The following is a 144,179-nucleotide window of genomic DNA, read 5'->3' as shown; positions in this document are numbered from 1 at the left end:
TCCGCAAATAACTGTTGAAATTGTTGCTGTATTTGTTGTATTATTTGTTGTTGTGATTGTTGCAGTGCTTGTTGCAATTGGTCCTGGGTTACCAGGCTGCTCTCAGACGGTGAGTGCGCCTGAGGCTGCTTTCGCTGTGTTGTTTGGGGGGAGGGGGGCAGTTGTGTTTGTAGTGGCGGATGTCCGGTGAGAGTGCTTAGCTGTGGTAATTGAGATTGTGGCGATCGCTCACAGGTCGCAGCGTGTGCCGATTCAAGCATGGTCACTCTTTTCATTAAAGTTTCGATTTTGTGCTCGTAGTAGGTTAGACGCTGTTTTTGCTCTCTATTTTCCTCAATGACTCTCTGGTATTCTGGATTTTGTGTGATCGGTGTGGATGTGTTTTGTGGCTTGGGAGAGACGACTTCCGCCCAGCTTACCTCGTGTGAAGGCTTCTGCTTCCTTGCCGGAGGCGACGGGTTCCTTTTGGGTGTCGGTGGTGCCCGATGCTCGCGGCTCGCTGACCGGGAGCGGGAGCGTTGCTTGGTATTGACCGGCCGGCCGCGAGTTTCCGTCCTGTGGGTCTCTTCTTCGTCTTCCAAGGCGAACCATCGTGGGGCTTTCGACTTCATCGGGGCTGATGATGGTGTGGGTCGGGGCCCAACCGGTTTGAGTCGCTGCTTGTACGAGTGGTCACCAGTTAGGTGGGCCTCCCCGCACGAGGCGCAGCTTATCTCGCATTTGTGTCCGTCGGTTGGATTAAGCAGTCCGCACAATATACAGGTGGGTCTGTCTGGCTTTGGGCAAATGTCGGTACGGTGACCCTTTTCCCTGCAGATCTTGCAGACTTGTAGCGTCGGTCTAAATGGATAGCAACGGAGTTCACCTCCGTAGTGGTACACAAATCGTGGTAGATGGGGCCAATAAAGGTCAGCGCTGCACTTTGAGTGGCACCAATCATCCTGGCTGTAAGGATTTCCACGCCTTGTGTTCTCACTCTGAGGTGGGCCATGAGGGTTTCGGTGGTTGTGTGTAACGGCATTCCATGTACCACTCCTCTGAGGGTGCCTTCTCCTTGGGCGGTGTATGCGCGCACTGCGTGATTTCTGCCGCTAAGTGTTAAGGTGTGGATGTGTCTTGCTTTTTCGGCGACCTCTTCGTACTGGGTCGATATGATGGCTATGTTGGATCCCGGGTTGATTCTCATTATGAATTTGTCATCCGTGAACTCGTTGTGGCACGCGTCGATGATCGCTCGTGCAAGTGTATGAGTCAGCACGTTTCTTAATGGCAGACCTTCATTTGGACGAATGATGATTTTGTAGTCATTTTTTGGAAGCGGTGGAGTTCTAGCGACTCTCCGCGTTGTTGGTGCCTTAGTGGTAGTTGCGGGGTCTTGGGGCTTCACACTACCGCGTCACCTCTCCAAGACTTCTTGCTTGCGTTACTTTTGTGTTCGTACTGATTGCCAATTGAGATCTTCTCTCACGGTGTTATGGTACAGAGTTTCTTGGCTCACCGGTTTGGTAGTCTGGTCTATGCGTTCTTCTTCGTGTCCTCTGGAAGTTGTATGGAGGTAGTCAACGATCATAGTCGCTTCGTTCACCATGGTTAGGCCAAGTGCCGTAGCGGGAATCCCCGTCGGCGAAGCGAGCGGCTGCCGCCGCCGGCTAGGGTTAGCGGCTCACCCGTGCTGACGAAACTTTCAAGTATACTCTTGGTGCCCTTAGTGGTTGGATTTCCACGGGGGTGGCGTCGATGCGGTCCTTGTAACGTTAGGAAACTGGTGAAAGCGTTTTGTGTCATTTTCTGTTGAAAACACCATCAAAAACTCACGAAACTACGGAGCCCGAAGCGAGCCGGTGTTGACACTGTGGTCTTCTTCTTCTTCCTCCGCGAGCAGACGATAGTACGAAACAAGCAGTACGGGTGAGTCAAGATACGAGTACGCATAGAGACGATACGTTCATTGGAGGGATCGCCAATCGTTCGTGCGCAGGCGCTAGTAATAGCGGCCATGCGAGAGAAAATTGGGGCTTTTGCTCCTTGAATTCATGACTGTGGCTAGGAACTAGGGGAGCTTTTTAGCGTGTTTTGGATGCATTTGTCCCCTAGACATGCAGGCATTGCGGAGTGGGGTCAATTTTGTTTACGCTCCGACGCTGGCTGCTCGCGCGGTGAGGCAGTGGGCACGGACACCCCATTTGGTGATCGCTGTGTCTGAAGGTACGTCGGACAGACTTTCTTGCGCTTGCGGCGTTAGTGCTGAGTCTGTCATGCTGGATTAAACCTTTCTTGTCCCTTACGGCGCTCTATCTCCAAAAAAATCACTGTTTTTTTCTGGGGAGCAGTAGGGCCCGTAGTAGAGGCCTGGCCTGCTCTCCTAGTGCAGTATCTTTGCTCTTTGCAGGCTTTTCGTATGCAGCCGTCTTTGGCATTTCAGCAGACTTTTGAGGCGGTCCCCTTTGAGTGAAATAAACGCACAACGCCTTAGCAACCATAGTCGAACGCTATCGCGTGACACACCATGACGAGTATTGGCTTTGCGTATCGCCGACCTTAGCTTAAGTTAGGTTTAGGTTACCTTAGGTTAGGTTACGTTAGCGTAAAAGCAATTAGGTTCTGACAGCGATCACGCTTTGCGGAGTTTTGTCTTTTCGTCTCGGCCACCTTTGCTTAGGTTAATGTTTGGTTCGGTTAATGTTAAGTTAGGTTAGGTTAGCGTAAGAGGCGTTAGGGTAGTGCGAGGTATTCTCATAGCGGCTGCAGGGGCGTCGAGAGTCGCCGGCCGCCTCTCAGCCACTTGCGTTCAAACGCGGTTGCTAAGGCGTTCTCACTTCTAGATTTTCAATGTATGCGGCTGAGCCTCTACTACAGTCCCACTGCTCCCACGGAAAGATCTAAGATGTTATTTCCAAGGTACGTCACAGGAAGGTGCGAGAAAGCTATGGTCCGGCACGTCTGACTTAGCACGAGCGCCGCAGGTGCGAGACAGTCTGTCTGACACAGCGGTCGCGAAATAGGTCGTCAGTGGCCGCTGCTTCACCTTTTCACTTCGCCACCAGCCAGCGTCAGAGCGTAAACAAACTTAACAAACTCGACCCCACTCCGCAACGCCGGCACGCCTACACTGTTAAAATTTTAATACCCTTATGGGTGTAATGCGGGTGTATTCATCTTTTCATCCTTGTAAACACCCTTGAAACACCCTTCTTTAACGGAAAAGGGTGTTCAACAAGAAAACACCCTTGGAACACCCCAGTCTTTCTCATTTACACCCTAAATATAAGGGAGTAAGTGAACAAGCTTACAGTATATGATAAATGAACATTGCCAGTTAAGGCGTTGATATTGGCTATACATGAAACGCGCGCTACCTGCGCTTGAATTAGGTAGCTGGAATGATTAGATCGGGACATCTAGGCAGCAGCGCACTGGCTCCGAACAGTGGTCAAAAATGAAGTTTCCCACGAATGTTGATATCGAACGGATGACACTAACGCGCAGACTTTGCATAGCCAGATATCTGCAAAAGGCTTCATATGATCAATGGCAAAATATTTACAATGCTATCACTGAATACTTAAAGGTGTGCAACCAGCTAGACTGGGAATGGTTAGGAGTCAGGGCTAACGGTAAATAACTCACCAACTTACGGTTTGTAGATGAGATTGGCATACTCAGCAACGCTGCAGACTATTTGCAAGAAACGTTTGAGGACCTTGTCGAAGAAAGTGTAAGAGTCTGATTGAGAGTTAGTATGCAGAAGAGAAAAGTAATGTTCCGCAGCCTGGCGAGAGAACGAATGTCATGGTCAGCAGTTAGCCTCTAAAACCTGCGCAGAAATACGTTTATTGAGGTTAATTACTCGCAGGGGCCTCTGATCAAGGAAATTAACAAAAATTAAAAAATAGCTGGAAAGCTTACGGCAGGCATTACTAAATCATGACCAGGGAGCTTACTGCTAACCATTGCTTTCTACCGTTACTAACGTATGGGGCCGAAACTTGGAAGTTACCAAAGAAGCTTGGGAAGACGTTGAGGACCGCGCAACGAGCGATGGAATGAAAATTATTAGGCATGACGATAATAGACTGGTAGACAGCGATGTTGTTTAGAGAGCGAACGGGGGTAGATGAAATTCTGGTTGACATTAAGAGGAAGAAGTCGTGCTGAGCAGACATTGCAATGCGTAAGGGAGAGAACTGCTGGTCTATTGGAGTTGCAGAATGGGTGCTAAGGGAAGGGAAGCACAGTCGAGGACGGCAGAGAATAATGTGGACGTGATGGAATTGGGAAACTTGAAGACACGTGGAATCAGTTAGCACAAGACAGGGGTATTGGAGATCGCTGGAGAAGCTTTCGTCCTGCGATGGACGTCAAAATAAGCTGATGATGATAATGATGATGATGTGACGACATCCATGCTAGCTTCGCGGCATGTCATTCATGTTATGTCATGCATGCGTGTCATGCACGTTCTGATAGCTCGATTTGCATCGATTGCGGAGGGGGGGGAGGGGGCTAGTAGAGGCGTGCCAAGTGGGGCACGCCGGGCACTTGTAACGCTCACTAATAGTAAAATTTTTGCTGCTTTGGCAATGGCCCCGCTCCTTCCCCCACCACGGTCAATTGGGACCCGCCCCCCCTCACACGAAAAAATTTTCTGGCTACGCCACTGTGGGGAGGGGGGTGTAAGATTGCTCTATACCCCTCCCCCTAACTTGTCAGCGGAAACGGGGGAGGGAAGGGCAGCTGCCGGCGGGCCGCAAACCTCAGGCAGCCAAATTACCGGCTGCATTTCCCTTTGGACGTGAATACTGCTCTAATGTCATTACACTGTAGAGTTCGTGGCGGTTCAAAGGCATGCGACAATAAAAAAAGACACATACAGCCATCAGTAAGTCTTAGCTTGAGCAGATCTTTGGGAGCTGGGCAAGATTCTCGCAGAAAAAAAAAGCTTGGCACCCCTCTTACAGGCATTGTCAACTCTGGGTCCCACCGCTGACTGCCTTTTTCGGTAAAAAAAATCACACAGGAACTCCTCTCGGATTTGTCTAAGTGTGCGTAAGCATTGTGACTCTTCCTCATCTACACGCAGTCCATGTCGTTATCAATGTTATGAGACTTGATCCGACAAGTATAAGCGACAGCGCTGCGGCGACACGAGCTGCTCTGGTCAGCGGCGCAAGCAAAGTACTGCAGGTGGCGGGGATAGACGCGCTGGTGACGTTCCGTGCGTTTTGAGCCGTTATCGCTCTTTAGCCCTTCTCATCCGCGTCAAACCATTATCAACCGTTCTCCGGCGGCGGCTGCTTGTGGCACGGCCGCGCGAACCGTATCTTGAAAGCGAACTGCATTGTGGACAGAGGGTGCCCACTGCTGAAAACTTCACGCGCTGTGTTCTCACCGTTTACTTCGCTTTGAAAACAGACGCGCGTACACCTATCTTGAAAGTGATCTGCGAAAAGCGCATAGTGCAGCATAAGCTGAAAGCTTCGTGAGCGCAGTGTTCTCGCCGCTTCGGTCGCGTTGAAGCGAGAACTAGCACGAAGGTGAATTCACTCGCTGCTGCGGGTTCTATTTTGAAAGATATCGTGCGGTACGGACTGACGGACGGATGGTTTTTCTTGTTGGGTAAGTATAGAAATGCTTACGTTATAAAAAAAATTGCAGGGTTCGCGAATTTCGCGATAAGAACCAACACCAACCTACACCCCCGCCCCCCGTTGAGCGATGCCGTCTTGATCGCCCCCTCCCAACCCCGGGAAAAGGGACACTACCTCTCTATCTCAGTTGAAGAAACGATGATGACATGTTAACAACGACAAGAACGGCATTTCCTAACGAGTTGTTTTATGGCCTCTAAGATTTGCGCGCGAAGCTGGCGCGCGCGAACCTGGGAGGCCATAATTGGCCGCTTAATAGCATAAAAAGACAAAGATAATGCCAAACGACACAGTTAAAAATTAAAACAAAGAACTGATCTTAGCGATACTGTTTGGGGAAAAGAAATAAAAAAATTAGACAGCCGCAACACATGCCACTAAAGCCACCACCGCCGGCACAACGCGGAACCAACAGTTGGCAACATTCATTCGCGCGTCATTGCTTCGTCCGCTTCGTCTGCGTGCGTCTAATTGTCGTACAAAAATCCCTCACGTGACCTGATCCTAGATGCCTAGGGACAGCATTGTTTAGGGATTTTTGAGAAGGCACGATGCTGGCGCCGAGCGACGCCGTGGCGTGTTCGTCCTCGGCCTGATCGTCCTCTGGACCGCGCGTTGTTCAACGTTGCTCATGTGATTGTAGTGCGTTGCTTGTGTGTTGGTTGTAGGTTCTGTGTTACTTGGCGGAAAGACGTGAGTAGTGGTGGTGCGGCAGTGCGGCTTTGGCCTCGGTGAACTCTGGCAGTAAAGAATCTGCGTTGTGTGACCCGTGCTTTCTAGAGAACCCGGCGGTGGTGACGATTGAAATATCGAAGTGGCCTAGCGCCTCGGCAGCGAAGTTCAGCGAACCACGATGCGGCGTCGCCGTGTCCGACTTTGCTTAACGGACATCGAGGAATGTGCTGCTCGCTGCAAGTCATGTAAATGCAACTGCGTCGACAGCCCACTGTTCAGCGCTGAATGTGTGTTTGGTGTGCTGTGCTTGAAACGAGTGGTGCAGCCGTGCAGTGGGGATGGCTGAGGAGCAGAGGGGCTTAAGGGCACATTCACACCGGCGACTGACAGTGGTCGCGCGACCAAGATGGTCGCAAAGCGACCAGTCGCAAATGGTCGCAAACGGTCGCCTTTCTTGAAAAGCGACCATTTTGGGCCAGTCGCTCTCTGCGCGATTTTTCAGTCGCGCGACCGTGGTCGCAAAACTGATAAACCAATCAGCGGTGCACCGGAAGTGATCTTTCGTGTGTCTACATCCGGCCTCCTTTGGCGTCGCGTTCAAATTCCGCGTAGATTCCAAGAGTTCTCGCTGTGAACGATAATCTCCGGGATTGCGATGCGGGTTGCGCTCAGCCGGGCTTGCCGGTGTGAACATCAGTCGCCTTCGGTCGCTTTTTCATTGCGAGTCGCAAATGGTCGCGCGACCTCCTCAAGTCGCCGGTGTGAATGTGCCCTAAGGGCTCCGTTTGCGCGTTCACAGACATGTGCTTCCGTCTTGGTCTCATTAGCGGCTGTCGCGGGACTGTGGTGTGCTAGCTCCTTGCCTAGTATAAGGTTTACGACGCTAACACACAGCATGTTCACGTTTTTCCGCGCTATATGTCATTTGCATGACGGACGAGTTGAAAACGAGACATGTAGTGTTCTTTGCGTTTGTGTGTTGTAAATTACTTTCTATTGTGGAAGTTCTGGGAGTCTTATTACACAAGGAGTGCGAACGTAAACATAAACACATGTGTGTCTGAAATTTTGAATTACCCATAATACCCTTTACGACTGATAAGTGGGCTACACGGCCTGTGTGAATCAGCTACCGTATGTTGCGACGCTCTTTCGTGTGGTAGAATGATGCATGGTGCGCGTTTATTTCTGTACTGTTGTAAAAACCATTTATTTATTCACTCAATACAAATGTACGGCTTCTTCGCCGCAGTACACTTTAGTTACGCGGTGAAGCATACTAAAAGTGGGAGGGGGCCGCTATCAGCCAACTCTTGCCCCTTTTCACTTTTAGTATGCTTCACCGCAGTACATTGCTTAGGCTTCACCGCGAAATATTAGTGTATTGCGAGAAAGAATCCTAAAAAGCCTATTTATGCAAAGTTTCTTTTGTAGCTTGCTACACCGCAATACAGGGGTGTAAATAAGCATCGTGCAGTAAAGCATACTAAGAGTGGAAAGAGCACATAGGTTTGCTCATTATCTTCAATTGTGATATAATTTGCAAGTGCATCTGTGCTCGTGGTAAGCTTCATTGACAATTCTTTGCACATTACAAATTCATATTGCAGGGAAGCTTACTAAAGCACATTCGCCATTATGGTACGTGTTATTCACCTTCAATGCAGGAGAACAATGCGGATTCTTACCCCTGCTTTTGGCTGGACTGCACATGCTCTTTGAGAATTGATTCATGGTTCATAAGTGCACTGGTACTTTACTCTAAACTGGAGTGCTCAAGTTAATATGGAAGCACAATTTTTATTAAAGGGACAAGATGTTGCCGAGATGGTTGCAGCACAGCTTTCTTTTTTTCTTCCTGGCACCTTTTCTACTTGAAGCTTCCATTGCAGTGTTTCAAACCTCTTTGAACCAGCACATAGTGTATATAAAAATTGGGCACTGATTGGGAACATCACCTAGGTTCATGCCTATCTATAGTAAAAAGATGGAGCACGACCAAACAAAATAAAACAAGTGGGTGGGCTGTAGCAATACTAAGTGTTAAATGGTGCTTTATCCTTTCCCTTGAGTATTCTGTTTTTGTGCTTTTTATGGATCCTCCGCAGTAACCATGCGAGTGGAGAACTTGAGCTTGTTGGTTTCAAGTCTCGTGGTTGTTACTAACAGAACAGTGTGATAAACGAACAAGGGCTTGGAGGCATCAGATCACCTTGCTTGCCTCATGGTGCTGCTTCATAAGCACGGTGAGCATCCAGGCCAACTAGGACGGGAGGTTTGTTGCAATTGCTTCTGAACTTTATTGCCACCAAACCAACAGTGCTCTCAATAACAGCTTTTGGACAGTAGAATGCTTGCACCCAGCAAAGTCTTAAGAAGGAAGCATTCAAGATGTGCAAAATGGGCTTTTGAAGCTGGCAGCATTACTGAAGGGGCTTTGCCTATCTGCCCTCTTTATGGATACACAAAGATGATTTCCTCATTAAGAGGGATTGTTTCAGAGGTCGTTACATGGCAACAGTGTTGGGTGTTTAGTAGCTTGTCTTTGCCCACTGTTAATAACCTGTTCCTTCTCCAGTGCCCCTGTGAAGTGCCTGCTTTTTGGACACAGTGTGCTTTCCATGCATGCATGCATTTTTGGCTTGTAAAGACGTCTATTACCCCTTGCCTCAAGCTGGTCCTTGCTGATGTCACCCAAGAAGGCATTGGGGAGTGTGGCAATGTACACTTACAAAACACTGTTGATACCAGTGAAACCAAATTAATGGAGCTGCTGTTCTTTTTTTGTCGACTCCATCCTTGTTAGTTACAATGAGCAATGTCCGAACAGAAGGCATATGTAGTTGGTTGTGCATAGCCTGCGCACTAAGACTTGTTGGCATATTATGACCTTAGCACAGTGTTTATATGTAAAAACCTTCTGATGTGTTGATGACTTCCTTCTCTATCATACTTTGCCTGATGGAGCCAGCAAGTGGGTCAACCAGATGTTCAACAGGCTTCCCACTAGTTTTCCCAGAGTCTCCTTTACCAGGGTGCTGCTCATAGATATGTTTTCTTGACCTTGCACTGCACTTCAACCATGGCCACACCTGCTAAACCTATAGCATGCAATCAAAAAAGTGCTATACATCATGTTGCTCCAAACTCGTGACATGTGCTACAAGGCCTTGAGGAACACCCTCATTTATTTACGCCCTCATCATACTGTACGAAGCTTCGCATGACAAGTGCGAGAATTAACATCTGCTGGTTTTTCAGTGTTATTCCTGTCCAGCTTGCTGAAAGCTATCCTGAGTGTTTCAAAAGCAAACGACCGCTGCTGGACAAGAAGTGCTTAAAACAAGGGTCGCTATAACGACGTGTCACACGAGATGAAGGCCACTGAGTGTACAGGTGGTTTACTTCATATCCAACAAGCTTGGTTCTTCCTTTGCTAGTGAGTAAACTCAACTTGCCCCGAATACATGGCCTGTGACAAACTATGTGCCAGATGCTGTGTCCCCTGCAAAGCTGAAGATGTGTATGAGATCCTGACACCCTGCAGCGGCTTCTACACTGGGCAAACAGGCTACTATAAAAACGACTGCCTTTACTAATATGCTAATAACATGAAAATGGGCAGAAATTTGGCTATTCATTGGACCCAACTGCAGGTGCAAGCCACTCTTCCACCAGATGTGTTTTGTTCACAGAAACTGGAGCTATGCAAATGCAGGTAAAAACAATGATGTTTGAAAGTAGTAGAGTTGAACTATATTCTGCACAAGCACTGCTACCTACAGCGCTGGTACCTTATAGCCACAATTCATGGCTGCACCACCATGCAACGGCACTATTCTTGAATTATTAACTTCTATTATATTTATGGTGGCCATATATTGCTATTACATATCATCCGCATTGTGTGCAATATGGTTAAATGAAAATTATGATAGCCATTCCTAATCTGAAATGCAACAAAAGAGCAAATATAGGCAACAAATTGCAATTCAAAGATACAAAAGACAACCAGTGCACAGGATAAGTGAGACTTCCTTTTATTGAAAAAGAAATGTCACATGTATCATGCCACTAGCAGTGGGTAGCAATCTTTCAAGCTTGGGTGACAGAGGCAAAACTTAGCAAAATGCTACAATCGCGCTGTAAAATGGCCTTGGAGACAAAAAACCGACATCGGATTGTACAGAATGAAACGGCAAAACTCCATCCAAGCACCACATACTTGATATAGTGTAAAAAATGTTGACATGCCCTACCCATAAAGAAAAAGCAACTAACACAGAAAACACGCCTTAAAATGCAATGTGCAGAGTCTGAAACCAAGAAGGGTTTTGCTGTCTCAATTATTAAAATTGTCAAACTGTCTCGTCACTTAATGAACCTGCACAGCTGAAAAGGAAGGAAGGAAAGCCCAATAGCAGGGCTGCAGAAAATGTCACCGAGCAAGTATACTTTGCTTACCAACGATACCTGTGGTTTAGTTGTGGTCTGTGTATAAACTAATTGTGTATAAACTTTTCTTGTTTAGAATGGTTTAGCGGATAGGAAAAAAATGACCATAAGAGCACCAGGTGTATGCATAGTCTACGCACAAAAAGCCACTGCTTTCTTACTTTTTTTTCTCTCAGCTACAATTCATGAGTTTTAAGTGCCTTAATAGCACTGCTAACATTTTACTGCAAAACACAAAATTGGGCAACTTGTAGCATAAAGAACATTGCAGTTTCACTCATAATGGGAAACAATGATGCAGTAGCTGGTGAAATATGCGCAGGAGGCTTACTTCATGCAGTGTTTGTTGAAGTGAACACTTGCCAGTGCAAGTCGGTAATCTTCTTAAAAAAGTAAAATAAGTAAGAGTCGTATTTATTTGTGGGAGTTGTGCCTCACAGTGTTAACGTGGAAAGGCTCTGCTTTTCTTCCTCCTCTTTCATATCCGGACTTAGCCACTGATCTACACCAAAACAACCCTTTAGCTTCTTACTGCTGAATTCGTTTTGGTTTTCTCAAATCTATATTTGGGCTAGCCATTGCTAGGTCTTGTGCTTTGCTTGAGGAAAACAAGACACCCACAGCTCCATCCAGTAAATCTGAGAAGCCAAGTACTAGAAGATGATTAATGAAGCAGGTGCACCGAATCATTGTCATCACATGTAAGAAGAAAATTTAACATAGGACTGCCTTCACAAGTGGGAAGGTGATGTGTAAGAACTTGAAGGTGTGGATGCCAGCTCTATATACAGTACGCAGACATTGAGCAGGTGTTAGCCAATCATGGCACCTGTTGGCTAGATATCGCTCTCCGGGATCAGTATTCACCGCGACTGAACCTTCAGCAGAGTGGCTGAAATGTAGAATTGTGGACTGCTACTCTTTTGATCATATGTTTGAATCCTCGCAGCACAATGACAACTTTATTTGCAATATTCTAGCAAGAAATTTGGGAATTCCAGTGACAACACCAGTAGACATCAGAACAACCAGGGTAGTTAGCCCATAGCAGCTATTGCTGTAAAAAAAAGCAGTCTGGCATAAGCACAAGAATTGAGATGGGCATACTACATGCCTTTGTTGTGGTAGTGGTCCACTAGTTTGGTGCTACAGTTAATGATCTCCACTGCCACTGGACATAAGAAGAGTTCTCTAATTATACACTCGCGCACCCGCAGCCTCTCAGATCGCCTAAGTGGACATACTATGCTGGCTGATAGCGGCCCCCTGCCACTTTTAGCATGCTTCACCGCGTAACTAAAATGTACTGCGGCGAATAAGCTGTACATTTGTATTGAGTGAATAAACAAATGGTTTTTACAACAGTACAGAAATAAACGCGCACCATGCATCATTCTACCACACGAAAGAGCGTCGCAACATACGGTAGCTGATTCACACAGGCCGTGTAGGCCAGTTATTAGTCATAAAAGGTATTATGGGTGACTCAAAATTTCAGACACACATGTGTTTATGTTTACGTTCGCACTCCTTGCGTAATAAGACTCCCAGAACTTCCACAATAGAAAGTAATTTACAACACACAAACGCAAAGAACACTACATGTCTCGTTTTCAACTCGGCCGTCATGCAAATGACATATAGCGCGGAAAAACGTGAACATGCTGTGTGGTAGCGTCGTAAACTTGATACTAGGCAAGGAGCTAGCACACCGCTGTCCCGCAACAGCTCCTAATGAGACCAAGACGGAAGCACATGTCTGTGAACGCACAAGCGGAGCTCTTAAGCCACTCTGCTCCTCAGCCACCCCCACTGCATGGCTACACCACTCGTTTCAAGCACAGCACACCAAACACACATTCAGCGCTGAACAGTGGGCTGTCGACGCAGTTGCATTTACATGACTTGCAGCGAGCAGCACATTCCTCGATGTCCGTTAAGCAAATTCGGACACGGCGACGCCAAATCGTGGTTCGCTGAACTTCGCTGCCGAGGCGCTAGGCCACTTCGATATTTCAATCGTCACCACCGCCGGGTTCTCTAGAAAGCACGGGTCACACAACGCAGATTCTGTAGTTCCAGAGCTCACCGAGGCCAAAGCCGCACTGCCGCACCGCCACTTCTCACAGCTTTCCGCCAAGTAACACAGAACTTACAACCACCACACAAGCAACGCACGCACGATCACATGAGCAATGTTGAACAATGCGCGGTCCAAAGAACGACCACGCCGAGGACGAACACGACACGGCGTCGCTCGGCGCCAGCATCGCGCCTTCTCAAAAATCCCTAAACGATGCTGTCCCTAGGCACCTAGGATCAGATCACGTGAGGGATTTTTGTACGACAAATAGACGCACGCGCTTCGTCTCCGCAACGAGAGCCGCCATCTTCTCGCGCCTAACGGTTTGTATGGTTTTGTTCTCTGCAATCCGCGCACACAGCTCATCGGTGGATGCACGTCTGCTCGGCGTCGCAATGCGGCCTGCGTCATTTTATGGTGTTCGCGCAATAGGTGTGAAACATGTCACATGTGAAATGTTTGATGGAAGTGCCTCTCGTCCGAGTCAAGCCGCCGTACGGGTGTATGGCTGTGCGCCCCGTTCTCGGAAGCGTCGACGGGTTTCCGGCATGCGGATTTCAGGTACGTGCAAATGCGTTTCGCCCTCCTATTGAGCTCCGGAGCAAAGCGTGCAATATTTCATGTGAAAGATGCAGTGCGTGTCATCATGGTGTGAATTTCGAGCGGCAAACCAGAACTTTAGCACTTAGAGCACACCGCGGCTGCAAAGTCAGCGTGGAAATTGTTTTACGTTACCGTAATATGTTGCTGTCAGTCTAATCTGCGGCTTGTGGACAGCTAGCCCATTGACTTTTGCTTGTGGCAGCGATAGGTATATAAATGGAAGCGGTAATAATTTTCGAGAGCAGAGAGTTGTTTCGCTCGATGTTTGGTCGTGTTCATGGCGTTATGAAAGCCAGAAAACTAACTGGCTTGATCGTGCTTAGTTCCAACTCCAAGGGGCGTAACGTTGGCGCTGTATATGTTTGTTTTCGGTGTCACGAGTACCACTTTCATGCTTTTGTTGCATGAGAGTGGTAGCTGCTGCATGCCGTCTGGGCAGAATACAATAAAAGCAATTTCGTCACTTTCATACGTATGCAATGTGACGTAACAAAATTTCTAGCGTTTTATTCGGAGCGTAAATATCCAGTATAGTTTAGTAAGAAACTCAAATTCTGTCTTAGCTTACTAGGCGTGAAACAAGTGAAACTCTCATTCCTTTCTGAATTGTTCGCCCAAACCGCACCGCCCGCAGATGCGTCATCGGGTAATTGACAGTAGCTTCGCTACGTGAGTTGTTTTATGCGCCAATATTGCCCGGTTAAGTGTCCTGTTAATTTATGCCGACGCTCGTTTATCTTGATTTTAAGCGGCTACTATCCCCGAGTACCGGACGATGCCGAACTTGTGACGTGTAGCAAACGCGGGAAATTCAGTGGCGTGGCTGCAAGTTCCTGTTTTTACGTTTCTTGCATTCAAAGCCAACAGACACAGTATCACTGATTTATTTTCCATTTCTGCTGTACTTGATCAATCTAATGTGACAACTGCATTCGCTCTTTAATGTTCTCCATTTACCATGTATTCAGCTTGGATGCCGTCATCTGTTCAGTGGATGCCACTGTGATAGCTCTTTCGTATAGCACATGCCTCTAGGCCCTTGTGTTTCAAGGGCTCTGGCGAGGCAGCAGTGCTCCAAGTAATTTTACCATCCTATATATTTTCTATTTAGCATCATTCTTCCATGATGGATTTTAATGTTCATAGTATTCGTCATTAGTCATCGCCATAATTTTATAGCACGTAGATTTTACGCACTTTACAGCGACAATTTTTAGGCCAGTTTACAGCCAAGTCACATCTTCCATAATACGTCAACATTACCACTTGTCATGGCGCTCTTTGGCCAAACCTGGCCCTTGCGCCATAAAACACCACACATCATCATCATCAGCTTGGCTGCCAGAAAATGCTTGAATTTCTTTCAGTATCCAAGTGACGAAATATTTCACTGACGGCCGTCTGTGAAACGCACGAGATGACAAAACTGATAGCAAAATGATGAGATATTTCTTTTATAGCGTTTGGACTCGACTTTTGGTGAGGATGTCGATCGACCTTGGACCTGGTGACAGCACACCCGACATCTCCAAAGTGCAGCCTATCAGTTGAGTGCCCCCGAATGGACCATCAACATCGGAAAATGAAGCAGAGCCAGCTAGGGGCAATTTTTACTTTGGAACAGAATACTGACAGCTGCCTCTTTCTTTAAGAACTAAATAACATATTTACAAACCAATCCTTTCTCTTTGTGCAGCCTACATAGAATTGTTTTTTTTGCTTGTTATACAGACCTCCAGAAAGCAGTTCTTCTGAACCCCTTTTTGCATGCACAAATAAATAAAGAGGAGTGCACTTTCTGAAGAAATTGATGCACTGAAATGTGCGTTCGACACACAATGAGATGCAAAATAACCAACAACTTTAAAGTGGTAAAAAAAACAAGTTTGAAACTTGTTCTAACATTATAACCCGCCTTGGCATACGGATCTAAATATAACAGCAACAGAGGTGCATGCAGAGAAGTGTTTGTAAATGTTTGCAAGATATGTGCATTGTCTAAGAAATTGTTTTTATTTACTTGGAGCTTCTTGGTGCCATGGCAGTGCAGTAAAAGCTCGAGATGATGCCCCTGCTCCTAATAAAGCACCTTAAGATTTTAAAATTAAATTATGGGCTTTGACATTCCAAAGTCACAACCTGAAGTTTTGGGAACCTGGCCTTCTTTAATGTACACCTGAATCTAAGTGCATAAGCGTTATTGCATTTTACCCTCATTGGAGGGCAGCTGCCATGGCCTAGATTGAAGCTGGGACCAGCATAACTGAGTAGCATGGCATCATAGTAAGTGGGCTATAACACCAGGTCAAAATCAGAAATACTGCTTAGAGCTACCAACTTCTTGGCTCACAAGCACTTTGCACTACCGTTTATCTACCAATTTCTTTTTAGGCTGACTCCATTATTAGGGTGCGAAGCTTCAATTAGTCAAAACCAGCCTAAATTACAGAACCAGCTCAAAACACGCACCATGTATAGTTGGATTTGGACATGAAAATGGAGTCAGTTCATGTCGCCGAAAATGGAGGTGGCAGTCACACTATTTCATGCATTTTGCCTAAAACATAGTCAATAATAATTAATCAATTTCTAAAATATTTTTTCATAAAGTTTTTCAAGCATGAAAGGAGGAGCCAAATGGTGTTCAGGTGCACGAGTTGTTAGTTGCACGGCACTTCTTGCATGTGTTCACTGGCTTCTTTCAAGCTTGAAAAACAAATGTGTTGCACCTATTGAGCAGTAGAAAGCTGGACTGGGAATTTTTCAGGATGCTCTACAATTTTCGCACTGACACTTTTGCTTTGAATATAATATTTGAGCAGTTAAATAATCGTTAATAAGTAATTACCTAATTAGGAAAAATGCAAGAATTGGTTTCACTTCCTCAAAACGATGGCAAACGACATTACCTTGGTGCTGTCCAGCTACGTGGTACTTGTACATATTTAAAGCTTGCACATGTCATACAGACCACCTGGTAATTACAAGGCATATATAGAAGTGGCTAAGTTGTGTGAGCCAGCCATGTGTAGCGAATCATGAGAAACAGCCATGTTTCTTTGACTTAAGGGCATGCTACATAAACAATATTTCTCCACGTGTAAGCTCATATGCATCTTTCAAGTATATTGCCTCGTGTGTTCAAAATAAACCATCCTCGCGCTTCCTTCATTATGTCTTCATCTGTTGCTATGCTAAATTTTGAACATGCAACTGCACAAATTTTCATCTAGTTTCCATATTTCCTCGTTGTTTGGTGGCTTTATTTCTGAACAAGTTGTTTTCGTTAAACCCTGTTGCACACAGCAGTACACAGCATTTCTGCCTAGAGTGGGAATTGTTTTTTTTTTCAGATTGACATTAATACACCTTGCCTGGGCAATGTAAGGCATTCTACATAACACGGCCCTGCAATAATGTTTTATATTGCATCCCAGCATCATGCAAAACTGTTTACTTATTAGATTAGAATATGTATAAGTGTTGGAAGTAACAGAACTGGAAGAAGCCAGCAGATAATGAGGCCGAGGAAAGCATGCACGAACATGTTTTAAGTTTTTTATATGAAGTATAGAAATGATAAATTCTAGGTAAGTGAAAGTGGATTAAAACATATCCACCTGTTGGTGGGGAATTGACCCATAACCTTCACATTATGCATGTGATATACTAACCACTGTGGTACTACGGCCGTGTTCGAGCGTCGACAATCTGAGGGGCCATTGTGGATGGTTGAATGCTGCCTCGGCGGCACAGTGGTTAGTGCATTGCATGCCTAATGCAAAGGCTGTAGGTTCGTTCTCCCCCCATGCCTAGTTGTTTTTTTTACCATTTTCATTTCCCTTTATCATTTCTACATTTAAATAGAAAATTACAAATAAGTTTCCACGTGCCTTCCCTGGCATCTTGCAGCTGTGATTCAGGAAAATTTTGACCCTCAGTATCATTTCTTCTCGTTTGGAAGAACAGGAGCTTCACTTTAAAAATAATGAGTTCACCTTGTTCAGCATCTCAATGTGGTCTCAAATCTTATCACAGCATGTGTATTACTAAGTGAAGTTTTTGTTAAGATGATGATATAGCATGGGACGTAATTAGTATCCTTTGTGTACAGATATATGACTAGTCTAATAGACAGGAGGATTTTAAGAAGCACTTCTAACATGGTCTGAGCATGTGTTTAAAAACACTAATCTAGCATGATTTCAGGCATAACTGTTGCCCCTGAAAAAATATTTGGATCATCTGCATTGGCATTGTTTTTAGAGAGAACCAATACTGCTTTGATAGAAGTAGCCTCGTGGAACATGAAGCATCGCTTCTTCCTGAGTCAAGGAAATATCTGCATATCTGAGGCGCATGCGTCATATGCTCGAATGCTGTTTTAAGGCTGCTAATAAGAAAATTACTTCACTTGCTTTCCAGAGATTGTTTCAGTAGTCTATGCTACTCGATCATAAACAATTTACCAGAGTGAACATTCATAACAGTTGGCTTGGCAATGTTTATGCAAAATCCCACAATGGCCTACTAGACATGTGACTGCACTAAAACTTGGAATTAATGACCAGTAAGATTTATGGGACCAGAAAAACTTAGTTTATTACTCCATAACAAAACGCGAGGCACTTCGGTTATTTCTGCCATAGATTTCTTACAGTAATCACTAGAGGGAACTCTGGCGCTGCAGTCGTACCACCATGGGAATGATGGGAAGCACATGGATTTCTGATATCCGTGCTTTTGGATTCAGACGTTCTTGTGGCTTCGTATATTATAGGCTATATAAATCTTATTGTCGTAAATTTCAGCGCAGTCTATACTCTTCTAAGTGCAGAAGACGGCGCCAACACGCACAATTTCTATTAATTGCAACGATTGAGCTTGTCCAGGTGGCCAAGTCGGAAGGCGCCAAGCGTCTCAAGGCACTGGTATGCCCGCGATAAATTCATCAGGGCGTTGCACTCGCTTGTCGTTACATGCCTCCGTGGCTTAATGGTTTCAATATCAGACTTCTGTTCCAGAGTTCCTGTGTTTGAATCCTGTCGTCGGACGATTTTAATGTTTATTTATTTATTACACAGTATATTGTTGAAAATGACTAGTTTACAAAGTCACAAAGCCGTTTGAAGCCAAACAGATGAAGTTTAGGCAAATCCATGTACTTCCCATAATTTCCATGCTGGTACAGCCGTTCTTGTTTGATCTCCTGTGGACACTAACGTCAGAGTTCCCTCTAGTAATTATTGTATGAAACTGATTTCTGCACCTCGCTCGTGCAGAAGCGGCACCACACCTGCGTAAACATGCACTACCTTTCGGCCAAGTGCAGGGAATGCTGTGAACTCGCCCTGTACAAAGCCTGCACTAAGTAAAACAAATCACAACGTGCAGTTGCTGCCACGTTGAACTGGTGGAATGAGTAGTGAAATGCAGCACCTCCTGAACTAGTTGAGAAAGTGCAGGTTAATCAAGTGGAGATTATATAATAACAGAAGTTGAGTGATTCTGCATTACATTCACGAAATATACTGCATGATACTTTTCCATTTATTTCCTCAGTTATTAAGAATCTCTTTTGCACTGTTGGACAAAACTACAGAATGCCAACATATTTTCTAGCATTCACTGGTAGCAAACATGTCAAAACTTGTAGTTTCTGGATTGCCGCTTTAGCCGTTAACCCCCAAGTTAATTCCGGAAAAATGTACAAAATTTTCCAAATTTTTTACGTACTCAATTTTTCGGTGTCATTCTCATTCTAAAAATATATTTCATTGGTCTCTGGTTAGAAATAACACAAAAATAAGAGCTGCTCTTAAGGGCAGCTTTCCCTCAATGCCGACTGTAACTCATCTTTGACAGTCAGAGCAGCATAACATCGGGCAGAAAGAGTGCGACTCGTCATTGGCGATATTGGTACTACCTCCAGTCACTAGTACAGCTTGGGATCAATGGTTAAAGGTTGCGACTTTGTTGCTGCCCAATTTTAATTCTGCAGCTGTTACACTTGGGTGTAGCGTGTGTATGTACGTGTGTTTGCATTAAAATGACTTCACGCTAGAGCAAAGCAACTGTAGTGCAGAGAGGCGTTAGTCATCTTTATATATTTTCTTTGTAAAGATGCACTAAGTTTATCTTTTGCAGTATAGACTTGGCGCTCATTGGCCAAAGATGCCATTGTGCTAATAAAACCTATCAATTAATTCGCTTTTTGCAGTAGCAGGTGCTTATTCCTTTCTCAGGACCGGTCTGTGAGTTTTAATTTGCTTTTCTTGAACTGTGCAATTCCCACTCACAGGACTGCATGTCATCTGAGGTGTTCCTTTTTCAATCATGAACGTTGAGGTTGTGTTTGTGAAACTCGATTTCTTGCCTCAAGCGAGCTTGTACAAACTGGCCAAGCTGATAATTCTACCTGCTTATATATTAAATATGTTGCGGTTATGAACCCTCATAATGAATGACACATAGTGTAAAAATTTTATCTAATGAAACAATTTAATGAAATTTTTCATGTTTTTCGCGTTCGTGTTCACTTCTCTACTCTCGTGTCCTGTCTGCACGCCTCACCTCTTTTTTGCATATTAAATATCGTATAAACTTAACCATGCTTTTTTACCATAATGCAGGGGGAAAAGGTTCCGGTAACACCATGCATTCAGTATGGTGGCCCAGACGTGTATGCAAGCAACCTCCTTCATGTGGACGAAGAACTACTCTGCAGTGTCTCGCAGACTTCCATGCGAAGCCCTCAACATTCTCGTCTCAGTGGAATGGCTGCTCATCTATCTGCGTGTCCATCACCAAGACGGCCAGTTGTCAAGCTCCTGTACCCGTTTAAGAAAGCTTAATGATTTTTTTATTTAGTTTTCACGGTTGGCTGTAGAATCTTAACATTTTTGATGTTTCTAACATTTTTACCTGGCACAAAGTGGTGCAATAACTTTAAACCAGTGTAACGTATTTAAGTGATGCTCGCTCTAATGCCTATCTGGTTTTGTTTGTGTTTAAGAAATTTGAATGTCTGATGAGGTAACAGCATTTGAATTTGTTATCGTGGCTCGTTTCAATGATCTGCAAGGAAATAAGACGCAAAACTTGTCACACGCCAGTTGTAGCATTTTTGTTTTCATGACTAAAGTATACACGTTTCAAAAGATGGAAAGTGGGGAAAAAGCCTCAAGAACATAATCGTCCTAAGATTGTCATGTCCTTACAACTCTGCAATGACTAATGCCTCATACATCCTGGGAGCACATTGGTCGCAATGCCTACAGGTATACTTGATAACAGAATAGCTTGCACTCAGATTTGCCACGCAGTTGATGGCTGATAGCTTTTGTTCGTCTTCATGTTACTACTATGTATTCCATATTCATTTAGATGTGCTGCGGTTTTTTGCAGTCACCTATATATATATATATATATATATATATATATATGTATATGTATATATATATATATATATATATATATATATATATATTCTTCGTTTCAATAAAAATTTAGTTGAGAGTTAGTGCTCATCCTTTCTGCTTCTAGTCTGTGTCCGTGTCACTTCGCGCTACAATCCAAGATCATGTTACTGTACCAACTCGCCCAACTTTCTATCCTTGTGTTAAAGACACACTCAGACTTGTTCTTACTTATGTGACCGGTTATTTTTGTGCTTTATAATAAGATGCAGTGCTTTTCGAATGAAAACATGTGATAGTTCATAGTGAGGTTATTTAAAAAAACTGTTCTGCTTAAAATTTAATTGAGCAAGCCTGTGCCATTATTCGGTGCTTATGTCATGGTATTGGTATGGTTTTACTCCTTATCTTCCTTTTTACTTTTAAAATGTGCAAACATTATTATGTAACCATTTCTCTTTAATGAAATAAATACTTTTCTTCTGACATTTCGTCACAAATTTTACAATAATTTTGTTCAGTTAGGTAACCTTAGACGAGCTGATTGTTATTCGGGTAGCTTAACTTACCATGTCTGTGGAATATTAAATGCAAGCACATGGTGAAAAATAAACTAAATTATTGGGTATAAGCAGGTCACTGGCAGTATATGGAGCATACATATATTTCAGGAAATAGTGCATGCTTATATATTGAACAGCATGCACACCTACGCATGCTCTTTTGTTCGTAAATGCTGAAACATTATTCGACGTGGAAGCACTTTGTTCTTTGGCTTTCAGTGCTACCTTTAAGTCATATGTGTGAAAGTACTAGTAGAAGCATCCCGTGGAGATAATTGACAACTTTTATGAATAGAGGTATAAAATGTGTGCTTAAAACGGCAAAAAACTGCTTGACAGGCAAACGTATGCTTCTGTAGTACTGCACTTGTTACCGTCGCCAATCCGTGCATTGCTTGCGCTCTATTGCATTCAATATGAGCTACAACAACGAGCTGTGGTGTCTTTCCCTTCTGGTCGAGCTGGTGTTGCGAAAATTTTTGACCAAGAAAAGTGGAGGTTTTTAATTATTTCTGAAATGCATGTAACCATGCTTTTGGCTGTGTGCTGTTTCCACGGGGTTATAAGTACTGGTGCACCAAGGTGCGGGAGATCCTGTGTCCTTAGTGCAGCGCGCATTGTTATTGCGCTCTGCATCCTGCCGGCAGTGTACTATCACTGCAGAGGAAGATTACGAAAAGCATGGCGCGTGCCTTGCTGCAATGGCGAAACCTTAAATTGTTTGCCTGAAAGGGTCGCACGTTATGCTACCACATGACGGACCAGAAGCGCAATATGACGACGCCTCATAGATTCTGGCTCATGCTGAACAAGGTAGTACCATAGCTAAGGCTAGGCAGCATTCACAACAGCTAGTCTGCCCATTAACTACATGGCTGTAGTGAACGCAAAAATACTTGCAGGGATAACATCCTTTTGGAGGGGTGCTGTCCATGCTACACCCATATTGAAAGGGTGGTGTCTGTATTACACCCCATATAGAAAGGGTGTTGTTTGTTTGACACCCATAGGCGAGGTGACGTCATATTAACACCCCTTCTTTTGTGGGGTGTTAATTTGCATCCCTTTGCTTGGGGTGTAGCAATACACCCAAAAAGGGTGTCACCCATGGGACAAGTCATTTGCACCCTTAAGGGTGTTAAAATTTTTAGAGTGTAGGGACAATCGCATACAAATCGCGCTGAGAAACCTCCTCCGTAGTGCCTGGCAGAGTGATACATTCAAGGAGGAAGAGGCCCAAGATTTTATCTCGCGCGCCCGCTCTTACTTAAGCCTGCACCAGGGGCGTAGCCAGGGGGGGGGCTTATGGTGCTTCGCTCCCCCCCCCCCCGAAATTTTTTCGTGCTGTGCATGCATCGCCGACCACAGCAAACCCCTGCGCCGAAAATCATTCTGGATTTTGTCTAGAACGTCATTTTCACGCTTGAACGGCCCTTTCACCGCAGAAATTGCGAATACGGGCTGGATTTCGCGGCAACGCCCATGCACCGGGAGCCACATAGTGCAAGGAGCCCCATCCGAGCACAAAGTTATAAGGACGTTTTGATGGCGAACGGGCTCGCCGCGGCATCTTGCGGAGGCCGCGGAGGCCGCGGAATGTACACATATCATGGAATCTACGGAGCGCGTCGATGTGAATTCCGAAATTTTATGGGTATGAAGTTCTCACAAACATTTGATGTGAAAGGTCCATTGACATTCGATTTCAATTGCGGAACTTTGTAAGTTTAATGTTCCCATAAATATTTGACGCCAAAGGGTCATTAACTTTTAAAAGGTCTTACGTCGGGCCATACAACGACACAAGCCAAATCAACAGACTATCAGACAAGTAGACAAAGCTCGCAGCGAGGCCGGATGAGACGAAGGGTTGTGGTTATTTATTTGTGCCTGCCATCTCACACAAAACAATATCAACATTTTTTTTCACCTACTCCAAAGCATCCATATGTCAAGACACTAAAGCCAGCAAAGGTAGCTACGTTCTTATTTATTTTTTGTACTTTGACTCTTAATCGCGAGGACCCACTGAGCCTCTTCAAATTTTTTGTTCTCGCTCCCCTACCCGCGGGTTGCCTGAGCCAGCCAGAGCGCATGCGTTTTTCTCGTGTTGTCCCGACCACCGCACCGCACGTCGGTGTGCGTTCGGTTTTCTCTGGCCGAGTGCATTTTCGTCTGGCAGAGCTTTGGACGCTTTCTAGCTAGCAGACGAGAAAAATAAACAATGGTCGCTGGCCGCCATAACTGTGGGGACTCGACGGATAGCAGCGCATTCGCTTGAGCGCAACCTCTCCAGAAAGTCTTGTCTCGCCGGTGTAGGATACCGAGCAGTATGCACATGGTTCTTAGTGGACCAAGCGTCTCGTCTTTTCTTCTATATTCCTTCAATAGCCACATTAGTTGCCCAAAGTAGGCATTCGATTGTGACCAACATAATTTCCTTCGCGTTTGTTTTTCTCATTACGGTGCCCTCGCCCCACAAAATGAAAAAAGAAAAAAAAGACGTTGCGGTGCAGCGGATTGTCGCATGGTGAAAGTTCTACTTGGTTACTTCTTTTGCGGAAAGTAATGGGCCATGGGGCGCTTCAGCTGCCGCATACTCTTATTATATTATTGCGATGGCAATTATATGTACACTCTAGGCGCATTCCTGCCGTCACCGTCGCCCTCACTTTCCGCATAAAATCCAAGAGCGATAATATCGGGACCGCGCGCCGCATGCGGTATGTGCGAGTGAAAGCGTGTGGGGGTGGGGGGAAATGGGTGAGTCGACGACAGTGGCTCAGTCTTGTGTGTGCAAAAGAGAAAAGTGGGGAGCAAGCGCGCCGCTTTCCGTCGCGCGCGATACATCGGGGGGAGTGGATGGAACGGGGGAGGGATCTAGGATTCTGTGAATCTGTGATTGCGCTACATGTTTATTCGCCATCTTTGACCCAATATATACCGTGACTTTTTCTTAGATACGTAAATTTATTCGTACTTATACGTATGTTTAGATATCTTGCTGCGAGGTTTTGTGCATACGGGCTGTGAACTTTGTTTCCAGTGGCACTTTTTTGCCCTTTATGAAGCTGTATCTTAGCATTTGTATATTCCATTGCATCTTCGCATTTCTAATGTACAAGGGCGAGTCAAATGAAAGACGGCCTACCGTCCCTGAGCAATTATGGTTCTGTTCATTATCCGCAAGGCCTGCGAGTAGCACACAGGCATTTCTCATTTACAAAAGTGACACGCAGGTGTGAAGATAATGTTCTTTAAGGCGCTCATACACTGGGTTGAACATGGTTGCTTGACCTAATGGACACTTCAGAAGTTGAGCAGCGTGGTGCCGTGAGGTTTTTGACAGCTGAAGGCGTTTCCCCAAAAGAAATTAGTCACTGTATGACTGCCGTGTACATTGAACATTGCATTTCATTGGCCACTGTGAAGCGTTAGAACAAACGGTTCAAAGAAGGACGTGAAAGTTGCAAAGATGATCCCAGACCGCACCAAAGCCATCGTGCAATCACCCCTAACGAAACTGCAAATGTTGATGAGCTGATGACACAAGAGCGGAGAATAAGCATCGATGAACTGGCAGAGCGTGTCAAGATCAGTCACGGTTCGGGTCGCCGTCACCGTTCATGTCATAATTCATGAACATCTCGGTTATCGGCTCTTGTGTGCGCAATGGATGCCCAAGATTTTGAACCACCGCCAGAATACGGAGAAGTTCGGTGCTGCCTTTACTCACCTGATCCGGTATCACAATAAGGGTTACGATTTCTTGTCTGCAATTGCGATCGGAGACGAACCATCATGCCACTACTACGAGCCTGAAACACGACGGCAAAGCTTACAATGGAAACAATGGAATTCACCACCCTCAAAGAAAGCAAAGGCCGTCGTTTCCGTCGGAAAGGTGTTGTTGACCTTTATTTTTCGATCGTCAGGGGCCATTACTGACAGAATATGCTATATCTTGAGAGACTATCAATTGGTTCCGATATTGTGAAACGCCGGATCAGCTGCGTGTCGCAACCAAGAACAAACTACGTAAAACATTGACGAATGGGGTCATCTTGTTCCACGACAATGCCCGCCCTCTCATCGCTGATGTGGTTAACACAAAACTGGCAAAGTTCAAGCGGGGAAAACTGCAACATCCGCCATACAGTTCAGACCTGACGCCTTGCGACTTCCACATTTTGGGGCAACCAAAAAAAAAGCAGCTCAGGGGAACCAGATTCGTCTCGGACGATGACGTGAAAGTCAGTTGCAGACGTTTTGAAGCAACAAACCAAGGAGCTCTATGAGACGGCAATTACGCGACTCGTTAGTCAATGGGCAAACTGTCTAAATGCTCATGGAGGCTACTTTTAAATAAAGTACCCCGTTTGTCATATATTCGCATTGGCTCACTTTCATTTGACTCGCCCTCGTATATTGTGCAGAACTCCTGCTTTTTATGCGTGCGTTCTGTTGCGACTATAATTCCGGTGCAATTACTCAGGATACACGACCGGTGACAGCTGCTCCTGCGTAATACATTGGAACAAATGACAGCGTCATTGATATTTTTCACTGACCGTTGCATATGTACAAGATTGTAAGCAAGGATCTTGAATGACAAAGTTTCATTAACATATTTGTCCTCAACTTGTTCATTTGATGGCCTTTACATTTTTCATATCAGCGGCATGCACTGCTTTGCTGGTTTCGAACTGACGTAGTTCTAAAGTTCGTGTGATATTTTTTTTACTTACTAAATAGACAAAAATCATGGAAGCAGTGACATCAGTTATGCTGGGTACAATTTTTGGCGCATAAGAGTATTATATTTTATGAAAAATACATATTTTACTTGTATTGACAGTGCGTAGCGTTCTAGAATTCGTTTGCAGCATCTTTGGCAACGGCAATGCAGTTATTATTCGTGTATTTGATCCCTAGGCAAATTGTTTAAGAGGAAGCTTTAGCTCGGGCCCAACTCCGACGCGGCCTATTCAGATACATGTAGAACGCAGAAACACTTTTATGAGATAACTCCTGAATCGGTTTTAATGAAATTTGTTGCATTGGAGAGAGTAAGTAAAATTCTAGTGTCTGGTGGAAGCGGAATTTAGATTTAGGGCCGGAACTTTGTTTAAAATATTTTGAAAAATTCGAAACTTCGTAAAAGATATAAGCACGAAGTTCACAAATTAATAGCGCTGCATCAAGAACAGATGTCGCGGTTCTATGAACGGCATCCATTACATCATTCATTCAAAGCAGACAAATTCGATATGTCTATTTGTATCTCATGTGAATTGGTTATGTTATGTACAAGGGTTCTGGAGAAGCCGTCTTTCCATGATACTTAATTTCTTGAGACTCATGTGTAACATCAATTTTGTCCGCTGTAGATGTACTATTATGTGCAATTCACAGAATTGTGATATCAAATTTCATTGCTGATTGACAGAGTTGTAAACGTCATTTTTTCGTTTGCTGAAAGTTTTCAATTTTTGCCACCTTTCAATAAACTATTGACTACCTAAATCGAAAACTCATAACAAACAGTCACTAGAATTTAAGTTTTTCTTTTAACTGCAATAAACCTCATCAAATTTCGTGAAGTGGTTGCCGAGAAAAACGAAGTCTCCTTCTACATGTATTTAGATACGAACATCCGACCTAAGGTTTCCTCTTAGGAGGAGGCCGAGCTGCATTGTGAGGCTCCCCCCCCCCCCCCGAACAAAATTTCTGGCGACGCCACTGGCCGGCACGCAAATGGCTGGCGATCCCTCAAATGAACGAACATTTTTCCCGCCGCCATGATGAGTCTATGCAGATGCAGCACTGGGTAGCGTTGCGTACTCCAGGGTAGCGTACCGTACTGCTGCCGAGAAGTAGCGGCGGCGGACTATCGAAGCTCGACCGACATTACTTATTAGGTAGCGTGGCGTTGTCGGCGGGCTGCAGGCATCCGGTAGATCATGGCGACCAAGCAGGGGCAAGACGATTTGCTAGTGCGAAACTTGCACTGTTTATTCAAAGGTAGTTGAAAGAAAATAAGAAAAGCATGAAGTATCAAGTATGAAGTCTGAAGTCTCTCAAAGTACATTTCGGAGCCCCTTAAATAGGCTCTCTACAAGTTGTGGGCGGGATCTTGCTTCCGTCGAATGACGCGTGACAGGCACGGAGAGAGGGCCCCCGTGGGCTCCGGCTCAGGGGGTAGGGTGAATGACCTCTCCGGCGCCGTGGGGTCCTGCCAAGAGAAGGTGAGGGGATGAGGTAAGCACACACGATGCCACGACCACGAGAGGCAACGGGGATGAGGTCGCTCGTGGGCTCCGGCTCAGGGGTAGGGTGAATGACCTCTCGCCACGTGGTGTCAGACGCCAACCCTAACAGTAGGCACCGCTGTTCGAAGAAACTCTCTGATGCTGACATAGAGCACAGGGTATCTGCCACTCGGTCTGTGCTGGTCTTCAATGACACTTTTCGATGCTAACTTGGTTCATTGGGTATGTACCAGTAAATATGTGCTAGTGTTCAATGCAGATCTTGGGCTCCAACTTGAGTATCTATGTGTGTGCTACTTCGAAAGTGCCGCTCTACAATGACTAAATTATCCCTCGATTTCTGTGATGCTGAGCGGAATTGAGTCCAAGTCACAAGGGTTCCTCAAGAACAGCAACCATACGCACCAGCAGGCTACGCCACAAATGCACTTATGTGCCGCTTTCAATGAACGCCTTTGGCGCCTACACTTTAGGGAGATGCGCCATAAACGCACTAGGTATGTGCTGCTCTACAGTGAACCTCTCATAAACTTTGGTTACTGAGCAAGTGCCACTAAATGCGCGGTAAGCGAGGGAACAATTCTCGAGTTCACAGGCACCGGCGCGACACGCTTCTCGTCTGGGAGGCCACGTGCGAACTTCTCAGCAGTGCCACTTGATCGCGGAGCGTGCCGAGAAAGAAGCGCGAGAGAAGAGCTCGGTTGCCGCACTGCACCTTTCTAAGCGTTCGCACGGCACGCCATGCATTTCCCGGGGGAGCTTGTGTGCTCGAGCCAACAAATCATTTTACGCTAATGCACAATGAGCCATCGCTCTTTCAATAAAGCTGTGCCATACCATACCACACATAGATGGACGACCGAACGCACAACATCGTAGAACCAGCTAGAATGGCACGAGAAGGATGCCAATGCAAAAATAAGCCATCCCTAGCCTTATCGCCAAGAGAGTTAGCATTTCTAGACAGCGTCGGCATGAACAGTGGCTGATAATGATATTACGGTTTTATATCACATTTTCGCATCTTTTTTCATCTACCTTTCTATATACAATTATGCATGAAATATTAAAATTTCAGTTCACAGCGCTTGTCCTCGTCCTTTGGGTGTCCCTCTGTGCGGCTTCGCGGTTCGCCACTTCGAAGAAGGTCAGATTGGGCGTGATGTCTTCTTCTATGGAGTTTGCGCGCCGGGTTGGGGAGCTGGTCTCATTAAGGAGAGTTAACAGAGCCTGTTGCTCATGGTTGAGTAGTGCGGATCCTTAGAGAGAATTTTTTGTGCGTCTTTATGATGTGGTCACGCCTTGAGATCACCTGCAATTCAATGATCGAAATACTATTTCGCCGCACATTCACGACATCCCTGATGGTGACACCTTCTGTCTAGGTGACCTACGGACATTTGTGACAAAAAACTGGGAGCATAGCTTGCTCTTGTCTATTTTAGTTGAGAGGATGCGTACAGGGAGGCTCTTCTCCGTACTGTGGTCAACTGTTGTCCCTATATCTTTTCAAACCAGAATGGCCAGTGTCCAATCATGGCTGTACGCCGTATAGCCTGTAAGATGAGGTGTTTGGTTAGCCTCTTAGAGTAGGAGAATGTCTAGTCGATGGTCTGGAGCGACAATGTGCTGCGTGAGACAGCCCCGTTTTCAAGCAGTCCCTCTACAGTTCCACTCTCATACCACCAGATTAGTCACAATTGTTCTGCTGTTCATTTTGCAGAATGCCCGCTGTAGGGTAAGAGGGGGTCGCGTTAGGCTGGTGGATTGACCTGCTTTGTGTCGATCGTACACTTCATGGTGTGGTAATGCGGCGACAGCAGCCTGCACTTGTGTAGAGACCATTGCCGCTGCCTCGTTGCTGACTGACTCGTTGAAAAGCCAGCAGATTTGGCTAATCATTTTCGGTTAACTTTATGTTTTTGGCGTCGTTTCAACGTCGGCAGTGACCTGTTCAACTATCTTGACCTCTACATTGGTTTGCACTTCTTTCATCTCGCCCTATAGTTGCTGAAATTCTGCTGCAAGATTTTGGAATGCTGTGTTGTGGTATTTGGTCTTTTTCTGGTACTGGTTCTCGCTAGTGTGCAAGAGGTTCGATTGTGTGGTCTAATGATGTGGCTTCAGGTGCGTGTGCCTCTGCTTGTGTGCCCATGTCATCGGTAACTGAGAAGCTAGTGTTGACGTTAAAATTGGTCTCCATGTTTGAAGTAGGGCGTTCTTGTAACGACGGGTGAGTTTCTGAGCTCGCCATCGAAATTTATATGCATAGTTGAGGGGATCGGTTTGGAAGGTGCCACGTGATTGACTCACTTTTCCTGGTTGAGGACTGCTCCTTTTGTTGGGCTCGGGACTAGATGCGGGCCTTGAATCGACTGTGGCCCCTGGGTGGGCGGCGGCTCCTGGAGCGGCCACGGTCTCTCAACATGTCGGATTGGCGTTTTGGGTTTGTGCTTCGGCTTGCAATGTGAGTGCTTTCGCTTACTTATCGTCATCTCCTCCTAAGCGCCTATGGTAGACCACCTCTCTGACCACTTTGTTAGCTGTCTGTCACATTCACAAGTCAGATCATCGGCGTCGCCCCCATTAGAGCGTCGTTGCTTGCAGTCATGATGGTTTGTTTTCCACATCTTCAGCACGTTCTTTTTGTTCACTGTCGGGGAAGGCGTCTGATTTGTGGACTTTGTCAAAGCACATAGAGAAAAACTGTGACTTCAGCTCGTGGGGGATACAGCGGTATATACATCTGCTGAAGATGACCTAGCTAAGTACATGTGAGCCTGGGAACGTTGTGGTTGCAGTGGCTGTTTTACCCATCATGTGATCCGTAATAATTAAAAAATTTGGAACGTGGAATGCTCGAAACAGCTCTTCAGTTTCTGTTTAATTCTGCGCTGTCAATCGCACAACTACACAATGTGCGGGGCGATGGCATATAGATGTGGACCATCTATATTTTGCCGTTTCGCGTGTTTTCGGCAACTGCGTTACAGCTTTTCTGCTGCCGACTGGTTATCACAGGTGAAAATAACCTGGGTAATTTCTTTTCTGATGTCTACTGTAGCAGCCTGAGTGTCCACCGCATTGAGGGCCCCGCGTTAGTGAGCTTCATCCAGGTAGCTAAAGGTCATTTGGCGGACTCAAAATAAGAGTTGCAATGTGCTGCGTACCCTGGGGGCATCTTGAGTCTTATGTAGTGTATCGGTCAGCGTCGGTGGTGAATGCAGGGACCAGTGCTGCCTGCAGTAGTCCGGGCCTGTGGTGTGCTAGACGGTAGGCCGACGATTCGAACCGCATCCCTGGCCTGTACCTGCAAGGCCGGCTCGGCCATTCCTGGGCTTCAAACTGCGGGTCTTCACAGTGGGCTAGTAAGCTTGTATAGTAACATTGGCATTGTAATAAAGCATTTACTTTTTGAGAGATGTCTCAGGCGTTGCCTATTCTCTGTTTCACGCTGCTTAATTCCGAAGGTACAAACCTACCAACTCGCCTAGCTAGCTGTTTTAGTAAATGATGCACAGTATATTTATTTTATTTTCTTGTAAGCGCAATAAAAGGACCCGCAGTATGAAGCTCTCTCATTTTATACGTGCTTGCGCTTATCCACTCTTAGCGCTTCCGAATGCGCAGCGGGTCAGAGCGAGTTCGAGTGGTGCCTCCTGGTTTAAGCACTGGCGCGTACAGTCCACAACACACGTGAATTGTGGCCAGCCGGAGCTTCGACAACATGTCGTATTTGTTAAGCACTGCTACATATCCAGCAGAATGTTTATGCTCAAATATGTGCAGTAGTGTAGCCGTAAATTAGTATCGTGTAGCTTCGAGCATGCTGTTGATTTGCGAGTCTTTCCTGACATGCTCTCACCTTTCTTCCTCGTTCTTTCGGGCATTTACAAAATATCTGGAAACCTACTCTAGCGCTCTTTCTTCCGAAGTCATTAATGTTTGCCTTTATGGCTTCTGCAAGGCATATCACGCATGGCCAATCCGTAATGGCTAATGAATCGAGACCGGAAACTTATTTGAACACTTATTTAGGACTTCTTTTTAGTTTAGTTCACTCGCTAGTCACTCATTTCACTTGTAACATTTAGTAAGCATGTGCAATCTAAAATTTTTATACCATTTGAGACGTATCTTGTCCCGGAACACTAATCTTCAGCTGGCTGATTTGTGTTTATTTATTGAAAACTCGGTGCTTCGTACTTTCCTGTCAAGAATACAGTGTCATTTGTTACCTATGTGCCGGACACTTAGTGTTAGAAAAAGAAATAGCCCGTAAGATAGCTGAGTACTGTTTGGGTTCAAGGTAAGCGTGAAAGGATACGAACGTTTTTTAGAAGGTATCTCTTTTTTTTCACAGATTGTCAGCCAATTGCAGTCAAGCGACGCCCAAGTAAGTGAAAAGCAGGATTATAAAATGCCAGTATGAATGCTATGGGCTTTTGGCTGGGCAGAATAGTGAAATTTTCTCAGGGATAATTTAAATAAATAAAGGAAATCAATTAAAGCCATATTTCTTAAATATATGTGCTCGAATCTTGCTGATGCACTTCTCATGGTATTTATATTGGGATCAAGGTAGTCCTAGACGTTTGTTGAAATACAAAGCAAATTATTAAACATGAGGATGAGCACCAGGGCAAGCACTTGATTGAGCACTGTAGAGGATGAAGCAAAGCTAAATAATAAAACGCGTAATTGTGTGTCATTTACATGGGTCAAGTTAAACTGCTGTCAGCCATATCCTTCTTCTTAATCTGCTGAAATGTTTTGTCAATTCAATTCAAGAAGGATTGCTTCTTCTGCGTCCCAACCGCTGAAATGTGCCCTTTCATAACAAGTCGTATGCCCTATGCTGTATCTTATTTCATAATATTGTTAAGAACTATGCCCCTCTAGTAACACTGCTCAAGGACGGCATAGAGGAGTTTCATAGAGGCTATACGAGAAGGAGAAGAAAGTCGTATAATGGAGCTACATGACTTGGTCACTGTTTTGTATTCTATACAACTGTTAAACCACGCGGTTTGTTCACTAGCCATCAAAACCACAGCGAGAAAACAAGGCGCCATGAGGGGGTTCGTTGCCGCCGCTCAACGCCATTGCAAATTAGAATTGCCATTGCTGCCATTGCTGTTTACAGCGTAAGCGTGGTATAACGGTCCCGCTTTTGCGCGAGTTCATTGTTGATTTTTTAGGTGCAATAGCTTTCCGGTAAAAGTTGTAAAAAATACATAAAAGACACATTCTGAGAAGTGGACGCTATTAATGAAAACAGTGCCGTCCACATGTACGCCGCGAACTGTTACGCAGGCTTATTTACTTTTTGAAACTTTTCCTACGAATCCGAAGGTTAAAACGTTTTTCCTGTCAATAAAATTCACTTGAACCTTATGAAGGCAATGGCTAATTATGCGATGCCCCTCCTCCTAGGGCCGTGAAATGCTTGCTGTTTTCGTAGCAGGCATTGAGCCTGGTTTGGTATAGTGTCTTCTGTAAAAGCGCACAGTTCTTATAAAATTAAATGGACTCTACAGCTCATATTTTCGCGATCTACTGATAACCCCGCAACAGCATATTCTGCTGCAGTAATCTGCACACCGTGGTCATGAGGGGAAAATAGGTGAAATGCCTTGCCGCACTTCTGTTTTCGAAGCATCATTTTTGTTTCATAATACTTTAGCACACGATACCAATTACCCGCTCTATTATTAATTCTTTAAAAGACACTTCATTTAAGGCCCTGCAGTATGCTGCGTGTGTTTTATAGTTTGCTACCGCAGTCTTGTTTTTCCCTGCGATCATTCTTCCGTTTTTAGTTCTCGGCAATTTTCTATGAATTTATAGACTGCTTGCCATCCCTTCTTTCTTCGATTTTTTTGTCTCTGCAGTAACTTTCCATTGCTGTTCCTGAGAAGTGCTCGCGTGTATTTTTGTCTGATGCTCTGCTATTTCTACAGGCATTTAGGACTTCTGCTGTAATTTCGTACTGGCACTTGAGAATATTCTCTATAAAAAACAATTACTCTGGTTAAGTAAATTTTTACATTTAAGAGTTGTTAAAAACTGTTATAATTATTACTCAGTATGAATAACAATCTCACTTCTCAATTGCTCATTTCCCTTTTCTATAAATACAATTTCGGGCAAGTCAATTCAGCTCCTGCCTAAAGGATGACTTCGACGATCCGTAACTAGTTGCAGCATACAAGTTAAACACACAAAGAAAGTTTAACCGTTTCCAAGATAAAAAATGGCAAGAGCAATGAGCTAGCACATATGAAAAAGCATCTTCTTTTCTGTTTGCCTGCTTGCAGTTTCGCTCAGTGATATTCAGGCACGAATGGTTTTAGGAGATTCCGTGTCCAGCACCATGTATCCGTTCATTGTAAGTATAACATGGCTTGTGTTCGCACTTTAAGTAGACTGAGTAACGAATAACAAACGCTCACTTTGTCACATACAGAAATTCAAAAGTCTGCCTGCGATTTATAACACAAACCTTCGCATCGTGTTCTTTTACTCGAAAAAGCGGACATTGTTGTATATAAACTCAAATTTGATAACTGACTAATGATCAAACCTTTACTGATCTCCTTTCTAACTAGTAACGTTATGGCGCATGCTGAAATTTGCCAACAAAAGCAAGTCATTTGTAAAGGCACAGCCACGTGCAATGAATTTAGAAACCAGTCCATGTTTGCTTTCAGTAAATATGCACTTTTCTATCTCCTAATTTCGAAAAAAAAACGACTTGTTATGCATTAAAGTGGACAAATACAGAGAACGCGATTGTATTTCATAGCACAGTTTCGAAATGTGTATGTCGCGACTGAAAGCATCATCGGAATTGTTTTATGTGGATTTTATTCCAAAGTGATTAGCTACAACTGCTAAATTGCCAATATCTGCTGGAAAGTAAAAAGTATGAGAAATTATTTGTGAAAATTTAATATCAATTTCAAATGCATTTTAATTTCTTGTACAAATAACATGCACCTAAGATAGCCGAGGTCAAGGATAAGAATCATACGACATGCAACTTGTCATTTTTAAAAATTTTCTTTTGTTTAAAGCATACCTTACATCGTTGTGTTCACATTTGAATAAACTAGTCCACTTACTTCAAGTGTTGATTATTGCGCAGATATTCTCACGCCCTTGCAGATAGTGGTAGATATTTTGCAATCTTTTATACGTTGAATTAGATTGTAGGCCACTACTAGAGTTGTGCAATAATGCGCAGAATTCATATGATTTAAAACTTACCTGGATTTTACCATGTCATACACAGCATAAATAGAGACACTTTTCTTTTGCGTTGCAAGCTTGTAAGAAAGCAGCTGTGGCGTCTTACACTACGTGCGAGCTAGTGAAGAATTGACCAGTCAATGAATGAATTAGTCAGTTAATAAATCAACCAAGGAAGCAGTCAAACATGCGTTTCTTTTATTTCATTAAAGTTTCTTGTGTCCACGAAGTACCTAGTTGCGAGACCTGAGGACAAATTAGTAATCTCTGTTATTGGTAGATTCCCCTTCATATCCTCAAACACGAGTACAAGGAATCATAGTTTTCATGCACCTCATTCAGACAGGAATTATAGCGGGTACAAACAGGAATATTTACGCATCTACTTATGATCAGAAACATGGGCCTGACCTCCAAAGGTGGCAGAACAGCGACCTGCTATACCATCATTTTCAATCCCATTACATGGATGCAAACGAGGACTTTCGCTCCACTTTTTTTAAATAAGTGTGCTTATGGCCGAATGACAAGACACAGCGGCAGCGTGCAGCCTGCTTTTTTCTTTGACACCTAGACCCTTGAAAATATAGGCTGTTCATTATTTCATCCGCAATATGTCATCTTTTTCACCACGCACGTCGTGCTCACGTGCGTCATGCCATGGACATAAAGTAGTGCAACAATATGGCTCGGCGTATAGCTTTCACATATTGTTATGAGCCACCTGCCCTGCGCAAGAAGCACCTGTCTTGCGTATTTTTAACATTTGCCCCTAACATGTTTCGTAGAGGTACAGGGCATATCCGGAGGACACCACGGAGCTTTGCAGCGGACATCTTTTGGGCCGCACGAGCATGTCGACGGAGTGGCCCACTGCCTATGTCTCGGCTACTACAACATAAGCTCTTATGGCCAAACTCCAAGACACTGTTACTTTCCCCGGCACTGACTCCATTGAGGTCGAAGACTGGTTAGCCTTACACCATCGAGCCAGCAAGAACAACAATCATGCTGGGAAACGTTATCTACTACCTCAACGGAAGGGCCCGTATTTTGTTCCAAAGACATGAGGAGGAACTGACTAGTTGAGACCCATGCAAGGAAAAACTACACAGCCACTTCGGGAATTCGGCGGGGCCCTAGCGAGCTGCTAAGAAGGAACTCTCGTGCCGGCCCCAAACATCGACTGAACCATATGTCGTGTACATTAAGGGTGTGTTAGCTCTGTGTCGGCTGGTTGACGACAAAACACCTAAAGCTGACAAAGCCAGCCATATACTTAAAGGCATTGCCGATAGCGCGTTTAATTTAATGATATAGGACGACTGCTCGACCGTCGACGACATCATAAGAGAGAACCGACGCTTTGAGGAAGCGAAGAGCCGTAGCGTCCCGCTACAATTCGTGCGGCCCCCTAACACCACCTTTACGTCAACGTGTGAGGACGTCCACCCGCCTAACACAAAACGTTTTCTGCGTCTTGTGCGGCGTGAGATAGAGGCCTCGTCCCCATCTGTTCCTCATGCCCGTTCTTACGATGAGTCCCACCCGGCAGTATTGTTGATCCCAGCAGTCGTACGTGAAGATTTGGCGAACACAGGCATTCATCACGTCTGTGCTGTAAGTCGCCCTGCGACCAGCTATTTCTTTTGACTTTCCTGCCCACAATCAACCTATCCCGAATACCGCGATCCCAACCAGTGGTGCACGTGTGGAGACACATCAGTATGCTTCACTTGTAAAGAGATGGGCCATATTTCCCACCATTGTCGCTGTCGCCGTCATCTAGTCCCGCGTACACTTACCGCACGGAAGACAGTCAGACCCCTTCGATTCATGCTCGCAATGACCCCCCGCACCCTGTTGCCCCAACTCCACGACTCCTCGCCCTCCCAACAGATGCACCGTTCGCGCTCTCCGTGACCAGTCGCTCGCCGTCACTATACCGTCGTCGTCCACCTCCGGAAAGCTGACCAGTGCCGGTCCCAGAGGTCATGTTGCATTAGCCAACTGACCCGGAAACCCTCTGTTGACACTGGCTGTCCGACAAAACCTCTTCGGCATAGAAGTGGACGGCGCGCCTGTTCAGGCGCTTATACTAGCTGGGGCGAAACTATTTTTCATGAGCGCTCGCCTTTCTCGTCGTCTACGCTAGGATCTTGTGCCTGCCACGTCGCCTGCCACGGTACATCTTCCATGGTTACCATGTGCACTGCGCGTGTGATCTTCCCTGGCCACCAGACCTCAGTACTTTTCTCCGTTCTACAATGGTGTCCGATGACGTCATCTTTGGCTGTGACATCCTGAGCGCCCATTCTACCCTCATTCACTGCTCATTTGGCCTTCTACAGTTGGAACTTCCTTCTCTACCTCACCTCAACACCTAGTTGCTACCGCGTTTATGTCGTCGAGTTTGTTCGTCTGCAACCAGCTACCGCAACGCTTGTCGCGTGGACCTTAGAGCTCCCTGTTTGTGAAGGTGACTGTGTGATCTGCCCTTCTCTCGGCGTTCTTTTAAGCGGTGTGTTGCGCTCACTCACTCTATTGCAACAGCTGTGGAGAACCGGGTGTGTTTACCTACTCTCAACTTTGGGCGCACCCCACAATTTCTTTCCGAAGGCATGAAGTTGGGCAGCATATTACCTTTAGACGCATGCGATCCTCTCGCCCTGACTATCGATTCTCCACAGTCGTCGCCTGCAAGCCCGGACACAAGACGAGTATTTGACGAACCTTTTGACGGTATGATTGCCCTTGACCTGTCCCGTTCTCAATACGAAGATCTTCGCAGATTGTTAGCATCTTGCCGCGATGTTTTTGATTTTTCTTTGCCCAATATTGGCTAGACATCACTTGTAACCCATCGCATCAACAGCGGGGATGCTAGACCCATTCGTAGGCATTCTTACAGAGTGTCTGCGCCCGAATACCATGTCATTGAAACAGAAGTTGAGAAAATACTGACTAAGGACATCATTGAACCATCTGCGAGTCCTTGGGCATCCCCTGTGGAGCGTGTCCCCGTAAGCACGTTGCCTGACTTAAAATTCGTTGTTCACACTCGCAACAGATACTTCGAAATGTTCTCCAGGATAGGAAATAGTTTGATGTGTGATCAGTATTATGTCTTTGTACAGAATGCGGGTAATGCAGCAGAAGAAGCTTTCTGTTGCTCTTCTGGGTTAAATAGTGCTCAAAAGTTTCTTTTTCCAACATATGAAAAAGAACTAGAAGAGCACTCTTCCCTATACCCTCAAATAATGCATCGTTGTGCGGACAGGTGTGCATGTCATAATAAATTTTCGAGGATGCTTGGCGATATCCAGTATGTCGGAATTCCTTTCGTGTTTGGTATTATAGTCAGCACCCTCTAGCGTTCCTGGTGAGAAATTCCCGCGTTCTGTCGTGTTCCACGTTCCTTGTACAGAAAACTTCCTACATCTTTTAGCATTGGTATGACATATGGGTGAAGCCCCTGACTTTCTAGGAATAAACTGGAAAGTTAACTTTCTCTTAGAAAAAGTAGAAGGGTAAAAACTGGATTATGTTGGCCACGCTCCTAGAAGTATTGTTTTTTTGCCTCATTATATGAAAGGGCGCTTCGTCTCTATAATATTTGCCCTAAAGTTTTTTGGGACGCTCAGCCTATTAACGCGACCATATTTCGATCGTCATCGTACCTTACTGCCATACTTCACATATCTAGGTGCTGGTATGCTTGGCAATCAATTTGAGCATGTAACATACTTGTCCGTGCGCAGCGCCAGCTTGTAGCTGCCATTGCTGGCCTCTTCTTTCGGCGAGGATCAGTTTCTCTTGAAAAGAGTTCCTTAATAGCTCCCGTATTATAAGATGCACCTGAAGGATGTAGTAACTATATGGCGGCGCTGGCTTCTAACGATTCTTATTAGGTCTTACTGGTGATCGATCTCATTTCAACTCTTTGTGCTTTTGCAACCAATGTCCAAATTATAAATCAGCGCACGGGCTGTGTCAGTCCAACGAATATAACCGCAGTATAGTTCAGAAGCTTGTGTTGCTGGTGCGGAGATAAAAGTCACTGTCAGCAGACGACAAACAGTCACGCTAGAAACCCTCCTGTGGCTTCCTTGCGGGAACTTTACCTCTGTTGTTTGATATATTAATCAATGCAAAATAAGTAAGCGTTAAACAGCGTGACACGCAAGTGTTTATTATCTTTGTCACCTGCTGCGTGACCACACTTGAAGATATGTACAGACGCACTATGCTGGGTCACTGATAATTGTAACACTGAAGACCCCTCCGCATCTTTAAACAGCTGTTCTGTATTTAAGCGGATGCGAAGGGCGCACGTTGACATGATAAAATACAAACGCACTGGAAAATTTAATCGCAAGCATAATAAGCAGGACAAGGAACTCAATCGGCTATTCGTTGTTGGTGTTCTGACATTGAACTCTTCCAACATCGAACATCGAATATTATTTGAAATTCCAAAGAAGCTTTGTTCTTATGTGGGCAAGTGTGCCATAGTCTATCGCGCCCAGTCTGCAACGCGGGCAGTGCACCTACGGCAGCAGCTCACTGCAGTCCTTACGTTTGCGCAGATGCCCCACTCCGGTACAATCATCGTGAAGAAGCGAGGAAAATGTAAGCCGAGCAAGCTTTTCTTCAACAGATCCTTCGATTAGAGTAGCTGCCACTAAAAGTCACATCACGTGTTATAAACACTCCACTGTTCAGCTCACTAAAGATACCATATGAAAAATAGTTCCGCACAGGTCAATAGGTAAAGAAACTGCGCGAAATAAACACGGTCCAGGGAGGACCACAGGAAAATCTCTGTCGTGGCCTTGTCCTCCCTTGTCTGCGTTTATTTTGCGCACTAATTTTTCACCGATGAATACGTACCAACTAGCTCCCATTCCTATCTTTTTAGATATAACTCAAACACCGTCGTTGGGGCTGAAAATTCAAAAAGTAAGGCGGCTGCCATGACCGTAATTAAGTGTAGGGGACGCACTGTTAAAATGATGTGGCTGGCTTTTGGAAGCACGTGTAACTAAATTTTTGATTTCACTCCGTGCTATCAGATTGTTTCGTACAATGTTGTTGAAATGCTTACACGTAGTTAGTACCTAGAGGCCACCGGGGTTTTCCCCGGCCGAGATTGGCCTACGTTACCCGCTACGATTGCTAACTGCAATTTATCCATTAGCCCTGGAAGCGCTCTTTATCCCAGCCTTCACTCATGCATCATGCTTCAACAATTTTTTTCTGAGCAACAAGCACTCTTCAGCGGGGGCAGAGAACAAGGGGAAATAGCGTTTCTTTTATGTGAACAGGATCGTTCCTTTGTTTTGTTATGGGTATATATAGCTCAGTTTACTTCAGGTGATAATAAGGTTAAGTACTTCCACGTTGTAATTCAGTACATCAGTATGACATTGGTTACCTTGGCTTTGGAGAGCAGGCCTGCAGTCTTCTAACTTTTGCGCCATATTTATCCAGATGTATTCTCTGAGCTGAGCCGAATTACCTTCGTCACCCCGCTAGAAACACTGCTTAAGAAAATTTCTGCATCTACGCTATGCTCTAAACGCATAAAACAAGCAAAATAGACAAGTTATTGTCAGAATGGTGACATTGAGAGAATGGTCATTGAGAGAAGTTTCAGAATATCACTACAATGCAAGTCTTATGGGGAAATAATTATAAGTAGCTATATCTGATGGGTACTTGGACAGCATTACGACGACAGCCGTAACAGTGACAGTGACGAAGACTGTGCTACAGCGATGACAACCAATAATCGCACAGCCAGCATGGCGATTGCATCATGACAGCTGACACAGCATGCACAGGCCTTGTATCTGTATCTGTGTGTGGCATATAGATTTTCTTCTTGTGGCCACTTGTGCAAAGAAAACATGTTGATAGTTCACATAATCCTGATGATGTTGATTACATACACCACGATGTGTCGATCACAAAATTTTCACATGTACGCGTATTGTTGTAAAGAAGGTAGCAGAAAATGATTGCTAGGAGTGTTTTTGGTAGCATGAAGCTATAGTCAAATGCCCTCAACACTAGACCACTGTAATCAATAAGCGTCCTTGTTCTTTTCCCCCTCATTGAAGTGTCAATGTCGCTGTCCACAGTTGCGACTCCTATCACTACAATATCACATCATCCTTCCCTCCGCAAAGTTGATGTTACTGGCCCTTGAAAATTTGCAGTGAAGTTACTGTGTACCTCCACAAGTTGGCAGAATGAGTAAATAGCAGAGTACATGCACGGAATAAAATTTCCTTTGTCGTTGATTTCTTTGTACATCTAGTATCTAAGCAGTGAATGTTCACAAGCTTTCCGAACCTGAAATGCGATACTCGTACTGATAAATCAGCATTGAAGTCGATACGCTTTCGCACGTCTCTCGAGTTAGGGGAATAGTGGCGGCTGCAGGAAGAAACATTAAATACATCCTTTTGTTGGCCGTGTACCAAGGCGCTTATTTTTCTGGCTTCTGGTACAGGCGTCCAGAAGATGAAGTTAGTTGGAAAATCACCTCTATCCTGCGTGCGCGACTCCTGCAATTCGCGGAAAACGGAGTAGTGCACTATGTGCGCTATAACAACATTTAAGCAGTGCGTAGGAAGGGAACGAAAAGAAAAACAATATTTTTGACGCAAGCGAAAACGTAACCGAAATGTTAGTTAGTATTTTGTTTCAAAGTAAAACCGAAATATTGTTTATCGGTGTTCAGTTCAATGGGAAAGTCCGCAATTCGACACAAGCGACGCCAGGCAAGGGGCATTAGCGCTTATCTCAAGGCTCGGCATAGGCGCGTATGCATGGCAGGTATGGTGCGAGCAAAAGCTGGTCGAGCGCTCCGCTAATCTGCGCCAGCCGCTCCATGCACTATCAGATCGGCATCGTAATAAACAGAAGGGCGTGGACGCTGAAAAGCTTATTGTATCGCTTTATGCGAGCACAACGCCTTGTTACCGAGGTTTTGTCGTTTGTTTATCTTCGTTTAAATTTCATTCATTCATTCACTCAAATGACTTTATTCAGTGCCCTGCGATTTGGTGGGGTGGGCCTGGACCCCGCCTAGGTTTCAGCCAAGGGTTGTTGGCCCTTGGCAGCTTCCTCGGCTCGCTGGACGGCCCAGAGTTGGTGCAGGTCCGAGCTGAGCAACACAGACTCCCAGCGCGCTCGGAGGCTGTCGCTGTTTGAGGCTGCATCACCGTCACCCTGTATTACAGCCGTACATTCCCATAGGATATGCTCCCGGGTGCTTCTATAGTTGCAATGTCTGCACTTGTCCGTTGGGTATAAATCTGGGTGTATTAGGTGCATAATAGCTGGACTCGATAGGATCTGGTCTGTAACTGCCGCCATTCTACGGACTGGTTCTTGCTTAATTTTGGGTGCGGCGGCGTGAATGTACGCCTCTGCAATCTATGGTGTTGTGTAATTTTCTGAAATCTGGTCATTCGATCTTTCCACTCCCACTCATCGATAGTCGGTGAGGCGGGGTTAAGTCCGTAAGTTCTCGAGCCATGCTGTGCGCCACCTCATTGCTACCGTCTGGTAGTGTGCGAGCGGGTGTCCAGATGAGATCGACACTTTTGTCGCGGTTATTAGATAATTTTAGGAGTCGTAGTGCCTCTGGGGAGATTCGACCTTTGGCGAAGTTTCGTATGGCCGTCTGGGAATCACTGATCATTACACCCGATGGTGTTTGTGCTATGGCTAGCGCAATAGCTATTTCCTCTGTGGTTAAATTTAATCAAATTTAAACGAACATAAACCTGCTTAGTGACTAAAGGCACTGAGTAAGATCTCAGTATTCATAATTCATTTATTGGGAATAAATACTGGGATATTATCGTTGCTTCTTCTAATATTTCTGCATGCGAACCGAAACCGTTATCAAGTGTTGCGGATCATTCTTTGTTTTTACTCGTTCTGGAGCATTACCGACACGGAACTTTATTTAGTGGAGCGAAACTCACCCAACAACTAGAAACTTTTCGTTCCGATACCCTGCTTTTAAGTGAGCGAACATTAGGAAGATAATAATGGATGGAGAACAGCTTATGGTCCGAGTAAATGCGGCCTTGAAAGTGAAGCTCTAGATACAGGAACCTATGAGCTCATATGTTGCACAATATACTCACCTCTCAAAGATATCAACCAATGAGCTCGGAAAGAACGTTAGCCACAGCAGCACTGTGAGATAAGCACTATTTTTTTAAGAATGTGCAAAAGAGGAAAGACATATCTATGAATCTCAGAATGTCTACTACCCTGTTGAAAGGTAGTTTCGATGTTATTTCATTAAAGATGGTAATTCGGATTAAAAAAAGAGCTATGCAAATGTACATTGAGATATGATTCTTTAGGTGAAAAGTTAATTATCTGGCAGCGGTTGAGCCATTCAATGAAGCTGCCGATGTGCTTCCGTAGTGCGAAAATTGACAACGCGTCTCTATTCACTTCACAGTACATATGAAGGAATCGTCATAGGGTTGCTGAGAATGGGAGTCTCACACGCGCGGCCAGAATTCAGGAAAGCTTGCTGGCCTTAGGCTTAGGAAAGTCGATTACTTGAACGTCGTACTTTAGACTTAGAGCTTGGCGAATAGTAACAGTTTGGGTTATAACAGAATTGAGAGTTTCACCAGTTAGTACAAATTCATTGATAAGGAACACAAACAAACTGCCACAGAACACCTAGACACCTCATTCGCCTGACTGAAACTTGGCTATAGAAACGAGTAAAAAATATAAAGAAAAAGAGCGAAGCAGTCAAAAGATGGGGTGAACAAATACAAGTAAAAAGTATTTAAGAACGGCGTTTGTCGTGTATTTTCCACTTGTCTTTGTTTTCTTCTTTTTCGGCTTTGCTCCTAGAAGACCTATAGACCACATGTGCTTACTTGCGGTTTCTATATGTTCTGTTTCAGTTTGTTGGTGCTTCTTCTTAACAACGAAGTTGTGCTATATGAGTTAGAAGTTTATAAGTAGCCTTGCTTAGACAGTAAAATTGTCTAAGTATTATTTATCTTCAGTGAGCTTTTTTAGAGTGACAAACATATCTAAGGGGAGTTCCAGACAGCATGACAACGCCCGTTGCATTCGTGCGAATTGCTGCAGCCGTTTTCTTAAGCGTGATCGGAGGCACGTGCCTACGTTCTTCAGCTACATTGCGGCGTTCCCAGCATCTTCGAAATATGCCTCCTTATTCAAGACAAAAAAGCTACCTTAGCAGCCGGTGATAGCGTTTAAGCATTTCCATCCAGGAAGATGATAGCATTCTTTAAAAGGCTTATCTGCCTCGTCAGCAATCGCTACTTATTCGTGCGTGTACGCCCTCTGAAACACATGATCACGTACACTTTAGGACTGTCCTTAAGCCTTGCCTTGCTATGCAAAATATTTTTCACAGGGAAGTCTTCAGGCTAGGCAAATGACGGAACCTTTGCTCAAAGCTTTCTAGACGGGCAGCCCGAGGCTGTTGAACAAGGGTTTGCATTGTTCATGAATGCGGTGGGGTTGTTCTTTGATCTCCACCTTGGTCTTCCTTCATGGAGAGCTCGTAGTTTGAGCTCATTCGGTAGCTAACGGTGCGTGCCAGTCCAGTATACGTTTTTGGTTTGTTTAAATCTTTTGCGGGCGTTTTCCCAAATGCAGTCGTATTTAAAAAATACAATGGTCGCCACGCCAGTATTTGCGCATTAAATCAGGGGGTTGTTGAGAACTTGTGTAATGTATATCACATTAGCTCGGGTGACCTTTCCAACGACCTTCGGGGGCGTCGCAACAATACCCTCTGGAACTCCGAGACCGTTGCCACAGTTAGCCCTGGAATTTCCTGGCTATCAATACAATTGCCTTTGGAAAGCGGTAATTATGCGTGAGCGTCTCGCAAAAACATTGCAGAAGTTGTACCGCTTACATTTGTACTTACGCGCAAAACCCCGTGAGGGACATATAAGGTGGACAGGGGAGACAGAGAGTGCGTGAACCCAATACCGTGGACCAAACGGGTGAATAACAATTTTACGCTCGTGGCAGCTTGTATACATGACAGGATCGCGGCAGAAAGGGAAGGGCGCCGTCAGAAATCCTGCTTCGTCTGGCGTCTCTACAATAAAATAAACGATACTACTGGATATGGTGACAGTTGGGGACAAACTGTACATATATGATAGACCAAAGACATCCGTCATTTTTTGTACCACTGCACGTGCTTTTTTCTTTTTTTTCAATATCCTAATTTGTACCCCACTGCATTTCTTATATTGATAAATGTTTTTACTGTGCACGCCATTAGTTCCTGCTGTTTTGTCGTGCCCTACCATTGTGCGTCTTTTAAACTCTGCCAACTGTTCATGCGCCTACATTCCGCATATTTGTCAGTCTATCTTTGGTTGTAGTTTCTTTGCTTTTTACTGTTGTCATTGTAATCGGTACACATTATAGTTCTTGTGTGCAGTTTTGCCATATGTGTAATGCCAGTCAATATTTTTTGTTTTTTTTCTTCGTGTTATCCTTTTTCCCGCCCAACCTTATATTTGCCGTCACACCACATTATCATCGATTCCTCTCCTTTGTGTTAAGTTGCATATTTGAGCCGTACGTTTCTACACTGACAAGTTACTTTGTACTTTTTATTACCCCCTTACTCAATGCCCTGTCAAGGGGCCTGTAAGGTATGTTCAATAATAATAACAATAATAATAATAATAATAATAATAATAATAATAATAATAATAATAATAATAATAATAATAATAATAATAATACAGTAATAATATAATACTGCTGTTATTAATGAAACGTAAAACGTATTTATTTGAGACAACCAGTACACATAGTTGCCTAGGGAATCGGCGTAAAGGCATAGAATGCCTGACAGACCGCCGATCACCCGCTTATACACATATGAATAATCAGTCATACCTAAATATGAACATAGCTTTAAAAAGAATACACATCATGATTTTTTTAAAGTCATGGCACTATACACAAAATACGTATGTTGAGATGATTTCCATATTTAGACAAACAAAAAGAACCATATGCACAGCTATAGCTAAGAAAAACAAACAAATACAGGCAAGTGTAGCATATGGAAGCTACATAGTATAAAAAAAGGTATTGAAAATGGTGTAAGGTTAACTTTAAATTTTTCAAAGGTAGACAAACTTCTTCGTATAAAAGTAATAGTAAGAAGAATAATAGTGATAATAATATTTCAAGGTACGGTACGACACGTTTCTACTGTTTATGACAAATAAAGACCGTGCAAGTTTCTCCATGCCGACAACTGACGCAGGGCGTGCAGAGGTGAAGCCTCATTACAGGGCCCCTCACCACGTCTGGCCATGTTTAGGTGACCAGTGCAGAGCATGCAATGCGCGATAACGATCATGTCTGCAAAGTATTACATCGCTACGCGCTACGGAAAGGAGTGAAATTTCAAATCGAACGCCGTTTGTCTTTCTCCTCGCGGCCGCCGCGCCCCAAGCCAGAGGACGCTGTGCGCGTGCTATTGCGGCTACGTACACGTGTTTGTGCTGTGACGTCACTTCTTGATACACGTGACTTCGAGAATTTTTCCAGGCGACATCTGTTATTTGCGTAATATGTAGCTCGAATAGACAAATTCAAGCCTAGACGAATAATAAAACTCACAAACCGAATGTTTGCGTGTTTTTGCTTTATTTCTCCCCGCAGAAAGAGAGCTGTACTTCCGTTTCGTCTGCTTGTTCCCACGTCCTGCAGCCGCGCGTGCAGACACTGAAGATATGTCATTTCCAGCCGTGTTCCAGCGCAGGATCAGGTTCTGTGACCCGCTTGTATCTGCCTCAGTATTCGTGCAGCACTGAATTATACAGCCAGTCAGGTACCCTCGTGCACAGCGCGCAAAATCGCACGCTGCGCGATACAAGGCCATCACAACGGCTCGCGCGCGACGCCGTCAGCGGAATTGTCCCGGGCCGCAATAAAGGCGGGGATAAAAAAAAAAAGAGGACGGGGACCGTGGCATATGCGTGACGCAGCCCTCGAGGTGCGGTATGGGAGAACGCAGGAAAGGAATTTCGCTTGCGGAGGCTGGACGGCCCAAGTGGAAAGAGTAGTCTCGCTTGGCAGTGGAGCTGGCCTCCTGAAATCATAGGTTGGCAGCACTGAAATACTTCTATCTCGGCTATTATTGAGCCGATTTGAAAAGTTTTTGCGTCAGGACGCTCCCTAGAGGATGCGTAACAATTTCCAGCATATAACCGAGGTTTGCTATGGGGCCTAGTGAGGGGCCCTTTAATGTACTGCGGCGTAGCAGCGAAAATACACAAGAGGTGGCCCAGCATAATCAGCACTTCAGCAACGATGTCCCTACCCTGCAACATTGGGAGGCCGTCATGCGTGACGGAAGCCCGGGTGGACAGCGGACCCTGATCCGTCGGGTGCGGCACGTCGCAGCAGCTATTTCTCCACAGGCTTTCTCCACCTCATCTACCACGCCATGCGGCGTACAAGGGAATTTCAGTGCTAACGTTCTCTCAAGCTATGGACAATGGCGCGCTAATACGTCTGGAGCAAACCCGTTTCGCTCTGTACGCTCTGTGTACTACTCAGAGAAACGCAAGCGGTGCTGCAAGGTAACATGCACCACCATATGATCACTGTCGTGTGCCGTCGAAATCACCGCCAAATTCTGTCGACGCACACAAATCGCACAGCAAACTTAACTTGAATCGATTTCCACAGTGCGTAGGACCTGCGCATTTTCTTGCGCTTCACTTTGAAGCATCTAAGAACCTATATTACGTTTTGGTTTGTAAAGGGTTCTTGTGGATTTCTTATTTACATAGGCTACATTGTATCCATTAGGAGGCTACAACACTGATTTTTATCTCGTGGCTTCGTTGCGAAATTCAGGCCGTTACGTACCCCTAGTATCAGAAAAAAATATTCAGGGCGCTTTGATGGTGCATAGCATTCCGTTGGGAAAAAATCCTGTTCTCGTTTGGATAGGCCGAGTAAGAATTTATTACGCCTAAGAATTATTACGCCACACCACCCGCTCAGGAAAAGGTGGCATTAAGTATCAATAGTTTTGCTTCGACGTGCGCTGTGTCTGAGAAAAAGCTTTAGATCCATTCACGAAAGTGTGTCGCGATCATCACCCTAATTACAAGTGCTGCAGCTTGTCCTCTGATGAGCATACTCCCGAGGAATGGGCCTGGTGCCTTACTGGCACTGGCTTTGCGACCAGTGCCAGTCAATGATTGACCAATGTTGTGCCGGCGTTGTTTTCGTCATGTTTGACGCAGTATAAGCGCTGAATGGCTTGCTCATCTTTAAAGAGCAACTCTTCGGTGTCGGCTTACCTCGTCCTCCCTCAGCGTAACCGATCGAACGAGGGCTGCGAATGATGAAAGAGCGAACGCGGAGCGCAGCGGGGTTTAAAGGCGGCGAGAGTGAATAGAGCGCGAGTAAGCATGTGAAGTAAGAGGGTGTGGCGCAAGCATGAGAGCAAACGCATGGTGCCGCGCAAGACGGGTTCTGCAGAGAAGACCGCTACGAGATGGCTCCAGAGTGGCGCGCCGTCGTCTCTTCATCGATGATGCCATCGGTAAGATATGCGGCAAGCGCGTTCACCGATACCATATATGGAAACAAAGAACTACATGAGCGCAGGTCTGTCTGCGGCGGCTGCTGTGAATCGCGCCCACGAGTCACCTACGCGCTCCCGGTCATGATCTCCCAATTAGCAAGGCGGTCGCCCCACACTTCGCTCGGCTTGCAGTGTGCCGCAAGAGACAGATTGTCCGCGCCAGCTACTCTACTGACGGCGTTCTCTTCCTTATCTAAACCATGCACCTTTGTAATCATAATGGGTCATTCCACGACAACTGTCCCAACCTTGGCGCTCGACCATCAGCGATTACTTTGAAAAAAATTGAGGACTATCTCTTGAAAGCAAGAAGTCTACCATTAAAAGATTTTTGCGAAAAAAATTTTTTCAGGACCGCGAAGAACATGTGAAGTTTTTTTTAGAAAGCTGGAAATACGAGTCGTAAAACACATTGTCAAAAAATTTTCTTTTCATAAATTAGGCCAGCTCAGGATTTTCTCTTGAGAATGAAGATAGGCTTTTCACTTAAAAAAGGTGTTATCTATCTTTACGTTTCCGTGAGTTGTTATAGGGCAATAAATATGCAAAATTTGGTGCATACTGGGAAATTTTTGCAGAAAGGTAGCTTTTACCGAAAGGTTATATTTCACAGTAACTAATTGCCAGCTATCTGTACTGTAAGCGTAAAATAATTTGAGACGAATATAACATGAAATGGCCTGTACAGCTGGCGACAAAGTTGCAAAAACGTTACTTTTAGCCTATGTTTACTCGTAAATTTAGCATTGAGGTGGTCGGGATAAAAATACGCTAAATAGTGTATTTATTACAAACATCAATTGTCTACAAACTGAGAAACTTTTGTAAAATTTCTTTTTGTTTTAAGCAAGAAAAATATTTTTGAATTTGTGTTATACCGGTCTCTGTGCTTGCCCGTGTTTACCCTTAGTAGGAATGCGTCCTAGCGGCATGCTGAACTTGCACGGACGCAAAATTTCCTGAGTCGATGGAGGAACATCTAGAGAAGATAATCAGCTCCTCAAGTGTTTACTTGAGTGCTTTATAAGCAATTATTAGCCTAGCCAATAAAAAACGCGAGCCCCCAATAGAGCGTATTTAACCGGATGTCGCCGTACACCGACGGCCTGCATAGCGTCGTTACGCGGCATCGGAAAGTTACGCCGGTGAGTACAGAGTGCAGTTAGGTACGCTAAGATTTAGAAATGGGCGAAAACTTTGTGAATAAGGAAACAATCTGTTGCTTTATTACGGCAACTATATAGCAAATATAAGCCAACACAGTCGTGTTTTAGCGACCATGTTGGCCATCATGTTGGAGGAGTGTTGTCGACTCGTCATTAAATGTTTTGGCATGCTTAAGTTCAAACTACTGCATTTAAAAAGATGATGGAAGCAAATAAATACGTTTAGTTGCTCGCCCTCTTTGTCTTTCTTGTGGTTAAATGTTAAATTCTGACCGAATGAGGCAGTCCGCTGACCTTCGGGAAGCGCAGGGTTTTACATCCAGCCGGCGATAACTGAAGAAAAAAATGGGAAGGCTCGTTCGACTTATCGACTGCAAAAAGGTTGCGGCTATAATCTTAAAACGCGCTCCTATGCCCATCAGATGCATTGTATTTTTTCACACAAAACCTAGTAAGTTTCAATGCTTGCACTTCCCCTGGCGGTCTTCTTGCAGCAATGTTCAGAATAAGGTAAGAATGACGTCACTTGGGCATTTAAAGGCCACAATAATTGCTTTAAATAAAAGGAGGGTGATTTCTAGTGTAAATATTTCCGCTACCTACAGCTACAATGTATTTCTGTAGTGGCTCTAGCAAGACATCAGAACTTTCATTGGTGATATCTGCCAGAGAAGTCAGACTATATATGCTGAAGCGTGAAAAGACTCATCGAGATCCGCCTAGAGGATTACAGTTTTGACTGTGCAACTTTGGCGTTATAGAATAAGAAGTGCATCAGATACATTTCTTCGCGGCTGTGCTTAATAGACTTTTTGTATATGCGTGTTTAGAGTGGTCGCACTCATACTTTCATATGTCGGAACGCAGGAATTAAAAACGCATGCTATTGATTTCGCACACGTTTATTGCATCCGACATGGAGAAAGGAAAGCCTGGACAGGCCCCGACCAGCTCGAACGTATTGGAGAGAGTGTGGCGGAAGTCACGTGCTATTTTTCGCAAAGGAGCACTGGACGGGTACCCCAAATGTCAACATTGCCATAGCAACCGCGCTCACGAAGCTTTCGCTGCTGCTCTCGGTCTCTGAAAAGTGAGATAAGATTTTTCCACCGGTGTCTTCATCGCAGCACATCTTGTTCGCGAAAAAAGCTGACTTTGGAGTGTCGTGTGTAAGCTTGGAAGTTCTGTTTGGGTCTTTGAGAGTGAGTGTAAGCCAGCACTCATGGCGCGGGTCTTCGTCGTCTTCTTCAACGTGCCACGGAAAAAAAAACAGGAGCGCGTCTGCTTCACTAAAGCTGCTACAGAAGTTTCGTACGTTTTGTACTGACGCGCGCCGGCAGCACACACTTCCGACGGTTCGTAACAATGCAAGTTCAAACTTCGCGCTTCTCTGCTGCGGCGAGCTGCAGAACCGCTGATTCTAGGCGCAGCCTTCTTACAGTCGATAGCTCGAACGAGCCTTCCCATTTTTTTCTGCAGTTATCGCAGACTGCACGTTAAATCGTGCGTTTTCCGAAGGTGAGCGGACTGCCTCATTTGGTCTGAATTTAACATTCAACCACAAGAAAGACAGAGAGGGCGACCAACTAAACGTATTTATTTCTTTCCATCATTTTTTTAAATGCAGAAGTTTGAACTTAAGCATGCCAAAACATTTAATGACGAGTCTACATGACTCCTGTGACATCATTGCCAACATGGTCGCTAAAACACGACTGTGTTCGCTTATATTTGCTATATATTTCCGTAATAAAGCAACAGATTGTTTCCTTATTCACAAAGTCTTCGCCCATTTCTAAATCTTAGTATACCTAACTGCACTCTGTACTCACCGGCGTAACTTTCCGATGCCGCGTGACGACGCTATGCAGGCCGTCGGTGTACGGCGACATCCGGTTAAATGCGCTCTATTGGGGCTCGCGTTTTTTATTGGCACGGCTAATAATTTCTTATAAAGCACTCAAGTAAATACTTGAGCAGCTGATTATCTTGTCTAGATGTTCCTCCATTGACACAGGTAATTTTGTGTACGCGCAAGTTATACTTACCGCTAGCACGCATTCCTCCGAAGCGGAAACACGCGCAAGCACAGAGACCGGTATAACACAAATTCAAAAATGTTTTCTTACTTAAAACAAAAAGTAATTTGATAAAAGTTTCTCAGTTTGTAGACAATGAATGTTTCTAATAAATACACAATTTAGTGTATTATTATCCTGACCACCTCAATGCTAAATGTACGACTAAACATAGGCTAAAACTAACTTTTTTGCAACTTTGTCGCCAGCTGTACAGGCCATTTTACGTTATATTCGACCCAAATCATTTTTCATTTACAGTACAAGTAGCCGGCAATTAGTTACTGTGAAATATAACCTTACGGTAAAAGCTATCTTTCTGGCAAAAAATTCCCAATGTGCGCCAAATTTTGCATATTTAGTGCCCTATAAAATCTGACTGAAACGCAAAGATCTATAACACCTTTTTAAGTGAAAAGCCTACCTTCATTCTCATGGGAAAATTATGTGCTCGCCTAATTTAAGAAGAAAAAAAATTTTTACAAGACGTTTTACGACTCATACTTTCGTGCTTTCTAAAAACTTCACATGTTCCTAGCGGTGCTGAAAAATTTTTTTTCGTGAAATTATTTTACAGAAGGGCTTCTTGCTTTAAATAGACAGTCTACAATTTTTTTCAAAGAAAGCGCTTATGGTCGAGCGCCAAGGTTGGGACAGTTGACATGGTATGACCCGAATACAAAATCGAGGGCGTTTCTTGAAAGAAGAGTATGTGTGAAAAATAAACAGTGGTACGCAACTGCACGTACATACATGCCTCTCTCAAAACCTTTGCCTCATTATATCGCCAAATGAAAACACATATAGAGCTGCGCTCAAATTTCGCATTAAGGAGTATCGTAAGTGTCGGTGATTTTTTAGCATATATATTAAAGATACAGGCAGTTTAATGGGGCGGGCAAAAAAATGACGTTAGCCAACGGACATCATGACGCAAGGCTGATGGGCAAGCTTAAAATGAACAACTTTGTACCTTCTTACACCAACAAATGAACTGACTCAATGTCACTCAAAACTTCACTTGAGTTGGTCTTGTAATGCTCATGCAGACGTTCCTGTCATTTCTCAACAAAATTCTAGGGAACTACTGCTCTGGCGTTGAATGTGACACATACCTGATGTTATGTGAAAAATGCACCCCAATTGCTGAGGCCCTGCATTTCATATAAAGAATACCGCAGTTTCGCCGTAAGGGCGAAACAATCGTAGCTGCAGTGGCAGTATGAAGTGAATTAAACGTAAGCTGACCATGTAAAAACCAACTGTTGAGCTAAGAGTCCTCTGTCTGAATCCTGCCATCGGTCAATGTCATTTGTTTATCAATTAAGCGACGTACTAGCGACTCTACCAGCACTTTTCCGTATCGAGTATGTCTCAAACCTCTCGCCTGTGCGAATCCCGGAAGTAGTGCACAGTTGCTTCAATAAAGTTACAGCATTTTCATGTTAGAGTTCTATTATTGTTTGGCACTTTTGATATTGCGAGCGCAGCACATGCCTGACCTTCAACTTTATCATCCCCTCATATAATCATCCATTTTACATCTTCTTCATCAGTATATATTATCAGCAGTAGCTCAGCTTGATCCACGTGGTAGTAGCACGAGCTCGGCTGGGATCAAGCGATTCCTTAAAAATAACGTAGGCGCTTTTCCTTCCCCAAGACCTCTCGCATGTCCTCAGTGGAGCTCCTCTTGGGTCGTCGCATAACACCACCGGCCATGCTCCCTTCATCGAATCCTGGCACGTCCGATGCCGCTGCTCATCTGCAGCCTTCGCGTTCCGTCGTGACCATCAACAGCCACCTGCGCGACCCCCAAGTCTTCGCTAGTCTACACGGGGACGAGGTAGAAGACTGGCTCCAAAGTGACGACTTCGTAAGCGACTTGAACAATTGGAACGGTTCACAGAAATTACGGGACGTCCCGTTCAACCTGTCCGCTGTCGCGAAAACCTGGTTTTGGAATCGTGAGCCAGATCTTCCTGACTGGGCGGCGTTCAAGCAACAGCTTCGGAAGATTTTCGATGCCCCAGCTCTTCGCGCTGAGGGCGCGAAGCTCGGTGAGCGCATCCAATTCGCTGGGGAATCGTACAATTCATGCATTGAGGATTTGCTTGCATTGTGCAAGCGTGTGAACACCACCATGTCCCATAGCGACCGCACAGGCCAGATTATAAAGGCATAAACACAGTTGCCTTCAGTGCCCTTACTAAGCAAAATCCTGCTCCCATAAAAGATGCGATAACCACTTGCCAGCGAATTGAGGAACTCCAGCCCCTTCGGTACGTCCCGGGTCCTCTTCTTCGGCTTTACCCATCGCAACCCTCGATTAGCTGACCTGGCAGCCCAGCTGTCCTTGTGTCCCACCAACATATCGACCCATACTACCGAACTATTCTCCAACGCATGGAAGGTTCTTTGTCACCTCCGAACGCCCGACTTTGTCGACAACCTAATAAATTCAAGCTGTACAATAAGGCTTTACATTGCTATATTCATCACGTCGATGGCGACAAATGGGTCTCGGTCATACCACGTTCTCTGCAACGTGAGGGGCTCGAAGCCTTTCACGATCATCCGACGGTCGGTCATATAGGCTGCCATAAGACTTACGGCAGAATACGAAGTCGCTGCTCCTGGTCTGGCCTGTCTTTAGCCGTTCCGAAGTACGATGCATCCTGCGTTCGCTGTCAAAGCCGCAAACGACCGACAGCAGCTCCTTTTGGCTCTTTACAACATCTGCCTTGCCCCACTTCGACTTTTGAAGTAGTTGGAAGAGACTTGTAGGGTCCTCTTCCCCCGACCTCAGATGGCAATCGCTGGATTTTAACGGTCGTAGACCATCTTACACGCTACGCGGAGACAGCATCTCTACCATCTGCGACTGCTGCTGAAGTCGCTGTTTTCATTCGGCACCACGTTTTCTAACGCCATGGCGCTCCGCGCGTTCTCATCAGCGACCGCGGCAGAGTATTCCTCTCTTCTATCCTTACCGAAGTGCTGCGCGCCTCTAACATAATTAACAAGACGACTTCCAGTTACCATCCGAAGACCGACGGCTTTACGGAGGGTTTTCATCATACCCTCTCCGACATGACTGCGATGCACATCCGCCCTAACCGCTCGAATCGTGCGGTTCGTGACATGCGCCTATAACACGGCTACGCAAGGTACCACCGGCTTTTCACCTTTTTTTCTCGTCTATGGCCATTCATCAAGTTTCCTTCTTGATGTATCGTTCCTTTCGACTCCTGTGTCCTCAGAAGCTCCTTTCTCGGTACAGTTTCTGTCTCGCCATGCGGACTGCTGTCACCTCGCCCGTCTTGAAACCGGCATCTCCCAGGAGGCTCGCAAGTTTCGTTACGACTCGACCCACCGTGCTGTGACTTTTTCTCCTGGCGACGAAGTTCTTCTTTGGACACCTGTGCGCGTTCCCGGCTTATGCGAAAAAATTCTCCCGCGTATCGTTGGAGCTTACACGGTCATTGAGCAGACATCACCTGTCAATTACCGCGTCTCGCCCTTTAGAACGCCCTGCGATTACCGTTGCCGTGCGACATAGATAGTACATGTCTCTCGCTTAAAAACATGTACTCAACGCAGTTCATAATATATATATATATATATATATATATATATATATATATATATATATATATATATATAGATATATATATATATATATATATATATATACAGACAGAGAGAGAGTTGGTCTTTAATTCGTTCTTTATTCCTTGTCCACTGTTAACTTTTATGTATTAACACGCCCTGTAATGTTTCCCGCTGCCACCTCCACCCCTTATGTAATGCCCCATTGAGGTCATTAGGGAAAATAAATGATGACGCTGATGATGATGAATAAGCTTAAGGCTATTTTATAAAAATAATGCTAGGTTGCTGGTCTTGCTTGCTCTTCGCTAGCAGTTCTGTATATTCACAGGGAAATGAACTATTCTAGTGCAGCACCAGCACCTAACGCATTTCCCTGGACCGTATTGTCGCTTAAAAATATTGAATTATTCATTCAATTGGTCTCCTAATAATTACTACAGACGAGAGTTCACCATAGGTGAGAATTACCCTACCGAGTGTAACATAATATTCAGGGCAAGAACTTTTGTGAACAAAAATATTTTCTAAACGCCTTGCGGGAAATTGTTTTCATAATGCCTTTTCCTTAATCGCAGGTACGGATATCGATTACGTTTTCGAACGAGTCATCTTACAATAAAAATTACGATGATGTCTGCCCCGACACACATGTAAGTAAATGCTCACTCAAGAATGTGCTAGGTGCAATGACGCAGCTTACCTTGCCACAATGTAGGTTGCGTTTAGAGAGTGTGTCTGTTTTTACTGCTTACCATTTACCAATGCCTGCCGAAGTTACTCCGATTGCGACACTTCAAATAAATTATCTCCCTAGGCGAATATGATATGCAAGAAAACACAAACCTATCGATTTACTTATAAGTCTAAGTTGCTATAATTGCTTTCCCATTTACCAAGTTTATGGCAAGTGTTTATGTTGGAAAGTTGGAGGGTATGATGAGAAAGTCTTGTTCCACATTTCTGTATTTGAAGACTTTTTTAACATACTGCAGTCGAGGAAGGGCTATTGCCAGAGTGTGTACAAGTCTAATGGACTAGTGAAAGTAAGAATATAGATAGAAACCCAGTGACAACTGATACAAAGAATTGGTAAATTTTATTACGCTGCATTACCAGTTATTACGGTAAAAATTCGTTCGATTGGAGGGAACAGATACTGCCAGGTAAAGAATTCCAAGGTCAATAGTACGTGGGAAAAAAAACTGTATTTAAATGTGCCAGTTTGAGGGAAGCCGCTTTCAGGTTAAGTTCATGATAACTGCGGGTTGAAGGCTGTTTAGCAACAGATAAGTATTCGCTATCTGATAGCCGACATGAAGAGTCAATGTTATTCTATATATATTACATTGAATCGATTTCACGGCACGGAGAGTGGTGATAAGGTAAAAGAAGGAAGGGTAGATGACGCGGAAAAGTATGTATCATATCTGCGACATATAAAGCGCACATCTTTTATTGTACCACCCCGAGCGGTTTGACATTGAAATGGTTGTGCAGGAACCAGCACTTGAAGGATATTGTAGTATCATCGGCCTTAGAGAGATTAGAAGAACTGGCGAGGCTTATACATGGCTGAATAAGGGACATGTCCTCTGCTATTGAGGTCTCTTAGATAAGAAGCAATACGGGGTAGGATTCCTGATACAAGCCTCACCCACCCGACATTATAGCACTTCAAGAAGTACATTGCACTCCCACACTCACTGGATACAGTATATACACCGAAAAGCATGACACCACCAAACAACCACTAGCTGCCACCCTTTTGTCCAAACAAATCACAATGATCGAGCACACGCTCGACAGCTCCCATATTCCGCATGTGCTCATAGAAATTATACCTAGGAATCGATATGAAACCAGCTTGTTTTTACTTAATATCTACAGTGCACCCAAATCGCGACAACACAACTTCGGGCAACTTTTTTCGCCGCCAGTAAACAGGCCAATAAATTGATTATTCTGGGAGATTTCAATGCGTCCCACCCAGCCTGGGGGTACCAAACAGAAACTCCAAAAGGCCGACATCTAGCCCACGCCATGAACCTTCATCAATTCACTCTGCTGACAGAACCTGACACACCAAACAGCACGGGCAACAGCGTAAGCAGGGATACCTGCCCTGAGCTAACAATGGTCAAGGGGTTGACTCAATGCTCCTGGAACAACCTAATGGAGACCCTGGACAGTGACCACGGCATTCTAGCCGCAGAAGTCCAACTGGTGGCCATAGGCACCCCAGAACGTCCAATTAAAATAACGAACTGGGACACTTACCGGCGCAACAGAACCAAATCTCAGCAATACGACCCGCCATCTCTACACGAGTGGACACAACAGCTACAAGCAGATTTTAAAGCAGCCACAAAGCAACTTACTGCAACAACGGAGACACCGGATGTGGACAGCCATCTGCTCCATTTCTGGGATGCTTGAAGAGGCCTGACCAAACGATGGAAGAAGCAGCGGCACAACCGTAGGCTGAAACAAAGAATCCCCAGGATCACAGCAGAAGCTGAAGAATACGCCACCAGCCTCACTAATAGCAATTGGCACAACCTCTGCGACCACCTTAATGGCCCACTAAGTAGTTCCAAAATGTGGTCCTTCCTCACAGCACTACTTAACCCAACGCACACAAAAATGCACACAACGAACACAGTCCGCACTATGATCCAAAAAGAACAAATGGATGATGACGCGCTCTTCCAAACACTGCAGCAGAGATACATTGCTACAGGCCACCGACCGGAGTACAAAGACTATCCACACGAGGAAGAAACGCAATTGGACGGCGATATTACAGAGACAGAAGTGAGGGCAGCCCTACACGGCGCCCGGAGCAGACGACATTCACTATGCACTGCTACGCAACCTCGACGAGCAAGCCATACGGCAACTCACTGCATACTACAACGAAACTGGAAAAACGGAACGCTTCCACAGGAATGGCGGCACGCCGATATCATCTTAATTCCGAAACCCCGGAAACCACTGTCACTCCAAAATCTCAGACCCATTTCCCTGACTTCGTGTATTGGCAAACTCTTCGAGCACGTAGTTCTAAATCGCCTCCAGCCTCACCCCGAAGCGAACCAATTCTTCCCCAATACCTTATTCGGCTATCGACCCGGTCTGTCTGCGCAGGACATACTCCTACAACTTAAGGAGGATGTTGTGGATAGTCCAAGTAAAGCTCAAACAAGAGCCATTCTGTAGTTGGACCTCAAAGGAACCTTCGATAACGTCTCACATGACCTCATTCTAAGCGATCTTGCATTCTCCCGATGCGGAAAACGCATCTATGAGTATGTCCGAGCCTTTTTATCTGACCGCACAGCCACAATCGGCCTAGGTAATATTCGGTCGGATATCATAAAGCTTTGCGGCAGAGGGACTCCCCAGGGTTCGGTTCTTTCACCCACCCTGTTCAACGTGGCAATGGCAAAGTTACCACCGCTCCTCCACAAACTTCCGAACGTGCAGCACGCCCTGTACGCCGATGATGTTACAATCTGGGTGACCGCAGGGTCAGACGGCGCCATTCAAGACGCACTACAGGAAGTCGTAAATATAGTTCAATTGTATGAAACAGCCGGAGGACTCACATGCGCAGCTGAGAAGTCGGAGCTCCTGCTTGTATTCAAAAAATAGAACAAGGACGACATTCCACCAGGCACCACATTGCATCTCAATGGCAACGATATTCCAAGGGTAGACAGACTACGTCTACTAGGCCTTCACATACAACCCAACGGGAAGGCCACACATACCCTACACGCGCTCCGCCAACAACTTACCCAAGTAACGCACATGATAAAGCGTATTACAAACCGCCGACATGGATTCCATGAAAAAGACGTACTCCGAATTGTGCAAGCCCTCATAATTAGCCGATTAACCTACCACCTCCCCTTTCATAATCTGACTCAGACTGAGAGGCACCATCTGGACACCCTCCTCCGTAAGGCACTAAAGGCAGCACTGGGACTACCCCAACATGCGTCTACGCAGCTTTTACTACGACTGGGGGTGCACAACACCATCCGCGAACTAGTTGAAAGTCATCTTAACAGCCAATTGCAACGTCTGCAACGAACAATGCAAGGGTGCCCCATTCTATCCCTGCTAGGATTCCAAACACCAAGAAAACCACAACAGGAAAACCGCACACTTCTTCCGCTTAGCATTCGCAACAAAATTCACGGGCCCCCAATTCCCCGGAATATGCACCCTGACCGTTATAAAGGTCGAAAAAAGGCAGGAGCACAAGCCCTGGCTCGACTCTTTGGCGATGACACATCAGACACACCAATCCTATACACCGACGTGGCCCGCTACCCAAAGAAACGTGCCCTATGTCTAGTCGTATTAGATAGAGAGACATTCTGAGGCCTTCGGCCACGCTCAACACTGTGGACAGCGGCACGGCGGAAGAGGCTGCTATCGCCCTAGCCGTGCACGCTTCCACCATACCGGCGCCGCATGGACCTATCGCAGTGGTCACTGATTCTCATTCCGCCTGCAGGACTTTCGCACAAGGGAGGGTGACACCCTAGAAACACCGAATCCTTACAATATTACACCCAACAGCGTTACACAGGCTGCGTATCGTCTGGACACCTGGACACGCCTCTCTTCATGGTAATGAACGCGTTAATGCGGTAGCCCGAGAGCTGGCTAACCGGGCGCCATTGGAAGAGCTGTCCAACCCAGACGACGCACCGACAGAACCACTGGACTACACTGATACTCTACAATATTACAGAGACACCAGAAGGCACTTCCCTCCACCACATAATTCCCTTAATCGAGAAGATGCCGTCGCGTGGCGACAGCTTTAAACTAATTCATTTCCCTGCCTCTTTTATCTTCACCTCTTCCACCCCACACAATATCCATCCTACTGTCCTTATTGTGGAACAAAGGCCACGGTATATCATTGCAGCTGGGAGTGCCCACACCCTCTGGGCTACTCCCTTATTCCTTCACCTTCACTTTTTTCCTGGGAGACTGCGCTGACCAGCTCAGACCCGCAAAAGCAGCGACGGCTGATCCGGCGGGCACGCGGAGTTCCGCGAGCCAATGGGGCCCTGAACTAAGGGCTCCACCCTGCGAGGAAATCGCCCAATCTCATGACAAATAAATATTTTTTTTCTCTCTCTCTCCTAATACATAAGGACATAGCGGACAACTTTGACGTATTAATCAGAGGGTATCTGCAGTCGTAATAAAACTTAATAAGAGGTATAGATTAAAGGTAGTGCAAGCCTACGCTCCAAGATCCAGTCACGATGATGACGAAGTAGATTAGTTTTATGAAGATGCTGAATTAGCTATGAGAAAAGTGCAAACTCAGTATACTGTAATAATGGGCGTCTTCAATGCAAAAGTGGGGAAAATGCAGGCTCGTGAGCAAGTAATTCGCAACTGCGGTGTCGATTCTAGGCACGCTAGAGGAGAGATGCTGGCAGAATTTGCAGAAAAGATTAAGCTTCGAATAATGAACACCTTTTCCAGGAAGCGTAGCAACAGAAAGTGGACCTAACAAAGCCCTAATAGTGAAACAAGATATGAAATTGACTTCATATGTTCTGCTGATCCCAGCATAGTGCAGGATGTAGACGTTATAGGTAGGGTAAAGTGCAGTGATCGTAAGTTAGTCAGGGCTAGGATTCACCTCAATTTGAAGAGAGGAACAGCAAAATTGGTTAAGAAGAAACAGGTCAGCCTAGAGGCATTAAGGGTAAAGGCAGACAACTTCAGGCTGGTACTTGCAAACAAATATCCAGCCTTAGAACAGAGAGATGACCAAATAGACGTAATGAATGAAACCGTAACTAGGCTGGCCTCAGAGGCAGCAATTGAAGTGGGAGGCAAGGCACCAAGGCAACCAGTAGGCAAGCTCTCACAAGAAATAAAGGACCTAATAAATAAACAAGAAATGAAAGTGTTCAGTTCGAGAGATAAGATGATAGAATTTGCGGAACTGTCAAAACTGATAAACAAGGCGAAAATAAGTGATATTCGCAACTATAACGTGAGAAAAACTGAAGAAGCCATAAAAAAGGGACGCAGCCTGAAATCAGTGAGAAAGAAACTTGGCATAGGACAATCCAAGATGTATGCCCTAAAAGATAAGCAGGGTAATATTATCAGCAATCTCGAAGATGCAGTAAAAGCAGCGGAAGAATTCTATACATACCTGTACAGTACCCAGAGGAGTCAGGATAACTCACTGGGAAACAGTAGTAAACAGGATACAGAAACTCCTCCTACAACTAGCGATAAGGTCAGATGGGCCTTGCAAGACATGAAACGAGGAATGGCGGCAGGACAAGTTGGAATAACAGCCGATTTATTCAAAGTTGGAGGAGACCTAATGCTTGGAAGACTGGCGGCTCCTTATACGAAGTGTCTATCGACTGCAAGGGTCCCAGAAAACTGGAAGAATGCAAGCGTTTTGCTAATCAAGAAAAAGGGAAACGGTAAAGACTTGAAAAATTATAGGCTATAATAATTGAAAATTATTATAGGTTACTCCCAGTATTATATAAAATATTTACCAATATGTTCTCCAATAGAATAAGGGTAACACTGGACTTTAATTAACCAAGGGAACAGGCTGGCTTCAGGAAGGGAGACTCTACAATGAATCACACCCATGACATTAATCAGGTTATCGAGAAATCCGCCGAGTACAATAAGCATCTCTATATAGCTTTCATGGATTAAGAAAAAGCATTTGATTCAGTAGAGATACCAGCAGTCATAGCGGTATTACGTAATCAAGGAGTACAGAACGCTTACGTAAATATCTTGGAAAATATCTACAGAGATTCCACAGCTAGCTTAATTCTCCACAAGAAAAGTAGGAAGATACGGATAAAGAAAGGGGTCAGACAGGGACACATAATCTCTCCAATGCTATTCACTACGTGCTTTGAAGAAGCATTCAAGCTATTAAACCGGGAAATCTTATGAGTAAGGATCGATGGCGAATATCTCAGCAGCCTTCGGTTTGCCGATGACATTGTTCTATTCAGCAACAATGCAGACAAGTTACAAAATATGAGTGAGGACATTTACAGAGAGAGTGTAAGAGTGGGATTGAAGACTATTGTGCAGAAGTCAAAGGTAACGATAAATAGCCGGACAAATGAACAAGAGTTCAGGATCGCCAGTCGGTCTCTAGAGTCTGTGAAGAAGTACGTTTACCTAGATCAATTAATCACAGGGAACCCTGACCATGAGAAGGAAATTCACAGAATAAAAATGGGTTGGATCGCATACGGCATACATTGCAAGCTCCTGACTGGAAGCTTACCATCCCCGCAGGAGCGTTTGCGTCACCAGGCGTTTGGTGTGTTGCGACACCACGGACCCGAGCACACGAGGGCTGGACCCTCCCGCGTGTAGCCGTGCGCGGCTTAGCCGTGTCTGGGGAAAGGGGGATCCTGGGGGTTGAGCCAATGCTGGGTGTTTGGACCTTTATGGCCCCCCGTCTATGCTTCACATAGACGGCCCCTGCAGACTTACCCACCTGGAGGAAAACGGCAGTCGCCTTTTCCTGTCTCTCTCTACTCAAATCTTCGTCTTTCTCTCTAACTTTTGACCTTTCCTGTCTTCTTCTCTCTTCCTTTTACTTCCTTTTTTCTTGGCCGCAAGGGTTAACTTTGTGTGGCTATCCTGCCTTGGGTACACCATATTTGGTTATACTGATGGCGTACGACTGGCGTCGTGCAGACTTGTACGCAAGCTCTGCCGTGTCCCCTCGTTGGGCTCCGTGGTGGGCGGTCAGCGCTGTTGCCAAATTTTTTTTTCATGGAAAATTCTTTCCCCCCTCTTCCTTATCGCTCTCAGAAACGAGGGCACACCGAAACGTTATTCCAGTTTTTCGGACGCCCAATCCAAAACTTCCCCCCCTTTCACGTTATTCACTCTGAAAAGTCAGACAAACCAGTGCGAACGATTTCACCGTTCCTTGTGTCAAAGTCCTTGAGTGATGTTTTTGATCCAGGTTACAAGGCGTCGAGGATGGCAAGAGGTGACCTCCTCTTGGAGCTCCGCGACCAGAAGCAATATTACAAACTACCGAAGCTAGTGTCATTTGGGGAGGTCCACGTAACAGTAACCCCACACCGTACAATGAATACCACCCGCGGTGTTGTGTCGGATGATGATTTGCTTGTGTTGACTGAAGCGGACCTCCTGGAGGGCTTCAGCGAACAAAATGTGATCAATGTCAGAAGAACTAAGATGAGAAGAGATGGTAAAGAGGTTCAGACGAAGCACATAATAATCACCTTTGGTTCGAGTGTCCTGCCCGGGTCAATCGAGGCCAGGTACATCAAGCTCCGTGTTAGGCCGTACGTGCCCAATCCGCTTCGATGTTTCAAATGCCAGCGTTTCGGCCACAGTTCGCAGAGCTTTGGCCGAAACGCTGGCAAACATGTGCGAAATGCAGTGCCTATGAACACACCATTGAAGCTTGTGAGAACGCTCTCCACTGTGTAAACTGTGATGGGAAGCACGCCGCGTACTCACGGTCGTGCCCATCCTGGAAAAAAGAAAAAAAGAAATTGTAACGATAAAAGTAAGAGAGAATATATCATTCAAGGAGGCACGCAGGCGGGTTTCATACCTGCCCGAGAAAACCTTTGCCGATGTGACGCGTCAGGGGGCAGCGACACAACGGCTTCCGGCAGCTGGCCGACCCACAGGCAGTGAGTCGGCAGTTACGTCATGTGGCGGTTGCAGCTAGCGCTGCTTCGCCAACCCAGCAGACGGGCCCATCGACCCCGAAGGTGGGCGCAGCCGAGGCTGCCCCAGCCTCCCCGGCCCCTTCCAGTGCTGGCAACAGCCGGCGCAGCCAAATCCCTCAGGGAGCCCCATCAACCTCCAGGCTGGTGAGCGCAGGGGTCTTGCCCTCCAAGGCGGGACTCTCTCGGGTAACTTCTGGCTCGCAAGAGTACGTGTCCAGCGCCTCACAAGAGGCAATGGACACTACACCTATCCTCGAAGTGCACCAAGCTCGTAAGGAGCAGCGAGGCTCCCTCGAACGCTTCAGAAAGGGCAAAACCCCCGTTACAGGGCCTCGAAAGAGCTCTGTAATCTAAGGTATCACTTCAGTTTTCGTACACACAGCACCAATTTACTTTACATATGGATACACAAATTATTCAATGGAATGTCAGAGGTCTTCTTAGCAACCTTGATAGTGTACAAGAACTCATCCACAAACACAATCCAAAAGTGCTGTGTTTACAGGAAACACACGTAAAATCATAGCACACAAACTTTCTTCCGCAGTATATAAATTTGCGCAAAGAGCGCGATGATGCTGTCGCATCATCTGGCGGTGTCGCAATTGTTATTCATGAAAGGATTGCCTCTCAACTTTTACGCCTACAAACACCTCTTGAAGCAGTGGCAGTTCGAGCTCTTCTCCTAAACAAACTCATCATCATTAGCTCTCTTTACATACTCCCGCATTACAAAAATAAACAAACATGAATTACAGTCCTTTATAGATGAATTGCCAGAATCTTACATTGTTCTTGGTGACTTCAATGCGCACAGATGCCTGTGGGGCGACTCTCGTATAGATGCGCGAGTTCGCCTTGTTGGACAGTTTCTTTTTTCGTCTGGTGCGTGCCTTCTCAATAAGAAGGAACCCACATATTACTGTCTTGCAAACAGAACCTTTTTCCTCAATTCATCTCAGCATAGTCTCCCCGTCTATACTGCCTGAACTCGGATGAGAAGTTATGAACAATCCTTACGGGAGCGACCACTTCCCCATAGTGCTAAAAACGTATAAAGAAAACCAATATCTACCACAGGATCCTAAGCGAAAGATCGATACAGCCGACTGGGAGAAATTCCGAACTCTCACTAGTATCCCATGGAATCACATGTCTTCTTTAGGAATTGGTGCTGCTGTGCAGTATTTTAAAGCCTTCATTATAGATGCTGCATCTAAATGCATATCTGAAGTAAGTGGCTCAGCATGCAGACGGCGTGTCCCGTAGTGGAACGACGAATGTAGGATTGCTCGTAAAAAACAGAACAAAGCGTGGGGGATGCTACGCGCTTCTCCCACTGCAAATAATCTTGTCAACTTTAAAAAAGTAAAGTCCCAAGGCAGGACAACCCGCCCACAGGCCAGAAAAGAAAGTTGGCAGAAGTTTTATCAAGTATTAGCTCGTTTACAGATGAGGCCAAAGCCTGGAACAGGATTAATGGGATTAGAGGGCGGCAAACATATTATTCACTCCCCCTGGTAAAGACACAGGACGATACACAGCAAGATCAGGCAGACTCACTTGGGGAGCACTTTGAGAGCGTGTCAAGTTCAAACCATTATTCGAAATCCTTTATAGAAGAATAGAAGAAAGTGAGCCACTCATAAGAAAATGTCCACAAAATGAACCGTACAACTGTCCTTTTAGTATTGCCGAGTTGAGAGCCGCCTTTAGCTTATACAAGAACTCTGCACCGGGATCGGACAGAATTATGTATGACATGATCAAAAACCTACACAACGACACCCAAGTTACACTACTCACAATTTTAAAAACCATTTGGGCTGCAGGATACCTTCCAACTGCATGGAAAGAAGCCATTGTTTTTCCTGTTTTAAAACAAGGCAAAGATACTTCCTTAGTGACAAGTTACCACCCGATCGCCCTCACAAGGTGCCTTTGTAAGGTATTTGAAAAAATTATTAATCGGTGACTCATCCATTTCCTTGAAATGAGCAAAATGCTTGATCCCTATCAGTGCGGCTTCCGAGAAGGGCGCTCCACAACCGATCATCTCGTACGTGTTGAAGGAAATATCCGGGACGCATTTTTACGCAAACAGTTTTTCTTATCCATATTCATCGATAAGGAAAAGGCGTATGACACAACGTGGCGTTACGGAATATTAACAGACTTCTCAGAAATGGGCATCCAGGGTAATATGATAAACCTAATAGAAAGCTATCTGTCCAATCGTACCTTCCGGGTAAAAGTCGGCAATGTACTTTCACGTCCTTTTACGCAAGAAGCGCGTGTACCCCGAGGAGGCATGCTCAGCTACACGCTCTTTATCGTGAAGATGAACACGCTTCGTGCTTCATTACCACCGGCCTTCTTTTATTCTGTCTACGTGGAGGATATTCAAATAGCTTTCAAATCCTGTAGCCTCACAGTGTGCGAGAGACAGGTACAGCATGGCCTGAACAAAGTGTCAAAGTGGGCAGAAAAAAATAGATTTCATGTCAATCCTAACAAAAGTTCTTGCGTTCTTTTTACAAGAAAGAGAGGACTGATCCAAGGTCCTTGCTTAGAGCTGTGTGGACAACAGATACCTGTAAGCAAAGAACACAAATTTCTAGGTGTTATACCTGACTGTAGACCCACTTTCGTCCCCCACATTAAACACCTTAAACAAACATATCTAAAAACGATGAACATAATGAAACCTCTATCCCAGACTTCATGGGGTAGTGACAGGAAGTGTTTAATGAATCTCTGCAAGAGCCTCATCCGATCACGATCGGACTACGGGGCCGTGATTTATCCCTCTGCCGCCCCGACCGCTCTAAAGATGCTAGACCCCGTCCACCATCTGGGAATCCGACTGGCCACTGGCGCTTTCAGCACAAGTCCCATTGAAAGTTTACATGTCGAATCAAATGAGTAGTCACTTCATCTGCAAAGAACATACATCACCCAAAAATATTTTCTGAAAGTCCACTCCAATTTGCAACATCTGCGTTTTAATACCGTTAACGATACGACATATGCTACACTCTTTCGTAATCGTCCCTCAGTAAGACAACCTTTCTCGCTGCGTGTGAGGGAGCTTAGCGCTGAAATGGATGTCCCAATGCTCAAACATCGCCTGATGCCTCAAGCTAAGCTGCTACCTCCTTGGGAGTGGCAGATGATACAATGCGATTTAACTTTGACGCAAGTTAGAAAGCACGCTCCAGAGATTGAAATCCAAATGCATTTCCGGGAACTTCAGTACAAACACTCCTTCACGGAGTTCTACACAGACGCATCGAAGTCACACGACGGGTTGTCCTATGCAGCCGTCGGTCCATTCTTCTCGGAAACCGATGTACTGCATCCGGAAACTAGTATCTTTACGCCTGAAGCCTACGCACTGTTGTCGGCTGTAAAGCATGTAAAGAAATCGAAACTCCAGAAATCAGTTATTTATACGGACTCCCTTAGTGTTGTGAAGGCCTTGATATCATTCTGTAACCACAAGAATTCGGTAATTAATGAACTTTATTTCGTCCTGTGTAAAGCATATATATCTAATCAACATGTGACTATATGCTGGGTGCCTGGACATACGGGGTTCGCGAGTAACGTTCTAGTGGACCAGATGGTCACATCAATTCCATTGCATGCAGTCAATTCTACTGCTCAGGTTTCTGTCACAGACATGAAGCCTTTCTTAAGAAAGAATCTGCGAAACTACTGGGAACGCTTGTAGGACCTGGAAACTAATAATAAGCTGCATGTAATAAAGCGACAATTAGGTTTCTGGCCTCTTGTAACAAAATCACGCCGGACAGATGTCCTATTCTGTCGTCTAAGAATAGGACACACATTTGGCACACATGGATTTTTACTCACCGGAAACGAGCCTCCAACCTGTGGTAGATGCGGGGAGAGGCTCACCGTCCTCCACGTCCTTCTGGAGTGTCGGGAAGCCGAATCTGAAAGAAACATTTTCCCTTAGCATACCGGCAGCACATCCACCTTCATCCTGTTATCATCATCATCATCATCATCATCATCAGCCTGGTTAAGCCCACTGCAGGGCAAAGGCCTCTCCCATACTTCTCCAACAACCCCGGTCATGTACTAATTGTGGCCATGTCGTCCTTGCAAACTTCTTAATCTCATCCGCCCATCTAACTTTCCGCCGCCCCCTGTTACGCTTCCCTTCCCTTTTAATCCAGTCTGTAACCCTTAATGACCATCGGTTATCTTCCCTCCTCGTTACATGTCCTGCCCATGCCCCCCCCCCCATTTCTTTTTCTTGATTTCAACTAAGATGTCATTACCTCGCGTTTGTTCCCCTCACTCAATCTGCTCTTTTCTTATCCCTTAACGTTACACCCATCATTCTTCTTTCCATAACTCGTTGCGTCGTCCTCAATTTAAGTAGAGCCCTTTTCGTTAGCCTCCAGGTTTCTGCCCCGTAGGTGAGTAGTGGTAAGACACAGCTATTATACACTTTTCTCTTGAGGGATAATGGCAACCTGCTGTTCATGATCTGAGAATGCCTGCCAAACGCACCCCAGCCCATTCTTATTCTTCTGATTATTTCCGCCTCATGATCCGGATCCACGGTCACTACCTGCCCTAGACACATGTATTCCCCTTAACACTTCCAGTGCCCCGCTACCTATTGTAAATTGCTGTTCTCTGTTATGTTATGTTACTCGGTGCAGAACCGCTCTTTGATACCGACGCTGTCCTAGGTTTCCTGAGAGAAGTTGTGCGACATGTTATTAGCCCCATTAGTTCATAGCGCCTCCTCTCTTCAGAGGATGCCGCTGTGATAATTATTTTGAATAGCACATGCCTCTAGGCCCTTGTGTTTCAAGGGCTTCCGCGAGGCAGTAGTGCTCTAAGCAATTTAGCATCCCGCATATTTTATATAATGCATCATTCCTTCTTAGTGTATTTTATTGATTATAGTACACGTCATTAATCATTACCATAATTTTATTACGTGTACATTTTATGCAATTTACACCAACTCTTTTAGGCATCTTTTCAGCCACGTCACATTAAATTCACAGAACCCATCAGACCACTACATATTCATTACCACTAGCATGGCGCTCTTTGGCCATATCTGGCCCTTTCGCCATTAAGCCTCAAACAGCATCATCAAGCTTACCATAACCATTGAAAAGGGAGGTGCACAATCAGTGCATTTTACCAGTGCTGATAAATGGGGCAGAGATTTGCTGACTGACAAAGAAGCTTGAGAACAAGTTAAGGACCGCGCAACGAGCGATGAAACAAAGATTGCTAGGCATAACGTTAAGAGACAAAAAGAGAGTTGTTTGGACCAGAGAGCACACGGGTATAGACGATATTATAATTGACATCAAGAGAAAAATATGGAGCAGGGCAGATCATGTAATGCGCAGGTTAGATAACCGTTGGACTATTAGAGTTACAGAATGGGTACCAGGGGAAGGGAAACGCAATCGAGGACTACAGAAGACTAGGTGGAGCGATGAAATTAGGAAATTCACGGTCGCTAGTTGAAATAGGGTGGCGCAGGACAGGAGTAATCGCAGGGAGAGGCCTTCGTCCTGCAGTGGACATAAAACATGGTGGTGATTTTTAGTACTTTGTTAGCTACATGTCACCCTAGTAAGGCAACATGAAGTGCTTGTGATGACAACACCTAGTTATGTACAGCTGGATACCCTGTTTAATGGTCAGTCCCAAATATTCAAGAAACTAGGGTATAGACCTGTTTATACACGACGTTACAACATTTTTAGAGAAGTTAGCGTTTTTACGAAGTTCGTTTGTACTCAGCGTAATACATGGCGAAACAACTTTTAAGGCGTAGGTGTTCCTGCACATTTAAATAGCGTCGTAAAGGACAAAACCGTTAGCGTAGAGTCGGAGTCTATAGGGTAAATTTCTTGTGCGGTTTATGCAGGGTGTTTCAGCGAACACTTTCAAAAAATTTTAGATTGTCTGTTGCAAATAGCACAATTATAGTCAGTGAGCTGGTCTACTCGTTGAAGCGAACATTACCAGCAAACAAATTAAAATGCATAATGAACTAATTAACAAAAACTGCTTAAGTTCTTACCTAATACCTCATGGCACCCATTGCAATACACAAATTCTAGCTGGTGATGCTGCAAAGCATATTCGCGTGAAAGGAATTGTATGGATGACATCATTTACGAGATATGGGCCGTCATACTTAAGGTAAAAATTCACTGTCATTCCACTTACTTTCTTAACAAAACGTCGTTTTATGCATTGAAGCACAACAGGAACTGCAACGCCAATGCATTCCTCTGCAAAGTTGGACGATTAATATCTCGAAATTGGTGTCATCCTGATAAGTCGTTCCAATTGTGTCCGCCTTGCAAACTCGCTGGCTAGAATTTGTAAATTCCAATATCTAACATAAGGTGATCAGTAAAAAATAATGTGTGAATATTCGCGAATTAGTGGATTATCCATTTTAGTTTTTTGCGCAAGTAATATCCGCCTCTTTAAATAGACCAGCTCATGGACCATAATTCTGTTACCTGCCACAGGCAACTTAAAGAATGTTTAAATGTGTTCGCTGAAACACTCGGTATAGGTAAGGACTAACAGAGGACCTAAAGGTGAGCCATGGGGTTGCCGAATGAAACTGGCATAGTATTAGATTCTGCCGAATTATAGCTTACGAACTGCAAGTGGTTTGAAAGGAAGCCGCCTATTGATTTAATTAAGTTTTTTTATTCAGAATTGCCTTCAGTTCGAAAGAGAACTTAAAATGGGGCACTCTGTCAAGCCCTTCCGAAAAATCTATAAAGAATAGGTCAATCTTATTGCCTAAATTTATTTTTAAGTAAACGTCATGTGTGAATTTTGTCGAGTTACGGTGTTATGCCCATGCCGAAAACTACGCTGAACACTATTTATTGCCTGTTAGATACTATCAATTTTATTACGTGCTCATGGACAATGTGATCAAGCATTTTTTGAAGAGTGGGACGTTAGCGAAATTTATTTGTAGCGGCTGAGTGTATGCTTCACATTGATTTGGTAGTTCAACATCAGTACGGGTTTAGGCAGCATAGGAGGAGGCTTCCGAAGATTAGGAAACATTACGGGACACAATCGTTATCATATAAAGCTAGACAGATTCTAAATAAACAGAAAGACATAATAAGTTGAACAGATAGCCCCGGTAAACTTAAATATGTACAACACGTTTCTTGTCACAATAGCATGTGTATTGTAGACTGTTTTACATTAGTTTCTACTTTATTCATAGCGTTTCTGAATTTTTCTTCTTTTTTCTGTTTGTATGCACAGTTTACTGGTACATAGTTGCTCTCTAAATATCTGTAACAAGATAAAAAGGCCTACTAGCTATCTGACACATGAATCCTGTGTGACGTTTTTGTATACGTACATCTATCTGCGTGATGAGTGTGCATATGTATGCATCTCATATTTCTTATCTGATGTATTAGAAGTAACTTACTTCCTTCTTCGGCTGTACATTGAGTGCAACTGCAATGTTCATATAATGTGCACCTTATTGTATTCATGACTGTTCGCATAAATGCTTTTTGAACTGAACGGGGCCAGGGACCCAGTCTGGCTGCTTCAGGCTTTAGTCTCTGTCTCCGCAGGAAATGCCCTAAAAAATAAGTGATTTGATTTGTCCTTAGATTCATAGAGAGGCAAAACTTTCACTAGTTTCCTAACAGGAAGTACAACACCCCTCGACAAAGATTTACAAGAAAATTTTGGTAAATATTTAGCAGTCCATGAACAATATTGCACTTAGAAGGATATGGGATATTATCGGGGCCAGACGATCATTCACTGTGTGTTTCAAGGACAAGGTTCTCTACACGTTCTGCTGATATTATGACGTTAGCAATGAAGCTAGAAAAGAAAGCGTCTAACAAGAGTATGGTTTTGTTGTAAGTAGCCATCACGGATTGGAAATGTGTAATGAAAGCATGAGAAATTCGTGTTCTGTCAATGGCTGCTTCATTATATTTTGTAAAGCAAGGTGAAAAAAGACATAGAAGGTCAGCTAGACTGCTATAATTTACATGCGATTTCTTTAGGAAGTTTGGAAGTTGCACTTCAAAGCAGATATTTTTGATTATTTAAGATTTGAGGCGAAGCACTTGTTTTACTACATTAATTTACTCGAACCTTTGAGGATTAGGAGGTGTTTTAGAGCGTGCTAGTCTTCTTATTCTGCTTCAGTTCTGTAGTTGTTCTATTCATCTATGGTAGGGCAATATTTTTTCTCTTTCACGGGAACAAAGCTCTGAAGACATGTGTTAATAATACGTTGAAAATTGTAGACTAGTGTATCCTGTAAGATGGCCAGAGGTTGGATCGTCATGCATGGCGTATAGTACTTGAATACGGAGGCCCTTTAGGACAACTGAAAGGTAGAGCGCGCCAGAGGGCACATAGCTCTTATACAGGATGCTGTCACGTAGGTGAAAGCGGCTATTTCCTGAAGGCCCGTGTGCGGTCTCGAAGAGTGGTTGCAAACTCTCGTCCTTCTTCTGCACGGACATGAAGGCACCCATATCAGGAAATTCCGGGGATGCAGAGGCGATGTGTTGATCGTAGTTGTCAGCGTCGCATTCAGTCGTTGTAAGAGGCATCCGAGGGAGGCAATCAGCATCAGCGTGTCCTCGACCGCTCTTGTACGAAACAGCAAAAATGTACTCTAGTAGACGTAGAGCCTAACGCGCAAGTCGACCAGAAGGGTCCCGAAGATCCATGAGCTAGCAGAATGAATGATGATCCGTGACTACCGTGAAGGGGCGCCCGTAGAGGTAAAACGAAAACCGTTGCACCGCGAAGATGACCCCCAAGCAATCTTGCTTGGTCACTGCATAATTGCTCTTGGAGCGACTCAAGGAGCGGCTAGCGTACGATATCACGTGCTGACTTCCACCGATGCGCCGAACAAGTACAGCGCCGATGCCAGCACCACTCGTGCCGGTGTGAACCTCTGTGAGGGCTGAGGAATCGAAGTGGCGAAGAATAGGCTGCGACGTCAAGAGGAACTTTAACCCTTTGTGGTACAGTGGTACAAATATGTACCACTTTTGGGGCACGTTTCAAATGCCCGTAATGAAACAACTGTTCAAATTGGAGCCAATTTTACTAGTGCTGTCATCTACCAAGGCATTTAGAAAGCTTTATGGACGTTTTTATTTTATTCCGTCATGTGGCGCGAAGAGTAACTTAGTTTATGCAAATGTCCTCATTGCGGTTCAGTACGTGCTGCTGTGGCGTGGGAAAAACTCACTCAAAACGCTGCTTCAACATGCCTACTAAGTGCCTCCTTTTACCCGTTTACTAAATGGAACCTAGTGATTCATCTGCAACCATATACATACATTGAGGGCGCCCTAATTGTTCGCCATTTTGAATTGTCTGTTCTGGGCTCGCTTTTGGCTGGGGTTGTTAGGCCTAATTGGACGGCTATCGCACCGGTCAAATCGCACAGGCCATGAATTTGCATTCTTTCTGAAAGCGGAGGTAATAGCAAAGGATTGTCGCCCGTAAAATCAAGAAGGCGACGGCAAGCATATGGTAGGAGTTCCTGACGACATCAGACTTCTCAGCCGAGATCGTCACCCGTAGCGGTCGGCCTGTTGATAGAGGCGTAGGTGGGGCTCTACGACACAGCAGCAAGTTCGAACGAGCTTTCTGTGCAGCAAATGCCAAGTTCCGCTATGTGTCGAATGTTTTTAGCCATTCCATAAGTGAACAGCAGCATTGACTTTGTAAATATCGTTCCTGTTACACATTGTCTCTTCATTTTAAACCGCCTGCGGACAGCGGTACAAATGTGTACCACATTTCATTTCTTCTAGTAAAGTCAGTGGTACATATATGTACCACTTTTCTTTCGAGAACTGCTGCACCATGTTTCTTGAAAAACGTGTCAAACTTTTTCTTTTGCCCTGCTGAATGTTATTCTTCAGATTTTATGAACGAAATTTCAAGGAAAAAGTAGGACCTCACAAAGGGTTAATTGACGAAAGGAAGAGTCGCACTATGTGGTCCACTCAATAGGAACGCTTGTCTGGAGAAGGCGCGTAAGAGGATGGGTCACATAGGCAAAGCTAGGAACGTACCGGCGAAAGTAGGAGCGCTAGCCTAAATAGCTTCGTAGCTGCTGGATGAGGCTCCTTAAATGCCTCTACAGCCGCAGCCTTTTGGATATTTGGTCGTATGCCGTTTTTATCGACCTGACGTCCCCGCACAAGAACTTGTCGTTCCCCAACATGGCACTTCTTCGAATTCAGGACAAGGCCGGCTTTCTTGAAACAGTTGATCACCAACTCCAGACGCTTGTTATGCTCACTAAATGTTCACCAGAAAATCAAAACGTCGTCCAGGTAGCACATTCAAACTTCCCAATTGAAGCCGCGCATGAACCTTTCGAACGTTGCTGGCGCGTTGCACAGCCCAAAGGCATGACGTGAAATTCAAATAATCCGTGGGGCGTTACAAATGTTGTTTCTTCTTTATCGTCACTGTGCTTAGGAATTTGACAGTAACCTGATCGCAGATCAACAGAAGTAAGAGGCTGAAAAAGGCAGTTGATGGCGTCGTCAATTCGGGGAAGCGGGTAAACGTCTAACTTTAGTAATGGCGTTTAGGCGTCGGTAATAAACGTCGAATCGCCATGTACCATCTTTATTTTTCACCAATATCCCTGGTGCTGCCCAAAGGCTAGATGATTCTTAGATGACTCTTTTGCTTAGCATTTCATCGACTTGATCGGTGATTATCGTGCGCTCTGCGGGGGACACACGATAGTTTTGTCGAATCGGTTGGGCAGGACCAGTGTTGATGAGGTGATGAGTTCGAGGTGCAGGGACCGGTGGCGGGCTGTCGTTCTGCGCGAAGTCGAATACTGAGCAGTGTTTTGCAAGGAGGGTCACCAACGCCTCACGGTTACGGTCACTCAGTGATTTAGCGACCATACAAAGCATCTGAGTACACAGAGTGCACGTTACCAGCTTCTCCTGTGTCCGCAAGTTCTGTAAGCACTGCCATGGGTATTGGTGAGTCTTCATGAAATGTGGCAAGCTTTAATCCTTGAGGCAGCCCCGTCACTTCACTATAACAATTTATCACCCACAGCCCTGTGCATCCGTTCAGCGCCGATATCATACAATGCGGAACCAACACATTCTTCTTTAGGCAGTTCACTTCTACAGGATCCAGTGCAGCATCACACGGCTTGCAAGTTGAACAGACAACAGAAACTCGGGTCCCGGATAAAGAGGGCCGAGCTGTATCCTCGGAAGCACAAAATACAATTTCTTGGCTGGGCGAGTCTTCCAAGATCACGGATGTAACACTTCCGCCCACACTGAGTTCACCCGTTCGGCGGTCAACATTGGCACCAGACAATTGCAAAAGTCAATCTCTAAAATGACGTCGTGAGTGGAACGAGGAAGAACAGTAAACTCAGTGTTAAAAACTCGGGCGTTCAAAGACACATCCACATTGCACATGCCCACCGGGTATAACGAGTCACCACTCAATCCACAAAAACTAGCGCTGTGGTCCCAACGAAACATTACCTTGAGTCCCAAAAGGGCTTTTAAGCAGCAGACTTTTGACGGGAACAGTTGCGCCCATGTCGCCTAAAGCCGTGGTGGAGACACCGGGAATAAGCACACGAACCCTATTCTTCAGCATAGGGATAGTTGGAGGCATATCAGTCGGCAGCAAAGGTTTTCCAGCGACCTCGCCTCCATCGGCCGCGCTGGCTAGTTTTCCGACGGGGGTGACGTGAAGCGGCGTCGTGGAGATGATGACGTAATGCGCCACCGGGGAGATGGTGATTGGTACGCTCGGAAAGCTGGTGGTGGTGACAGAGTGCGATCAGAAGCAGGTGAGCGGCTGCAGGTTCTTCTTTCTCCCAAGTAGCTTCCTAGGGTATAATTACGTGGCCTGTCTTCTCGGAAGTGGCCTCCTAAGCGGAGTTCCCTTGCCGCTGCGTATCCAAGCTGCGACCACTGTGCCACGTAGACGGCATCAATTGCCCATAGCCCGACGGTCGGCGTTGAATACAGTACCTGGCTATGAGACCTGGTGTGCCACAGCTGTAGCACACTCACATAGGGCGAACTTCGGAATGCTTATGACAATGTTCTGCCGCGGCAGTGCGTGGAGAGTAACGAATAACCTCGCCTTGTAAGTCGTAGGCAGGAACTGTTTGTAGAGAACGAACGTAGCGTGGGCGCTCATCAACGCTTTGGTCAAAGTATTATTATAAGATGGATCGCTCCGGTCATAATGCGGGCCGGCTCTATAGCTGCCCAAATCCGCAGCGTTTATGGAGTGCTTCCAAGGCTACGAGGGGGTTGCGAAAAGCGCAGGCGCTGTAATGTGGCGCCACAACGTGCTTGTTCTTCGTGTCAAATAAGCTCCTCACGGATAATCTGACGAATGCTGGACAATAAGTCTGTTGGAGAACTCGTGTCGCGCCCTGTGTGTGTGTGTGTGTGTGTGTGTGTGTTTCTTCTTCGTCCACCGTGGTTGGCAGGGATTCCCTTCAGTACACTGGCCACAGTCGTCATGTCAGCTAGCCGTGCAAATTTCGGTGTAATTTGAGGTTTCATCATTGTTTCGGAGGTACGGCAGTGCCGTATCAGGTTTGATACGGTTTCCAAGTTGTATTTTCCCATGAGAAAGTTATATACATCTTCCACGATTCCCTTTAAAAGGTGCCCCACCTTATCTTCTTTTGAAATTCGAGGATTTACGGTCTTGCACAGATTGAGAACCTTTTCGATGAATGTGGTACCTGTCTCTCCGGGGACCTGAGCCCTCTGAGCTGACGTTAATTCCGCTCGTTTCTTCTTAGCATCCGAATCGCCAAAACACTTCTTGATCTCCTCAGCGAAACAGGTTGAGGAAGTTAGTGCGTCCGCACGGTTGTCGTACCAAACCATCGCCATGTCGGTCAAGAAGAAAACAACGTTAATTAGTTGGGACGCAGCGTTCCAGTGATTCTACTGGCTTACCCGTTCATAATGGCTGAGCCACTCGTCGACATCTTCCCCTGCCTTTACGGAGAACGTACGTGGCCCGCGCTAGTGGGGAATCGGGGCTGGTCCTGCCGATTCAGTACTGAGAGCTCTTCGTGTCGAGGCATGATGGTGGCCGAGGGCGAAAGTGAGGCAAAGTAGTGGCTTCTACGAAGGTCTTGTACTGACGATTCCGTTGTCGGTAGCACAGCACCGCCATATGTTACGCGCGAACCGTTTACTTAAATATGCAAGGCATATCAATGGCAATGGCTGGCGTTCATTCCGGGAGCGGTGAAAAGGAAGTCCGCCAGACGTTGTCGTCCACTTCCTCCACCCTCCGTTTTTTCGTCATTCCCGCTCCTTCTGCCCTTTGTTATGAGAGCTCGTGACAATATTATGACAAGTACATTAAAAGGAAGGCACGATTTATATATAATCTATTTATAGAGGCAGCCAAGATTACTGAACACGCGCAACGCACCGGTAATCGTCGTCTTCATTAGTTCAAGGAGGCGGCTCGTAACATCTAACCTGCCCGGCGGGCGGAACGCCATGTCGGCACTGTTTAATTACTCAAGGAGCAGGCGACGGAAAGGTACAGTTTCATCCGTGATTCGCGCTCGATGGGACAAGATGACAGGGTAAATGATGAAGAACTCTACAGTGGCGCAATTTCATAGTTAAGGTCTCTAATTTTCACTAAAACCTTGCAAGCTCCTGTGTAACACGACAGAAATCATTGTAAAAAGACCTACACCACGAGATGTACTCCAGAGAAGTACGAGAGATCCAGGAGAAAAGTAGATATGTTGGTGACTGCGATCATAGCGTTCCTTTTGACATAATTGCCAGTCTCAGAGTCGCGCATAAGCCATCTGAAATGCCAGATGGGCTCGAGCGACAGCTTTGCGGGAATACTCTCTGCTATGACTAGCAACAACAGGTTGTAGCGTGTAGAGAAGTAGTGCTGGCCGACACTGCGTAAAATGGCGAAAAACTGGCGTAATCGTGATGGGATGGATTGTACGCGAATGTCACGTATGAGAAAGTGCTGCCTCATTCACGGTGACGTTTAGAAATACATATCGCCAGTGTATAGGCTAAACAAAAAGGTTCGGTGAGCCCTTCGGTTTGTGGGTGGGATACAGTTGTAAGGTTGTGCTCTATCAAACAGGAACGGAGGTAGTTATCGACGACTTTGGACAGGAAGTAGCTGCTTCAATACGTGAGATGTTTCTGAAGTGCATCACAACGAAGGATAATGTCATGAAGTTGGAAATCCGCGATGTCAGTGGCGCAACCAGTCGGCAAAGCTCGCGTAATGGCATACCACGTAGCGTAGTTTGGGCTTTGTGAGGTCACACGCAGCAATGTAGCGCGGAATAAATCGGTACCGACCAGGCCGGAAGAACTGTGCCTGGACGCGGTCGTATGCGCGTGATACTCCAATACGGCCAATGGTTGGGGCATCGTGGAGTTCTGTGAGAACAGTAGTACCAATTTCCATTTGGAGGACAAACAGAAGCTCCGGGCCGTCGGGAGTGGTGCTAGGATGGTGAAGTATATTCTCATGAAGCTCAAACAGACGTAGCGATGTGTCTGGCTGACAAGAAGGCGGCCGATGATAGACCACAACGTGGTTTTTTTCGTTCACCGTGGGTGTTGGCCAGATCAGGAGTAGCCATGATTAAGCTGTCGGTATCAATCTCGGCGAACTTAGGAGGTCCGACGGGGTAACGTCATAAACAGTCAGCATCTTGGTGCGTCCCGCATGACTTGTAACAAACGTAAGCTGCCAAGCCACGCCGCAATGAACGGAACGGCGTCGACCTGTAAAAGACATGCGTTTGTTGGAAATATGCTAATTTATAGCAAAACAGGCTGGGGGAGAAGGGACTAACAAAGTAACGAAGCATCCGCATCGTTCCACTGCACAACCGCTACAAGTGCCTTGCGGATTGCCTCATTTCTCTTACATAATGGTCCAGTCGTTCTCTTTCACGAATGGAGCGACATCTATGACGTCCGTCGACGCTTCCTGAAGGGTGCGCTTCCGTCACTCCTCTGCGTACCGGTGTCATCCATGCCATTGCTTGGGACTGTGTTCGATGTTACGTTGGGATTTCGTTTGGTAACCTGGTTTGCGTGCCAGTGAACGACACCGTTGTCTGTCTCTACAAACACCACTCTAGAACCCACCCTTGGCTTGACCTTGCCAGCGGTCCACTTGTCTCCTGTTCCGTAATACTGAAAATAGATGGTATCGCCTGGCGTGACCGTCCACTGCGCACCGTCCATAAAACTCGTCGGGTGTGCTGACAGGCTCCTGGGGATAAAACCCATGTCGAGTCCTGTTCGCAGTTAGTAAACCCAGAGCAATACCTAGGGCGAAAACCTGGACTCTTGCGGTGCGGTGCGATAATGGCTTAGAAGTTTCGCTAAAAATGCGTGCAGATTCGTCGCGCCCACCTTCTGCAAGCCGCCCTTCACAATGCGAACAGCACCACTCTGTCGTTCCGTTACTCTGAGGATGATAAGGGGGAGGGGGGTACGAATATGAACGATGCTACCTCTATGCATAAAGCGAAAAATTTCAGGCTGAATAATTACGCCGCATTATCTCAGACAATTGTGCGAGTTAACACGAAACGGCTGAGCAGGGTAAGCAGGGCATCGACTGTCCTCCGAGACATTGCCTGGGACAAGGGAATTGTCCTAGGCTTTTACTGTGCGAGTCGGCGACTGATCAGAACATTTTGCATTAAATTGGTCCCGCGAACCCGATGCAGAGTGTTGACCATCTCTCTTGTGTTTCAGGCCAGCTTACTGGTTTCTGCGCAGGTGGCATTAGCAGCACTTGGGCACAGCTCTTAAAACTGTAGATGATGGGTCGAATATCTTCACCTAACCTGGGTCATCAGAACTTGGACCTTGTAATTCCTTTCATAGTAGGAACTCCCTGATGAACAGCATGCAACAGCTTCTAGAGCATCGTACTGACCACTGCTGGCACAATAACCCCATCGCCTCTGTACAGCCAACCCCAGTGATCCGAGAAGTCGTGCCACTTTTTGTGGTATTCTGCAAGGTCTGGTTCATAGCTGCTTGATTCTATTGGCCAACAGTCGACGACATATCCGTACACCGCAGAAAACTTGATGCCGGCCGATGCTAACTCTTGTAGTTCCCTCGCAGTAATAGCCGGCTCGTTCCACTCTTGCAACATGAGCACGCACTCCGTAGAATCTTTCTCGGTGCCATGCTCGTGCTGTGAAGGTTGAGGCAAATACTCAGCACGCCAGCGGGTACTAGCTGTGTACCGGGCTTGTAATGCAGAGGATACTTGTAAGCGCCAAGCAGAAGCGCCCATATTTGAATTATCACTGCAGACATCATGGGGTGTTTCACGGCCTCTTCTTAGCAAGCCCAGTAGCGGCTGGCGATCCGTAACCAGACTGAACTCTTGCCCAGGAAGGTAATCTTCAAGCCTTATGACATCAATCAGAAGTGCGAGCGTCTCTGGCTCAATTTTTGAATAGTTTCTTTCAGCAACTGTTAGTATTGAGGATCTGAAACCGATAGGTCTCTGCTCGCTTCCAACGCGATCGAACAGATTGGCACCAATGCCGTAAAGCGATGCGTCGCATTCTGACAGCAACTCATGGTCCGGAATGAAATGGGCGAGCACAGGCGCTGAACTAAGATAATAGTTATCACTCTCAAAAACAGTTTGCCCTTTCGTGCTCCACACCCATCTTACTACTTTTTAAAACAGTCTCTAGAACGGTGCCACAACGGCAGACAAATCAGTGAAAAAGCTGATCACGCGAAGGAATCTAAGCACTTCACTAACTTTCCGCGGCTCCGGGGCTAATCTGAAAGCCTCGATATTTTTTTCGATCGGATACAAACCCTTAATTGCCATAGATGCAATGCCCAAGATAAATTAGTGGTAATTCCTGGAAACGGCAATTGTCTCAACGAAGCTGAATGCCATGCCCGCGGAAGCAATCACGGCAGCAAGACGACTTTCAAGTTTTGTTGTGCACCCCCTTTTTTGCCTCATGCACGGATGTCACCCAGGTAGACCTGCACTCCCGATAATTGTCTGTATTGTTTTCTGAAGTATTTCCTGTGCTGAAGAGATACCAGAAGGCCGCTGGTTGCATTGAAAAAGTCTCTTGTGCGTATTCATTACTGTGAAGTTCCATGCGTCTTCGACAAAAACGATTCGATAGTATGCATGCATTTAGTCTAGGATGCTGAACTGCTCGCGGCCGCGCAAATTAGCAAACATCGTGAATCACGAGAACGGGTACTATTCTACCTCGCATACCGCGTTCAATGTGACCTTTCATCATCATCATCATCAGCCTGGTTACGCCCACTGCAGGGCAAAGGCCTCTCCCATACTTCTCCAACAACCCCGGTCATGTACTAATTGTGGCCATGCCGTCCCTGCAAACTTCTTAATCTCATCCGCCCACCTAACTTTCTGCCGCCCCCTGCTACGCTTCCCTTCCCTTGGGATCCAGTCCGTAACCCTTAATGACCATCGGTTATCTTCCCTCCTCATTACATGTCCTGCCCATGCCCATTTCTTTTTCTTGATTTCAACTAAGATGTCATTAACTCGCGTTTGTTCCCTCACCCAATCTGCTCTTTTCTTATCCCTTAACGTTAGACCTATCATTCTTCTTTCCATAGCTCGTTGTGTCGTCCTCAATTTGAGTAGAACCCTTTTCGTAAGCCTCCAGGTTTCTGCCCCGTAGGTGAGTACTGGTAAGACACAGCTATTATATACTTTTCTCTTGAGGGATAACGGCAACCTGCTGTTCATGATTTGGGAATGCCTGCCAACCGCACTCCAGCCCATTCTTATTCTTCTGATTATTTCCGTCTCATGATCCGGATCCGCCGTCACTACCTGCCCTAAGTAGATGTATTCCCTTACGACTTCCAGTGCCTCGCTGCCTATTGTAAATTGCTGTTCTCTCCCGAGACTGTTAAGCATTACTTTAGTTTTCTGCATATTAATTTTTAGACCCACTCTTCTGCTTTGCCTCTCCAGGTCAGTGAGCATGCATTGCAATTGGTCCCCTGAGTTACTAAGCAAGGCAATATTATCAGCGAATCGCAATTTACTAAGGTATTCTCCATTAACTTTTATCCCCAATTCTTCCCAATACAGGTCTCTGAATACCTCCTGTAAACACGCTGTGAATAGCATTGGAGATATCGTATCTCCCTGCCTGACGCCTTTCTTTATTGGGATTTTGTTGCTTGCTTTATGGAGGACTACGGTGGCTGTGGAGCCGCTATAGATATCTTCCAGTATTTTTACATATGGCTCATCTACACCCTGATTCCGTAATGCCTCCATGACTGCTGAGGTTTCGACTGAATCAAACGCTTTCTCGTAATCAATGAAAGCTATATATAACGGTTGCTTATATTCTGCACATTTCTCTATCACTTGATTGATAGTGTGAACATGGTCTATTGTTGAGTAGCCTTTACGGAATCCTGCCTGGTCCTTTGGTTGACAGAAGTCTAAGGTGTTCCTGATTCTATTTGCAATTACCTTATTAAATACTTTGTAGGCAACAGACAGTAAGCTGATCGGTCTATAATTTTTCAAGGCTTTGGCGTCCCCTTTCTTATGGATTAGGATTATGTTACCGTTCTTCCAAGATTCCGGTACGCTCGAGGTCATGAGGCATTGCGTATACAGGGTGGCCAGTTTCTCTAGAACAATCTGTCCACCATCCTTCAACAAATCTGCTGTTACCTGATCCTCCCCAGCTGCCTTCCCCCTTTGCATATCTCCTAAGGCTTTCTTTACTTCTTCCGGCGTTACCTTCGGGATTTCGAATTCCTCTAGAATATTTTCTCTTCCATTATCGTCGTGGGTGCCACTGGTACTGTATAAATCTCTATAGAACTCCTCAGCCACTTGAACTATCTCATCCATATTAGTAATGATATTGCCGGCTTTGTCTCTTAACGCATACATCTGATTCTTGCCAATTCCTAGTTTCTTCTTCACTGTTTTAGGCTTCCTCCGTTCCTGAGAGCATGTTCAATTCTATCCATATTATACTTCCTTATGTCAGCTGTCTTACGCTTGTTGATTAACTTCGAAAGTTCTGCCAGTTCTATTCTAGCTGTAGGGTTAGATGCTTTCATACATTGGCGTTTCTTGATCAGATCTTTCGTCTCCTGGGATAGTTTGCTGGTATCCTGCCTAACGGAGTTACCACCGACTTCCATTGCACACTCCTTAATGTGACCTTTAAGCCATCTCAAATTCTAATCACCCCGTCTTTATTTTAGCGCTGCAAATATCGGCATGGCCCATTCGGAGTATGTGACGGGTGATAAGACTCCAGCGACCACCAGCTTGTCTAGCTCATCCAAAACATTACCTTGCAATGCAAATTGAACCTTCCTTGCCTTGCAAAAATTGTGAGCTTTGTGAGGTCACACGCAGCAACGTTGCGTCGAACAGATTGGTACCGACCAGGACAAAAGAACCGGGCCTACTGGCGGTCGTTTATGCGGGATACTCGAAGATGGCCATAGGTTGGGCATCGTGGAGTTCTGTAAGAACAGTAGAACGAAGTCGCTTTTGGCGAAGAAGCAGAAGTTCCAGGCCGCCGGGAGTGGTGCTACGATGGAGAAGAATATTCTCATGTAGCTCAAACAGACGTAGCGACGGGTTGGGCTGACGAGAATGGGGGCAGCCGATGGTAGACCGTAACGTTTCGTCGCTTTTCTGTTCAGGGCGGATGTAGGCCAGAATAGAAATAGCCATGAGGAAGCTCTCGGTATCAATCTCGGCGCTGTTGAGAGGGCCTACACGGTTGCGTGATAAGCAGTCAGCATCTTGGTACGTCTGGCCACACATTCTGAAGAGTGTCAAAGGTGCACTTCTTTATCCGTAATTTCCATCGAGCAAGCCTCCCCGTTGGGTCCTTCAGTGAATAGAGCGAGCCAAGGGCGTGGTGGTCTGTGGTACAGAAAACGTGCGGCCGTATAAGTAGGGACGTAATTTTTCCAGAACGCAGGCTAAACGAGGCATTCACACACTCCTAAATTCGACACTCCTAAATACAGAAGGCGGCGGGCCGAGGAAATGATACATTCCTGGTCGTGCTGGAATTGTGCGAGATCCGCACCTGTGCAGTCCCCACTAGCGTAGGTGCGAACTTCTGTTGGGGCCGACGGGTGAAATGCGCCAATATGGACAATGATGTAAGTAAACTCCACAGAGTGATGAATGCGGTATCTTGAGCTTTACCCCCCAAAAAAGAAACATCCTTCTTGAGTATGTCAGTAAGTGGACGGGCAATGTCAGCAACATTCCTAACAAAGCGACGCAAATATGGGCATAAGCAGACAAAGCTCCAGAGATCCCTGACTGATCAAGGAACAGGATAGCCTTGGACAGCATGCACCTTTTCAGGGTCAGGTTTGATACCACTAGCACTAACCAGGAGACCAACAACAGTGATCTGACGTCCACCGAAATTACACTTGGACAGGTTAAGTCGCAGGCCAGTGCAGCAAAATGTCATGAGAATGGCCGACAGGCGCGTCAGGTGGATCTCAGAAGTAGGCGGAAAGCAATTCACGTCATCTAGATAGCACAGACAACTGGATCATTTATAGCCCCAAAGGAGAAAATTCAACACGCACTCGAAGGTCGTGAAGAAATTACAGAATCTGAAAAGAAAGTAATTGAACTAGCAAAGCCAATCCGGTGTGACGAAGCAACCTTCTAGCGGTCCATGCAATCAACGTTAGTCTAGCAGTATCCCGAGCACAGCTCGATCGAGGAAAAGTACGTGGCTCGGCAGAGGCAAACCTATGCGTCATCGATTCAAGGCTTTGAGTACACGTCCTTACGCGTAGTGCTGTACAAGTGTCGGTAGTCAACACAAAATTGCCATCTGCCATCTTTCTTTTTAACTAACACCACAGTGGAAGCCCACAAACTGGAAGGTTTGATAACGGCTTTTGTGAACATTTTTCTGGCTTAGCCTTGGATCACACGATATTCGGCGAGAGAGGCACGATAGGGACGGCTATGGACAGGGCTCGCGTCATCTGTGCCGCTTTTATGCTGGGAGGCATTTGTTTGGCTCGGAGAATCGATTGTTGAAGTCGTAAATGCGGTTGCCTGGGTACAGCAGGCGGTGGAGGTCGGTAGCTTGAGAATTGGAAAGGTCGATGGAGATAATTCCAGCAAAGGTACAGCCGACCAACTAGTTGTGGTGCAGATAAAAGGTGAACTTTTAGGACTGGTGGGATTGAACGCGTAAATCTCGCAGTCTCCAGGAGCAGCGTTGGTGGCGAGCGACCTACCTTCCGGAAGTAGTTGAGGAGAGGCGCTAAAGTTAAACTGCGAATGGAGACGCAATTGCAGGTTAGAATCACGAGAGCGTCAGTCACAGTGACAATATTGGCGAGCAGAATTTATGTTCCTGGGAAGAACACGTAATCCACATAGGCCTAAGGACGCCTAGTGTTCATAGAGATATACATAGCGGATTGGGGGGAGGGCGAGAGCATGCGGGCATAATCGAGAGAGCAGAGACAGGACGAAGGTGTGGTTGTACAAACGGCTAGGGGAGGTAATTGGAGCTGCGGGAGGCCAGTCGCACAGTCAATGCAGCAGGAATAAGTTGCTATAAGTTGCAATAAGCAGAAAGCTCGGGCGTTTCGGCAAACATTTGGCGCTTACAAGCTCGCCGCAGGTACGACCGCGACCCTTGCATTCTTTCAACATCGTGTCATGTTGATGCCGTTGGTGAGGGGACAGCTGCCTCGGCGATGTGAGCGTTTTTTTCGGCGCGGCTCTCAACATGCGCGAAAAAAGAGAAGACAAGATGGGATCGCACCGGACGGCGTCCTTCCATGATCGATGTCTTCGACTTTGCGTTTTACGACGCACCAGCTCAATTGAGTAGAGAAGGAGACAGTACATCGTCGGAGACACCCATATAACCCCTGCCCATACGAGTGTGCTGCAATTAAACGTGTCTCCTCAGCCATCGCCATACGCGTCAGCATGTGGCCACTGTGCGGCCGCAAATGTGGAATTACCGTTGTTTCGAAGATGTTAGCCAAAGTTTCTGCTGCATATTGTTGCATCTGGGTCCCAAGCCCCAAGGGTAGCGTTGGCCTGGCGGCCTTGGGCACAGCTGGAAGCATCCGAACGTACTGGCAAAGGATGAGTCGACTAACAGAACAACTTGTTTATTATAGCATCGCAAAAGAGCGGCCGGTCAGGTCGACCGAAGTGGAGAGACGGGAGAGCACGTTACTCGACGGAAGAAATCGGAGCCTCCCTGTTGGCGTCCGGGGGCAGCTGCTTTTATACTCTCGGAGTAGAGGGCAAGAAGGAACGGCTCCGGATGGGGCGCACGTGATGGCGGCGCACGGACACGATGAGACGAGTAGTGGCCCATCCGCCGAGCCGGCGCCGGTCAGACCCCCTCGCTTCACAGTTGGGGAGCTCCTCTCCCCGGCTGCTGCGCTTTGACAAGCGTGGGCACCAACATGTACACACACACGAAGACACGTGGCATTGAAACATGCCTGGACGCGCTTGGCAGGAAGCGTTGCGGCAGCGCTGAACGGGCCAAAATGTCCGCCGCTTTGAACGAAGCCCCGGCGTCCGTTGCAACCGCGCCGGCTATACCGCGCGTCGTAGGCGAAACGTAACAGACCGCCCCGCCGGGAGAAGGAGATCCCGATGGTCAGGGGACTGCATCCGCTGTCCGGAGGGATGTCGCTCGATGATGCTCATAACCGAAGTCGGTCGTCCCTCGGTGTTTCTTGAGCGCAGCGCACCGAGAAGGCCACGTTCTCACGTTCAGGTTCACACAGGACACTGCAAAGTGACTTCGGGAGAGTTGCCATTTTTGTTTCTCGTTCCCAGCAAGCGTTAGAACTACGCGGAAACTCAACCGCTCAGTCAGCAAGCACGGCACAACCCTCACTAAGCCATGCCAGGCTCTTTCCCCTTTTATACTACTGCCTAGTTCCTTACAGTAGTCTAGCAGCACTCAGAACGCGTCCACAAATTGGAAAATTGCACTAGAAAGCACGTCATGACTTTGAAACACTAAACAAAAGCAATATGTTAAAAATCCTGCCTCAGGAAGAAAAACATCAGTAACAAACAACTTTGACGCTGATTCCTACGTTAGGGGCCTCGACTTAAGCCATCGGCGTTACCGTTGAGACTCCCCTTTTTGTAACGCACCTCAAAGGAATATTGTTGCAAAGCGAGGCTTCAGCGCAGGAGGCGGCCATTTTTGGGAGGGATGGTCTGCAGCCATTGGAGAGGGCAGTGATCCGTCTCAATGATAAACCTCGAGCCGGCTAGGTAGCATGACAATTTCTGAACGGCCCACACGAGACAGGCACACTCTTTCTCGGTGGCGCTGTACGCCTGCTCACGACTGGTCAGCTTACGACTAGCATACAGGACGGGGTGTTCCACTTCTCCATTTTCCCGTTGGCACAGTACAACGCCCATGCCTCGCTCACTAGCATCGCACTGAACAACGAACCCTTTTGTGTAGTCTGGCGATCGTAGCACAGGCTGGCTTGTTAGGGCGCTCTTTAGGGCGCTAAAAGCTCTTTCCTTTGTCTAGTCCCAGACGACTCTTTGGGGCTCTGTATTTCTTAGAGCATCAGTCAGGGTAGCCGCGATAACAGAGTACCTGGGGATGTACCTCTGATAGTAGCCGGCGACACCTAAGAACGACCGAATATCGGTCTTCGTGCGCGGTTGCGGGAAGTCTCGCACAGCGGCCACCTTTATTTCAGAGGGGCGGCGACGACCCCGTCCAATCACGTGACCGCGGTAGACAATCTCGGCCTGTGCTAACTGGCACTTGGGAGCCTTGACTGTCAAGCCCGCTTCGCGCAGGCGGGTTAGCACTGCCCGCAAGTGTGCCATATGCTCAGACCAGGATGCGGAGAATATCGCTACATCGTCTAAATACGGTAAAGTGAATTCTTGCTGTCCCCGCAACACTTTATCCATGAGGCTTGAAAAGCACTATGGCGCGTTCTTCAAACCAAAACTCAAAACTTTAGGACGGAATGTTCCCATTGGTGAAATGAACGCCGCATACCTATTAGCCTCTTTTGAGAGTGGAACCTGCCAATAACCCCTGACAAGATCTAGGGTGAAAATAAACTGAGCGCTACTAACTTTCTAAGGGCGCTCCTCGATGTTAGGGATCGGATAAATTTGATCCTTAGTGATGGAATTAAACCTGCGGTAGTCGACGCAAGGACGAGGTTCCTTGCCCGGTACCTCAACTAAAATCAAAGGGGAGGTTTAATCACTCTCACCCGCCTCAATAACACCGAGCTGTAGCATTTTCTTTACCTCAGCCTCCATAATATTGCGCTGGCGGGGTGACACCCGGTACGCCTTGGATCGTACTGGCTCTGGGGAGGTAAGTTCTATTTCATGAGTAAGGACAGAAGTTCTAACAGGCCTCTCAGAGAACTGACCTTGCAACTCTTGTAAGAGCAGGTGTAGTTCGGTTTTCTGCTCAGGCGACAGAGGTGCTTTACTGATTAAGTCACTAATGACTTGATCGGTGTCTTTCCTGTTCGTCACTGAGCCTAGTCCCGGAAGCTCGACCGGAAGCTCTTCGGGAACGTTTACCATCATGCACACCACTGCTTCCCGTTGTCTATAGGGTTTGAGCAGATTACAGTGGTAAACTTGCTGTGCTTTCCGCTTTCCTGGCAGACTCACCACGTAGTTAACGTCCGACAGTTTTTGAACAACCCGTGCTGGGCCCTCCCAAAGCACATCCAGTTTGTTTTTTAGCGACGTGCGCAATATCATTACCTCATCGCACACCTCAAAACGACGGGCCCTGGCTGTCTGATCATAATAAACCTTGGCCCTCTGCTGCGCCTTTGCCATTGCTTCACCTGACAACTCCTGTGCCCTTCTTAAACGTTCGAGGAGCCTAAGCACGTACTCCACCACGACTGGGTCGTCGCCCCTGCCTTCCCACGAGTCTCGAAGCATGGGAAGCGGAGACCGCAGCGAGCGACCGTACACCAGCTCAGCTGGCGAAAACACTGTAGCCGCATGCGGCGTGCTCCTTAATGCAAACATCACCCCAGGCAGACACAGCTCCCAGTCAGTTTGTTGTTCAAAACACAATGCTCTCAACACGCGCTTCATGACGGAGTGGAGCTTCTCAACGGAATTCGACTGTGGGTGGTACACTGAGCTGTGTAACAGCTTTACCCCGCACCTTTCGAGAAAGGCTGTCGTCAAAGCGCTAGTAAACACTGTGCCCTGATCTGACTGGATTTCCGCAGGAAAACCAACTCACGCAAATATGGACAGTAGTGCATTGACTATCTCAATTGAGCTGGGTTCCTTAAATGGCACTGCTTCAGGGAACTTTGTCGCTGGGCAGATCACAGTCAAAATGTGTCTGTACCCCGTGGTTGTTACCGGCAAAGGTCCCACTGTATCAATAACGAGCCGTCTAAAAGGCTCCGTAATGATAGGTACCAACTTCAACGGCGCCCTCGATTTGTCCCCTCGTTTGCCCACCCGCTGACAGGTGTCGCATGTCCTCACAAAGTGTTCTGCGTCACGAAAACACCCTGGCCAATAGTACTCTTGCAAGAGACGGTCCTTAGTCTTCTTAACTCCTAGGTGTCCGGATCACGAACCTCCATGCGACAAGCGCAACAGATCCTGACGGTAGCACTGAGGCACGATCAGCTGATCGAACTCCACTCCCCTGCGGTCTAGACACTTCCGGTACAGGACCCCACCTCTTTCCACAAAACGAGCATTTTTCTTGGCGATGCCTTCCTTGACATTGCAGCGCATGTTTTCTAGGCTGCCATCCTTCTTTTGCTCGGCTATCAAAGCCGACCGGCTGATTTTTGGCAACCTATTAAATCCGTCTGACGTAGGCGCGATGAGCAAATCTGCAGATAGCTCTTCTAACTTTCCCGTGTCGGGCATTTCCTCTCCAGTATCTGGTGCCTTCAATGCTACAGGCTCAATTTCATTCAGTTCGGACGTGCTCTGAATATCAGCTTGCTGCGCCTCCGACCCTTTCTCATTGTTCGACAACGTCGGCCCCGCAACTACCACCTTTGCAGCGAGCTCCCGAACTCTCGATCTGGTTAAGGCCTGAACGCTAGCCTCACCAAACAAAAGCCCCTTCTCGCGCAGGAGGTGATCGGACCTGTTCGAAAATAGGTACGGGTACTGGGGGGGTAGCATAGATGATACTGCGGCCTCCGTATCAAGTGCTCCGAAAGGTCCTTCAATAAGCACTTTTGCTACGGGCAGACACACGCTATGAGCTTCCACGGCTTGCTTGATCTATGCGCCCTCGCCCGCGAACATATCGGGTTCTACGTCAGAGGGGTGAACTACATCCATTGTAGCTGCGGAATCACAAAGCCCTCGGCACTCTTTCCCGTTCACGAAGAGGTCTCGCATGTAAGGCTCGAGAAGCTTCATGTTCTCGTCAGTGCTGCATAATGACAAAAACACGACTTTTGTTTTTGTTTCTGGGCACTGCGCCGAAAAGTGACCCGGCTTCTGGCACGTATAACACACGCGCGCTTGCCTCGTCTCGAACCGCTTTCTGCGTTCGGCTTCGGCTGCCGCCGTCTCCTTACGTTCGGTAGGACTGCTTTCACTCGCATCCGCACTACGTGTGTCGCCCCTTGCTCTCATGGGTGTGAACTTCGGCCTCTCAAACTTGGAGCCAAATTCACCCTTTTGACCGTCCTTAGCTCCGCGAGCCCGACGCGTCACAAACTCTTCGGCTAGCTCAGCGGCTTTAGCCACCGTACTAACGTCTGGCCTATCCAAGACCCAGTACCGCACGTTCTCAGGTAACCGACTATAGAACTGTTCCAGCCCGAAACACTGCAGAACTTTCTCGTGGTCACCAAACGCTTTCTCTTCTTTGAGCCACTGCTGCATCTTTGACATAAGCCGGTAGGCAAACTCTGTATATGACTCACTTCTGCCTTTCTCATTTTCCCGAAACTTCCGACGGAATGCCTCCGCTGACAGCCTGTACTTTTTTAGCAGAATCGATTTCACTTTGTCGAAATCCTCTGCCTCCTCTCTCTTCAAGCGAGCGACTACGTCGGCCGCCTCGCCGGGTAACAAAGTGAGCAAGCCCTGTGGCCACGTTTCCCGAGAGAACCCCTGCTTCTCGCACGTCCGCTCAAAGTTAACCAGGAACAAACCAATGTCATCTCCAAGCTTAAACGGCCGCATCAGGTCAGTCATTCTGAACGATACTCGTTCTCCTGCACCGTGTGCCTGACTTCATTTCCAAAGCGTGTTTACGGTCGCGCTCGTTTTCTTTCTCTTGTTGCTCTCGCTCTTTCTGTTCTTTACGTTCGCGCTCATCTTTCTCTTTCTGTTCTTTACGCTCGCGCTCATCTTTCTCTTTCTGTTCTTTACGTTCGCGCTCCTGTCTTTTTGCCGTCTCCCTCTCCTCAATGGTCTCAAGGCATTCCGACAGCTCGTCGTCCTCAGCTTCTAACTCAAGAATAGTCCTTAGCAGTTCTGGTTTTCTGAGTTTGTCTGAGACATCCAGACCCAAATCTCTTGCAAGCTCCAGCAATTTCGGTTTGCGCAACGACTTCCAATCCATGGCTGCTCTGAATGCTGCTTTCTCTAGTGCCTACTATTGTCTTGCCGCAAACTAACCCAGCAGCAACGACAACCACAATTACCAGCTCTGTTTCTGACACTAAAAAAGCCTGGCAAAACTCAGAAAAAGAAAGTCCCGCTCTCACCAAACCTCGCAGCCTGGAATTCAGCGCAGTCGCTCCGCTGCAGGCAACCAGTCATCACACAGGGCTCGTTGCACTGCTCCCGGATGATCGTTGTGCTGCTCAGCATACAGTCAACCGCATATCTTCGCTGCTGACCTCCGTTGTCGCAATTTCACCGAGTAAAACGGGGAAAGAAGCACGCCATCTTCCGTCGCGCGCAAAGATCCAGGAGGAGGGTAGGGAGTGAGGGGTAGGAGGGCGTTTTACTCTGGGCGACCGCCCGCCCAAGCCGATGTATCTTGAAAGTCATGGATGTTGCATCTGGGTCGCAAGCCCCAAGGGTAGCGTTGACCTGGCGGCCTGGGGCAAAGCTGGAAGCATCCGAAGGTCCCGGCAAAGGTAGAGTCGACTGCTAACAGAACAACTTGTTTATTATAGCATCGCAAAAGAGCGGCCGGTCAGGTCGACCGAAGTGGAGAGACGGGAGAGCACGTTACTCGACGGAGGAAATCGGAGCCTCCCTCTTGGCGTCCGGGGGCAGCAGCTTTTATACTCTCGGAGTCGAGGGCAAGAAGGAATGGCTCCGGATGGGGCGCACGTGACGGCGGCGCACGGACACGTTGAGACGAGTAGTGGCGCATCCGCCGAGCCGGCGCCGGTCAGACCTGCTCGCTTCACAGTTGGGGAGCTCTTCTCCCCGGCTGCCGCGCTTTGACAAGCGTGGGTACCAACATGTACACACACACACACACACACACACACACACACACACACACACACACACACACACACGAAGACACGTGGCATTGAAACATGCCCGGACGCGCTTGGCAGGAAGCGTTGCGGCACCGCTGAACGGGCCAAAATGTCCGCCGCTTTGAACGAAGCCGCAGCGTCCGTTGCATCCGCGCCGGCTATACCGCGCGTCGTAGGCGAAACGTAACAATATGCGTGGCCGACCACGCACAGGTTGCACAGCATTCCCTCGGGTCTATAAGAATGCAAGGGGAGCGAATATATTACACGCCATCGTCGTCAACCTGCCGTCATGCTTTCACGGACACGTTGTCGTTTTATTATGGTCATCACTTCAGTAACGTCATCCAGTTGTCTTCATACCGTCGTCGTCATACCACATGCGTCATTTCATCGGCGTCAGTCTTTCTTTGTCATCAAACTGTAGTCATATTGTCGTGATTCAATCGTGATTTTGCCACCTTTGTCAAGCCGTCATCGCCAGACTCGCTATTATGTCTCCTTTGTCTAGCTGTCGTCGTAATACGCCGTAGTGGTGCCAGTATCGTCACTGGCTTCGTCATTTGACTTGCGTCATGCCGTCGTTCTCACACCATCGTCGTCATCCACGTTTAGCGATATTGTCATCGTCACGTCATTGCCGTCATACAATCGTCGTCATTCGATTGTCATCAGGCCTTTATCATGTCATCGTTGTCATACAGTAGTTCTCATGAATTCGTTGCCATACCGTTGTCATGGTGCCGTCGCGGTCGTTTCATCCTTCTCATTGTAACTTAGAGATCACGCTGTTGTCATTCCGTCGTTGTCATACCGTCGCCATGCCATCGTCCTCACGCTTTCGTTTCACCATCGTTATCACTTCAGTGTCATGATCCCATTGTCCTCACGCCATCGGCATCCTACCACCTTCATCGTCCCATCGACCAGATTCCTTGTTTATTATACCGTAATCATGCTGCCGTCATTCAATCGTGATTATGCCGCTGCTGTCTTGCCATCGTCGTCACACAGAATCTATCATGCGTCTGTTGTCCACCATCGTCATCATTCCGTCTTTGTCTTGCCATAGCAGTCATTGCCGGTTCTTTTTCTCGTTGCGGTAAGACTGTCACGTCGTAGTCATTGTCCTCACGACGTGGTCACCTTGTCGTTATTTCATGTCCTCCTATTTTCTTAAAGGCCCCACCAGGGGCTATTACATAAGAGGTCATCACATCATCTTCCTAATTTACTAATTGACATCTCATTGTTTTCACGTCGTCGACATTAACGCCTTTGTCGATCGACAGAAACGATCGATTCCTTCGTCATTACACTGTAACTGCGTCGTCGTCATGCAGTCGTCATCGTGCCTCCATGCTCAGGGGTGACCTTGGCAATTGAGCGCCGTAGTAAAGTGGGATGACATCGGAGTAAGTGGCATATAGCCGAAATAACGAAAGACTCAGCATTACGACTACCTGTGTGAAATAAACATATCTTCAGGAATATTGTTGGGCGCTACAATGCTTGTTTGCAATTGGCATAACTGTTGGCTGTCATCCTGAGATGCGTTCTTCGTAAATTATTAAAATTTATTTCAATGTTAGAAATATATGGCTTTCCATATGTGCTATTAGCATTCTCTCTATTACTATGGCGCTTAGGAGGCGCAGTGGGACTGGAATCGCATGCGCGCTGTGGGAGAGGAGCACACCAATTACAATGAAAATTTTGAGATTCGCTACTGCTACTAAGGTCAATGTCGTAAGCCGCGTGAATTATTCCCAGCGTGACGGCCGTGCGCGTTGAGCTTCAATAGCTAGATGTGCTGCTTCAACGCGTAACAAGGAACACGTTAGCGACACGAAGACAGACAGACACTTGTCACTCATTAACCTTTCCCTTCTCGCGTCTTCAATCCCCATGTCTAACCCCTATTCCACACCAAGTAGCCGTCTCGCAGCCTTGCTACTGTTGACCGTTCACGCCAGGGCACAACGGGCTAACGCGATTCTCGAAGTGCACCATTTACTCAGCGACTTCTTTCGATGTGTAAGTTTTGCGGGAATGAGATGTAGTGGCCCCATGCCTTGAAGAGCAGACACATTTTTGTGCCTATGTATAAAGTGTAAAATATAGGTACAAATTATATGCTGCAAGAGTGCCGTTTATCGACGTTCGAAAGGTGCTTTGAGGCGGAATTTGACCCATAATGTAAAATTGATGTACAGATAACTCACGACTCTCATTTTCAAGTGTTCCCTTTTGTGGGCTCGTTGCTGAGTGTTGGGCCGTTGGCGTCGGCCGCAGGGGTGGGTAATCACGGAGGTAGTGCAGACCTATGGCTACGCGCCACTGGGTATGTGTTACTGGACTGTTGTCAAAAGCTCAGTGTGTGCTATCGCAGTAAGGCTGTCGTCATCTTGCCGTCATCGTTACACCATCGTCGTCATACAGTTGTCACAACAATATCTCACGCCATTGTCGTCATGTCGTCGTCATCCAATTTTCATATTATAGCAGGGGTCACACAAACAATCATACGGTCATATGATCGTCATCGCGTCGTCTTGGCCGTGCCATCTTTGTAATACGGTTGACGTTACACAATCAACGTCGTGCAGCCGTTGTCACACCATGGTCATCATAGACATGGTTGCACTGTCGTCGCACCGGCTTCGTCGTATCATCCACGACAGTCCTTGGTCATGTCATCGTTGTCATCCTCTTGCACTCGATCGTGATTATGACGCCGTTTTCGTGGCATCGTCGTCTACAGTCATTATCATGCATTTCTTGCCGCATCGTCGTCGTCCTGCCATCATGGTTGTTTCATCATCATCATTGCCTCTCTGTCATCTGATTCTATTTATACTGGAGCTGTCACGCCTTCATCGTCATATACAGTAGCCGTCAAGCTATCCTCGTCATATACACATCATCAGTCTATTGTCTTCGTGCTGTCGTCGTCACGATGTTACGCTTATAGTATATATATTTGAGAATCGCGATTGTGTTGCCATCAAGCCACCATAGTCATACAACATTTGACTGCGCTAGTGAATAGAGTCGGCGAGCGGGCGAGTGTCGGAGAGGAGGGTAGTAGTTTAAATAATAACGGTATAAAACATAGTTTACACTGATAACACGTGTAAGGCGGGAGATGGAAAATCAAGACGATGAGCAAAACAAGAACAAGGTGAAAGAAGGAGCCAAGCCGCCGTGGTTGCTCAGTGGCTATGGTGTTAGGCTGCTGAGCACCAGGTCGCATGATTGAATCCCGGCCACGGCGGCCCCATTTTGACGCGAGCAAAATGCGAAAACACCCGTGTACTTAGATTTAGGTGCACATTAAGGAACCCGAGGTGGCTGAAATTCCCGGAGTCCTCCACTACGGCGTGCCTCATAATCATAAAGTGGTTCTGGCACGTAAAAACCCCATAATTTAGTTTTAAAGCAGGAGCCAATGTTTCGACAAGTGGACTTGTCTTCTTCAAGGCCTTGAAAAAGACAAGTCCACTTGTCGAAACGTTGGCTTCTGCTTTCACCTTGTTCTTGTTTTGCTCATCGGCTTTACAGTCATGTGTCATAGAAGGAGAGGAACATTCGGACCCTCTTGCGATTCGGTGATCTCCAGAATGTGAGTGAAAACACCTAGCGGGCACCACAGCTGAGGCTTAAACGTTCCCGTTGCACAGTCGCATACGTCCTGGGAATTTTTACACAATACGGCGATGCAGTGATCAGCCAAAGCAATTATCGAGGCATAATCAGTGGTAAAGTTGTGGAAATACTGCGAAATCCGCCTCAGCTGACTGAGGACACTGTCCCGTGTTTTCAGATTCTGAGAAACACCAGAAGAAAGGAAACTCCATGAACAAGAACCGTACTAAATTGTTGTTGTTGACTTTCACAGAACATTCCGTGCACCGACTACTGTTCTTGGCACAAATCGAGAACACGGCAAAGGGAATCGACGCAACGCAAGCACCAACACTAATAACTTATTCCAGAAATATCTTTTTCTCTATCAATCTTACTGCATACGTGGTTGCAAAGGGATTGAAATGGATATTAACACCGAACACAGATAAGTTAGCGCTATAAAGAGAGACACACCTGCAGGCAAGAAAAGCAAAAATTAGGAGAAGACCCAATGAAACGAGTGCGCCACGCAAATATCACGTAACTGCCTAATCAAAGAAGGACAACTCTTTTGTTTGCATAGTAATTCAGCGATAATAGAGAGGAACAGCGCTTGCTTTTGTACGGACTTTTTGTTTTTAGTTTGTTGTTCTTTTAGCGCTGGTGCAGTACAATTAAACCTCGTTATAACAAAACACAACATAATTAAATAATGGAAAGAACGAATTAATAATAATTTTGCTTTGGTTTTGCATAGATGTCTAAGTATCTTAAACGTGGTTTTAACGAAGTAAAGTTGTCTTGCCCATGGATATAACGAACTAGATTTGTCTACGAAACGAAGAAATGTCCTATCCTTGCACACCGAACATATTGCTTTCCCCGAGGTTCGCACACATCCAGCGCAGACGTACAAAACTCTTGCATCCCAGCGTACACGCCGTCGAGAAACACTATTTCTTATCCCGCCGCGAAGCTGCGGGTAAGCAGCAGCTCATTGTGGCCATCCCACTTTTCTCTGTCACTGAGGCGCCACGCAGGCTTGTTGATGTAGTCGTAGCCTCCGAAATTTCACCGGTGCACTCTTGGAGGCTACACCTAGTTGCGCCGAACCTGGGCCAGCACGTGCGATGCACTGCATTCTGAAATTGGGATAGTGATGGTGAGCCGCTGCTTGGGCCTGGCAGGGCGAAAGAATAGTGCATTCACTTGGATGTCTCTCAATGCGGTTCGCCGTGCAGTATGGTGCAGCTCAGCGTGGCCTTCAGCATTCCATCTGCGTCGGTGCAATCTCGGAGGCCACAAGTCGGCTAAGCTAAGCCGCCGCGGCTAAGTTCATTGGCTTTCTCATTTATACAGTGGAGCCACATGAGAGCGGCAGATCAGCTGCGTAGTCGGCGCGCCACGTGTCACATGAGCCTCGGCGAAGACGGACGTTGTTCGTTTCTCAGCTTGCGAGCTGTTTTCTTTGACCAGCCTGCCATTTCGCCAGCTTCACGATTCTATAGACGAGCCATGCGGAAAGCGTAGGCGAAAGGCTATCATATTGTAACAGAAGGTAGCAATCGCAGAGGCAGTCGTGTTTTGCACATGTTGAAGGCTATTTTGCTGTTTTCTTTTTTTAAGTTCGTTGCATGCGTGGCCGTATAGTGGTACCGCGTGCTGCTAAGCTGTCCTTTTCTGCCCATTTTTAAACTTGTGCACCACATTGGAGATGTATTGTAGTAAAGTGAGATAATGTGAATAACAATGTATTGGACATAGCGAAGTAATTCCAGCTTATCCGTCAACTTTTTTATAACGAGGTTTTGCTATATGACTCAACTGAAACATGAGTGGGACTCTTTTTATGCACCGTTAAGCTTTAATACCACTTCCCTTAGTTCCACTCAGGGTGTGACGAAGAGAAACACTAAAACGCACTGTGTGTCGAATATTGCCACGGTCATTTTGCTACTTGATTTATGCAACGTGCCCCGAATTATCACGGCAGTGCTTATCGCACTCCCCTCACGCACTCGCAAGACATGGAGGATGGATAAAACTGCTCATGTGCATCATGTATGCGAAATTGAAAGAGTTATTGTACAATTCCCCAAGGCCAAAAACGAAACCCGCACAGGACTAGGGCTCTGCTATCGCGGAGGCGATGGCTGCGCCTACTAGCGTGAGACTGTGCGCGATCTTGTCGAATGCAGCGCCACATCGGGCGGCGGCCGTATTTGATTGCAATTTTGTGCAGCTCCTTGCTCCCGCATGTTACGCTGCCTCTTCTAGCCACCGTACTTCCACACTCTAAAAACAGTTGCACCCTTTGGGGTGTATATTTCCCAGACAACAATAATCGTCATTTGTCTTGTGCGCATTTCCTTTCTTTAACGCGGCGAGCCCGGTACTTTCCAGTAACGAACGGCATGCGCGTTATGAGCATGACCTAGCATACCCGACTGGAAAGTAACGACCGCAGCGTTTTCAAGAAAGGAAATGGGAGCAAGACAGATGACGATTATCGTTGTGTGGCAAATATACGCTCCAAAGGGTGTAAGGTTTTCTTAGAGTGTAGCTACAGATATTTTTTTGTTTTTGCAATGATCTTCCACTCTTAATTTTCTACATTGGTTTTCCTCATTTTCGCAATGACACACTCTTAGACAAAGGTGCACCCTTTTGGGTGTATATCTGCCACACAACGATTTTCGTCATCTGCCTTGCTTGCGTTTCCTTTCTTGACAACACCACGCCCACAACTTTCCTGTCGGGAATGCTATGTCATGCTGATTACGCGCATGTCGTTCGTTACTGGGATGTACCAGGCTCGCAGTGTTAAAGAAATAAAATGCGGACAAGACAGGTGACGTTTATTGTTGCGTGGCAAGATACAACCCAAAGGGCGTTATATTGTTTTAGAGTGCATAATCTTGACTACATCATCATATTGGCGCTGGTTGTGGCTACTTAGACTTCCTCGCAAAATCATTCTACGTTGTTGTCATCATGGCTAGACGAAGGCACAGAGAGCTGTTCCACTTATAATCTGCTCATTTCAATCCTAGACGGCTACTCTCATTGTAGCGGTGAAGAGTTCGTCGTCCTCCCTTGAGAAAATGTTGGCCAGTGTTCACGATAATGACAAAGTTTTGTGCGGGATCTTTCCTTTGCACTATGAACGGAAACTCCGTGCTGCGGCAGACATCCCCCAGATACGTTGCATCACTGAAGGAGCCACCCGTCCCCAAATGCATGCTAGGCTTCAACGTGCAGTGACAATCACAGCTAAGTATCTGCCGCGTCAAGGCCTCCAACTCTCAACAGAGAGAACATTCACGCGAAAAAAAAATGACCAGTTGTCCAATAATTGTTAACGGAGTAGCGATGCCTACAGTTACACACTACAGATTCCTTGGCGTAGTCATTGACCGGGGATTATCTAGGTCAAGACACGTCGCCGCACTGAACTCAAAGCTGAAGAGTTTTGTTCACGTCCTTCGCGTCATTGCAGGACCGAGATGGGGCCCCTCGGAGTCGTCATGACTTCTATTATACCTAGCCCTATTCGTAGGATATATACGGTACAGCATTATGGCGCTCTCAAGCATGGGACTTGGCTGCGTGCGCGCGCTGGAGAGCATTCAAGCTCAAGCATTGCGCATATGTTTAGGCCTCCCACGATTCACGTCAACCAATGGAACAATAGCGGAAGCTCGTGCTTGTCCTATTGGGGTATACTTGCTCTGCAAGCCTCTTCGAATGTACTTTCGCGTGTTGACCCGACACAGGCAGCATCCTCTGTCATCGCTCCCTGCCACCCACCCTGGTTCCAGCTTTTCAAGGACTATACCGCGCCATCAGAGTGTTTTGCCGTCAAGATTTTCTCCCGCCTGTATTCCGAGAATACCCCCGTGGGTTCTGCCTAAACCTGTCGTTACACTGCAGATCCCTGGAATTACTAAAAAGTCATCCGTTGCATCTATTGGCCTCAGGAAACTCACCCTGTTGCACATTTCTGCAAAGTACAGAGATACCGTACACGTGTATACCGATGGCTCTGTCACACCATATGCCTCCACTGCAGCTTTCGTCATTCCACATATGATCATCGCTCGGCGGTTTAAACTAGACCATAGCTCAACATCAACTGCCGCAGAACTTGTTGCTATCCGGGAGGCACTTCGATTTCTCTCCGAGGAGCCTGCTCGCGCATGGACAATATTCTGCGATTGCAAGCCAGGTCTTCAAACGATTGTATCCTCAGACGGGGCCCGTACTATTCCATGGCTATAGAAATTACAGAGTGTCTTGACCACGCAACTAGAAATTGCCACAATGTCACCTTTCAGTGGATAGCCTCACACTGTGGCCTGATCGGGAACGAACAGGCAGACGCTGAAGCGAAAACTGTTTTAGATAATGTATGTGAAGTACGCATTCCGTTCTCACGAACAGACACAAACCCCCTACTTCGTCGCGTAAACCGCAACTCTACGTTGGAACACTGGACCCAACCAGATTGACGACATAAACGATTACACAAATGGGACGAAGAAATGAAATTTCGTGTCCCTCACAAGCTCAAAAGAAGCCACGCGAGCATGGTGCACCGGGTTTGCCTTGGTGTCGCATTCACCAACTGTCACAGACATATGATAGGTGCCAGCGATACTAGCCCAAACTGTGAATGCTGTGAGGTGCCAGAAACACTTGAACATATATTTTGTGTGTGTGCCGCGTTCGTGCAAGAACGACAGCAACTTGTCTCTTCGATTGCAAAGATCCTTGAGAGACAGCTGTCAGACGAGCTTCTTTTAGGTCCTTGGCCTAATGCAAACAGCGCAGCCCTGGTAACAAGAGTCGATGTAGCTTTTCTCCAAGCCGCTGGGCTGGACGCACGGCTTTAGAGATGCCACAACTCTCTGAATTTGTATAAACCCATCTCTTTCTTATACCATCATCATTCATCAGCCCTTTCCCTCCCCGTCCCTTTTCGCCAGTGTAGAGTCGCAGGCCAGAGCAAGTTATAGCTCGGGCCGACCTCTCTGCCTTTCTGTAAATAAATTTCTCTCTCTCTCTCGAAGGAATTAAGTTCTAGAGGGCATGACAAGTATGTGCTCGGCCCAAGTCGCATGCGGAGGATAATTTTAGAAGGCCTTCTAGAATGTATATCTGCTCTTCATTGAGCAGATACATATTAACCGGTTCATGTACATCTCCTCAAGAAAATGCTCCACATAGGCAAAATTAATGCAGAGCCCTTAACAAGAGGGCCTCATGGTGCAGACGCTGCATGAAATATTAAGCGTACAATTATTATTGTCGCAGCACTGCGCGACTGCTGCAGAAAAAGAAGTAAAGTGCGCGCGTGATATCGGTGTACTCTGCGCCAGCTGGGACTGGCCTGCAGCTTCCACCTTGGACCTCGTTCCACCCTGTAAATAAACATCTTTCGTAACATCTTTGGCGGACGTGCGGGGCAAATCTTGGACGATCCTGGACGACCCAGCCCTACCGACTGTCCGACGGAGTAGACGCTTGACCAGTTTACGACCACAAGCAGCGGACATGGCCGATTCCGGAGAAGACAATGATGACCCCATCTTCAGCGAACCAGACAGCAATCACACAGGTCAGGCCGGCTACTGGACATCGCTGCGAGAGCTAGCCACTTTTTCGGGGAAGGCGAACGAAGACGTTGACACCTGGCTTAAACACCACAACAGAGTGAGTCGCCACAACCACTGGAGCACTACGAAGCAGCACGATAACGTGGTTTTTTTTTTCTCTCTCGCTGGAACCGCGCTCCTCTGATTTGAAAATCACGTGAACGTTCTGAGAAGCTGAAATAATTTAGTTGAAGAATTCAAGTGCTTCGGGGACCCGATCTCTAAGAAAAAGAAGGCTGAGCAGACGCTTTTCCGACAAGCTCAATTACCTGGCGAAATTTATACAACGTACATAGAGGCTGTTTTGAAATTATGAGGAATCGTCAGCGCCACCATGACAGACGAAGAAAAAGTAGGATATCTGCTTAAGGGAATTGCTGAAGATGTTTAAAATTTCCTTATAACGAAGGAAGATCTTAGTACTCCGTCTGATCTCAAGAAACACTGCCGGGCGTTTGAAGCGCTGAAAATGACAAGGATTGGACCAAAGTTCGGGCGTTTGGTCAATGCCACTACTATTACAAGCGTGTCCGTCCCAACCCACGATGACATTTCCTCGGTGATTCGGCAAGTGGTTAAAGAAGAGCTTGAACGCCTTTAAGTTGTTGACGACGCTCATGTATGCCATCAGTGTGCATTTGACAATCGCTCTCGTGTGCCACCAGTCACCTGGGCAAGTCAGAGTAAAGCAGGAGACACACGGTACCACTCAGCGTCCGACTCGAGGTGCGGCGCCACATCGTCCAGCATGCGGCATACGACGATTCAGGGCACACGGTGCGTGCATCCGAAAGATTGAGCGGCGCGTAAGCTCCGCCCAGATCCAGCGCCCCAGCTTGACTTCTTAGCCACGTCGAGAAACGCAATATAAACAACTCTGCACAACACTGCTACGCTTTACGCGAACACTGTCAATAAAATTATGCCCCTGCGAGTGACAGTACACTTCATGACGGCGCGTTGTCCACTGACGACTCCGCTAACAGTCAGCGATAGGGCCGGTAGGCCTAGCTTGGCGGACGACGTGCCGACGGCGCTTAAGTCAAAGAGCGCTTATGTTTGCCAAAACGATTAACACTGTACACTTAGGTCGCCCGTAACTGGATATAATTGGTTTACTCAACGCAGTTCGGCTTCTTATGTACCAGTTTCTTCCGTTCCCTCCTCAGCTCTAGGCTAATTCGAGTTCTTACCATCCTGTGGTCACTGCAGCGCACCTTGCCGAGCACGTCCACATCTTGTATGATGCCTGGGTTAGCGCAGAGTATGAGGTCTATTTCATTTCTTGTCTCGCCGTTCGGGCTCCTCCACGTCCACTTTCGGCTATCCCGCTTGCGGAAGAAGGTATTCATTATCCTCATATTATTCTGTTCCGCAAACTCTACTAATAACTCTCCCCTGCTATTCCTAGTGCCTATGCCATATTCCCCCACTGACTTGTCTCCAGCCTGCTTCTTGCCTACCTTGGCATTAAAGTCGCCCATTAGTATAGTGTATTTAGTTTTCACTCTCCCCACCGCCGATTCCACGTCTTCATAGAAGCTTTCGACTTCCTGGTCATCATAACTGGATGTAGGGGCGTAGACCTGTACAATCTTCATTTTGTACCTCTTATTAAGTCTCACAACAAGACCTGCCACCCTCTCGTTAATGCTATAGAATTCCTGTATGTTACCAGCTATATTCTTATTAATCAGGAATCCGACTCCTAGTTCTCTTCTATCCGCTAAGGCCCGGTAGCACAGGACGTGCCCGCTATTTACCACTGTATATGCTTCTTTCGGCCTCCTAACTTCACTGAGCCCTATTATATCCCATTTACTGCCCTCTAATTCCTCCAATAGCACTGCTAGACTCGCCTCACTAGATAACGTTCTAGCGTTAAACGTTGCCAGGTTCATATTCCAATGGCGGCCTGTCCGGAGCCAGTGATTCTTAGCAGCCTCTGCTGCGTCGCAGGTCTGACCGCCGCCGTGGTCATAAGAAGACATAAGTGGACATAAGAAGCCGATCAATGAGTTAGCGGTAAGAGGGAAAATAGAGGAATTCCAGATCAAGCTACAGAACAGGTATTCAGCTTTAACTCAGAAAGAGGACCTTAGTGTTGAAGCAATGAACGACAATCTTGTGGGCATCATTAAGGAGTGTGCAATGGAAGTCGGTGGTAACTCCGTTAGGCAGGATACCAGCAAACTATCGCAGGAGACGAAAGATCTGATCAAGAAACGCCAATGTATGAAAGCATCTAACCCTACAGCTAGAATAGAACTGGCAGAACTTTCGAAGTTAATCAACAAGCGTAAGACAGCTGACATAAGGAAGTATAATATGGATAGAATTGAACATGCTCTCAGGAGCGGAGGAAGCCTAAAAACAGTGAAGAAGAAACTAGGAATTGGCAAGAATCAGATGTATGCGTTAAGAGACAAAGCCGGCAATATCATTACTAATATGGATGAGATAGTTCAAGTGGCTGAGGAGTTCTATAGAGATTTATACAGTACCAGTGGCACCCATGACGATAGTGGAAGAGAAAATAGTCTAGAGGAATTCGAAATCCCGAAGGTAACGCCGGAAGAAGTAAAGAAAGCCTTAGGAGATATGCAAAGGGGGAAGGCAGCTGGGGAGGATCAGGTAACAGCAGATTTGTTGAAGGATGGTGGACAGATTGTTCTAGAGAAACTGGCCACCCTGTATACGCAATGCCTCATGACCTCGAGCGTACCGGAATCTTGGAAGAACGCTAACATAATCCTAATCCATAAGAAAGGGGACGCCAAAGACTTGAAAAATTATAGACCGATCAGCTTACTGTCCGTTGCCTACAAAGTATTTACTAAGGTAATTGCAAATAGAATCAGGAACACCTTAGACTTCTGTCAACCAAAGGACCAGGCAGGATTCCGTAAAGGCTACTCAACAATAGACCATATTCACACTATCAATCAAGTGATAGAGAAATGTGCAGAATATAACCAACCCTTATATATAGCTTTCATTGATTACGAGAAAGCGTTTGATTCAGTCGAAACCTCAGCAGTCATGGAGGCATTACGGAATCAGGGTGTAGATGAGCCATATGTAAAAATACTGGAAGATATCTGTAGCGGCTCCACAGCCACCGTAGTCCTCCATAAAGCAAGCAACAAAATCTCAATAAAGAAAGGCGTCAGGCAGGGAGATACGATATCTCCAATGCTATTCACAGCGTGTTTACAGGAGGTATTCAGAGACCTGGATTGGGAAGAATTGGGGATAAAAGTTAATGGAGAATACCTTAGTAACTTGCGATTCGCTGATGATATTGCCTTGCTTAGTAACTCAGGGGACCAATTGCAATGCATGCTCACTGACCTGGAGAGGTAAAGCAGAAGAGTAGGTCTAAAAATTAATATGCAGAAAACTAAAGTAATGCTTAACAGTCTCGGGAGAGAACAGCAATTTACAATAGGCAGCGAGGCACTGGAAGTCGTAAGGGAATACATCTACTTAGGGCAGGTAGTGACGGCGGATCCGGATCATGAGACGGAAATAATCAGAAGAATAAGAATGGGCTGGAGTGCGTTTGGCAGGCATTCCCAAATCATGAACAGCAGGTTGCCGTTATCCCTCAAGAGAAAAGTATATAATAGCTGTGTCTTACCAGTACTCACCTACGGGGCAGAAACCTGGAGGCTTACGAAAAGGGTTCTACTCAAATTGAGGACGACACAACGAGCTATGGAAAGAAGAATGATAGGTGTAACGTTAAGGGATAAGAAAAGAGCAGATTGGGTGAGGGGACAAACGCGAGTTAATGACATCTTAGTTGAAATCAAGAAAAAGAAATGGGCATGGGCAGGACATGTAATGAGGAGGGAAGATAACCGATGGTCATTAAGGGTTACGGACTGGATCCCAAGGGAAGGGAAGCGTAGCAGGGGGCGGCAGAAAGTTAGGTGGGCGGATGAGATTAAGAAGTTTGCAGGGACGGCATGGCCACAATTAGTACATGACCGGGGTTGTTGGAGAAGTATGGGAGAGGCCTTTGCCCTGCAGTGGGCGTAACCAGGCTGATGATGATGATGATGATGACTCAACGCAGTCGTTGCGAAGGGCAAACGTGCAAGCGAAGCGAGCAGCCTCGCTCAGACGGTCGGTGTGTGATGTCTGCCCTCGAAATGACTTTGCGTCGCGGCTCCCGATCTCGCCAGTAGCTTAGTGCTAGTGTACTAGTCACTAGTTTGCATAACAAGCACACGTTCGAGATAATTTTACTGATCTGGTAACTATTTCGTGTCAGAAACAAACTGCAGCAGGCAAGGAAAAACAAACACTGCGAGAAACCGGCCAGCCAGCGCCGCCTCTGTGGAGGGAACATCAGAGAACGTCACATGCCAGCCGTGCTATGATTGGCTGTGGCCAGACGATGGTGCGGTTGTCGGACGCGTCGGACGATGAAAATCTGCCCGGTTTGTCACACGCCGGACGTCCGATCCGGCGCTTCGGCACGGCAAAACACCTCGATTCTGGCTGTCGTTCGGGCGCGTCGAACGCCGGATCAGACACCGAATCGGACCGTGTGTCTGCCGCTTTACCGAGAGTCTCGCAAAACCTATGCTGAGCGTCAGGAGGGCAGCAACTTTCCACCGCAATTGACAAGTCTGGGACTCCGGCAAGATGCACCACAACAATTTGTTCCGTGGGCGCTTCCCTCCTACAACCTGCCTGAGAGTTCGTTTCTACCCATGACACCCATGGGAGTCGCGGGTGACACCGGTGTCACCCGCGAAAAGCCGCGACTTCCGCATTTGCTACAGCTGCTGTGTGCCTGGACACATCGCTAGATATTGCCCCCGCCGCCAGCAGCGCGCTCCACGGTTTAATTCCTATACGCACGGACATGCCCGCTGACGCATGCATGCCCGCTGACGAGTCCTGGCCGCATCCCAGTTCCATCCAACGGCTGCAGCAGGGACGCGCGCACCACAGTGACTCCCCCGTTTCCGAGCGCAGCCTCACAGCACCACCGACACGACAACGGCGCTCTCCATCACCTCGTCGTCGCTCCTCACCGCCGCCGCTGGGAAACTAGCTGGTGCGACCGACGGGGGTGAGGCCGCAATATATTCATCTTCATCAAGAGCCCCTGGTGCAAAATTCTTTAAAAGCAAAGTGTATGTGTAGTTGACAATTGACAATGTGAGTGCTTTTGTTTTAGTTAATAAGGGCGGCAGTTTCTGTTATCAGCCTGTCCTTGAAAAACCACCTTCGACAAAAAGTTATGTTGTCTTAGGATCGGAACGCTACCTTTCGCGGAGGTGGCGGGGAAACGTTAGCCCATGTGGGGTCTTTTCTTTTTCAGCTATGATAGGGGACCAGACATATAGAAGTGAATTTACTGTGCATGCACGTACAAGGCATGACATTATTTTAGGAATTGATTTCTTGTGTGAATGGGGTGCAACTTTGGATTGTGGAAGTGGTGCGATTTCTCTTCGCCGTGACGCGCGAACTTCAATGACAGATAGCACCAGTGATGCCGCGGACGTTCTGTGCATGTCGCAAGATGTATGTTTGCCCCCTCAGAATGCAATCTTTGTACCTCTCAATACTTCTTGCCCTCGCACGGGTTCTTGTTGTGGTTTAGCCGAGCCCGATTATAACAACGCGCTCAAGAAAAATGTGATAGTCCCTCGCTCCCTCGTTGCAACCACTGATGGTTGTACTCGTTTGTGGACAGTGAACGTTTCAACCCAATCGACAACATTTCCACTAGGACTTAAACTGGCAAGTTTTGATGAACAAGCCATTGTCAGCATTGAACGGTCAAAATTTCAACCGCCGGGAAAAAATCCAACCCCGATACCAGCCATGATAATTCTGCTGACTTTACGCGCATGATTAACAAGTCACTGTCATTTAGTGAGCAGTGTCTGCTTCAAAGAGCGCTCGCTCGCTACGCCACAGTGTTTGGTATTGCTCAAGACCAACGAGCGTCCCTATACCACCGGCGTCTCGTATGCAACAGCGCATCCATACAGGGCAAGTGACGCCAATTCGTCAGAAGCTTAATCACGTTTCACCTTCAGAGAGAAAAGTCCTCGCCGACCAGATTGAAGAAATGTTACAGAACGGAGTGATCCAGGAATGATGTAGCCTCTGGGCTGTTCCTGTGATCCTAGTCAAGAAGAAAGACATCTCATGGAGATTCTGTGTGGCCTATCACCGCCTAAACACCGTCACAAAAAAAGACGTGTACCCCCTACCACGAATACACAACGCCGTCGACTGCCTCCACTTCGCGTCATATTTCTCTTCTGTTGATTACGGTCACAATATTGGCAAATTCCCATGCGCCCCTGATACAAGGAGAAGACATCCTTCATGACCCCTGTTGGTCTCTTTGAATTCAACGTTATGCCCTTTAGTTTAAGGCAGCGCTCCAGCGACATTCGAGTGATTTATGGATACCGTGCTCCGCGGACTGAAATGGGAAATTTGCATGTGCTATTTAGACGGCGTCATTACCTACGGCCGGACATTTCACGAGCACAATCAGCGCCTGTCGGTCGTTCTTGACTGTATCCAACAAGCTGGCCTTATTTTAATCTCGAAGAAATGTCAATTCAGTGAGCGTCAAGCCCTCGTACTAGGCTTTCTGGTCGACAAAGACAGCATACGACCGGACCCTGAAAAGATATCAGCGGTTCGCGACTTCCAACAGCCACACACGGTTAACGATCTGCGAAGATTTTTTGGCCTTTGCTCATATTTTCGGCGCTTTATCAAGAATTTCGCACAGCTTTCCTATCCCCTCACCTCTCTCCTTCACAAAGGTATCCCATGCCTGTAGACTGCTGACTGCGAGTCGACGTTCTAACAGCTGAAATTTTTTTTACTTTTTGCCCTGGTTCTGCGGCATTTTGATCCGTAGGCGTCAGCTCCGCTGCATACTGACGCCAGCGCCGTAGGCGTTGGCGCTGTGCTTGTTCAGCTCTGCGATGCCCGTAAGCATGTCATTGCCTACGCTAGTCGGACACTTACAGAAGCGGAGAAAAACTACACCGTTACTGAACTCCAGTGCACAGCAGTCGTCTTCACTATTCAGAAGTTCCGTCCGTATCTAAACGGCCACGCATTCACGATAGGGACTGACCGTCATTCACTCTGTTTGCTTGTTGGGCTGCATGGCCTGTCTGGCCGGTTGGCCCGCTGGGCTTTGCGCCTTCAACTACAAGAGCAGACGCTATCACACGGATGCTGATTTCCTATCCCGTCTCCCTTCGCCGCACACTAAAGCTGACGATGATGACTTCGATGACTACCTAGTCTCCATCTCTTCCGACTTTCCAGACCTGAGTACCTTGGAGAGCGAGCAACGTTGTGATCCTAACTGTAAATCCCGACGGGCAGCTGACCGTTAGCCAGCAGGAACAACCCCGTTTACTTTTCGTAATGGTTTGCTGTACAAAAAAAAAATTACTCGGCTGATGGTCCTCCTTTGCTCCTAGTTGTGCCCGAAAGCCTGCGTCCTGCTGTCCTTCGTTCCATGTCGCCGTTATGTCGTCGCCAAAGTGACGGCAAGTAATCGGCCTTCACGTGCGACGCAAGTTGCTCACGTGGCTAGACTCAAGCAGTATCATCACAGGTCCCTTTAACTCGCTCGGCGAGCTTCGTCTGCCCCCGGGAAAATGTCGGAACACTGAGCGACTGAGCCAGAAAAAGAAGAAGTAGAGTGAGCACGCGTGCTCTCGGGGTGCTCTGCGCCAGCTCGGCCTGGCCTGTGGCTTCCTCTTAGACCTCCGTTTCACCCTGTAAATAAACTTATTTCGTAACAATATATATTTGTTGTGCAGCACGCGTAGCCCAGTAGTAGCGTATGGCAGTGCATATGCGCATTATGAGGCCCTCGTATGGCAGCGCATACGTGGGATATGAAGCTCTCGTATTCATACGAGAGATACGAGGCACGCGTATTCCTACAAGGGGTATGAGAGACATATCCAATAATCTAGTTTGTACGAGCCACCTATACCACGTACATACCAGATTTTTTAATAGGGACTGCAATGCGGAGAAAGGTTTATGACAGGAAAACAATCCCTCTGTTCGATCTGCTAGGCTACTTGTTAGGTGTTATGGCAGAGCGCAAGCAGCTTGGTTTAGGCAAGCCGCTGCAGAGCCGCGTGTCAGGCATACCACAACACTGATACGGCAGGAGCATCCTTGCAGCACGCCGCATGTACAGTGATCACGGTTCTTTCAGGCATGCATGATTGAGCTCAAAACCAACAAACGCTGCACTAATTTTTCAACGTAGCCATTCTTATTTTGCCTACCTATATAAAACTCCTGAAATTGTGTCTGCTGCCTGATATGGTGCAAGTTGGTGCTCTTTTCCTACTTGTAGTGTGCACGTATCCCTTGCTCTGCGATGGAACGTTATGACATGTGCTTGTCTTACGTGTTTCTTCTCCTGTGCCCTGTTTGTAAAGCACTTTAGTGACACTAAGTGGGTCACCAACTCGTCAAACTTGACACCCTCTCGCTAATAAAAACTAGGCACAGATAAGCAAAGGACTTAGAACGTTGGCACCGCGCTGGCGACTGGCTGCAAAAAGTGCTATGCTGTGAATTTAATGAAACGAACAGGACAGTTATGAAATCTCTTTGCAGTACCAATTATAAAAAGAAGAGCGAGAACGAAAACAATGAAATAATTGATACTGTAATGCCACTTCTTAGTTAGCTGCCTGCAGCCTGCGTTCAACGTGCAAGCATATGGTCAGTATTAGAGCCTGGTCGACTGCTATACTTCTGACCCGAGTTTGTATTTTCTTAATGTTTTGAAGCTGAAACACTGTGTTCGATTACGCCAGGAATACTTGAGACGAAGGTGACGAATCGCGTAGTAATATTAACACAGCAAGATTGCACATTTTCGATGATCCTACATAAAAGAAAACGTTACAGTGATTCCTTCTCGATAGCAATTTGTACCATCGCCGAAACGTCTCTCACAATATAACTACTGTCTCTGCTTGAGGCTAATGTTCGCTCGCTTTCTCGCTCTACGCAGTTGAAGAGAGACCGGAAGAAGCCCATGCACCCCAAGGAGCCCGGGCGCACCTGTGTTGGTTCGGTGCTGTCTAGGAAGCACGTGCTGACGGCTGCCCGCTGCATTTGGCCGCGGTACGGTTATGCGTGCGGCAGACACGCTATTACGAGCGTCGCACTGTCACTCGCAACGATTGTACGCTCACGCTGTCTGTTTGCCTGTCCGGGCGTTCCTTCAAAGTTTTTGTCTCCTGGCCTTTGAAAGGGCGATTATAAGTGCGTTTTGCAACGTTGGAGCTCAAAAGGAGGTAGAAACAGGATTACTTCGAAATTGTGTAGTACGCGGAATGCACCTATCCAAATATAAGCGCATTGCTCTTTTAAAACAGTGACACTTTCGTGGAAATTATTGCGATCGAAAACCGTGCTTTCAGCATTTGTAGAATCAAGCAGCCTCGTCACAACAACTATTACGTGTTACATGTTGTTTATACCGAAATTATTGATACAGCGGAGGGGTGTCGTCAACCGAAAAGAAGCTTATTCCCTCACCCAGGACGAGAGAGAGAAAGAAAGAAACAAAGAGAGATCAGTATGCGATGCAATAAGCGTACAATGTGGTAGAACGCTGCATGGAGCAGTACACCTGATATGGGAAATCAGATATTGGTCGAATAATTAGCTTTTCGAACTGACCAGCCCGTGCCTAACGAAAAAGTTCAGAAATGCTTCACCGCACCCCCCCCCCCACTCCACACTTCGATATCAAATATTCATATCCTTTCTCCTCTCTTATGCATCAAACATCTCACAATTATTCACCACTATTGATTTGAAAATATCATCGGTCCACCAAAATATTCCTGCAGTGCAAATGCGTTCAATGTTAATAATCAACATAAAGAATCTGCGACTATAACTGCCCCACAGATACAATACACCCCTAGATGTCCGTGTAAGATTATCTTATCATTGAACAAGATGTGCCATTTTCTGTTTACAGGGTGATGCGATGTCTACTCTGGTCTGCTCGCTCCTTTATTTATAGAAAAAAGAGAGCTAACGGGAAATTTCGAGGTAGTATTTGTTGCAGTGAGAAATGTCTCAATGAACTCGTTTAGCCTTTTCAACGGTCAAGACTTTTACGTTTATGTTTCCGCTTAGTCGAGCTGCTGGTTACGCTCGGCAACGATTATGATAACTGCTTACTGCAGTTATCACGAACTCATTACAAATGAGTCATATGCGTACAGCAGCTGACACTGCTTTGCGTCAAGGTTATAGGCGTGACAGGTTACATGGTACTAAATTGGAGGTGATAGTGTGGATTAAAGTTTTGTTGTGGATTACAACGGGCATGGAGCTATTAAAGTTGTGGAGTCGACAAATGCACATATACTTTCGCAGAACAATATGTAGATTACCTATTTTACAGTGCCGAATTCATTTAGGGCTGAGAAAGCTTGCTCTTGAAGAACGCCCTCTGGTAGAACGCCCTAACGCCCTAGCACATATTTTGATGCACTACTTCTGCAAGGTTATTTTGCACTAAGCATTCTACAGGTTTCCCTTTGCCTACAGGTAGGCCTTTTCTCAGCACCTACGCCCTGAGACATGCGAAGTTTATAGCTCGTTGAGGACGGGACGACGCCTAGACCTAAGTGCCAGGTTGCAGTGTGGATGAGCAAAACGAGAACAAGGTGAAAGCGGGACCCGCTTTCGCCTTGTTCCCCTTTTGCTCATCGCCCTGAATTTTCGTCTCCCGCCTTCCCCCTGCTTCCCCAGGTTGCACTGAGGTTACATAGCATCCGCCGCTGTCTGTTTAAGACGAACTAGTGAGCATTTATAATGTTTTCATATCGCATTGTAAACTTGTGCCCCAGGAATACATGTATGGAATATTTGTTTACATTTAAACGGAATTTAATTTCTTGTTACTGTATTTTCAGGGCAGGTGTCTTTTCATTAAATTATCACTAAATGAGCGAATCCCGTGTGAATGAGTGTCCCGAGTTTGGGAGGTTTCTTCCGTGTCGTTTGTATTACCTTCCTTTCCTATGTGACCACCTTGTATCATTAAGGCACTCTGCAACCTTTTCTAACATGCGTTGTGTCCAAAACAAAGACAATGACATGCCGATATTGTGGAGGGGTTTTTTTCGTGCAAATAACTGTGGCGCCGGCTTTTAAAACGTATGCGTCCTTCAAGTTGCTTAAGACCCTCTCGCCTTTTGCAAACATGGGCCCTCGAGAGCTCCCGCTTTTGCCCACGACCATAGCTGCTTAAATATAGCGGGCAAAAAAAAAAGACAACGGAGAGTAGCAGAAGGACGTACAAACAGGAACGCCCATCTTTTGAGCACTTTACCCTGTAGATATACACGCATTTTTCAACGTTTCCGTATATTATACCAAAAATTAGGAGTGTTAGTCTAGAGGCATTATGCGAATTTATTTTATCCGGGAAAGTAAAACCAGACACTCCGTACTCAGCACAAAATGAAAAAAGGTTTTTTGTTCGGGTGCAATAGACTTTAAGAACACATGACCGAAAGTTAATTGAGCCGCTGACTCACTGCTATTGTTGTACGCGATTAAATCAACATACACATACATAGTAAGCGTCATTAGCCCCAAAATATGTTAGCCGGGGATGTGAAAGGGCACCAGTACGGAGTGAATGACCGTGGTAATCTATCCATAAATATATTCATTTGTGATTTATTGAGGGAAACACTGAATAAAATGTAGACAAGTAAAGTGTAGCATTATATGTGTTCTCCTTGAGGATCGTCAGCTGGCGCTGCGTTCTCTACGTTTTTATTTGCCACTGTATTCTGCGTGCAAATCGATATTTTTTTTTCGCGCATAAGATTAGAAAAATTCCTAGCCCCCAAAATTTTTGGGAGCGGGTAAACTCTGCGTCGAGGTTCTGGCTGCGTTTTATATATCATCCCAACCGCTTTACTATTTATTTATTTATTATTATTGTCTTTTTTGACGGCGACACAGGCGCATCGTTTGAAAACATGAGTATCCTTCAGTATTTCTATCAGTGGTATTGCTGTGAAAAGCACATGCCAGAATGACTAACTTGACACGACATTCTTGTCGAAAATTGCAGGAAGATGCGACCGGTGTACACGGTATACTACGGATCTGCCGTGTGGAACGATCAGAAGCCGACGGGCGTGGTCCGTGCAGTTCGGCATCCCGAGTGCCGATCGTTCGGCCGGGGCAGGAGACTCGTGAATGATGTGGCCGTGCTAGAAATTGAGCAAGACTTCCCTGCGATGCTCGACGCTGTTTCCCTGCCCAAAGATCTAGGCAACATCACAGGGCATGTGGTGGAGACGGCTGGATGGGGTAACACGGACGAGGAACGTGAGTGCCTCTCGCAATATATGTGCGTCTACGGCCACCTTCAGAAGTCTAATTGTTCACGTTAAAGGTCAACTGCAGTGAAGATTCACTTCCGCTACATTGGTTACAAATCTGCAGAAAAATACTACCGAAGCAATCCCTGCAAACCTGCAGGATTGGTGATTATATAATTTTTTGCATTAGCAGCCTACAGGCCGTACCTACGCAGACGATGCGGGCACATGGTGGTTGACGGCTATGACATAAGACCCGGCGTGGCCCCTTCCATATAGGAGCCGCGCGGTCTGCGCCGTGCATCCCTTCCGCAGAGTGGTAATAAGCGCGTTATTTTTTTTCAGTTTTACTGTCAAAAGCATATTTCCCTCCACCAGCCCATCTTTCTGTATATCGTTTCCGCATTTTCCAGTTTCGTTCCTCTTTGCAGTTTCTAAGGCGTTTTGCTTAGAGATAAGTAGCTAACGAAAACTTGTATTTTTACCTCAAGTAGGGTTACTCTGTACTGCGCCTTTTCAGTACGAGATGATGGTTGGTACTAAGAGGAGCCCATGCGTGCACTGTTTTGAGTGCGAGAGCTATTACGCGTTGGAAGAAACGCGGTTTGAGCCAGTACCAGAAGCCAACGGTGCAGCTTTTACCTGTATGATGTGCGTGCTAGGATGGGCCGCGGCTAGACTGTCTTGACCAGGAGAAAGATAAGCTAGCTAAGCCGGTCGGAATGCTAGAAAAGGAACTCAAAAGCGAACAGAAATAGAGTAACCAAGTAAAAGAAAGGCAAAACTAGCCAACGTAGAAATCAAGCTAAAGGCCACCATTCCGCAAAGCAATGGTGAACGCTTCGATGCCATCACCGCGAACGGCGCTGGCTCCGAGGCGAGAACAGCTAAGCAGGCCGAAACCACCACGCTGAAAAGCAGTAGCGGGAACGTCAGTCGTAGTTACGAGCGGGCTACCATTGACCGCGGAAGAAGACAATGCAGCAAAGTGCATAAGACAAAAGGTGACAGCATCGTGGCCTCGGGTGCAGCATCCGGCGGCGAGAAGATGGAAAAGCGTCGAGTTGTAATTGTTGGGATTTCCAACCTACGTAAAGCAGCGCCGGCGATAACAGAGAGGATTGGTGCAGGCAAACGAGACCATGTTAACGCGCCTCCGGGAGAACCAATAGGGCGGCGACAGCGAAAGCCAAGCAACAAATGTGGGACACAGTGGAGTAGGGGTACCTATAGTGGTGATAATGGAAGGAATACTTGAAGTACTGCAAGGATGAGAGGCAGCGATCGCGAAGCGAACAGCCAAAGGGTTCGCCAACCTGCGGAATGCTTCAAAGGAAGTACTAATCGCAGTGTGCACGGAGCTAGAGGTCGAAAGGCAGGGGCAGGCAAGCGAAAGGGCAGTGCTCGCAATAAAAAGGCAAATATGAACGGTAGCGAAGGCAAGTAATTATAGGGTCACTGACATCAGCCAAGAAGTGCACCGAGGGGGCCGCGAAGGCGCTTTTGTGCGTAACGGGGCGAATTTTAACGAAAGTGTAACAACACCGGTTGGAGGCCGATTCGCGCCTCGGGCTATGGCTTTATTTAGGCAGGCCCAAGGCAACCAGGAAGGAAGATTAAATATTGCCTGCAGCGACACATCAGTAAAGAGCAAAATTAAACCACAAGGAGTTACAAAAAGACGTACAGAGAAGAAGTATATGGAAGGTAAAATTTTTTACATAAACAAGCAAGGTGGAGCAAGAAGGAAATTAGCTGGAAATTGAAACACAGCTCAATGATGAAGCGACTAGTGTGTATGCCATGACCGAAACGCATCTACGAGATTTGGAGCAGCCACCTGTTATTGACAGTTTTGTATGACAAGGGTGAAACAGAACGGGTGAAGGAAAGGTGGAGGCGTAGGCATGCTAATTAGCCGATGTCTTAAGTGACAAATTGTAAAAGAGATATGTAAGAAGCATGTAGGTATTAGCGGCCCACTGGCAAGGCAAAAAGACGTTGCAGGGGGTAGATTACCTATGGTCAGGAATCGAAAGCGAAGATCAACATAACGAATTGATCAATCGCATTAGAAGCGATACGAAAGAGTTGAAGAAACCGGGTTCGGATGAAATTAGGCGGATATATGAATGCGCACATGGAGGATTTATAAATGAATATACTCATCGCAATGGTAGTCTAGTGCTGGATTTGTGCGATGAACAGAACGTTCTAGCAGTTAACAGGGAGAATAAGTTTCATCGACAGGTAACGTGGCAATGCGGAAACAGACATTCATGTATAAACTACGCCTTAGACTTATACCTGTGGGATAACAGGTAACGCCGGAAGAAGCAAAGAAAGCCTTGGTAGCTATGCAAAGGGCGAAGGCAGCTGGGGAGGATCAGGTAACAGCATATGTGTTGAAGGATGGTGGGCAGATTGTTCTAGAGAAACTGGCCACCCTGTATACGCAATGCCTCATGGCCTCGAGCGTACCGGAATCTTGGAAGAACGCTAACATAATCCTAATCCATAAGAAAGGGGACGCCAAAGACTTGAAAAATTATAGACCGATCAGCTTACTGTCAGGTGCCTACAAACTATTTACTAAGGTAATCGCAAATAGAATCAGCAACACCTTAGACTTCTGTCAACCAAAGGACCAGGCAGGATTCCATAAAGGCTACTCAACAATAGACCACATTCACACTATCAATCAGGTGATAGAGAAATGTGCGGAATATAACCTACCCTTATATATACCTCTCATTGATTACGAGAAAGCGTTTAATTATGTCGAAACCTCAGCAGTCATGGAGGCATTACGGGATTAGGGTGTAGACGAGCGGTATGTAAAAATACTGAGAGATATCTATAGCCGCTCCACAGCCACCGTAGTCCTCCATAAAGAAAGCAACAAAATCCCAATAAAGAAAGGCGTCAGGCAGGGAGATAAGATCTCTCCAATGCTATTCACAGCCTGTTTACCAGATATAGATTCACGGACCTGGATTGGGAAGAATTGGGGTTAAAAGTTAATAGAGAATACCTTAGTAACTTGCGATTCGCTGATGATATTGTCTTGCTTAGTAATTCAGGGGACCAATTGCAATGCATGCTCACTGACCTGGAGAGGTAAAGCAGAAGAGTGGGTCTAAAAATTAATCTGCAGAAAAGTAAAGTAATGTTTAACCGTCTCGGAAGAGAACAGCAATTTACAATAGGTAGCGAGGTACCTGAAGTGGTAAGGGAATAAATCTGCTTAGAGCATGTAATGACGGCGGGTCCGGATCATGAGACGGAAATAATCAGAAGAATAAGAATAAGCTGGCGTGCGATCATGAACAGCAGGTTGCCACTATCCCTGAAGAGAAAAGTGTACAATAGCGGTGTCTTGCCAGTACTCACCTACGGGGAAGAAACCTGTAGGCTTACGAAAGGGTTCTACTTAAATTGAGGACGACGCAACGAGATATTGAAAGAATGATGGGTGTAACATTAAGGAATAAGAAGCGAGCACATTGGGTGAGGGAACAAACGCGAGTTAATGACGTCTTGCTAGAAATCAAGAAAAAGAAATGGTCATGGGCACGACATGTAATGAGGAGGAAAGATAACCGACGGTCATTAAGAGTTACGGACTGGATTCCAAGGGAAGGGAAGCGTAGCAGGGGCAGCAGAAAGTTAGGTGGGCGGATGAGACTAAGAAGTTTGCAGGGACGACATGGCCACAATTAGTACATGACCGGGGTAGTTGGAGAAGTATGGGAGGGCCTTTGCCCTGCAGTGGGCATAGCCAGGCTGATGATGATGATGAGACATAAATAGCCTATGAACTACTAGACCAAATGATTATAGACTAACATGAAAAAAACTAGTCAGGGTAGCGACTGTAGGCGGTTAACGTGAAAGTTTGAGGGATATAATAATGCAAAACACGAACCGATAGCATCAGGATCTCAAAAAATGAATTAAGAGCAAATAATAGAGGAAATATTAGAGATTACCAAGAGATAAAGAACAAAACGGGGGTTTTTGCTAGAGAAGTTTGCGAGTTTAAGCAATTAGACGTTATACAGCCGGAAATAAAACAGGCCCAGCAAAAACAAAAATTCTAGGATTGGAAAGAAGAAACCACCTAAGTGGTTTAACAAAGAAAGAAAGGAAGCTACATAGGAAAGCGTAAGCATTCACTAAGGGATTATGGAGACGCCAGAGAGTTCGGATTACACGAAGGGATGCTCCTTAGGTGGAACAAATACCAAGGAAAGAAAAGAAAAGGGTGACGAGTGAGCTTGCGCAAGAGAAAATTAAATCTGCGAGTGAACGTCGGGGGCATAACATTCGCAAAACAGACCAACCCGCCCAGAAAAGATTATGGGACCGTATAAGAGCACTCGGAGCTCCAACTAAAATTCGCAAGTGGCTAGAAGGGATAAAGACGGTAACATCTGCGATGGAGGCGATGCGCAGTGGTACATCAGACACGTTATTAGGGATAACATCGGCACGAAAGAAAGCGTAGTTGATACTCCGCCAGCACAGAGAAGCCTGAAACATGAAAATTTACCTTAGAAAGGTTTTATTAGAAACAAGCAGAAGGAAATGTCCCTAATACCACGGCAGGAGGACCCGATGAAATGCCACTATAGCGAATCGAAAACCTCCATCCAAAGAGCGAGGAACTGCTGACTAAGGCCATCGATCAAGTGGTCAGAAAGAAGAAAGTTCTAGTTGGATGGCGTGAAAGGAAGGTGAACCCCATCTACAAAGGCAAAAGTGATAAGGATAAGACGAGCTCGTACCTGCCACCTACAGTAACGTCGGAGCTATATGTGTAGAAGGACAATGCAAGCCATAAAATTGGAACTGTCGAACTGGCTGGAGATTTGGATTGTAAAACTTTACTTGTCCAACAGATGTAGGGAAGGCTTTAAGCCTTCCCACCTAGACGACAGCCAGGAGTTCTTGGACCCTAGCGGCGGTTTCGGCCAGTTGGACGGTCTTCAGTTGAATCTCCGGATCGGAGCTGAGTAATAAGGTCTCCCATTGTTCTAAAGACTTTATTCTTCCCTCAGAGGGAGCCTGTAGGCATTCCCACAGCATGTGATTAAGATTAGCCCTGGCTTTACATAGCTTACACTGGCTGGAGTACTGACCCGGGTAGTAGAGGCTGCGTGACACCGGGCTTGGAAAAGAGTTGGTTTGCAGGCGACGCCAAGTGGAGGCCTGGCTCTGGTTTAAGGATGCATCAGCCGGAGGATATTTAACCCGCCCTAGTCTGTAGTGTTGTGTGATCTCTCTGTAGCACACTAAGCGGTCTCGCCCCATGAAGCCTTCGGCTAGCCCACCAGCTCGGAATGTAAGTCCTCGAGCTAATTCGTGGGCTGCCTCGTTCCCAGTGAGGGAGGCGTGCGCAGGTGCCCAGATTATTTCAATTTTCCTGTTATCTCTATTCTATTCTATTCTATTCTATTCTATTCTATTTCTATTCTGTTCGCCTCGGGAGAAATTCTGCATCTGGCAAAGTCCATCACCGCAACCTTAGAGTCGCTGACTATAATTTTGGCTGAAGTACTTACAATTGCAAGTGTTATGGCTGATTCTTCTCCAATCTGAGAGCAATCCGTTGGAACTGTGCCACTGGCTATCAATCTAGTTTCAGCGCTCGCTACAGCTAGGGCCATGCGGCCGTTGCCATAGTCTGCAGCATCAACGTAATGCACGTCCTTCGAGTTTTTGAAACGCTTCTCAAGAGCCTCGGCCCGTTTCTCTCTGCGTTCCTTGTGATGGATTGGGTGCATGTTTTGAGGTAGTGGTGGGATTATTAGTCGGTTCCGCACGCTTCGCGGCAGGTCGACTTTGACACCTTCCTGCCCCTCATAGTTTATGCCTAGCCTAGCTAGGATTTTCCTGTCCGTAGGGCTTCCCGCAAGTCTCTCATACTGCGAGATCCTTACTGCTTCAATAATCAATGATGTACTGGGGGAACTGCAGAATGGGTTCAGGCCCGGCAGAAGCTTAGAGGATAATATGTCTGTACTAACCCAGTACATAGAGATTTCTGTAGATCAGAATAGACCTTTTCGATAGCATTTCTAGATATCAAAGGACCTCATGACAACGTAGCTAGGGAGTTGTCATGGCATACTCTTAAGCACTAAGACACCATGGACAATTGCGTGGAGCGGCTGAGATATATATATATATATATATATATATATATATATATATATATATATATATATATATATATATATATATATATATATATATATATATATATGCAGACAACCGAGTACAAGTTGTATGGGAAGGTCGGAGATGTAATAGAGCGTTGAGGATTCACCAAGGACTGAACTGAAGCAAGCATTGTCACTGTCGCCATTGTTCTTCACGCTTTATGTTAAGGGCATAGACAGACGACTGGAAAACAGCGAATTGGGGTTTGATTTATCCTACATGCATACTGGACAAATGGTGGTGCAGAAGCCAACTGGACTGATGTATGTGGACGACATAGTGCTACTAGCGAACAATAATAGAGATTTACAGACACTTGCAAATATACGTGGCAAAGCAGCGAAAATTCTAGGCCTGAAGTGTAGCACAGAGAAATAGAGCATTATTATCTTTGATGAAGAGACGAGTAATAACGTGCTGTCAATTCCACAGCTCCCTGTCACTGTCACTGTCTCACTGTCCACTGTCAAGCAATATAGTACCTCGGCGTTTACGTAGAAGAAGAGAAGACTTGTTCAAGCTCCCAACAAGGGAATCTGAAAATAAAGGACAAGCGGAATGCTGCAATAATGCAACAAAGCGCACTGTGAGGCCAAACTAAATATGAGGTGGTGCATGAAACCTGGAAAGGAGTTATGCTACCAGCACTAAGGTTCGCAAATGTCACTCTATGCTTAAATTCAGGTATCTTGTACGGGTTAGAAGTGAACAAAAAGTCGGTTGCCTTTGGGAGCTCACGGTAAATCCATGAAGGAGGTAGTACAGGGTGACGTGCATTGAGCTCCTTTTGAATTAAGAGATGCACAGAACAAAAGTAGTTTTGAAGAAAGCCTCAGGAACATCGATGAAGGTAAATGGGCAGCTAAAGTGCACAAGTATCTGTACTTGAAAGGCGTTGACACAGTATGGATAAATAGTCAAGAAAGTTTGTAATCAAGTAAATTGGAATTCAGAATCATCAGAAAAAAGCGAGAGAAACAGAGACAAATAATTGAATGCAAAGAACGGAAACAAAAAGGGCCATGGAGATTTACAAGAATAGGAAGAAAGAAATTAGAAAGGAAAATCTGTACAATAACGCAAAAGGGCAGTACCTTACTATATACTATATTTGAGGCTCAAACTGGTCGCCTAAGGACAAAAACATATCGGAGCAAATATCACAGCTGGATGAGATATGTGCATGCTGTAACAAAATCCGAAAATCAGTGAGCACATACTAATGTAATTCGAATTCACCCAGTGAGAGGCGCAGGCAACGTACACCTTCCAGAAGCGCTTGGGCTTAACGTGGACGGAAGCGTCAGCCGGTATGCAGTCGAGATAAGCAAGAGACGTTTAGAGTACTGGTGCAAAAAAAAGTAGGGAAGAAATTGATAGACCGGATCTCTTAGTTATTGCTAGCGGTAAAAGGTAGATTTTGAAGGGGAAAAAGTGATTAAGATGTGAACAAAAAATAAATACATGTATAGCGTATCTGGTTGAGTGAAGCGGACCAGGTGACTATTTGCCACCACCCCGTTTCAATGATGATGCCCATAAATCAGCATCATAAGACTTTTACATGTTAAAGAAGAAAGTATACCGATACAATTACAATCATTCCTTTCAAAAATATAATTGATTACAATTTCCTATTACTGTGCCACAAAAGAATATTGAGCAATTACTGCTATGTAATCGATTATTTTAGCGTTACTTCCTTCCCTGTTTTATGAACATTGTACAACTGCACTGAAAAGAACGATCTTGCCTGGAGAGAGAGAGAGAAAGAGAGAACGCTTCAGTGAAGGGCAGAGATTTTAGTCGGCCTATAGGCATCGCTGACACTCTACTCTGCATGGGGAAGGCAATTGGGGAGAAAAAGATAGAAGGACAGAGGCGCAGAAGAAAGGAATAAGTTAAGGAAAATTGGGAACTGAGTTTTCTGACTCATGGGCGATGGCGTGCAATGGTAAAGTCCTGCAGTGTACGCACCATTCTACAATGAGGTGACAGAATTCGCTGCGTGAAAGGTGCATGAGGGTGACAGAGAAGAACTAAAGTTTGTCGAGTTGACCAATGTTTTAAGTACGCGAATAAAAAGTTCATCGCACGCCTCTGTTGTGTGAAGCAGGCTAAAGGGCCTAAGACGCAGTCAGAATCTTCCCTGGCTCTTTCATTGCGTCCTTTGCAGCCATTTGCACATTGTTTACCCTCACTGGGCATTGCTTTACAAATCTTTCTGCAATTATTTTCCCTAGTTATCTTCTCAAAACATCTCCAGTGACACTGAAAACTCATCCAAAGCGTGTGCACGAACACCTTGCAACTCACGAACATCTTACTCACAAAATGGGTAGCCGGTCGGTCTGAGGACTGGCTAACCTCCCTGTCTTTCTGTCTATTCCTGTTGCTTTCCTTTCTTACTCACACGGTTATGGTTGCTCAATGCCACGATGCTCGGATCAGTACCGTATAAATGAAGTGCTTCACATTGTTACTGTGGCTAGGGGAAGGCGCTCCCTGTAGGGCCGATTAAAATCTTGAACATTACCCACAGCTGATTCTCTTCCGTCGATGTCAGAAGTAACGATCGCTGTGTTGAAGCGCCTTTTTAATTGGTAGACCGACGCATGATGGACCACCTCTTGGTGTTTTTTACTCGTTATCCATTTACACTCGCGTTATGGTAACAGACGCCTGCAAACTTTCACGTTCCTTGAAATGGTTGGTCAATATGTAATGTAATTTAATACAGAGCTGCGCAATATTCCGCCCAGAAATACTGTTTGTGTCTTACAATTGCAAAAAATGTGTATATGAGACATGTACATATCAAACAGATAGATACATATGCATTTTGCGATCAAGAACTTCTGTCTGTATCAGATAACTTAAAGACTGCACTAAGGAAAGAATAATTGAGTAGCAGCTGGCTCTTACGGAACCTATGAAGGCCGTGTATAATTCCATGTGCCAGAGAGAGAAAGAGAGGGAGAGACTAATATATCGCCACGGGGATGAGAGTAGCCAGAAGGGATAGGAAATTGTATTTACAAATTATATGCAGACAGACACGGCTGCAGGCTGGATGACAGAACAGCGCGAGCACTACTCTGATCGTCGTCTTCACCGTCTTTCTAGCGCATTCTTCTATGCTCGGCTGGATGCGTGATTCAGTGCGCAAGAACAGCGCGTAACAATATCTTATGAGCAAAGCTTAGAATTTGGACTTCCAATAGAGGAGCGCACATTCACAACCCTGCCCTGTTCATATAACCGAAGAGTAGCTGCAGGATGTCGATTGTGCAAAGGAGTTAATTAACCCATGCGCATGTTTTCATCCTTGCGGAAAATAGCGTCTGCCAATTTGGGTGTACAAATCTACGTGGCCTGTTGAATGTCGTTTCGACAAAAATATTGGTTGCATGTAATTGGTTGCTGAAAAGATGTGATTAAATTACAGTGAGCCTTAACGAGTAATCAAAATGTTGGTCAAATTACAAAATTGCCAAAATGACAACGTTATTGATTACGTAGCTATTTGCTTGTATTTTGTTACGTACAAGTTTGGTCCCGAGAGCAGCGCCATAAAGGAGCTTTGGTGCATACGCGCATCGTACATCATGCGCTTTGGCAATTGCAATATGCTGTGACGCAAGAAATGCTTCATTGATAATCGCATCAAGGTGGAAATAATTCGTGAGGGTCAAAGAGAGTCATTGGATAGCGGCGTACACACAGTCGCAAATGCCCACTGAACCAAGTCGTCGAAAATAATGTTCCTTCAAGAGGGCACACACTCTCTCACGCAGAAGTAACCAAAGTTGTCTTCAACGAGGTTCATTGAAGAGCGACACATACCCAGTGATGCAAGTTACCGTCAGAGAGGCTCTTCGGTGAGGGGAAAATACAGATTGTCCCACATTCAGTGACCCACGCTTGTGGGGCGGTTGGTTTCGAGCCCAGTTTCGTCACCTCAGCAAGGCAGTGATCGAGTTGGTGGGAAAACGGTTTGATACGAACAAGAAATTCGGCGGAGTGCATCTCCTGATGTCTGTCAACGGAAATGTGTTATCATCGCATCAATATAGCGACACAATGTGCTGCCACCATCGAAACGAGTTATGTATGAGGCGTGTACTGCAGCGAAACTCGTATTTCGCGCTTCCCTTAAAAGACTCGGCGCCATCAAGCAGTGCCACCACGAAGCCTGTGCCTGGCCTACAGATTGCACGGTGCGCCGGTGCGTGCGAATGTTGAGAGATGCGCTATGCCGGCCGCCGGGCTCCTCTCTCGCGCTATTTTCTGTACACGCTGCACCATCTAGTGGCAATGCCGAGAAATCCGCGTGCGGCCTCCGAGACGAGAAGCGTGGCACACCGGTGCTAGTAAACGCACACTCCGTGGCACATACTCAGTGACCAGAGTGGCCGAGAGCTGCACTGAAGAACGGCACGTAATACAAGTGAATTGAAGGTGCAACTCGCTGAAGTTTTGGCCTGAAAGGCGTTCATGAAAGCGAATCATACCTGGTGCATTGATGGAACAGCTTGCTAATCCGTCGGTTTGGTATTCGTGAACAACCCATGTGAATTAAATTCAATTCCACTCTGCATCGGTTAAATTAAAGGGACCTTTTTCATCAATGTGGAGCGGCACATTCCCAATGGGGAATACCTAGCTACTCAAGCTGGCGCCAAAGACGTCCTTCATTCAATAGCGGCGTTCACCCACCGGGCCTTAGACGGTGACCCAAGTTGCTATCAAAGATATGCGTTGAACACCCGCGCAAACCGAGTGACACATACCCAGTGCACCCAGTCGGCGTCAAACGGCTTCTATGAACTCCGTGACCTACTCAGCCCCGAATCTGCAGTCATCAATGCCGGTGTGAAAGGGGTTCGTTGAAGAGTGGCATGTATGTAGATACTGCCGCATACACAGTGACCCAAGTTCGTCCCATCGTTGGTTTCGAAGCCACTTCCCTCGGCCCAACAGCCCAAGGCGTGGGCCATTCGACCACGGATTGTTTGCATGTTCTCGTGTTAAGGTATGAATGTGACGAGGCTTTGTATTTATCGCACACCTAGTTGCACACCTAGGTGCCATCGTTACTGCGCAGTTAATTCTAACGTTTATTCTGGGCTTGCACATCGCGTTGATATCGTTTCTATTGTATCGTCTTAGATCAGCTGAGTTGTCACTAATCCTTACTTCATGAGCGCAACAACACTTCTTTTCTATTTCGTCAAAACCCTGCTTAGAAACAGACGTAGTCGCATGTGAACTATAAGATTTAGTTTCATGCTACTCAATTATATAACTCACTACATTGAAGAATTCAATCTTTCAGGACCACGTAGGCGGGAGAACGGTTAGATATAAAGATACATGGATAGAAGCATAGTCACGGAAAGTACTTGAAGCATTCATTTAAATGCTAACCCACTGAAACGTACAGAAGAACATACACAAACTGGGTCAATTTTCTAAAGAATGCCAATCGCAATTAACAAAAGTGGTTCCTGCGTTGCCATCGGTTGGCTCGTGTTTCGCCATGCCGCATTGTACAGGTACCTATTGGATTCTAATGTAGTGTTCATTATTCTGTCCAAGATTGAATGATTGTACGACGTCAACAATCAAGGTATAATGATAGCTTATTCTCGAAAAGCTTTAAAAACAAACAACTGAATAGCGCTGGTCTGTACTCCACGACAACCATGTCTCTCGATGCAGAGGAGGCAAGGCTTAACCACAGTGCCCAGCTACAACGAGTTGCCCTCAGGCTGCGTAGTGCCGAGCGTTGCAAGGAAGCCTACCCGAGCGCAGATCTGAAAGGCCAGGTCTGTGCAACTGCGAAAGACGGCCAGCCGCACCTGGTGAGGCACTTCAATTCAAAGCACCTCTTATCCATGGCCTGCGTTTTCTTCCGTCACAATTCGCTGCTCATATAGACGGGGATGGGAACCTATTACGATGTGGTTGGTCATTTTGCCCATAACCAGTGAGCGTTCAATGTCCTTGCAGTTTCAGCTGATGCATTATCCACGAAACACGAATTTCCAGAAAACATTTCAGATGATTTGAAAAAGATGTACAGAACCTAGTATGATATATAGAACATAAAATGTCGAAAACATTCCCCGCATACTTAACATAATCGCCATCATCATCATCAGCCTCGTTACGCCCACTGCAGGGCAAAGGCCTCTCCCATACTTCTCCAACTACCGCGGTCATGTACTAATTGTGGCCATGTTGTCCCTGCGAACTTCTTAATCTCATCCGCGCACCTAACTTTCTGCCGTCCCCTGCTACACTTCCCTTCCCTTGGAATCCAGCTCCTAACCCTTAATGGCCATCGGTTATCTTCCCTCCTCATTACATGTCCTGCCAATGACCATTTATTTTTCTTGATTTGTAGTAAGATGTCATTAACTCGCGTTTGTTCCCTCACCCAATCTGCTCTTTTCTTATCCCTTAACGTTACACCTATCATTCTTCTTTCCATAGCTCGTTCCGTCGTCCTCATTTTATGTAGAACCCTTTTCGTAAGCCTCCAGGTTTTTCCCCGTACGTGAGTACAGGTAAGACACAGCTGTTATACACTTTTCTCTTGAGGGATAATGGCAACCTGCTGTTCATGATCTGAGAATGCCTTCCAAACGCACCCCAGCCCATTCTTATTTTTCTGATTATTTCAGTCTCATGATCCGGATCTGCGGTCACTACCTGTCCTAAGTAGGTGTGTTCCCTTAGCAGTTCTAGTGCCTCGCTACCTGTTGTAAACTATTCTCTTCCGATACTGTTAAACATTACTTTAGTTTTCTGCAGATAAATTTTCAGACCCACCCTTCTGCTTTGCCTCTCCAGGTCAGTGAGCATGAATTGCAATTGGTCCCCTGAGTTACTAAGAAAAGCAATATCATCAGCGAATCGCAAGTTACTAAGGTATTCTCCATCAACCCTTATCCTCAATTCTTCCCAATCCAGGTCTCTGAATACCTCCTGTAAACACGCTCTGAATAGCATTGGAGAGATTGTATCTCCCTGCCTGACGCCTTTCTTTATTGGGATTTTGTTGCTTTGTTTATGGAGGGCTACGTTGGATGTGGAGCCGCTATAGATATCTTTCAGTATTTTTTACATACGGCTCGTATACACCCCGATTCCGTAACGCCTCCATGACTGCTGAGGTTTCGACTGAATGAAACGCCTTCTCGTAATTAATGAAAGCTATATATAAGGGTTGGTTATATTCTGCACATTTCTCTATCACTTGATTGATAGTGTGAATGTGGTCTATTGTTGAGTAGCCTTTACGGAATACTGCCTGGTCCTTTGGTTGACGGAAGCCTAAGGTGTTCCTGATTCTATTTGCGATTACTTTAGTAAATGTTTCGTAGGCAACAGACAGTAAGCTGATCGGTCTATAATTTTTCACGTTTTTGGCGTCCCCTTTCTTATGAATTAGGATTATGTTAGCGTTCTTCGAAGATTCCGGTACGCTCGAAGTCATGAGGCATTGCGTATACAGGGGGGCCAGCTTTTCTAGAACAATCTGCCCACCATCCTTTAACAAATCTGCTCTTAACTTATCCTTCCCAGCTACCTTCCCACTTTGCATAGCTCCCAAGGCTTTCTTTACTTCTCCCGGCGTTACTTGTGGGATTTCAAATTCCTCTAGACTATTCTCTCTTCAGAAGAGTTAACTGCTGGGCTAGTTGGTGATCTTGCATATTGAAAAGATATAGCCCTCCAAAACACGCATGTGCGGTGTTTTGGAGGGCTATATATGTCGAGTGTCGAGTCGAGTGAAGAAGAAACTAGGAATAGGCAAGAATCAGACGTGTGCGTTAAGAGACAAAGCCGGCAATATCGTTACTAATATGGATGAGATAGTTCAAGTGGCTGAGGAGTTCTATAGAGATTTATACAGTACCAGTGGTACCCACGACGATAGTGGAAGAGAGAATAGCCTAGAGGAATTCGAAATCCCACAGGTAACGCCAGAAGAAGTAAAGAAAGCCTTAGGAACTATGCAAAGGGGGAAGGCAGCTGGGGAGGATCAGGTAACAGCAGATTTGTTGAAGGATGGTGGTCAGATTGTTCTAGAGAAACTGGCCACCCTGTATACGCAATGCCTCATAACCTCGAGCGTACCGGAATCTTGGAAGAACGCTAACATAATCCTAATTCATAAGAAAGGGGACGCCAAAGACTTGAAAAATTACAGACCGATCAGCTTACTGTCCGTTGCCTACAAAGTATTTACTAAGGTAATCGCAAATAGAATCAGGAACACCTTAGACTTCTGTCAACCAAAGGACCAGGCAGGATTCCGTAAAGGCTACTCAACAATAGACCATATTCACACTGTCAATCAAGTGATAGAGAAATGTGCAGAATATAACCAACCCTTATATATAGCTTTCATTGATTACGAGAAAGCGTTTGATTCAGTCGAAACCACAGCAGTCATGGAGGCATTACGGAATCAGGGTGTAGATGAGCCATATTTAAAAATACTGGAAGATATCTATAGCGGCTCCACAGCCACCGTAGTCCTCCACAAAGAAAGTAACAAAATCCCTATAAAGAAAGGCGTCAGACAGGGAGATACGATATCTCCAATGCTATTCACAGCATGTTTACAGGAGGTATTCAGAGGCCTGGAGTGGGAAGAATTGGGGATAAAAGTTGACGGAGAATACCTTAGCAACTTGCGATTCGCTGATGATATTGCCTTGCTTAGTAACTCAGGAGACCAATTGCAATGCATGCTCACTGACCTGGAGAGGCAAAGCAGAAGGGTGGGTCTGAAAATTAATTTGCAGAAAACTAAAGTATTGTTTAACAGTCTCGGAAGAGAACAGCGGTTTACGATAGGTAGCGAAGCACTGGAAGTGGTAAGGGAATACATCTACTTAGGGCAGGTAGTGACCACGGATCCGGATCATGAGACTGAAATAATCAGAAGAATAAGAATGGGCTGGGGTGCGTTTGGCAGGCATTCTCAAATCATGAACAGCAGGTTGCCACTATCCCACAAAAGGAAAGTGTATAACAGCTGTGTGTTACCAGTACTCACATATGGGGCAGAAACCTGGAGGCTTACGAAAAGGGTTCTGCTGAAATTGAGGACGACGCAACGAGCTATGGACAGAAGAATGATGGGTGTAACGTTAAGGGATAAGAAAAGAGCAGATTGGGTGAGGCAACAAACGCGGGTAAACGACAGCTTAGTTGAAATCAAGAAAAAGAAATGGGCATGGGCAGGACATGTAATGAGGAGGGAAGATAACCGATGGTCATTAAGGGTTACGGACTGGATTCCAAGGGAAGGGAAGCGTAGCAGGGGGCGGCAGAAAGTTAGGTGGGCGGATGAAATTAAGACGTTTGCAGGGACAACATGGCCACAATTAGTACATGACCGGGGTAGTTGGAGAAGTATGGGAGAAGCCTTTGCCCTTCAGTGGGCGTAACTAGGCTGATGATGATGATGATATGTCGAGTGCTTCCACCCTCATTAAACAGTTGAAGTAGCGCCCGTGGTGTCGTCGTCTTTCTAGTGTGTGCTGTTTTTTTGGCGCAAAATCTTTTCAATATGCTATTCTCTCTTCCATTATCGTCGTGGGTGCCACTGGTACTGTATAAATCTCTATAGAACTCCTCAGCCACTTCAACTATCTCAACCATATTAGTAATGATATTGCCAGCTTTGTCTGTCCTAGTTTCCTAGTTTCTTCTTCACTGTTTTTAGGCTTCCTGCGTTCCTGAGAGCATGTTCAATTCTATACATATTATACTTCCTTATGTCAGCTGTCTTGCGCTTGTTGATTAACTTCGAAATTTCTGCCAGTTCTATTCCAGCTGTAGGGTGAGAGGCTTTCATACATTGGCGTTTCTTGATCACATCTTTCGTCTCCTGCGATAGCTTACTGGTATACTGTCTAACGGAGTTACCACCGACTTCCATTGCACACTCCTTAATGATGCCCACAAGATTGTCGTTCATTGCTTCAACACTAAGGTCCTCTTCCTGAGTTGAAACTGAATACCTGTTCTGTAGCTTGATCTGGAATTCCTGCATTTTCCCTCTTACCGCTAACTTGTTGATCGACTTCTTGTGTACCAGTTTCTTCCGTTCCCTCCTCAGGTCTAGGCTAATTCGAGTTCTTACCATCCTATGGTCACTGCAGCGCACTTTGCCGAGCACGTCCACATCTTGTATGATGCCAGGGTTAGCGCAAAGTATAAAGTCTATTTAATCGGGGCTCATCCATGTCCACTTTCGGCTATCCCGCTTGCGGAAGAAGGTATTCATTATCCACATATTATTATCTTCTGCAATCTCTACTAATAACTCTCCCCTACTATTCCTATAGACTATGCCATATTCCCCCACTGATTGGTCTCCAGCCTGCTTCTTGCCTACTTTGCCATTGAAATCGCCCATCATTGTAGTGTACTTTGTTTTGACTTTACCCATCGCCGATTCCACGTCTTCATAGTAGCTTTGGACTTCCTGGTCATCATGACTGGATATAGGGGCGTAGACCTGTACGACCTTCAATTTCTACCTCTTAATAAGTTTCACAACAAGACCTACCACCCTCTCGTTAATGCTGTAAAATTACTGTTACCAGCTATATCCTTATTACCAATTATATCCTTATTAATGAGGAATCCGACTCCTAGTTCTCGCCTATCCACTAGGACTCGGTAGCACAGGACGTGCCCGCTCTTTAGCACTGTATCTGCTTCGTTTGTCCTCCTAACTTCACTGAGCCCTATTATATCCCATTTACTGCCCTCTAATTCCTCCAATAGTACTGCTAGACTCGCCTCACCAGATAACTTTCTAGCGTTAAGCGTAGCCAGGTTCAGATTCCAATACTTAAATTATATGCCTCTAAAGCCTTTTAAGTATCTTTGTTTTTGTTGACAAACATTACTGCAAAATCTAATTTTTATTGTTTTGAATACTGATAAACCCTATTCAAGCTTGCACTTTAATTTGTGTTTAAAAAGCACTTAATGTCTAAAGAATACTAAGAAATTTATCATATGAGTTCAGTCACATGGGGGGCGCAAAAGAAAAAAAGAACGAGCGAACGACATTCACAGGCAATAGGCAATGAAAAGCCAGGTCTCCTGCGATAAATATGTTTTACAAGCCCTTTACTACAATTGCATTGTCATTCACCATTTGTTTGAACTATATCCTAATGTGTCGCGGCGCAAGTGAAGGAGATACCAGCTCGGTTGAATATTTACGCCACCCACAGGAGGGAATCGTGCCCGCCTGTGAATACCACGAATGAAAAAAAGAAAGAACTGCCGCCGTGCAGAGGGTAAAGCATCTGGCTTGCGAATGCGAATACGCGAGTTCCTATTTAACTCTTTGGCATGCACTTTTTGCACCTAAATAGTATCTTTATAAGTTATAAATTACTATTGGCACTAAAATTATTGTAAACTAGCAGGAAATATCCCAGTTACTTAGTTTGCAGCTAGATATGAAGCTCTGAAAAATGTTTAAAGAGTTTTTTGTGAAGTTTTCCAACGTTGCGTTGGCACAGCTTCAGAAGATTTCTGAAGGGTAGGCATCAAAATAACAAATTAACGCTGATTTCGCTTAGAGTTTTCAGTTCTTCTTAAAAGAGGCTTTACGTACATTGTTTGCATGTTCTCGTGTTACGTGATGTGCTTGATGAGGCTTTGTATTTATTGTACACTTTGTAGGAGGTTTCTGTGTGCCATCGTTACTTCCCAGTTAATTCTGACGTTTATTCCGGGTTTGTAGACCGCGTTGATATCATTTTCATTGTATCGTCTTTGATCAGCTGAGTTGCCACTGATTTTTGCTTAATGAGCGCAGGGACACTTCTTTTGTATTTCGTCAGAAGCCTGCTCAGAAACAGACGTAGTCGCATGTGAAAGTTACTGGTTCCGCTCTGTACTAGTCAATTAGATTTCACTAGATTGCAGAATTCAATCTTTCAGGACCGATTCTTTCATTCCGCTCTTCCCGCTATAGTAAGCCACAAGTACATTTTTACAGAACAAACATTTGCTCGCTTTTACAGAAAATCTCGGGCGTTAAACTCTATGTAAGTCGTTTAATTGCTATCGGCGAAGCACATAGGAAAAAGGCAGTTATGCAGTAGACATACAAAATGATATGCCGTCAAAGGACATCAACCTTAACATTGAATGCGTGCAGGACGACTTTGGTGCTCCACTGTTGCTCACCACAGATGACTGGTACGTGGTCGGAGTGTTCTCTTGGTTCCGCCTGAGAGACTTCCCCACTTCACCGTTTGTCTTCGCCAGCACATCTTACCACAGCCAATGGATAAAGAGCGTCATCGGCAAGACGAGTGGAGAAAAACGACTCCCATAATAAAAAGGAGGGCGTCACAGAATGCCCATGGGAAGGGAAGCTTGTGGTTTCGGTCTGTAGACTTGAAATACAACACTTGCGGATCTACTTCTACGCCTAGTTGTGGTTGGCGGTAGCGAAAAGAAAGCGAACGCCTTTTTCTGCTCAATTCTCTAACTGAACTTTTTTCTGTATCGTCTGAGGGTGCAATTGCCCTTTTTCGTTTATTTTGGCACCACTATGTAACATCACCAACTTTTGCACAAACGCCGAAAAGGAGATCCGCAATCACAAGCAGGTGTCTTACCCGCACACAAACGCTGCTACCTCCCGAGACTGACATCAGAAGTTCTGCTCCGACAGAAGTCGAACACGAAGGATTATTTTTTAGATGCTTCTTAAAGACACCGTGAACGCCTTTTTTGTGTAGGCCTAGACACAGCGCGTATCTCTGGAGGAATGCTTCCTCAGAAGAATTTCATGTCGGTGCGCTAATGGCACAGTGCGCATAGTTAAGAATCACCCTCCCCTGAAGCCGTCGACTTTGCCGCCCAACACTTTACATCGTGTGGGCATCCGTATGTTCCACTTCGTTTAAGTGGTAGCACAATATTTGTCTGCGTCTGGTTGATTTGAACCGAGTGTATTCCCGCGTCTCTTCGCAACTCATTATTTTGTGCGACCGAAATTTAAATACCACCTGCTCCAGGCCGATGCAGACGTAGCGGCAATACGCACAATGTCTGTATTCTTTTTTTTTTAATCTCTGCGCAGAGCAAAAATGAACGCACGCCGTCGCGAGCGTTCGCCGCATTGCTCCGAGCAATACAATGTACAATTTTGTACAATGTACAAAATACAAAGAAGCTATTTCAGTTGTTAATTTGAGTTGGTAATCACTGATAACATGAAGGTGTAAAGTGTGTGCACTTATTATTCAAATTAATAAAATTAATTATGGAGTTTTACGTGCTACAAACACGATCTGGTTATGAGGCACGCCGTAGTGGGGGACTCCGGAAATTTGGACCACCTGTGGTTCTTTTAACGTGCACCTAAATTCACTTACACGGGTGTTTTCTCATTTCTCCCCATAGAAACGCGGCCGCCGGGGCCGGGCACGTTCATAATTGTCTCTACATTACGCTCGAAAAATTTATTTGCGGCCATCAGTCGACAAAGAAAGCGTTGCCCCAAACTTATGAATGCGGTGAAATTCACCATTTATCATGTTTTCAATAATACAGAATCGGTGTGAAAATAACCAAAAAAGGACTACATTCATCGGCAATCGAACCCCATACTTTCTCCAGGGGAAGCCGCATACGGTTCAACTACACCAAAGTCTAACTCAAGTTGGCGGCTTTCTGACGGACAGTATGACACGTTGTGAAGCACTTTCGATTTTCTTCCCAACGTTCTTTTTTTTCTCTTCTTTCCTACTCTCAACTTGTTCGAATATTCTTCTGCCATGGCTCATGGCAAATTATATACAAAACTTGCCTCGACAAAAAATGCGGTTGCCGCTGAAAGCGCCTTCCTTTTCTAAAGTGCGGGTGATTGCTGTGTTAGCGAAGGCGGCTGGTGTTGACTTATACGCACTGCGCGGAGCACCTCGTACAGCGTGTAGTCACCCCACTTTACTGCCTGTACACAGCCTCAGTTTTAAACGAGCGTAAGAGAAGGCCAGTACCATTCATGTTCCTGTCGCCAAAGAAGTCATCGCTGCTCCCGTTTTCATGTGAGTATCCCTCCGCATCGCATCAGCTGTCCCATTGCGAGATCTGTAGCAGGTGCTCCATGTTGGTCAGGCGGAAATGGGCTAATGATTTGAAGTAACGTCTGATTTATTACATTTGTGTACATATTGTCACCCAGCTTTTACAACTAAAACAGTTTACCACCTACAGATTGGCAAAAAAAGCACGTCTGCCTTTAGCGATGGCTGGTCCTCGGGGAGCGCGCGCGCAACCACGAACTTCGTCGTTCTCGCCTTAAGGGTCCCGTGTCATCATGTACAAACTTATTTCGCGTCGTTGCTCCCCTCTCAAAAGCGACCGGCCCGGTCGCTTCAAGGGCAGCGGGCGCGCACTATGGGCAAGAGTGCCAACATGAAAAGACAAAAAAAAAGACATGCAGGAATGTACACAATGCTGAAGTGGTTTGTGAGGGTTGCTTATCCCTCGCGTACGTAGTACAGCTTCCTCCGTACTACATGGACGACTCCAGCACGGGGACGGCGTCGGTTCGAACCAGGATCAGAGCTTTGAGGCACCACCTCGTAGTTCACATCACTGAGGCGGCGTACAACTTCATAGGGGCCGAAATAGCGGCGCAACAATTTCTCTGAGAGCCCACGGTGTCGTATAGGTGTCCACACCCACACGCGGTCGCCTGGTAAGTGCTGGACATTCCGTCGGGTCCGGTTGTAACGGTAGGCGTCGGTATTCTGCTGGGTGCGGATGCGATTCCGAGCAAGCAGGCGAGCTTCCTCGGCTTTCTCGACGAAATCTTCAGTGGCGTCATTCCTTGTGGTTCCGTGGCCTACCGGGAGCATGGCGTTTAAGGGGGTTAAAACGTGACATCCGTAAACAAGCTCGAATGGTGTAAACTCGGTGGTCTCCTGCACAGCGGTATTGTAAGCAAACGTGACGTATGGCAAAATTTCAACCCGTGTTTTGTGTTCCACATCAATGTACATGGAGCGCATGTCGGCTAATGTTTTGTTTAGGCGCTCTGTTAAGCCGTTAGTTTCGGGATGATAGGCTGTGGTCTTTCGGTGGTCGGTGTGCGTCAGTGTGACGACTTGTTGCGATAACTCCGCTGTAAACGCTGCACCGCGGTCAGTAATGAGTACAGCGGGTGCACCGTGGTGAAGCACGATGTTGTGGACGAAGCAGCTGGCGACTTCAGCAGAAGTTGCCCGCGGCACAGCTTTCGCCTCCGCATAGCGAGTTAAATAGTCAGTTGCCACGATTACCCACTTATTTTGCAAGGATGACATGGGGAACGGCCTAAGAAGGTCCATTCCCACTTGCTGGAACAGCGCCGGAGGCGGGTCTAAAGGCTGAAGGATGCCGGCTGGCTTGACGGGTGGAACTTTACGCCTCTGACAGTCACGGCACGTTCGCACATAGCGCAGAACCGACGAAAATAGGTGTGGCCAACAGTATTTTTGCCGTATGCGCGCTAATATCCTCTCGAAGCCTAAGTGACCGGCACAGGGATCGTCGTGACACGCCTGTAAAACTTCCTCGCGCTGTGCCGTCGGAACGACGAGAAGGAACGTTTCCTGGCTGTTCTCGAAATTTTTCTTGTGCAGGACATCGTTTCGCAGGCAGTACGACGTCAATCCTTGTGAAACTGGGCGTGGGACAACAACGTCAGCTCCCTCGAAACATCGGATGACTGGAAGCTGCTCAGAGTCTGCACGTTGATAGCCATGCGCACCACATCGACGACACCAAGAAACGGCAAATCTAGCTCCAAGTCGGAGGATGTCAAGGGAATAGGTGAACGTGACAAACAGTCAGCGTCGCTATGCTTATGGCCGGATCTATAGACAACAGTTGTTTCTTATTCCTGGAGGCGGAGGCCCCAACGAGCGAGGCGACCTGACGGGTCTCGTAGATTGGCAAGCCTGCAGAGCGAATGGTGATCACTGATCGCTCGAAATGGCCGGCCGTATAAGGAGGGTCGGAGCTTGCTGATTGCCTACACGACAGCTAAACATTCATTTTCGTTTGTTGAATAATTATCTTCTGCTTTTGTCAGACTACGACTCGACAGGCGATGCCCACGGACTTGTCGACGGCTGGATGACGTCATCATTGAGCATTTCTTGAACTTGACGCTTAATCGCCTCCCGCTCTATAGGTGACACGCGATACGGATGCTGACGAACAGGCCGCGCCGACTCCTCTGTAACGATCCGGTGTTGCGTAACGGAAGTGCGCTGGACTTTGGATTCCGTGGAAAAACAGCCGGAGAATTCTGTCAGTAGGCCCAGCAGCTGATCCTTCTGTACATATGCTGAGTCAGCATTAATGCAGACGCGGGTATTCAGGCTGGCGTGAGTTGTTGCATCCGGTGAAGTCACTTGTAACGTGCCGATGTCGGAGAAGTCAGCAATGTCGTTCAGGAATGTCACAGCTGTACCTTGAGGGACGTGCTGATACTCACGGCTGAAGTTTGTCAACAAAATTTGCGAGCACTTATGCTGTATTCGAACAAGGCCCCGGGCGATGCAGATGTGTCTTTCGAGCAGCAGTGGGATAGTTGCCTTGGCAATGCCCTCATAGCCGTCGAATGCGTCGCAGGTGGCGAGGGTCACTACGCTGCTCCTTGGCAGCACAGTGATGTTCTCGTCAACAATCCTCAAGGCGTTGACATACGTGCTGTCAGTGCTGCTCCCTGCTAAGGCCTGCGCCGTCGAAAACGTTACCTGCGACTTTTGTAAGGTAATCACAGCTCCATTAGCCTGCGGAAAGTCCATTCCCAGAATTAGGTCCCTCGAACAGCTTGGGAGGATAACGAAATCTCCGAGGTACGTAAACCCACGAATGCTCACTCGCGCTGTGCATCTTCCTACCGGGGTTAGCGGATGGCCTCCTGCAGTGCGAATCTGCGACCCAGTCTACTCGGTAGAAACTTTCTTCACCTTGCAGGCAAGGTCCATGCTCATAACTGAGGTGTCCGCTCCGGTGTCGATTAACGCCGTTATTTCTTCGTCCTCTACGTGACGAGAATGTTCGACGTTACTACCTCTCGTAAGGTGTTTGACTCCGTCTGTACGTCTGCGTCGTTCTGTTTTCGTCGTTGTCGTCGTAGTGGAGGATCTTGCGTACGGTCGTCGTCAGCGGCCTCACCTCCGGAGGTCGCTGAACTCAGTTTTCCCGACCCGCTGAGCTAGGCGAGCGGCGTCTCAGAGCGCCGCGAGTAAAGGTTTCGCTTGGTGATGGTGACCTGTAACGAGCAGGAGACGACGAACGGGGCTCCTGCCATCGCTTATCAACATTGCGACGATTCGCCACGAAACTCTCTATTTCCGGCGGCCGCTCACCAGGTCGTGGGCGAGGTGCATTCGGCGAGATCCACAGAGCCCCACATGACGATAAGGACACATTCCGTAGATGTGTCCGGCTTCGCCACAATGAAAAGAAAGGGGCTTGTAGTCTGTGGTGCACAAGACGTCGCTCTTCCTAGTCCTTGCTTCGGCGATGTGCGGTGGGCTGCGAGGCGGCCTGAAGCTTACGTCCATTTGTTGAGTGGGGTGTACCATGCTGCACGCACTTGAGGGTGGCGGATGGCGTGCTGCTTCAGCGTAGCTCATTTCGGCGTGCGGTCCCTGCTGTGGTGCCTCGTACTGTCCAAGAATATGGACAGCCTGTCGGACCTCGGCGCGCACCATTTCCTCAATGGAAAGTTGACCCACAGGGGCAGTGGTCGTCTACATCTTCTGCAGTTCCTCCTTGACGACAGCCCTGATGAGTTCTCGCAAGGCGCCAACGTCGTTACCGAGGGTAACGGCAGAGAGCTCCCTTGAAATAATGGCGTCGCGGCTGTTTTGCCTGGCCCGCTGTTGAAGGGCCTTTTCCATAGTAGTGGCTTCGTCATGGAACTCTGCAAGTGTCGTCGGCGGATTTCGAATGAGGGCAGCAAAGATTTCCTCTTTGACGCCGCGCATGAGATGGCGCACCTTCTTTGTTTCAGCCATAGAAGGGTCCGCACGTCTGAAAATCCGATTCATGTCTTCTGCATACGCCCTCACTCGCTCATTCGGGCCTTGAATTCTTACCTCCAACGCTAACTCCGCCCTCTCCTTCCTGTACGCCCTGGCGAAGAAGGCATTGAGGAACTGCCTACGAAATTCTTCCCATGACGTCAGTGCCGCCTCGTGGTTCTCAAACCATGTTTTCGCGGAATCCTCAAGAGCGAAGAACACGTAGCGTAGCTTACGCTCGTGGTTCCAGCCGTTGAGGTTGGAAACCCGGTCAAAATGGTCAAGCCAGTCGTCGGCGTCCTCTGAAGCACTTCCGTGGAACAGATTCGGCGTTCGGATGTGATTGACGACAACGTGTGATGCTGCAGAGTGGCAGGAGTTGGTTGGTTCGCCATTCTAGTTCGTTCGGGTAGCAGATTGTGCTGTGGCTGGAGTCCCTGGAGACGTCGGCTGGCACGTACGTGCACAGGGGTAAGCTCGTCCGAACTACTCGCCGGGCTTAGGTCTGGGGTACGCTCCGGAGATCTTAACATCGACCGTACCCCGCACCTCCACCAGAAATGTCATCCAGCTATTACAACTAAAACAGTTTACCACCGACAGATTGGCAAAAAAAAACGTCTGCCTTTAGCGATGGCTGGTCTTCAGAGAGCGCGCGCGCAATACGAACTTCGTCGTTCTCGCCTTAAGGGTCCCGTGTCATCACTTGCAAACTTATTTCGCGTCAATATATGCAAGTTTACACACATTAAGATGCATAGGTATGCTATTACTAGTAAACTTATTGCAGTGGCATGTTTCAAGCATTCCGAATGCGGCAGAGTGGGTGACCGACCGAATCGCTGGGGAAGGGGCAGCTGAAAACTCAAGGAAGCGGTGCCACGGTGATCAGCAGCGACTGACATTCTTAACAGCTTCTGATAAATCACGCACTTTACGTGGATCATTTAAATGTGTCAAGTAATGATCAGAAGGACCTACGCAAACCAATTGGTACGTTTGTACGAAATTATCACAATTGTTTCAGGGTGCCCTTAGTTTGGTCTTCAGCATGGTAGGCGGCAAATATATGCGTTCCACAAGGAGGCTAATACTATTTTCATGTGCCTAGCTTTCATATGTAAGAAACACTTGGCGATAAAGAAAATAAGAGGGCGACGTGCGTGGATCCGTCCGAACGGCGCGAGCCCTCGAGGCGTGTGACCCGAGCTGTGATTGGGACAGAAGCGTCGCTCAGCTGGCATTATCGACGTGGCTCTGGGCCAAGAAGGTTGGAGCGTCAGCATCGTACTGGCCACGGGAGCCATGGAGGTTCGGTCAAGCCCGTGACGCTGGCGATCCAGGGTGTGCCCGTCGACCTCAGCGACGTTCGAACGAGGCTCCTTGGACCTGCTGCAGCCTCGCGCGGTGGTGTCGAGCACTCCAAGAAGAATCTCCTTTCAGAGGCAGACCAGCACGTGCGACAGACCCTAGGGCATCTCGTCGGCACTCGAAGAAGTAGCGACGGAACCCGGTGTTAGGCCTAGCCAGGGAGGCCGGAGTGCCACGTCACCGACAGAATTCGGGACACCGACATCCGAGACGGATGAGCTGGCCAGCCCATACCAAGGCAGCAAAGCTTGCGAACCGGCGGGAGCACCGACTGTGACCAAGAGCTGACACGTATCGGACTTGGAGATACGTGCGACGACAGAACTTTGTAAAAGCGTTCCTTTTTTTTTTAGCGCGCAGCCATAGGCCAGGGTTGCCGGACTTTTCTAGGAACGCGCTATGGACTGACGTGGCTGGCAATTAGGGTACAGTCACAATGAAATGGGCGACAATGGTGCCGATTGCTCTTTATGGCGTTAACTGAGTTTTGAGTGTTTTATTTGGGCTTTGTTCCGAGTAAAATCTGTTTGCTGTGCTCACCTGCGTCTCCCGACTCCATCTCTCCCAACATGCGCACGGCTCCGAGATCAGTGACTCTCACTATGCTTATTGAATCACTGATGCCTCAAAATGCAAATCCAGTGGAAGATCACATATACTCACGAACAGCTATATTTTAAAAAAGGATATTTGAGGAGACTTTACTATGTTCTCGATATGCAAGAATGATGCTTATACTACATGCTATTGTCATGGCCAGCAAAAAGTTCAATCCACAATTGAAAAGAACAGAATAAAGACACGCTCCCCGTTTTCACTGAAATACATTATCACTTTAATGGTGCCAAACAATAGTAGGATGTTTAAAAGATACTGATGGCTTAGTTGGTGAGCCATGATATTGAAGCAGCACACTTACAGCTGACACGTACACGCACATTGGCCTTAAAGAAAGTTTTTTTGCTCCATTCCTTCCTGCGCTCGCGCCTCTGGAGACCTTTAACCCTGGACGCACGCGCCGCACGTGAACCGGCACAGCGAGATGACGGCGCAAACATGCCTGGTGTGTCCGTGCAAATGCTCTCGCAGTAAAGGTCTGCCTCGCATACTGCAGGGCAAACTCATACCCATAGCTACTTCGTTCGTCATTTACATGATAGTTATTGAACTCAAATGACGTCATTTCTGCTCAACGTGTAAGGGTTATCACCGCCAAATTTATTTCAGCAAATAAAAGAGCATTTCACAACTGAATTGAAATATAACTAGCATCACACTTCTAACCCGTCACTGATGTTTCTCGTGCATGCATAATGTTCATTATCTATATCTATTTACTATAGACAGGGCAACAAAATTTAACAAAAATAATGTTAAAGAACTGAAACCTGCAAGTGGTTGAACGTGCTTCTTTCTGGTTTACTGCGTCTTGTTGTGATTTCGGGGTGTAGGTCGAAAGAAGGACTCTTTCCGCAGGCGAAGAAGAGGCGAACTTTCTTCATACAATATTTACAGATAGTGAATGATAGCGTACATGTACAGGAGTGCATCAGACCGACTGGGCGGCTGGAAGCGACACTCTCTGCTTTTACCCTGTCTATATTTTGCCCTGTCTCTCTCCGAGTAAAATTCTGTCATTTGTCATTTAGTTTACCAACTTGCTGAGATGCATCGCATGACCTAACAAGTGTTTCAACCTCTTTCCAGCATCCTGGCCAATTGAATCTTGTGATAGCTTAGCCTTTGCCTTCTGGATACCGAAGTGACCCGCCCCAACATTCTTATGCGCTAACTCTAAAAGCTGTGGTCGGTACTTTTCTGGCTCGAGTAGTTCGTTGTATGTCCGACCCTTGAAATCCTGATATTTCCGGTACTTGAGAGCTGACCTAGTGTAAAACGATATGTTCTATTGGGCCACTCCTTCATTTACATTAGGCTGCAGCACAGTTAGCGAATGGTCACTTTCCTGTGGCGCGATAAGCGCCTCTCGGTCAACCCTACTAACCTGCTCCCAGCAAAATGATGTCATTGATTGGATTGATTTGTAGAGTTTATTGCGCAAGGGCCAGATATGGCCAAAGAGTGCCAAGTCGATGATCCGTGCTTCTCAATGATATGTGAGTGTTAATTGTGGGGGTATATGATACATGGCTGCATAGTGGCCTAAAAATATTCGCTAAAAAGTGCAAAATATACATATTGTGCAATATGGCTGTAAAAGGGCCTAAAATTTATTCGCTCTGAAGTGCGTAAAATACAAGTACAATAAATGGCAGTGATTGATCGTTTCTGCGGTGACAACAGATGTTTCTCGGGATGAGGGATGATCTATAAAATATGTAGTGTTTCTAGCACTAGTGCCTCAGCAGGGCCTTGAAGGCAAGGGCTGGGAGGCACGTGCTCTATAAAGTGTTTTCATTGCAGCTACGACCTCCAGGTGGAGGCCGTGCTACAAGTAGCCTGGCCAAATGACATTTAGGGTGACAGTTTCAAATAAAAAGTTTAATACTGATTGAAAAGTAAAAAAGGGGATCATTGCTGAGAAAGAATACTGGTTGTAACGGTATATGTTGGAGATAAGCGGAGGGAAAGTACTTTTTTTTCTTTCTGCATGTATTTCAGCGCATTGGCTAAGGACATGAATAACTGTAAGCCTGTTGCCACATTTGGTACATGTTGGAGGTTCGCTTCCCGTCAAAAGATAGGAGTGAGTGCCGTAAGTATGTCCTATTCTTAATCTACAAAGAAGCACTTCCTTATGCCTTGCTGTTCTTTCAGATATCCAGTTGCCTAATTTGGGTTTGATAACCTGTAGCTTATTCCCTACTGCTTTATCCCATTGATCCTGCCAGTACTTCCTCAGTTTATGGCGTAAGAAGGGCTTAAGTTCTGTTGCTGGTAGGGGCTTATTCACATCCGTTTCATTAAAGGCGACTGACGTTGCACTTCCGTCAGCAGCTACATTACCTTTTATGCCCCTATGGCCAGGTACCTAACATACGACGATGTTTTGGTTGTACATTAAGGCTAGGCATATTTGTGTGTATAGTTCATTAAAAACAGGGTTCTTATGTCTTCGAAAACTCATTAAGGCCCTTATTACGCTTAATGAATCTGTGAAAACGATGGCCTTATTCAGATTTCTTTGTCTGATATCTTTTACAGCTGAGAGTATCGCGTACGCTTCAGCCGTGAAAATACTTGTGGTGGGATTTAGAGTACCGGAGGTGGAAAAAATGGTCCAAGTGCTGCATACGCAACACCAGCAGATGATTTGGAAGCATCTGTATAAAACTCGGCACAGCAGCACTTCGCTTGCTGTTCGAGGAAGTGGGATCGTATGTGTGCCTCAGGTGCATGTTTCGTTATTTCGACAAAAGAGATATCGCGCTCCATGGTCTGCCACACCCAAGGCGGTGGAAGGCGAGTGGGAGGCATTAGAATATGTTCTGGGATACGGATATCTGTTTCTTCTGCCATTGCTTCCAAGCGCAGGATCAAAGGAGTTCTAATAAGTGGGCGGTTACGGTGAAGTGTGGCAGCGCACAGATCGCTAATGATGCAATGGCATGGATGTTCGGTGTCTGATTTTCCTTAGAGTAGTATGAAAAACTTAAGAATATCCTGCGTAGATGTAGGGACCATTCATTGGACTTGAGGTACAGACTTTCAACAGGGCTCGTTCTAAAGGCGCCTGTTGCCAGTCGTATACCGAAGTTGTGAACTGGGTCAAGAATCTTTAGCGCACTCTCAGTTGCGGAGTGGTACACCACGGCTCCGTAGTCGAGGCGTGATTGTACGAGACTCTTATATAAGCTAAGCCGACACTTCCTGTCACTGGCCCAGGTTGCTCGAGAAAGCAGCTT

The 144,179-nt window shown here is 46.3% G+C and overlaps 1 protein-coding gene across 2 annotated transcripts; it reads left to right on the top strand.

The window, feature by feature from the left end:
* Positions 1-34,040: 34,040 nt before the first annotated feature.
* On the top strand, positions 34,041-133,252 carry LOC142571201 (transmembrane protease serine 11D-like). 2 transcript variants are annotated; one of them, XM_075679469.1, is made up of 6 exons: positions 34,041-34,108; positions 56,084-56,158; positions 111,262-111,374; positions 114,364-114,623; positions 126,569-126,711; positions 133,062-133,252. In XM_075679469.1, the coding sequence occupies exons 1-6, from the start codon at positions 34,064-34,066 to the stop codon at positions 133,239-133,241; spliced, it is 816 nt and encodes a 271-aa protein (XP_075535584.1). In that variant the 5' UTR covers positions 34,041-34,063; the 3' UTR covers positions 133,242-133,252. The 2 variants fall into 2 exon arrangements, with proteins under 2 accessions (XP_075535584.1, XP_075535585.1); XM_075679470.1 differs by lacking the exons at positions 34,041-34,108; positions 56,084-56,158 and adding an exon at positions 39,558-39,603.
* The last annotated feature ends 10,927 nt before the right edge of the window (positions 133,253-144,179 follow it).

The sequence above is a fragment of the Dermacentor variabilis genome, chromosome 2 (assembly GCF_050947875.1).
Source record: "Dermacentor variabilis isolate Ectoservices chromosome 2, ASM5094787v1, whole genome shotgun sequence".
Lineage (NCBI taxonomy): Eukaryota > Metazoa > Arthropoda > Arachnida > Ixodida > Ixodidae > Dermacentor > Dermacentor variabilis.
Note: the sequence above shows the minus strand (reverse complement) of the source record. Positions and strands in the feature narration are given on the sequence as shown.

Excerpts from the sequence above, each read along its gene's own strand:
- LOC142571201 (XM_075679469.1), top strand. The coding sequence starts at position 34,064 with ATGGTTTTAGGAGATTCCGTGTCCAGCACCATGTATCCGTTCATT. Across the intron at positions 111,375-114,363 it reads GCCCGCTGCATTTGGCCGCG|GAAGATGCGACCGGTGTACA; the intron begins GTACGGTTATGC and ends CGAAAATTGCAG. Across the intron at positions 114,624-126,568 it reads GGGTAACACGGACGAGGAAC|AGGAGGCAAGGCTTAACCAC; the intron begins GTGAGTGCCTCT and ends CTCTCGATGCAG.